The 137,358-nt window shown below is 42.8% G+C and overlaps 1 protein-coding gene and 1 long non-coding RNA gene across 3 annotated transcripts; both read right to left on the bottom strand.

The window, feature by feature from the left end:
• Nucleotides 1-20,387: 20,387 nt before the first annotated feature.
• Nucleotides 20,388-22,116, bottom strand: LOC124000092. Its single transcript, XR_006832542.1, has 2 exons — nt 21,532-22,116; nt 20,388-21,032 (listed from the first exon to the last, which is right to left on the bottom strand). It is a non-coding gene; the product is annotated as an uncharacterized LOC124000092 (long non-coding RNA).
• A 24,565-nt stretch (nt 22,117-46,681) lies between these two features.
• On the bottom strand, nt 46,682-126,762 carry LOC123998742 (protein shisa-6-like). 2 transcript variants are annotated; one of them, XM_046303860.1, is made up of 9 exons: nt 126,657-126,762; nt 125,122-126,106; nt 119,042-119,190; nt 108,396-108,488; nt 107,345-107,416; nt 55,631-55,696; nt 54,707-54,727; nt 53,553-53,720; nt 46,682-48,962 (listed from the first exon to the last, which is right to left on the bottom strand). In XM_046303860.1, the coding sequence occupies exons 2-9, from the start codon at nt 125,664-125,666 to the stop codon at nt 48,334-48,336; spliced, it is 1,743 nt and encodes a 580-aa protein (XP_046159816.1). In that variant the 5' UTR covers nt 125,667-126,106; nt 126,657-126,762; the 3' UTR covers nt 46,682-48,333. The 2 variants fall into 2 exon arrangements, with proteins under 2 accessions (XP_046159816.1, XP_046159818.1); XM_046303862.1 differs by having other exon boundaries at nt 53,580-53,720.
• Nucleotides 126,763-137,358: the final 10,596 nt, after the last annotated feature.

Raw genomic sequence — 137,358 nt, 5'->3', positions numbered from 1 at the left:
CACATATTTTTGTTGTGTAATGTTTATGTCCAATGGCCGATGAGCACCACTACATTTTATATATACTTTCTCTTCATATAACAAGAATTGAAAAGGATTTGCCGGTAGATTGTCAACGTGATTCATGATGATGACTGCTTGTATAGCTTGCTAGCTAAGATTTTGAAAGTATGATGTTGACATGATATCAGGAATCATGGTAAGACCCAAGTGCAGACCGTGTGAAGTAACAATGTTTATTGTAATACCAGGGGCAGGCAATGACAGGTCAAGGCAGGCCGACTCAGGGTCAGACAGAGTTTAGTAATCCAGAGGTGGAGAAAAGGTACCGGACGGCAGGCAGAGGTCAATAATCCAGAGGTGGGACAAAGGTATAGGACGGCAGGCAGGCTCAGGGACAGGCAGAGTGGTCAGGCTGGCGAGTACAAGGTCAGGACAAGTACAGGTAAAAAACCAGGAGGCCAAGAGGCAGTGAAAAAGACAGGAGCTGACAGGACAAACGCTGGTAAGCTTGACAAACTGGCAACAGACAGACAGAAAACACAGGTATAAATACACAGGGGATAATGGAGAAGACGGGTGACACCTGGAGGGGGTTGGAGACAATCACAAGGACAGGTGAAACCGTTACTATAAATGAGTGATGAGGTGTGGAATCAGGCGCAGAGAGCAAAAGATGTGGGAGAAAACACGCTTTAATGTCCCGGAAACATAACATGAACAAAAGTAGAAAAACAAATGAACAGAAATATAAACGGACAGCGTGAAACCCAAATGCAAACAAAAATACACTCAAACAACAAAACAGACGAACAAGCCCGCATGAAACAGAAGCGGGCTGAACAGACTATATATAACCCTACCCTAAAAACCAAACAAGAAACAGGTGCTACCAATTAGACAGAACTAAAGGAACACAGAACAACGGATCGGCGATAGCTAGTAGACCGGCGACGACGACCGCCGAGCGCCACCCGAACAAGAAGGGGAATCACCTTCGGTAATATTCGTGACAGTACCCCCCCCCCCCCTGACACGCAGCTCCCGCAGCGCGCCGACGCTGGCCTCGGGGACGACCCGGGGGCCGAGGCGCTGGGCGATCCGGACGCAGGCGATGGAACTCACTCAACATAGATGGATCTAGAATATCCCTCACCGGAACCCAGCACCTCTCCCCCGGACCGTACCCCTCCCAGTCAACGAGGTACTGCAAGCCCCTCACCCGGCGTCTCGAGTCCAGAATAGCATAGCTCGTATCTTGTACGCCGGGGACCCCTCGATGTCCAGAGGAACCTCATCTTCCTGCATGGGACCAGCTACCACCGGCCTGAGAAGAGACACATGAAACGAGGGGTTAATACGATAATACGAAGGAAGTAATAATCGATAACAAACCTCGTTTATTCTCCTCAGGACTTTAAATGGCCCTATACACTGCGGACCCAGCTTCCGGCAGGGCAAGCGGAGAGGCAGGTTTCGGGTCGACAGCCAGACCCTGTCCCCAGGTGCAAACACGGGGGCCTCACTGCGGTAATGGTCAGCGCTCTTCTTCTGCCTTATACTCGCTTGGCGTAATGACTCTTGGACAGCCCTCCAGGTCTCCTTAGAGCACTGTACCCACTCCTCCACTGCAGGAGCCTCAGTCTGGCTCTGATGCCACGGTGCCAGGACTGGCAGGTACCCCAACACGCACTCAAATGGTGACATGTTGGTAGAGGAGTGGCTTAGTGAGTTCTGGGCTATTTCTGCCCAGGGAATATATCTCGCCCACTCCCCTGGCCGGTCCTGGCAATGCAACCGCAGAAACCTACCCACCTCCTGGTTAACTCTCTCCACCTGCCCATTACTCTCCGGGTGATACCCTGAGGTCAAGCTAAATGCCCTCCAAACACGGGAGATAAATTGGGGGCCCCGATCAGAAACTATATCCTCGTGCACCCCGTAGTGCCGGAAGACATGGGTGAAAAGAGCTTCCACAGTCTGTAGGGCCGTAGGGAGACCGGGCAATGGGATAAGACGGCAGGACTTAGAGAATCGATCCACAACGACCAGGATCGTTGTGTTACCCTGAGAGGGGGGAAGGTCAGTAAGAAAATCCACTGATAGATGGGTCCACGGCCGTTGTGGAACGGGAAGAGGTTGTAATTTACCTCTTGGCAGGTGTCTAGGAACCTTACTCTGGGCGCACACCGAACAGGAGGAAACATAGAATCGCACATCCCTCCTCAAAGTGGGCCACCAGTACTTCCTCTCAAGACCTCTCACTGTCCTAAAAATACCTGGGTGACCCGACGAGGGTAGACAATGAGCCCATCGAATCAATTGATCACGAACAGCCAGCGGCACGTAACTACGACCCTCCCACTGTGGAGGCGCAGGTTCCTCCCTTAGCACCCGCTCGATGTCCGCGTCCACATCCCATACTACTGGTGCCACCAGCTTAGCTGCCGGAATGATGGGAGAATGAACGATGGACCTGTCCTCAGTGTCATAGAGTCTTGACAGCGCGTCGGCCTTAGTGTTGAGGGAACCTGGTCTATACGAGATAGTGAAACGAAATCTAGTGAAAAACATGGCCCACCTTGCCTGACGAGGATTCAGTCTCCAAGCTGATCGGATATACTCCAGGTTACGGTGGTCAGTCCAGATAAGGAAAGGGTGCTTAGCCCCCGCAAGCCAGTGTCTCCACACCTTCAGGGCCTTAACCATAGCCAACAACTCCCTATCCCCCATATCATAATTCCGCTCCGCTGGCCCGAGTTTCTTCGAAAAAAAAGGCACAGGAGCGGAGCTTCGGTGGCGCACCCGAACGCTGTGAGAGCACCGCTCCAACCCCAGCCTCGGATGCGTCCACCTCTACTATAAACGCCAAAGAAGGGCCCGGATGCGCTAACACCGGCGCCTCAGTAAACATCGCCTTCAACTTATGAAAAGCTCCGTTCGCCTCTGCTGACCACTGCAAATGCACCGGCCCCCCCTTCAGCAGTGAGGTAATAGGGGTAGCTACCTGACCAAAACCCCGGATAAACCTCCGGTAGTAATTGGCAAACCCCAAGTACCGCTGCACCTCCTTTACCGTGGTCGGAGTTGGCCAATTACGCACAGCCTTTACGCGGTCACCCTCCATTACCAACCCAGAGCTGGAAATGCGATAACCCAGGAAGGAAACTGATTGTTTGGAAAACTCACATTTCTCGGCCTTCACATACAGGTCATGCTCCAGCAGTTGTCTAAGAACCTTGCGCACAAGAGCTACATGCGCAGTGCGTGTAGCGGAGTAGATCAAAATATTGTCAATATACACCACTACACCCTGTCCGTGCAGGTCTCTGAGAATCTCATCCACGAAGGATTGAAATATAGCTGGAGCATTCTTTAAACCGTATGGCCTGACAAGGTACTCATAATGGCCAGAAGTAGTGCTAAATGCAGTTTTCCACTCATCTCCCTCCCGAATACGCACCAGATTATAAGCACTCCTGAGATCCAGTTTAGTGAAGAACTGCGCTCTGTGAAATGATTCCACTGCCGTAGCAATGAGAGGTAGTGGGTAACTAAAACCCACTGTGATGGAATTTAGACCTCTATAATCAATACACGGACGTAAACCACCATCTTTTTTCTTCACTTAAAAGAAACTCGAAGAGACAGGTGACATGGAGGGCCGAATGTACCCCTGTCCCAGAGCCTCGGTGATATAAGTTTCCATAGCCACCTTCTCCTCCTGGGACAAAGGATACACATGACTCCTGGGGAGTGCAGCGTTACCCTGGAGGTTTATCACGCAATCCCCCTGCCTATGGGGTGGTAATTGGGTCGCCTTCTTTTTACTGAAAACGATAGCCAAATCGTCATACTCAGCTGGAATGCGCACGGTGGAAACCTGGTCTGGACTCTCCACTGTTGTCGCACCGATGGAAACCCCTACACACTTGCCTGAACACTCATCAGACCACCCCTGTAGAGTTCCCTGTTTCCACGAAATCGTAGGATTATGAATAGCTAGCCAGGGACTCCCAAGTACAACTGGAAACGCAGGTGAATCGATAAGGAACAAACTAATTTGCTCCTTGTGATTCCCCTGCGTAATCATCTCCAACGAAATTGTGGCTTTCTTCACCAGCCCTGACCCTAATGGTCGACTATCTAAAGAGTGCACGGTAAAAGGGGGGTCTACTTTTAATAACGGAATCCTCAACCTCTGAGCGAGTCCGCAATCTATAAAGTTTCCAGCTGCACCTGAATCTACCAGTGCCTTATGTTGGAGAGAAGGAGAATAATTAAGGAAACAAATTAATAGGAACATGTGACCAACAGGAAACTCTGGGAGAGTATGGTGCTAACTCACCTGGGGTGACCGATGAGTGTTCTGCCTGCCTTCTCCATTCCCAGATTAATTCCTCCAGCACCGACCAGACGTGTGCCGTCTCCGGCCACAACTGGTACAGGAGGAGCTTCCTCCTCCGATCTCCCTTGACGCGGTCCCTCTTAGCTCCATCGGGATAGGAGCAGGAGGGTCAGGAGGTAGAACTGACAGGACCCTTTCAGAACGTCCACGAGCAGCTAGCAGATGGTCCAACCGGATCGACAGGTCTATCAGTCCATCCAGGCTAAGTGTAGTATCCCGACAGGCCAGCTCCCTACGGAGGTCCTCTCTCAGGCTACACCTGTAATGGTCTATCAGGGCCCTGTCGTTCCACCCTGCTCCAGCAGCCAAGGTCCGGAACTCCAGCACAAAGTCCTGCGCGCTCCTCGTCCCCTGTCTAAGATGGAAAAATCTCTCACCCGCCGCTCGACCTTCTGGAGGGTGATCGAACACGGCCCTGAAACGGCGGGTGAACTCCGGGTAGTTGTCCCTCGCTGAGTCGGGCCCGTTCCAGACCGCATTAGCCCACTCCAGGGCTCTACCGGTAAGGCATGTGATGAGGACCCACACTCTCTCCTCCTCCGAGGAAGCCGGCCGAACGGTGGCCAGGTAGAGGTCTAATTGAAGCAGGAATCCCTGGCACCCCGTCGCTGCTCCATCGTACTTCCTCGGAGGCGTAATGAGCAGAGCGCTGGAACCGGATCCAGATGGGGGAGATGGTAGAGTTGCTGGTGGGAGGGTCGGTGGGGTAGTAGGGAGACCATTCCTCTCCCAACGATCCATCCTCTCCATCATCTGATCCATCGCTGATCCTAGGCGATGGAGGATGGACGTGAGATGATGGACTCTCTCCTCCATAGTGGGGAGAGGAGTGGTCGCTGCTCCTGCTGACTCCATATCGAGGTGCGGGCTTCTGTTACGATAAATGAGTGATGAGGTGTGGAGTCAGGCGCAGAGAGCAAAAAATGTGGGAAAAAACACGCTTTAATGTCCCGGAAACATAACATGAACAAAAGTAGAAAAACAAATTAACAGAAATATAAACGGACAGCGTGAAACCCAAATGCAAACAAAAATACACTCAAACAACAAAACAGACGAACATGCCCGCATGAAACAGAAGCGGGCTGAACAGACTATATATAACCCTACCCTAACAACCAAACAAGAAACAGGTGCTACCAATTAGACAGAACTAAAGGAACACAGAACAACGGATCGGCGATAGCTAGTAGACCGGCGACGACGACCGCCGAGCGCCATCCGAACAAGAAGGGGAGTCACCTTCGGTAATATTCGTGACAGAAACAGATCAGGGCGTGACAAATGATCAAGTCCAATCAAAGCTACGGTACATATAACGTGATTTGACGTAATTTTATCTGTGGCCAATGACCTTGAGCCTACTTGGATGAGCACTTATTATGTAACTCTATGGCAGCACACAATGGGCTTGAATTTTCAAGCTCTCCCCGTAGATTTTGTGGTTACGTAGTGTCTCCATAAGTGACAGAAGACTAAGCCAATCACGGCGCAACTAGAGAACATTACCAACCCCTGCGCCATGTATTTTCCGCTGACTGTCAAAAGCACTGAGTTAGGCTGAAACACCTGCATTTTGGAGCTGCCTTACTCAAGAAATCAAAAAAGAGATAGTGTTTGAATGCGGCATTATTAACTAAATTTTTTAATGTTTTAAATATATATTTTCAGCTAAACAGGTGCGGCTCAAAACAGGTGACCTGCCCTGAGTGACGGGTCATCACTTGTTCAGAATATAGGATAAGTGGAAGCAATATGGCAGAGACCCACCCAGGGGATTTGCTTTCCCCTGTGGTTCTTCAAGGTCAATGCTCTAAAGGCAAATATAATTTGCCTCTTCCTCTCTGCTAAAGGTGTGGAATAAGGCTTAGGTCTGGTCCAAAAACAACCCCTAGCCCCATACCTTAGGCACATAATTTGTTCTTAACTGACTTGCCTGGTTAAATAAAGGTTAAATAAAATAAAAAAGTCAATTACTTATTTCCATTGAGGTCCCTAAAGTGCATGGTGCAAAAACATTACATACAATAGATACAGACATAGAAACATTCTTACATACAATAGATACAGACATAGAAACATTCGTACATACAATAGATACAGACATAGAAACATTCGTACATACAATAGATACAGACATAGAAACATTCTTACATACAATAGATACAGACATAGAAACATTCTTACATACAATAGATACAGACATAGAAACATTCTTACATACAATAGATACAGACATAGAAACATTCTTACATACAATAGATACAGACATAGAAACATTCTTACATACAATAGATACAGACATAGAAACATTCTTACATACAATAGGTACAGACATAAATACATTATTACATACAATAGATACAGACATAGAAACATTCTTACATACAATAGATACAGACATAGAAACATTCTTACATACAATAGATACAGACATAGAAACATTCTTACATACAATAGGTACAGACATAAATACATTATTACATACAATAGATACAGACATAGAAACATTCTTACATACAATAGATACAGACATAGAAACATTCTTACATACAATAGGTACAGACATAAATACATTATTACATACAATAGATACAGACATAGAAACATTCTTACATACAATAGATGTAATGTCGTTCGTCTGTTGTTTGAAGAGAGTCAGACCGAAATGCAGCGTGTAGGTTACTCATGACATTTAATGAAGAAAATGCTGTACATGAAATAACTGAGAATACAAAACAACAAACGAGTGAAACTAATTACAGCCTATCTGGTGACTAACACAAAGACAGGTACAATCACCCACGAAATACAACATATAAACCCATGTCACACCCTGGCCTACCCAAACATATAACAAAAACACAAGATACAATGACCAAGGCGTGACAGAACCCCCCCCTAAGGTGCGGACTCCGGGACGCACCTCAAGAGCATAGGGAGGGTCCGGGTGGGCGTCTGTCCATGGTGGCGGTTCTGGCTCGGGACGTGGACCCCACTCCATAAATGTCCTAGTACCTCCCCTTCGCGTCCTAGGATAATCCACCTTCTCCGCCGACCATGGCCTAATAGTCCTCACCCTGATCCCCACATAACTGAGGGGCAGCTTGGGACAGAGGGGCAGCTCGGGACAGAGGGGCAACTCAGGATAGAGGGGCAACTCAGGATAGAGGGGCAACTCAGGATAGAGGGGCAACTCAGGATAGAGGGGCAACTCAGGATAGAGGGGCAACTCCGGATAGAGGGGCAACTCAGGATAGAGGGGCAACTCGGGACAGCGGGGCAGCCCGGGACAGAGGGGCAGCTCGGGACAGAGGGGCAGCCCAGGACCGAAGCAGCCCGGTACTGAGGGGAAGCCCGGTACTGAGGGGAAGCCCGGTACTGAGGGGAAGCCCGGTACTGAGAGGAAGCTCGGTACTGAGAGGAAGCTCGGTACTGAGAGGAAGCTCGGTACTGAAAGGGAGCCCAGTACAGAGAGGGAGCCTAGTACTGAGAGGAAGCTCAGTACTGAGAGGAAGCTCAGGCAGGTAGTAGGCTCCGGTAAATCCTGGCTGGCTGGTGGACCTGGATGATTAAGGTTGTCTGGCCGATCTAGAAGATCTTGGTAGACTGGCACCTCTGGCGGATCCCGGCAGACTGGCACTTCTGGCGGATCCTGGCAGACTGATGACGCTGGGCCGACTGGCGGCGCTGGGCAGACAGGAGACTCCGGCAGCGCAGGAGAGGAGAAAGGCTCTGGCTGCGCTGAACAGGCGAGGCGCACTGGACGCGCTGGGCCGACTGGGAGCACTGGTGGCGCTGGACAGACAGGAGACTCCGGCAGCGCAGGAGAAGAGAACAGCTCTGGTTGCGCTAAACAAGCGGGAGACTCCGGCAGCGCAGGAGGGGAGAAAAGCACTGGCTGCGCTGAACAGGCGAGGCGCACTGGAGGCCTGGTGCGTGGTGCTGGAACTGGTGGTACTGGCGCGAGGACACGCACAGGAAGCCTGGTGCGGGGAGCTGCTACCGGAGGACTGGTGTGTATAGGTGGCTCTGGATAGACCGGACCGTGCAGGCGCACTGGAGCTCTTGAGCACCGAGCCTGCCCGCACCCGCACTGGAAACACCGTGCGCTCCATAGCATAACAAGGTGCCTGCCCGGTCTCTCTAGCCCAACGGTGAGCACAGGGAGTATGCACAGGTTTCCTACCTGGCATAACTATTCTCCCTTTTAGCCCCCCCCAATAAATTTTTTGGGGTGACTTTCCGGTTTCCAACCGCGTCGCAGTGCTGCCTCCTCATACTCACGCCTCTCCGCTTTAGCTACTTCTATTTCCTCCTTGGGATGGCGATATTCTCCCGGCTGCGCCCAGGGTCCTTTTCCGTCTAATATCATCTCCCAAGACCAGAAGTCCTCATATTGCTGCTCCTCACAATTAACAGGGAGAGTAGGCTCAGGTCTGACTCCTGACTCTGCCACTCTCTCTCTGCGCTTTCTCCGTTACCTACGGTTTTCGCTCTGTATAGCCGTGCTCTCCTTTTCGATTCCATCCATGTATAGCCCTCTTCGCATTGCTGTAGGGAATCCCAAGCGGGCTCCTGCACTCGCACTGGGTCGGCTGCCCACCTGTCGATTTCTTCCCAGTAGTATAATCCATATCTTCCTCCTTCAGATCCTGCCAGTTCACACGCTGCTCGGTCTGTGAATCGTGGTGGGTGATTCTGTAATGTTGTTCGTCTGTTGTTTGAAGAGAGTCAGACCGAAATGCAGCGTGTAGGTTACTCATGACATTTAATGAAGAAAATGCTGTACATGAAATAACTGAGAATACAAAACAACAAACGAGTGAAGCTAATTACAGCCTATCTGGTGACTAACACAAAGACAGGTACAATCACCCACGAAATACAACATATAAACCCATGTCACACCCTGGCCTACCCAAACATATAACAAAAACACAAGATACAATGACCAAGGCGTGACAATAGATACAGACATAAATACATTATTACATACAATAGATACAGACATAAATACAATATTACATACAATAGATAACGACATAAATACATTATTACATACAATAGATACAGACATAAATACATTATTACATACAATAGGTACAGACATAGAAACAATCTTACATACAATAGATACAGACATAGAAACATTCTTACATACAATAGATATAGACATAGAAACATTCTTACATACAATAGGTACAGACATAAATACATTCTTATATACAATAGATACAGACATAGAAACATTCTTACATACAATAGATACAGACATAAATACATTATTACATACAATAGATACAGACATAGAAACATTCTTACATACAATAGATATAGACATAAATACATTATTACATACAATAGATACAGACATAAATACATTATTACATACAATAGGTACAGACATAAATACATTATTACATACAATAGGTACCGACATAAATACATTATTACATACAATAGGTACAGACATAAATACATTATTACATACAATAGGTACAGACATAAATACATTATTACATACAATAGGTATAGACATAAATACATTATTACATACAATAGATACAGACATAAATACATTATTAGATACAATAGATATAGACATAAATACATTATTACATACAATAGGTACAGACATAAATACATTATTACATACAACAGGTACAGACATATATACATTATTACATACAATAGGTACAGACATAAATACATTATTACATACAACAGGTACAGACATATATACATTATTACATAGGTACAGACATTAAGATAGTACTATTGTTCAATCATCAGCTAGCTTTGAGATTCTTTTTAAATGAAGTTACGGTCGGTATGGCTTTAAGTTGTTGTGGTAGTTTGTTCCGCTCCACAGCTCCATATATAGAAAGGTATTCTTACGTATAGACACTTACGTTTTAAACAATCAATATCAGAGGCTCTGGGTTAAGAACAATTCTTACATGCTTGTTTTGGCTGGTTTGTAGCTTATTCTTTAGATGTTTCTGGATGCTGGTGAACCATTATGTGCATGCATAATTAAGGTGACACTGTACATGCCAGAGTCACTATAAAGTCCTTTTTAGGTCTGAGCTAGGAATGAACTTTTTTGGTTTATCTTTGTTAATGTCACGCCTTGGTCATTGTATCTTGTGTTTTTGTTATATGTTTGGGTAGGCCAGGGTGTGACATGGGTTTATATGTTGTATTTCGTATTGGGGTTTGTATTAATTGGGAGTGTGTATTAGTAGGGGTGTGTCTAGTTAGGCTTGGCTGCCTGAGGCGATTCCTAATTGGAGTCAGCTGATTCTAGTTGTCTCGGATTGGGAACCGTATTTAGGTAGCTTGAGTGCGCGTTGTATTTCGTGGGTGATTGTACCTGTCTTAGTGTTAGTCACCAGATAGGCTGTATTAGTTTCACTCGTTTGTTCTTTTTGTATTTTCAGTTATTTCATGTACCGCATTATTCTTCATTAAAAGTCATGAGTAACCTACACGCTGCATTTCGGTCTGACTCTCTACAAACAGCAGAAGAACAACATTACAGAATCACCCACCATTCACAGACCGAGCAGCGTGTGAACTGGCAGGATCTAAAGGAGGACGTTATGGACGGCAGAAGCAAGGAGTATACTACGTGGGAAGAAATCGACAGGTGGGCGGCCGACCCAGAGCGAGTGCAGGAGCCCGCCTGGGATTCCCTACAGCAATGCGAGGAGGGCTACAGGCGAATCGAATCAACGAAAAAGACACGCCGGAAAAAAACGGAGAGGCGCTGGTTTAAACAGGCAGCGACAGCTGGAGCAGCAAAGGGAGGATGAATTATTTGGAGAATGGACATGGGAAGACGTGTTGGATGGTAAAGGTTGTTACACTTGGGAGGAGATATTGGCCGGAAGAGATCGCCTCCCATGGGAACAGGTGGAGGCACTAAGGAGAGCAGAGGCAGCGGGAGATAGGAGCCGACGATACGAGGGAACACGGTTGGCAAGGAAACCGGAAAAACAGCCCAAAAAAATTATTGGGGGGGAGCTAGAAGGGAGAATAGTTATGCCAGGTAGGAGACCTGCGCATACTCCCTGTGCTCACCGTTGGGCTAGAGAGACCGGGCAGGCACCGTGTTATGCTATGGAGCGCACAGTGTTTTCAGTGCGGGAGCATAGCCCGGTGAGGCACATACCAGCTCTTCCTATTGGCCGGGCTAGAGTGGGCATCGAGCCAGGTAAGCTTGGGCAGGCTCGGTGCTCAAGAGCTCCAGTGCGCCTGCACGGTCCGGTCTATCCAGAGCCACCTCTACACACCAGTCCTCCGGTAGCAGCTCCCCGCACCAGGCTTCCTGTGCGTGTCCTCGCGCCAGTACCACCAGTTCCAGCACCACGCACCAGGCCTCCAGTGCGCCTCGCCTGTTCAGCGCAACCAGTGCTTTTCTCCCCTCCTGCGCTATCGGAGTCTTCCGCCTGTTTAGCGCAGCCAGAGCCTTTCTCCTCTCCTGCGCTGCCGGAGTCTCCTGTCTGTCCAGCGCCACCAGTGCTACCAGTCGGCCCAGCGCGTCCAGTGCGCCTCGCCTGTTCAGCGCAGCCAGAGCTTTTCTCCTCTCCTGCACTGTTGGAGTCTCCCGCCTGTTCAGCTCAGCCAGAGCCTTTCTCCTCTCCTGCGCTGCCGGAGTCTCCTGTCTGCCCAGCGCCGCCAGTCGGCCCAGCGTCACCAGTCTGCCAGGATCCGCCAGAAGTGCCAGTCTGCCAGGATCCGCCAGAAGTGCCAGTCTGCCAAGATCTTCTAGATCGGCCAGACAACCTGAATCATCCAGGTCCACCAGCCAGCCAGGATTTACCGGAGCCTACTACCTGCCTGAGCTTCCTTTCAGTACTGAGCTTCCTTTCAGTACTAGGCTTCCTCTCTGTACTGGGCTCCCTCTCAGTACCGGGCTTCCCCTCAGTACTGGGCTGCTTCGGTCCCGGGCTGCCCCTCTGTCCCGGGCTGCCCCTCTATCCTGAGCTGCCCCTCTATCCTGAGCTGCCCCTCTGTCCCGAGCTGCCCCTCTGTCCCGAGCTGCCCCTCTGTCCCGAGCTGCCCCTCTGTCCCGAGCTGCCCCTCAGTTATGTGGGGATCAGGGTGAGGACTATTAGGCCATGGTCGGCGGAGAAGGTGGATTATCCTAGGACGCGAAGGGGAGGAACTAGGACATTTATGGAGTAGGGTCCACGTCCCGAGCCAGAACCGCCACCATGGACAGACGCCCACCCGGACCCTCCCTATGCTCTTGAGGTGCGTCCCGGAGTCCGCACCTTAGGGGGGGGTTCTGTCACGCCTTGGTCATTGTATCTTGTGTTTTTGTTATATGTTTGGGTAGGCCAGGGTGTGACATGGGTTTATATGTTGTATTTCGTATTGGGGTTTGTATTAATTGGGAGTGTGTATTAGTAGGGGTGTGTCTAGTTAGGCTTGGCTGCCTGAGGCGATTCCTAATTGGAGTCAGCTGATTCTAGTTATCTCGGATTGGGAACCGTATTTAGGTAGCTTGAGTGCGTGTTGTATTTCGTGGGTGATTGTACCTGTCTTAGTGTTAGTCACCAGATAGGCTGTATTAGTTTCACTCGTTTGTTGTTTTTGTATTTTCAGTTATTTCATGTACCGCATTATTCTTCATTAAAAGTCATGAGTAACCTACACGCTGCATTTCGGTCTGACTCTCTACAAACAGCAGAAGAACAACATTACAGTTAAAGCTTTCAGTGCCATAGTATCACCAGTCAGGTACCTCTCCAATTCACACCCATGGTAGCAGCCCCCTTTGACACTTAAACCAGGGAACCTTGAAATCTTTACTCCGATGGATTCTGTTTTTCCAAGATGCAGAGAAAGTCTGTTATTTCACAAATGCCTAAATTCTTTAAGAGCTACACAAGTGCCTAGGGGTAGGGGTGAGTGGTTGTTTCTGGACAGACCACCACAGAAACTATTCTTTCGAGATGCATGCACCAATAAACTATATGAATATCCAGCTACCACTGGAGGGAGGCATGCACCTTCCTTAACAATATTCACAAGATGGGAGAACCGCAGCAGAATGCTGGTAAACTGTACCAGAGGTTTGCAGGAATAATGCATATCCTGGCATAATAACTGATTTGATAAATCATGTTCAGTCATTTCATAACATTATTTATGAACATGAAATGCTTTGAAGACTTAAGTTACTGTTTTTGTAACATGAAAAACACGACAGTATTGCATCAGCTAGTGTTTCGCTAAAACCAGTTTGTTTTAGCAGGCCATAGAATGTGACGTGCACTCTCCATTTTAACTGTTTGTGTTTGAGTCAGAAGCCATATGAACCATACAGTATGAACAATGTTGATCATTACAACACGTTTATTTTTCCCATATGGATCTCTTACATGCTGGCAACATACAGTAAGCAGTGACCCTTTCAATAGATTTAGCAATCATACCATCGAAATGATTTGATATTTCATGGTACAAGAGCGAATATTTGTAAAAGGATTATTCTGTTTTGTTATGGTTCGTATGTAACAGCTTGTACTTATTTGTATACAAACTGCTTGTATACCAAAGAGTGATATGCAGGTGTATTAAAAGACTGCCTCACCTGTGTGAGAATATGCTACAGTATATATTTGTGGTAGGTTGATGTACAAGCCCATAATTGTAAACAATGTGTAAAACAGGCAACATAACTCTTGCCTCACCTCTCCAACATGTCATGGCCTTATAATATTCTGCCACTGGAGTGTGAAGTGATAATGTGCTACTGATGTTTATGACTCACGCCACCATGACAACCTGAAACCGAGCATTAGCAGGAAATCCAGGGTCCCGTGAGGCTCTGAGCAGCGTGGTTTCCATACCACTGCTCCTGGGGAGAAGCTGCTCTAATGCCTCTCCTCCATTTCCTCTGGCCAGGGCCACAGCCAAATGGACTCATTAATAACACTCTCCATGAGGGCGTCAGAGGGAGATAATGCTGCCCAGAGTGCTGATTAGGGCAAGGGGAATCCCAGGGGTCGAGAAGCAGAGGATAGGCATAATGAAAACTTCCTTGTCACGCCTTGGTCTTAGTATTTTGTGTTTTCTTTAATTATTTGTTCAGGCCAGGGTGTGACATGGGGTTATTGTATTGTCTTATTGGGGTTTTTGTAGGCATTGGGATTGTGGTTGATTAGGGGTATGTCTAGTATAGGCTTGGCTGCCTGAGGCGGTTCTCAATCAGAGTCAGGTGATTCTTGGGAACCGTATTTAGGTAGCCTGGGTTTCACTGTATATTTCGTGGGTGATTGTTCCTGTCTCTGTGTAGTTTCACCAGATAGGCTGTAATTAGATTTCACGTTCCGTTTGTTGTTTTTGTATTTGTATAGTTATTTCATGTGTCACTTTTTTCATTAAAGTCATGAGTAACCACCACGCTGCATTTCGGTCCGACTCTCTTTCTACAAACGAAGAACGCCGTTACATTCCTCTCCTTAGTCAAACTTCAACTCAGAGTGAATAAAGGGAACACACATTGTATACACACATACAGCAACTAACACAAACACACATTTAATTGTTACTTGTTTGAGTTTGACTGAATCAATATTCTGAATGTTTGTATACCGTCTGTTGCGCAATATTCTGTACTTACAATAGATGCTACTATACTGAACAAAAATATAAACGCAACGTGTACCTTCCATGTTTCATGAGCTGAAATAAAAGATCCCAGAAATGTTCCATGCGCACAAAAAGCTTATTTCGCTCAAAGTTTGTGCACACATTTGTTTATATCCCTATTAGTGAACATTCCTCCTTTGCCAAGATAATCCATCCTCCTGACAGGTGTGAAGCTGATTAAACAGCATGATCAGTAGGCCAAAGATGTATCAAGTTTTGAGGGAGCGTGCAATTGGCATGCTGACTGCAAGAATGTCCACCAGAGCTATTCCCAGATAATTTAATGTTCAATTCTCTACCATAAGCCGCCTACAAAGTAGTTTTTGAGAATTTAGCAGAACGTCCAACCGGCCTCACAACCACATGTAACCACTCCAGCCCAAGACCTTCATTCCAGCTTCTCCACCTGTGGGATTGTCTGAGACCAGCCACCCAGACAGTTGATGAAACTGAGGAGTATTTCTGTATGTAATAAAACTCTTTCTGATTGGCTTGGCTTGGCTCCCCAGTGAGTGGGCCTATGCCCTCCCAGGCCCACCCATGACTGCACCCCTGCCCAGTCATAAGAAATTCATAGATTAGGGCCTAATGAAATTATTTCAATTGACTGATTTCCTTATATGAACTGTGACTCAGTAAAACTGTTGAAATGTTCCATGTTGTGTTTATATTTTTGTTCAGTATAATTTTGAGGTAATAAGTTTGACTATAACACTATTTTGTGTTCTCTGTCATGTCACATAAATATAATTTTATGTCACTAAAAACAGTGCACACTAGGGTTGATATGTCAGTCAAACGATTCTGTAGTCTCCCTGTTTTATTCAGCTAGACTTGTCTCTGTCGCCGTCCTTTTAGAAATCCTTAGTCATTGCTGGAGAATGATGTTTACTCTTTTTGTTTGTCTCTTGGTTGGGTGCGTCTACTGTCACATCCTAAAGCAGATCCTACATTGCAAGTTAGACTAGTTTCAGGCAGCCTCACTACTAATACACTCCCGTATGTATTTATTTAGACAGTGAAGCTAAAACTATTCATTTGATTCTATACTCCAACATTTTGGATTAGAGATCAAATATTTTATATGAGGCGACAGAAAATGTCACCTTTTGTCTTAGTGTATCTTCATACATATCTGTTTTACCGATTAGAAATGAAAACACTTTGTGTCTAGTCCCCCCCATTAGGAGTTGTCATTAGTACTTGGACAAATTAATGTATAGCAACAGGCGGCCCATGTGCCAAAACCGGCCCACAAGTGATTTATTTTGCCCCCCAAAGTTTTTTGTAAAAAAAAAAACGTGTTTAAAGTAGGAAATCTGTTTCCAATTATTCCCTCAAATAAAAAGAGACATATGTGATCGTGTCTCAATATAACCAAGGTATGAAATGACTGTATTTGAAAATACAATCTCTTTTTGGTCTTCCTTGTTATCAATTTGAATTTGACAAATTATTATATTTATGTTCCCCCCCCCCCCCACCCCCCCCCACCCCCACGGCTGAATCTAGTTGTCTACCCTTGACTTATAGTGTTTTACATTTCATCAAAACTTTTGTATTTGGTCCCATATTCCCAGCACACAATGACCACATTAAGCTTGTGACTCTGCCAACTTGTTGGATGCAAATGCAGGTTGTTTTGGATGTGTTTCAGATAATGTTGTGCCCAATAGAAATTAATGGGAAGTAATGTATTGTATTGTGTCATTTTGGAGTCACTTTTATTGTAAATAAGAATATAATATGTTTTTTAAACACTTTTACATTCATGTGGATTTGTCCAAATAATATGAAACCTTCAAATGGGTTAACTAGATACATAACGTGCTTTCATTTACTAAATGGTCAAACAGATATGCATGAAAATATCCTCAAAGAAAATATGACATTCTATACTGTCTCCTCATATAAAACATTTGATCCAAAAAGCTGTAGTATAAAGCCAAACTAAAAGTATTAACTTCAATGAATAAATATGTAGGAGGGTGCACATTTAGCACTCATTTTCTTCAAATAAATCAAATAAAAATAAAATCAAATGTTATTAGTCACATACACATGGTTAGCAGATGTTAATGTGAGTGGAGCGAAATGCTTGTGCTTCTAGTTCTGACAGTGCAGTAATATCTAACAAGTAATCTAACAATTCCCCAACAACTACCTAATACACACAAATCTAAAGGGGTGAAGAGAATATGTACATGTAAGTATATGGATGAGCGATGGCCGAGCGGCATAGGCAAGTAGCAGTAGATGGAATAAAATACAGTATATACATGTGATATGAGTAATGTAAGATATGTAAACATTATCAAAGTTGCATTATTTAGAGTGTATTGTATAAAGTGACTAGTGATCCATTTATTAAAGTGGCCAGTGATTGAGTCTCAATGTAGGCAGCAGCCTCTCTGAGTTAATGATTGCTGTTTAGCAGTCTGACTGCCTTGAGATAGAAGCTGTTTTTCAGTCTCTCGGTCCCAGCTTTGATGCCCTTGTATTGACCTCGCCTTCTGGATGGTAGTGGTGTGAACAGGCAGTGGCTCGGGTGGTGGATGTCCTTGATGATCTTTTTGGCTTTCCTGTGACATTGGGTGCTGTAGGTGTCATGGCAGGCAGGTAATTTACCCCCAGTGATGCATTGTGCAGACCACACCACCCTCTGGAGAGCCTTGCGGTTGATGGCAGTGCAGTTGCCATACCAGGCTGTGATACAGCCCGACAAGATGCTCTCGATTGTTTATCTGTAAAGGTTTGTCAGGTTTTTGGTGACAAGCCAAATATCTTCAGCCTCCTGAGGTTGAAGAAGCACTGTTGCGCCTTCTTCACCACACTGTCTGTGAGTGGACCATTTCAGTTTGTCTGTGATGTGTATGCTGAGGAACTTAAAACTTTCCACCTTCTCCGCTGCTGTCCCTTCGATGTGGCTAGGGGGGTGCACCCTCTGCTGTTTCCTGAAGTCCACGATCATCTCCTTTGTTTTGTTTTGTTGACGTTGAGTGTGAGGTTGTTTTCCTGACACCACACTCAGAGTGCCCTCACCTACTCCCTGTAGGCTGTCTCGTCATTGTTGGTAATCAAGCCCACTACTGTTGTGTCGTCTGCAAACTTGATGATTGAGTTGGAGGCGTGCATGGCCACGCAGTCGTGGGTGAACAGGAAGTACAGGAGGGGTCTGAGCACGCACCCTTGTGGGGCCCCAGTGTTGAGGGTGGAAATGTTGTTTCCTACCTTCACCACCTGGGGGCGGCCGTCAGAAAGTCCAGGACCCAATTGCACAGGGCTGGGTTGAGACCCAGGGCCTCCAGCTTGATGATGAGCTTGGAGGGTACTATGGTGTTGAATGCTAAGCTGTAGTTGAACAGCATGCTTACATAGGTATTCCTTTTGTCCAGATGGGATAGGGCAGTGTGCAGTGTGATGACGACTGCGTTGTCTGTGGACATGTTGGGGCGGTATGCAAACTGAAGTGGGTCTAGGGTGGCCGGTAAGGTGGAGGTGATATGATCCTTGACTACTCTCTCGAAGCACTTCATGAGTCAATGAGTCATTCAAAATGTTGAGTCGATCAGATTTTGAAGCCTCTCTTTATGATAATATGTTTAAGGATAAAACATAAAAAATAAACATTTATTTTAACAAATTTACACATACTATAAAAGGAGTTAAATATATGTGCTGATGCAGTCTTTAAGGATGGACCCAAGTGCTTTAGAGTTCATGTCCCACTTCAACCCAGCACAGATGAAATTCTGGTTGTCTGTACATGACATCTTGTCATTCTACATCATAGGGGTAGAATAAGGTACATATGCCATTCTTCACTTCCAACTGGAGTTGTTCCAGGGTCCTGGATAGAGGATATATAAGTATATATATTTTTTGAAACAACAGCCATGTCTTCATCATCATCAGAAACAGACACACAACGCTTGAACTAAAACTCAAACCGTCTTTAAAGAAAACAAGGTCCTCCGGTTCACAGTCCAATGAGAAACATGGTCAAACACCCAGAATCCAGAATTCTGTCAACTCCTTAAAGTTGTGAGGGTCAAGCTGTCAGTCCAGGGGGACCAGCCATTGGTCAGGTGGGTCACCTTTGACCATGTTTGGGTGTCACTTTGGCAAGATGAGCTCTTCGTAAGGCACGGTGAGACTCCCCAGGTACCAGAATATCCAGAAGACCAGGCTGAGGAAGATGAGCAGGGGCCCCGACAGCACAAAGAAGTCCCAGAAACTCAGAGGAGCAAAGATCCCCAGGAAAAATAGGATCAGACCGACAACGTCAAAGACCAAAGCCAGGATGAGAAAGAAAACACAGCGACCCATAGAAGAGGTATCCATAGCAGGGACATGGACGCAGTCTGGGTTCCTGCCGGCTGAGGACTTTACAAGAATGAGGAGAGGCCTTTACAGCCACAACCTTTTTAAAACGCAAGTCGCATTCTTCTGATTTTCAACACGCCTTAAAATTCTTCCATTGTAGGAAACAGCAGCAAAACTGGTATCCAACCACATCAACAGGTTGTACTACTCTGAATGATCCATTAAAACTTAAAGGCCAAATGGTCCAACCTCATTCCTTAGCAACCCCTGACTTGCAGCAATGTAATTACAGTGTTTGAAATGGATGATCTCATTAGATAACTATTTTTATTTTGGATGCTTATCAAGATCATTGGATGTATATTTAAAATAAATCAAATCTAATGCACCATACCTCTGTGTATAAAATAATAATGCATTTGATATGAAAAATATGGCATCAGCAAATATGTTTAACATCTAACATTATGAACAGTGTTGGGAAAGATACTGTATGTTGGGAAGATATATTTCAGTGATTCTATCAGCAGTTTATATTTAGCCTTCAGTAGGCTTACTGGATGCATTTCACAATTGTTTACTATTTCATGCTTCCTACATCATGACAGAAAGGGGAACTGCAGTGAAAAACCTCACCCTTTAAGTACCTTGTTCGACCAGTCAGACAGTCGTGGGAGTTTGGTTTACCTCTGTGCAATACCTATTCAACCAAGGGCCGCAAAGCAGAGTCAACAGGCCAGGATTAGGTAATAATTAGCATACAGACAGGCAACGCCCTGAGTACAATGACTTGATATGCACACGCTCATTATCAGTCATGTTAGACAAAAAAAACGATATGTTGGTAAGGCAACTGAAATCTAAAGAATATTAAGAAATAAAATATCAAATAAATCACAACATTTTTAAAAATGCAGTCTGGTGGAATATACATTTTAGAAGTTTGCGCACGTGAATAAAAACAAAATCAGCCTACTCAGTGAACAGTTAAAAGAGTATAGCCCAAATGCCCATTTAATGCCAACATGCAGGTGAAACCAAGCTCAGTGCCCCAAGCCACACAACGTTTTGTTTACGGCCTGCTTTGACAATGCAATTGTTGTGGCACAGGCAAACCTGCCTGACTACTGTTTTTATGTAGTGTCAACAATTGTAAATGCAGGTGATTGCATTTCTGGGTCTGGCTTGAAGAGAGTCTGTGTTCAAATACCTGCCGTTCAGACAGGGGCCTCTAGGATTTCCGTCTAAGACTAGAGACGGAAACTATTCTAGAAAATGGCTATGATGGAGCTTAACATGTCGATATGTTTATATGACAAAATATAGCCTTTCCACATAATATTGATCCTTGAACATAAAAAGTTCACATATCACATGGCGATTATATTAATAATTGATATATAAATAAAAAAAAAAACAATATAATATGCATTCAGAGCAATATCTACAGTAGGTCTATTTCCCTAGGACTATAGGTCATTTCACCCCATAAGGATCAAATGGTCTTTGTTGTCAAGAACTGATGTCTAGACCAGTGCTGATTAATGTCCTGAATTGTCTGTAGTCCCATTCCGTGAAGCGTACAGTGTTGAAGGTAGTCTTGGGATCAGAAAGTGTTACGGAGAACCTTGAAATTCAAATGAGAAAATACCAAATCAATAGACTGAAAACGTTTCTTCCTGAATACAGATTTATACATTTTCCAGATTATCATTTTACTTTACATTTTACAATTATGCAATTACAGTCCCCTAATTCAGGGTTTCCCAAACCCCCCCGGGTACACATTTTGGTTTTGGCCCTAGCACTATGCAGCTGATTCAAATAATCAAAGCTTGAGGAATAGTTGGTTATTTGAATCAGCTCTGTAGTGCTAGGGCAAAAACCAAAACATGCCCCCGGACCAAGTTTGGGAACCCTTGCCCTAATATGAGTTACCTGTGGTGAAGCTAATATTGGTTACCTAGGCCTACTGGTTTTATAATGTTCTTAGAGCAAAATAACTGAATGAGGTTAGTGTGTTTATCAGAGAGGACTTCTTTTTCATTAGTGAAAATTAAATATATATTTTTTCCCTGAAATTATGCACAATTTATTAGAAGCCTACATCTTACCCCAAAACGTACAATCAGAACAGCCTTTCAACATTACCCCTAGCGTGGGTCTGCACATCCAAGTTCTGTATATCTGGTGTCTGTTTTTCCTTCTCCATCGAAAAGGAGTCCAAGCTGGAGTCATAGCCGCCATTCTGATAACCGAAAGATTTCCCCCAGGTTATTCGAGAGGCGACGTGAACAGGTGAAGGCGTCACAGCTTTAACCTTGTTTTCCTCGGCATACTTTGTGGCTACATGTTCAGGTTTGCATTTTTTGGAAAGCCTCTCTGACAACTTTCTGGCCAACTGTACAAAACTCAGTTTCCTTTTCATTAAGCTTGTTCCAAAGCTGTCTTCTGAGACCTGTATATTTCCCACGTACCACATAATCCACCAAGCCAAACTTATGAAAATTATAATTGAACCACTGTAAATCAAGAAATCGCCATAAAACCTGCCATCGATACGCAAATTGGCAAAAATTCCAATGAACAGGATAATGAAACCAATAACATCAAAACCAATAGCCAGAAGAAATAACGGCACACACCCGCCTATGCATCTAAGGTCCATCATTGTGTCGATACAACCCTGAAAATAACGGAAGGCGCGTCTATTCTGTTCCTTCTATTCTTTTCGCACCCAGAGAGCACACCTGCTGTGAGTGCCGCCCCAACGTGACGTGTGCAGAGCGAAAGGTAGACAGTACACCAATTATTTTCTTCTTCTTTAAAAAAAGTAATTTGTCACGACAACAGACTATAATTTAATTGATCAGAAAACACATAAAATAGACAAACAAAAATATATATACTTTCTTATGGCGCACGTATTTTACAGTAGCCTATTCACCAGAAGTGGTTGTCTTGCATATGGTGTTGTTGCTTGATGCAAATGATGCAGCTTGTGTGCAGGCCAACACAGTTCTTTCGACGTAATGTAATTTGCCAGTCAAATGAGTATTCACCTACAAGTGAAAATACATAAGGGAATGTCGTGGAAATAATAGACTGCCTACCCTATACATCAACAAAATCGACCACGTCGATATAATTTGCCACATTTAGACAAACCTAGTCAGTCACATACGGCATTCTAAACAGAAACATAATTATTCTAAGAGTATTTTATAGTCACTCTAAAATTGAGGTTGTGTGAAATCAAAGTTTCAGTCCAGTCACGAGAAGGACATTCAAATGCTATGAAAAGTGTGATGTATCTTCACTTCCCCTTGGCACTAAAAACTTTCCATTTGTTGGGCCAGTCAAGTGTCACACTGCCATCACAGAGATGACATATAACACACACACACATCACTGGAAGTCTGTCATGGCTGTGGATGTGATGAGTATAGCCTGCAGCTGAAAAGAAAATGCATCCATCACCAAATGTTATTTATTTTACCTTTATTTAACTAGGCAAGTCATTTAAGAACAAATTCTTATATTCAAAGATGGCCTACCACAAAGGCATGCTGTCAATACTCAAACCTGCTCTCATCAATGTACATGCATACATCTTTCTTCTCAATATGGGTTAACTGCCTTGTTCAGGGGCAGAACAACAGACCTTGTCAGCTCAGGGATTTGATCTAGCAACCTTTCAGTTAGTAGTCCAACACTCTAACCACTAGACCACCACAAATAAGCACTTATGTTATTTAGTGAATTATTCATGAATCAGTAGCCTACCACAAAGGCATTCTGTCAATACTCAATCCCGCTCTCATCAATGTACATGCACACAACTTTCTTCTCAATATGCTTGTCACTCATTCTAATAATTATGCATAAAAGCAGTGGACTACATTTATAATTGTGTTTTTTGGCAGCATGGTCATTTTCTAGTACTTTCAAATGCTTAAGAACAAATGCCAAATAACCACCTGTAACTTGGTTATAAAGTATACTTTGTCATGCAGATATTAAAATACTGTATACATACGTAGTGGTGGAAGAAAATATAACGGTTCATGTCCCCCTACAAATGAATTGTCTTTAGAGCATAATTCATCATGTGAACGTGTAGCCATGCTCAGCAGGGAAGTATTGAATCCTCCATTGTGCTTTTGGGAAACTAAATGGTCTGATAACCTGAGCCTGAGGACTCTCCAGGATCACAGCATACAAGACAGGGATACCCCGCCCGGCCCACCTCATAATTTAAAGACTGGTTGCCTGTAGTAACTGAAGGGCTTCTTCATGGTGGGCTGCTTCCTGTTCTCCTTGGTGATGGGGATCAGCACCACGCCCACCACCAGCACCATCAGGCCAATGGATACCAGGGCCGGGCCCAGGATGTTGGTGGCCTTCCTGCAGTAGCCAGCAAAATACAGGCCACTCAGGATGAAGCCGCAGGCAAAGATGCTGCCCCCAGTGGACATGAGGTGGAATGGGAACCAGTAGATCTCACATGTGCTGCGGGCCGACTCGTTGGTCCAGAGGGACTCGCTGCGGGACAGGCTGAACACGGTGCTTTCTGTCTGGGGAGTGAGCTGCTCCTGGGAGTGTAGGGTGCACTCCCCAAGGGGGATGTTCTCTGGTAGTCCAGGCATAGCCTTTAGCCTTACCCCTCCTCACCTGGGAGTCAGTGGAAGAAGGTGAAGGTTCAACAATGACCCATACATCCCTATCTCGTTCTGTCTATTTTCACCTGAAGCTGGAATTTATAGTGACATTAATTATTACCTAAAAGGATAAGGGATCCAGGTTGGAATAGCGGGGGACCTCTTCTACTCTAAACAATAAAATGTATACTGGTGTCATATTTTCGAAGTCTGCATTTCAGGTTAAATTCCTTGTTGTTTCAAATAAAAGGAATGTAAAAAATAAAAAAATAAAAAAAATGTGAACGGCACCAGTGCGTTAGAATACATCCATTAAGAGGAAATGTGAACGGCACCAGTGCGTTAGAATACATCCATTAAGAGGAAATGTGAACGGCACCAGTGCGTTAGAATACATCCATTAAGAGGAAATGTGAACGGCACCAGTGCGTTAGAATACATCCATTAAGAGGAAATGGCCTCTTGTGCTTCATGGACGCACCCTATTTTATCCTGGATCTCTCCTCTGTGAGTTCAACATGAAGCCGATATCGTATCACCTCAGTGATACACATCAGTGTATCATATCATATCACTTTCACTTAATACTTCAATGTCATGATAAAGGGGCGATATAATACGATACAGATTGCAAATTCAAGTTTGCGTCTTACTTTCCAAGCTATAAATCGAGCACAGAGCATATTACCAACTTTTAGAATGTATTTGCTCTTGGCAAGTCTTGAGAAAATACAACTCAAGGCCAAATCTAAAGGTATCAGATAAAGACCTACCTTTGAGATGCTGAGGAACTTGCTGCTTTGATGTTATCCCTGCGGTGGTAACAGTATCTCAGTGATCTTAGAGACCATTCCAAAAGAGAGAAAAAAAATGAATAAAAAGCTTTGGGTGTGGATGTTTGTGGACCGCAAGCCCAGTGTGGCCAGCTGAATGCACTGCAGATAACCTCCAGAAAACAACCCCCCCCCCCTTATGGTTTCTCCACCTCCTCAACAGACCCTTCTGACTCCTATTCATGCTAGCCCTCACAGAATCTGCCATGGCTGGTATTAAATTAATACTGATGATGCTTCCTGCCTGGGCTAGGGGCTTGCCTTGCTGTCCCTAGAGAGATTTCCTCCAGTCTCCCAAGTATTGAGTTGAGCCTTCAGAATTCATGTGAAGATGCATGTCGTGGTTAGAGAAACCTCTTCCCCAGATCCACAGGGTAGTGTTTGTTGATCTGAATGTCTGAAAGCCTTTATAACTGACCAGAAGAGAGAGAGAGAGAGAGAGAGAAGAAATCAATGTACAGGAAGACTATAAGAGATGAGAGGGGAAAGCAGGGCAGGGTACTGGAAATGGCTGACATCACCCACCACTGTGACTTCTCAATGCTTCTGTATGGAAATCAGCTAGTAGTTCTTATTTAATTCCATTTAACCAGGAAAATACCCTTGAGGTTAGAAACCTCTTTGGCAGCGGGGACCTGGCAAGAGGTCACTAGGAAGTAGTCAGCGTGTACACTCAACACAAGAGCATAATGCCAGCGGTAAACTGTGGCTATTGGGCCTTCAGTGGGGGAAAAAAAACTTCCAAAACATTTCACCAAACAAAAAAATAAAGAAAACAACTACCACACTGCTTACACAACTACCACACTGCTTACACAACCTATGGTAGCCTAACGCCATCACTATGACACTATCACCGAAAACCACCACAGTGACACATAAAGGATACGAGTTTGACAGGCTTGTGATGCTGAAAGGACAGCGACTGTGATACCGGCACACTCCATGTAGAAGAGCTCACTTTTTGTAAAACACATAGGCCAATAGAAAGACAGCAGTCACACACAGCATTATGTTAAAGAATATGCCAGTAAGTCCCAATCATAAGAATACAAAAACACAAACATTAGGCTAAGCAATTCCAAATCTAAGTGTACAACCATTACTTCCCATTGCAAACATCATTATCATGTTCAGCACACAAAGTTACCAGTGATCTAAAGTTTAAATGCAACAATGTTTCTTTAACAGACTTTGAAACTCAGCAAGAAATATCCTCTCCCCTAATTGTATGGTATTTTGCAGCTTGTTCCAAGGCCAGGGAGCATTGTAGGAAAATTAACATTTTCTGCTTTCAGTCCTGGCCTTAGATACTGTGAAAGATAGTATCAGCTGAGAACAGGTTGGAGACTATAAATGAGTTAGGAGCACAGATACTGTAAGTAGGCAATAGTCCAAGCACTGATTTTTACACAAAGATGCACCAGTGCTTCAGACTTTTCATAGGAAGGGAGGGCCACTTCACCATGTCGTATAGATCACAGTGATGGGTGAGTGGTCATGCATCTGTTATAAATCTAAGCGCCCCATGATACACAGTGTCCAGTATCTTAAGGGTGCTGGATGAGGCTTACATGTAAACAATATCCATATATTGGAGGATGTAAATACTGTTCAGGGAAAAAAGGATCAATAATATATATTATCAGACTGGAGAAAGTGCTCTAAGACTCAGCAGATGCATCAAAAGGTGCGAAAATATCTGTTAACTGTACTAATTTCTGTGTTGTTTTAATTAAAGGTACACTGTAAAGTGGTTTCCATGAATTTGACAGAAACTTACAGGAAGTTCGTGGCAAGTAAAATTCTGTATTTCATATTACCTGCTGTAATATAAATACGGTATCGAAGCAAGTACTGTGTAATGACACTGTACAATACTGTAAAGTGACTGTATTATAATGTAAACACATCAATGCTGGCATAATCAGAATGAATGGATAACTGGAATTCCTTGAGGGGAAGGGTTTGTATTTCAGAGTATTTTGGTTAGCTGCTAGGTGAAGTGTTTACACATTACAGCATATCGATTAATATTAGGTGTTTTATATAACATGCACTTCTAGAGGCCTTAAGAAAGGCTTCCAAACTGGTTACGACTACAGTGCCTAACAGACCAAAATGATATGGCATTTAAGGTTTAAGACTCCAATCTGTCCCCTAAACATTTTAAGTTCATAGGGCATTATAACCACATACGAGTTATATTGGTTCAACATTCTCAGTCGTGGGTGCAACAAATATTGCCTCTTACAAGACCCGCCTCATAATATGTTAATGAGCCAGAAACAACAATACAGTGCACCCACTAGTGGTCAGAAGTTTTTTTTGCCTCTCTTAATTACTGTATATTCTGTTGGGTTGAATTACAGTACCTTTCGAAATACAGCAACATTCCCACAATGCACCATAATTTACAGTATGATGCAGTAAAATGTTTCAGTTTTTTTTACTGTCGATAATAACAAAAACTACAGTTTTCTGTTACAGTGTAGGTAATGTTATTTTCAATGCTTGATCATTGTCTAAACTCCAACTCTTTGTAATGCACCCATATATAGCTAATAATTGACTTTAGTCAGGTTGTTGAGTCAATATACATTCTTTCCTTATTGGTGTTCCAAGTGTCTGTTACAATCTCATGACTTACAGTTTAGCTTGACACATTGTATGTTGACTTGAGAAAAAACTTGGTGACAGTTGGTGACGATTGATCTTTGCAACATAGTCCCTTTGTTTAATTCAATCAGGATTCAAGGAGAGCTCCTTGGCAGGGAAAATGGCTCATTTGAATTGGCTAGAATTTTCTATAGAAAAGCTAAATTTGCACAAGTGCTCTCTATTGAATTATTCTCATGTTTCTCTGTCATGAGTCGTGACTGCACCATGTGAATGATTCGTGCTCCCTGACTGGGTGTGTTCCTACAATGTTAAGCAAAAATTCCATATTGTGTCGTCAGAAATGTATTTGTGGTGCAGTAGCCAATATTACCCACTAGAGGGCAATGCTGGTCTTTACTAGGTTTTGCTATATAGGCTCTGCATTAGAGATTATGCACCAAGATTCATACTTGCGTCCTCTACCTACCAGAATTACTACTCAGAATGTAACAGTTTTGTGCACCACTATATGTGAGACATGTATTAGCGGTTGTCTCTAATGTGCCAGCTTCTGCTTATGATGTGTTAAATCTCTTAAATGGTCCATTTACTTTGGTTGTAGACACTTCGAGTAGTCACACACGGACATTCATGTATTATTGCCTCATTCTCTCAATAAACTTAGTTAAAAGAATGAAGAGAAAAAAGACATGACTGTTGACTGGTCAATTGTAGTGTGTATACTATTTGCAGACATGCGCATCAAAGATACATGGTAAGACATGTTTTTTGCAGAGGGAGGATGAAAGAGAAAAATACCGTTGGACGAATAAAGTCACACTGACTCTTGATCCTAAACAGCTCATCATTAAATATCGATGAACCCTCCAGAGTCAGCTACATCTACTCAGCCATAAATAGCATTCAGAAGAATCCAATGATCTGTCTCACTATCACTGCAGACACAGGTGACCTTGAGACTAATTATTCTCTATGGCAAGTTTGCATCATTTGCAAGAAAGGCCCACAGGAGGAGCCATGCACCCTGGTTGATGGCAAACAATACACATTTTTAATTCAACTTGTCCTCTCGACTGCTGAGAGAGGCTGCATGGGATGAGACCCTTCAGGTTTTGAAGATTCATTTGGCTCTTATTCACCTATACTTGTTTGATCCAAACTTGGCGTTTCCCCTCTGTCTCACCTTCTCCTCAAAGGAAATAGATCATATTACATTTATTTGGTAGGCTGGATTTACTTATACTCTATTGCTCTCCCATATCCTTTGACAAGGCCTCCGTATGTATTTATCGCTACTGAAGAGAAACACGTAGCACACCTGTTACGAATCCCTTCTGGCCCGACAGTCTAGGGGGGGATGGTAATGAGACCCGTAACATAACTCATGCAAATTATTATTGTGACAAAGTAAAAGTGTGAACGAAATAACCACGACAACAGAAATCTACCGTCAAACTCCAGGTTTATTTATAAACACACGGTAATGGGAGGAGCAGGAAAAGGGGCTGAGCTGGACCCAAGGAAAGAAACAATAAGTATTCAAAAACACCCCTAAGCTAGACTAGCCTACTTTAACAACAGCTAACTAACTAACCAAAATTACAGTGGGTGGTCCTCCCAGTTCTAACTAGTTTATTTAACAAAGTTCACCTACGGGTAGTGTATGCCCATGGGCGATTTGTCTTGGTTTCCCCCTTTTCCCACCAGCAACAAACAAACACCATAACCAAAAACAATACTCACAGGTGATGACAAAGTGCTATGAGGTGCTTAAACAAAAGAGAGGTTAAGACACAAAGCGAGCGTGAGACACAGAGACCTACAGACATGGCATTTACAGAGAAATTGAGCTCTAGAACAAACAAATTATGGGGTTTTTAAACCATGGGGAAGGAACTGTGATAGGTTAGGAAATAGGAGGAGGTGTGTCTTCTGATTGATGATTGATTGTTGACTGATTGGGAAGTGATAATTTTAACCTGTGAGGGGAGAAGGAGAGAAAAGAAACACACACACGGGATACACACACACACACAGGATAACTGTATCCGTAACAACACCACTCAACAGTCTCGTTTTATTGTGTATGTAAATGCGGGACACTCCATTTAGGATGATAAGTTACGTTTGGTATGGCTACACAAGACAGATGGTTACTTAAGGCAAAAACTTAAGGTGGGTGGTTTGTCGGGGTGGATGGGTAAGTGTATAACACAAACATCTAGCAACCCAAAGGTTGCATGTTGAAATCTCATCATAGACAACTTTAGCATTTGAGGTAATTAGCAACTTTTCAACTACTTACTAATTTTTTGCTACTTTGCAACTACTTAGCATGTTAGTTAACCCTTCCCCTAACCTTAACCCTTTTAGCTGACCCTTCCCCTAACCCTAACCCTTCAACCTAACTTCTAAACCTAACCCTAACCTTAGCCCCAACCCCTAACCCTAGCTAAAGTTATCGACCTAGCTAGAATTCATCCTAAATTTAGCAAATTCGTAACATATTGTACGTTTAGCAAATTCGTAACATATAATAGAAATGGTAATTTCTAACATATCATTCGAAATGAGTGATAGACATCCACAAATTAATAGATACCATACGAAATGTAACATATCATACTAAATGGATTATCACGGGTTTACTTAAGGAATAATGCTAAATGCTCTGAGACCAGGTTGCACTCAAAGGAGAGGCATATGTTGTCTCCTGATGCTTATTGTTCCTGGCTCCCATGCTATTGTGAAGTCAATGTCTTGCACTGTGCCACCCCAGCTAAGGTGTGTCAGTGAGATAGATAGACAAAGAGCGAGAACGAAAGAGAGACAGAGGGAGTAACAGAGAGAGAAACAGAGAGGGAGAGAGAGCACTAATGCATGCAGTTGGGAAGGTGTGAATTGTATAAACAGATCAATAGCTCAGGCAGGTCTTATTTCTGACAGATTTGTTTTCCCAGTCTGGTAATTGGCAGGGATGGAGCCCGCCACACTCCCTGGTTGATCTCAAGGTGCTCTGTTTGCCTTCTTCGTTGATGTCTGCCTTGGATTGTTCATTGAAGGTTGTTGATGGCTTCCGATTGAACTGAGACTGGCCACATGGTTTGGCTCTATATTAAAGTATGGGGGCTCACTGAGGATTAAATTTAAGAAAGCTGTCTTTCATTATATCCTCTTTGAATCTTTAAATCTCTTACGAGCCTGGCCTTATCTATTAGTAATGGTGAAGGATCAGACCCATCTCTACATCTTTGTCAGTGCATTTTTCTCTCTCTCTCTAGCTGAGTGGTTACTATCATGGGAATCATTATGCAAACAGAGTTATGAAAAAGGTTTGATTCCAGGTCATAGTCAGTTTTGAGTTCCAGGGATTCTAAATAGCCTTTTTGAAAGTGAGTTTCTTAGGTAACTTTTTGGGACGTGCCCTGTAGGTGTCATCTCAGTTTAAACTCCGTCACTGCTGTTCTGCATGAGTGCAGTTCTTTCAATGAGAAATACAACCATTCAGGCAGAACAGAATACTTTCTTTATGGCAGAGTCCTAGATGAACTCACTCCGGAAGATTCTAAAGTTGGAAGATTCCAAATATTTTCATTTAATTAGTCGGTGGTGACTCGACATCTTCCATAGTGGTTGAGATGGGCCATGGATATACTCCTACTGTCAGTTGGAACACTTGGCCCCAGTGTTGGTGGATATGTGGAGCAAGAGACTGAGAAGCTCTAGTCATCCCAACCTACACCACTGTCAGCATCCCCTAGATGTCATTTGAGATCAAGACCCTTTCAAGAGTGCCGATGCCGATGTTCTCTGCAGCCTTACACTTGAAAATGAAAATGAATTTAGCAAAGACAATACGATCTTAGAGGACTGCCGTACATCCAACTCCCGTTCACACAGACCTCAGTCCACTCTGAGTCCCAAACAAAAACAATGATTGGTCTTTGGCGGTTAACAAACTTTTATTGTCTGCCATCCTTTCTGCTCCATGTAATCCCCTTAAAAGCAATAAAACCGGTATGGTGTCAGCACCAAAGTGGGGTTGAGAGAGTTTCATTCAGAGGTTGCAAGCTGTCCACGTCGGGTAAAGCAATATACTGCAAGTTATGATTGTGCTTCATGAGAATCTGACCTCTAATTCCAGGTATTAAGAGAAAGGCTAATGGTATCAAAGGGTCAGACCCTCCTGAGCCATGGGAAATAAGAGCAATCGATAAGGGGTCAAAGAGATAAACAAGGTGCAGGCAACCCAGAAGTACGTATCTCTGCCTGTAAATATCTCTGTTCTTTGACCAACAACACTTTATCATGCCAGTGCTGTAGATTTATATATACTCTTGAAGGATGCCCATGAAGTGAGGAAAGGTCTGCCCGTGATACTAAAGGTCAAAGGGTATAGTATATTACCAACCGTGTGGGGAGGAGGGTTTGTTTGTCTCGTCACTGCCATAGTTTGGCAGTGTCGAGACAAACAAACCCTCCTCCCCCTACCATCCCTCCTCATTCTTACAGACCTCGATGACTTGTTTTTACCAAAAGGGGCACGGAGTGCTCAGAGTTTAGTCAGGGCTAACCTTCAGTGACAGCTTGGTGGCTAAGGCAGTGCAGATGTTGAAGCCTAATAAAGACAAAGGAGGCCTATTTTGCCTCATGCTTAAAATCCAATATGGCAGCTAGACTGTTACCTGTTAGTATTCTCTGTGGGATATGTAGCCTTGTAGACGTTAAATTAACAGGGAACTGTTAGAAGAATACCTATGTTAGTATGTAGAAAGTAAGTATAAAGTTTTCACTCTGCTTTTAAAGGGAATTTGCAACATTTTGGTATATATTAAACACTTGGCCTCTGTCACAATGGCTTCTCTAAATAGATTTGTGAGTGCATGTATTGTGTGTGAAGTGTAGTGTGAAGATGAGAAGGAGAGTGTGAAGATGAGAAGGAGAGTGTGAAGATGAGAGGGAGAGTGTGAAGATGAGAAGGAGAGTGTGAAGATGAGAAGGAGAGTGTGAAGGTGAGAGGGAGAGTGTGAAGATGAGAAGGAGAGTGTGAAGATGAGAAGGAGAGTGTGAAGGTGAGAGGGAGAGTGTGAAGGTGAGAGGGAGAGTGTGAAGATGAGAGGGAGAGTGTGAAGATGAGAGGGAGAGTGTGAAGATGAGAGGGAGAGTGTGAAGATGAGAAGGAGGACCGAAGGTAAGCATGCTACAGCTATAATTAATTTAAATAAAAACAATATGTTTCTTTGCCCACAATGAAGCTATTTATCAGAGTTATTGACCTCACAATAAGCCATATTCTAGTATTTTACATAACTTACATTACTATGAAGCGGCAGTCGCTGAGATGACAGCACATGGGTGCTGAAAGTAGGCTAATTCGAGGAGGACTAATTCATTTAAACAGTCTTATTTTAATTTGACTTTAGGCTACCAACAACATGGGGGCTTTGTGATGGAGCATATTCCTTCCTATTCAAGAAAATATTTCACAGACAAAGTTATAGTCTATTATCCATAGATTTTGTCAGCCAACTCCTTCAGTCACCATTAGGGTTTAATATTTTCCTGGTATTTTACAAATGTTCCATCCTGAAAATAAATCACTTTTCTCCCGGTATTTCCCGACAAAACCATATTTGGATTTGATTAGAGTTCGAATTGGCATGAAAATTCCAGCCTGATGCTACCTGAGTCTGATGAAGGGAACGCTGTTGTGCTTGAAAGTGAGATTCCTGTACAAGAAGGGCTAGCTTTGCACTGGTAGCTAAACGAAAAAAAGGGAGAGCAGCCATCTTTCCTTTGTTTACACTGAAATCCCTCACTGTGTGGAAATCCCTTTGATTTCAGCTTTCAGCAGCTGACCACTGGAGGTGAAGGTTCACCAGTCATTTTTGAAAGAAAACATTTCATGTGAGGGCACACGCCTTCTCACCTCTGTTACAACGGGTTACACTGTATGATATCCAACCAATCTCAACTGACTGGATATGTTGTCTCATTCAATTTAACCAGGAAGTTAAATTGCCAAACTAACCTTCTTTCAGGTTGATCATTTGGATAAGGACCAAATGAGTTTGTTCCAACCAATGAGACCATTTAAACGTTCCCACATTAACCTAGATACAGCGACGCTTTCAGGTTAATTCAAGTTGAATTCCCAAATGGCCTATAAAGGTATGATTAATCAATAACATTGATTAATCAATTAAAATTGCTTTTGCAAGTTCATTAATAACCCAACTGCCACATTACTGATCCAGCATTGATGATTCATTGACGTCTATAAACTGATAAAAATGGTTTGTGCTGCTTCCAACAACCCAAACTTTACATACATTTAAATAGCTAATACTCATAATAATGAGCAAGCTGTCAGATGTGGTGCCACCCATTCCCTCACTAATAAGTGAACCCTCACCCACTGAAAGATTGATCGCTGACCTCAGCAGCGATGCAAATCCTAATTATGCCCAAAGGCTGAGAATGTTAGATCAATCAATCAATCAAATGTATTTATAAAGCTCTTCTTACATCAGCTGATGTCACAAAGTTATGTCCAGAAATCCAGCCCAAAACCCCAAACAGCAAGCAACGTATTTGTAGAAGCACAGAGACTTGTAAAAACTCCCTAGAAAGGCCCGGAACCTTGGAAGAAACATAGAGGGGAACCAGGCTGTGAGGGGTGGCCAGTCCTCTTCTGGCTGTGCCGGGTGGAGATTATAACAGAACATGGCCAAGATGTTCAAATGTTCATAGATGACCAAGAGGGTCAGAACACTTGAAACTGGAGCAGCAGCACGGCCAGGTGGACTGGGGACAGCAAGGAGTCATCAGACCAGGTAGTCCTGAGGCATGGTCCTAGGGCTCAGGTCCTCCGAGAGAAAGAGAGAGGGAGACGTTTGAAGCTTAATATGCATAACCTATCATTTATTAGCTAAGTATAATGATAATACTGCATTGAATGTATTACCTGAAATAGGTCATCTAGGACATCTCTCTCTATATATATATATATATATATATAAAGATGGAAGTGGATTATCTATTTTGGATGAAATTTGAATGGAACTGATGGAGAGAGAAAGACTAAAATCAAATAAAATGTTATTGGTCACATACACATATGTAGTGGATGTTATTATGGGTGTATCTAAATGCTTATGTTCCTAGCTCCAACAATGCAGTAGTATCTAACAGTTCACAACAACACACACTAATCTAAAAGTAAAAGAATGGAATTAAGAAATATATAAATATTAGATCGATCAATGTTGGAGTGGATTTGACTAAAATACAGTAGAATAGAATACAGTATATACATGTGAGATGAGTAAAACAGTATGTCACCATTATTTAAACATTATTAAAGTGACTAGTGTTCAATTATTAAAGTGGCCAGTGATTCCATGTCTATGTATATAGCGCAGTAGCCTCTAAGGTGCAGGGTTACGTAACCGGGTGGAAGCCGGCATGTGATGTGGCTGTTTTAAAACTCTGCAGCTGCAATCAAAAAATGTATGCTTACAATAACAAAATAAGGTGACCCTCGAAAGTCAGATGGAGATGTGTAAATTAGACGCACACTCAGTCCTTATATTACTGTAGCATAGGCTATGCTGCAGCAAATGCAGGCCTACCAGTCACAAGAAAAAAAGTTACCATGATGAGATGATAGGTCGAAATCATTGTGAACTGCGTTCCAGACTGAGATGCGCTTTCTGTCCCCACCCTGGGCGTTGATGACTGATCATGCAGATAGCAGAGAGAAGGCCACAGAGAAGCCAGATTTAGACATTGCATATGATTTAACAGTTCCATTTTACATCATGCTGTTCATATAAATGATGTAATATAATTTACCAGTTTCTCAGTTATTTATTCCTGGAAAAGTGGGGTGGGTTTGGGTGGTAAATCTCAGTAACCCAGTTCCTGCTATTCAACCCTAGTCTCCATGCATTCCTTTAATATCCCAGTGTCAGTGAAGAGCTTGGTGTGTTGAGTTAAAACCAGGGCTGAATTGAGGGGGTATGTGAGGAAATGGCTGATTATATAACGCGATCTGGAACAACACTTTAGTCCGCAATGTTATAAGTAAGAAACAAGCTGTACAATGCGGCGAAAGACGTGACAGATGCATATAAGATATCTAGGATTTGTCTCTATGATATTCAGAGGCTGCGGGGGGCACCTTTGATAGGAGATAAAAAATGTACTTTTCTTGGGAAGTGAAGTGTGACTCTGTCACTATCAATTGATGTTTGACATTTCAACAGGCTATATAACAACATACGGACTCTAAATCAGTCAGGAGCAAGCCAGGTAGCCTAAGAAGGAACGGAAATAACTTATTATGTTTCTAATATTATTATTTCAAGGCTATAGCCTGCCATTTAAGCACTTCAACAACAGCACTTCAACAACACATCAACAACAGCACTTCAACAACAGCACTTCAACAACACATCAACAACAGCACTTCAACAACACATCAACAACATGCCTATAAATAATTACTCAGAGTTAAGTAATAATGAAACGAGAAATGCCTTACTAGGCTATACCCTCAAATGAAAGCTGACAGTCTGCACTTTAATCATATAATCACCTCATAGTGATTATATAATTTCAAATCCGATGTGCTGGAGTACAGAGACAAAACAACAAAAAATGTGTCACCTGCCCAATACTTTTGGAGCTCACTTTATAGTTTACAAAATGTGTTTTATGTATTTACCTGCTTGGGATTACATAAGAAACTGTAAAAAAATACCCACCAAGGAATGACACCTATCAGTTTGTTGTTAACAAAATAGTATGCTAGTGGTTGAACACATTCCTGGTGATGTTCCTGCATCATAAGGTGAGTGGGGCCTTCTCGTTGAATGATTTTTGCTGGCATTTGATCAAATGGAAATATCTGCCAATCACACACCAATGACTTGAGGGATTGCCTCATCTCCAGTCTGAGGTGCATTGATCCGTTTCTTGACCCTGGCCATGTGAAGTCTGGATGGGAGGTGAAGCTCCTGACTTGAAGTTTAGCACAGAAATTCAAAGTGAATTTGCTGTGGTAAAAAAAAAAGATGAAAGGAAAGAAGTGAGAAGAGAGAAAAATAGAGAGAGCGAGAGAGAGAGGGAGAGGAGGAGGACCAGAAGGAGAGTGAATTGTGGACTGTGTATGTATGTGTAGTGATTAATGGAAGCGGTTGTCAATAAGACAAAGCAGACAGCGTATTCATTAAGGTGGCAGAAACCACTGACAATAATTGAAAACACTTCCTGAGTAGTTTGGTTGTCGAGAGTGGAGAAATGTAAGCAGTTGCGAGACTTTTGACTTCAGCAGTACATGCATAATTAATCCTTATGACTGCAGTTGTTTTGACAGGTCACAACATTACAGAATTACAGAATACAACATTACAGAATTCATGACAGACTTTGTTAAACATGAGTTAACCCTTAAGGGGGGGAATTCCGACCTGAGTTAAGTGCATGTAAATGGTGGTAAATCTTGGTGGGGCAAACCATTTTTGTGTGTGTGGGGGGGGGCATGCATGTTGTGTTGTGTAGTAGCTTTGCATGCCAGCAAAGCTACTACACAACACAACACTAAACCATACATTCATTGTACTATAACGGTGACAAACTGTGCCCACAAACGGTTAGGGCTTACATAAAACTGTCCCAACAGCAGTCCCAAAACCTTACCACTGTTATACCTGGCTATCAGCTGAGCCTTGTCTGGCAGCGAAACAGTTCATTCAGCCTCATTTACTGCCTTTAAAAAACATTGCTGATATGGCTGACTTGTTTAAACAAATGTGGTTTCTACTGGCAATTGAGATATACAAACTATGGCATAAGGGGACAACAAACAGATAAGAGGCCGTCTGTAATTTCGATTAAGACATTAAATGAGTGAGCTAGGACAGACATAGTCAATATAACTATTTGTTTAGCACTTTTGAAATGTACAGCAACAGAATTCAGAACATGGGCCATTCTTACAGAGTTCTCCCTGTACACCAAGTCAGAACCGTAGGATAAATAAAGGGGACAATGAATGCTCTTACAATATTCAATGATTATTTTAAAATCTAAAACAGGTTATAGGCTACCTGTGCACTAACAAGTCAGAACAGCAGGTGTAATTAAGAGGGGAAAAATACCAAATGATTAGGGTGAGGCATATTAGCTACTAACAGGTTACTACACAACATACACTTAGTATTACTTTCTTAGCTACAGTATACATATCTCCCTGGCATATTACATCATTTATGCAGCAGCATACAAGACATTTATTCGACTTGCTGTGCTCACTTGAACAGGAAGGTGGTGCGACGGTCCTTTGTGGGTAAATTTGCCATCAAAGTCTGCCATTCTCTGGATTTATGGGGCTTTCAAAACTACTGGGAATTTAGAAAAAAAACAAGGTAGAATCATGATGACGCCAGTGATCTTCAGGTCATAGCTCTAGAAAGAGGCCCAAGTTCCCGACGTACAATTCCTCCAAGTTGGATGACTGTTCAAAACGTGTTGTCCCAGTCAGAGCTCCCAGAGTGCCCAGTTGTCTTGAACTCACTGAAGTCAGATTTCCCAGTTCTGAGTTAACAGTTGTTTTGAGCGCGGCTGGTCATGCTGGATTGAAAGCATGGTCAATGTTGGATGTTTATCAATTTGGAAAAGAGACCCCTAAACCCAGACTTAGGACCACACACCACTCCACTGAATAGCAGGTTAGTGATTTTTGTGCAATGCTTGCAGTTAGCCACTGATCCCCTCCAAACCACTCATTGTTGAATTTGTGACTTCAAACTTGTTTTGTAATGTTTATGTACAATGGCCAATGACCACCGATACGTTTTATCTATAATTTCTCTTCATTATTTCTCTTCTTATGACAATAATTAAAAATGATTTGCCAGCAGATTGTCGACTTGATTCATGATGATGACTGCTTGCTAAGATTTTGAAAGTATGTTGTTGACATGATCAGTCCAATAAAAGCTACTGTTGATATAACATGATTTGACATATCTTTTTTTCTGTGGCCAATGACCTTTAGCCTTCTTGGATGGGCACTTCTAATGTAACTGTATGGCAGCACCCAAAGGGCTTTGATTTTTGAGCCTTACTCTTTTGGCGGTGATGTAGTGTCCCCATGAGTGACACTGAACACTGAGCCAATCATGACGCAACTAGAGAACATTACCAACCCCTATGCTCCATATTTTCCGCTGGCTGGCTGGCGCACCACCACATAGTGGGCTAGGCTGAGCTAGGCTGAAACACCTGCATTTTGGAGCTGCCTTACTAAAGAAATCATAAAATAGACCATCTTTGTATACGGTCTTATTAACTCAATGATTTTTTAAATATATATATTTTTTACATTGTTTGCAAACTGATATGTGACAAAACAGGTAAACCAAAAATGTGGTGCTCAAAACATGTGGGGCTCTGCCCCACCTGCCCCGGATGACGGCTCTGCCCCACCTGCCCCGGATGACGGCTCTGCCCCACCTGCCCAGAATGACGGCTCTGCCCCACCTGCCCCGAATGACGGCTCTGCCCCACGTGCCCCGAATGACGGCTCTGCCCCACGTGCCCCGAATGACGGCTATGCCCCACCTGCCCCGAATGACGGCTCTGCCCCACCTGCCCTGAATAACGGCTCTGCCCCACCTGCCCCGAATGACTGCTCTGCCCCACCTGCCCCGAATGACGGCTCTGCCCCACCTGCCCCGAATGACGGCTCTGCCCCACCTGCCCAGAATGACGGCTCTGCCCCACCTGCCCCAAATGACGGCTCTGCCCCACCTGCCCCGAATGACGGCTCTGCCTGCCCCACCTGCCCCGAATGACGGCTCTGCCCCACCTGCCCCGAATGACGGCTCTGCCCCACCTGCCCCGAATGACGGCTCTGCCCCACCTCCCCCGAATGACGGCTCTGCCCCACCTCCCCCGAATGACGGGTCACCACTGCACTTTTCTCTCTATGCCTATTCTGACATTGAATTGAAGCATAAGAATAGCATGCTATTCACACACTATTCGGTCGGGGTGGAGATCTAAGAAATGAAGGTGTTGTGGAGGTGTGTCTACAGATACGTCGTATTCTGACCTTGACTTAATTCCCTCATAATTCCACCAACTTTGTGCAAAAAGCAGTGGAAAAAGCATCTACTTTATTTTTTCTGATAGAAATAAAGGACTGTAATTTATAAAATGAAAAGAGCTGTTGATAAGAGCTAGTTAAATAAGTAATCTGTTTGGAGAAGGGGATTGTAAATACACATAGCAATTGTTTAGATGATGTTTCCCTATGATCCCTGGAGACGAATGTGAAACCAGTCACATGGAAGCTAACTGAAAATCATATTAACATGACATGTGTGGCGGCCCCATTTCCAAAGTGAAGTAGGCTATAAATAGCTGTGCCATTATTCAGAACTTGTATTGTATGCCCTCATAATTTGCGTGGATGAAATTTGTAGACCCAAGCTATAGGGCTGAACCTGCCGAGTTGATGAATGCACTTTAGAATGTTTAAATTATATGCCCAGACTTTAATTCATTTTGCAATTTATATCATATTAAATATTAGCCACTATCAGGAGCCACCGTCAGTAATACCCACAGACATTTATAACTGTGACTTTAGTGTTAGTTCTCTTCAATTTGTAGCTTACATTTTGCATCATTCCATTCCATTTACCTTTCTTTCCTCTGTCAACCTGTGTAAATTGTTCCTGAGGATTGCTAGCAATACTGGATCATAATAGGCTAACGTTGTGCAATAATTGGGAACACATTGCTGATTTGAATCATTATGGAACTCAGAACACATGTAGCAATTTAAACCTGGAGCCTGGTGCACAGTTCACAACTACTGGACCGTTGACGTCACAATTCCATGATTAGTGTGGATTACAAAACTATTGTTCAATTCTTATTTATTTCAAAACATACAATCTACATGCAGTGAAGCCACTCAACATTTACATTACATTCAATCATCTAGCAGACACTCTAGCAGCAACCAGGGTCAAGCGCCCCACCCAAGGACACATTGACAAAAACCTCCCCCTCCACTATATTTGATATAGTCATTGTGTCAGAAAGGTGTCAGAAAGGTGCTAATATAATGTAACACCATATGATGTAATATGAGAATATTTAAAAAGGTAAAGCAGACATCCACCTCAAACCGGGCGTGAGTGTTCTGACCTAAATGCACGAGGTCCATAGGCTTACTTGCGAACATAAGCAAACATTTACAGTACATTTAAACAGGTTCTCCTGCACAAAATGCACAGCAGACTTGATTTACTTGCATGTGACAGAACGCTAAATTGTAGCTGGTCCCATCAGATAACATGACATATGTTAACCCTATACAAATTCTTCATCAACCTATCAAAGATCTGATTTTTTATATTGACCAACCAATGGAATTTCTTAAAATAGGCCAACCCTGGCCACTAGAGGAACATTTTAAATCTACAAATTCAAGGTTTACTTTTGTACAATTTGTCTGTAACAAAATGTTGTGGGCCAACATTGCAATGATGCATCTTTGACTAGGCTACTTGCTACTAATAGGAAGTGTTTTCCTACATTAAGACTGTCGATTCAGGTCCTATGGATTTGCAATAAACTTCTTTAAAATAACTGCAATAATGCCATCTGTAGGACGATAACTAGAGTGCAAACTACCATCCTACTTTTCGTACACTTTGTAATACTCATCCTCCTCGAGCCAAATAAAGCATATGTGACAAAGCAGATGATTCTAAAAATGCAGACAAAACGTTGTAGGCCTACATTTAGGTGTACACGTCTATGTAATATAGCCTATTTAATATGATAACTAGGCAATAGCAGTCTGTTATTACAGTAATCATCATCATCATTTGCTGGGCAGATGCCCTTTCCCCCTTAGTCCTCTCTCACAGTAGACTCTTAACCTCACACTGTGGCTGAAAGCAGCCAAGGTGATGAGGTCCCAGATCAACGATATGAGAGAACATGGTTGGCCGCCCGTGGTCTGGTGGCGCTTCGTCAAGCCTCATTATGAAATGACCCTAATAGTATATCCATTATGTATCATTACCTGCATACAGCCACTTCTCATGATCGTCCATTAATTTACCACTCGATGAGGGGAAGTTCTGGCTGGCTAAGCAGCTGAGTGGCCGATGGCTTGAGTTGACTGAAGGTTCGTTATTGGTTTAACTGAAAGTCGAACATCATCATAGACGCCTACAGGCTTTTACAACACCAGACCTCACCAACTGTAGTTACACTCGTTCTACCCTCTCCTTCCTCCACCCAACCACACCATTCCCAAGAGAGAATACCTTGGCCGCCTACGCGCCTGCACGGTATCCAATTGACTGCTCTCATTTAAGTGGTGGCGAGGCAGTGTTGGGGGATCAATACTTTCAGCCTGTGTGGGGCTGTGTGGAGCTGTTTGGGGCTGTGTGTGAGCTTTGGGGATTTAGTGCTGGGAGCAGTGCCGGGCCCCGTTAGGTGCATTCATCATCTGACACACATGGTCGGCTGGTCAGCGTTGAATGTCATGCTGTTAACACTCCTCACACACAGGCCTCCCTTAGCACCGACACTTACTCTCTGCATTTACATGTTGCCCACATTCATAGCCTATTTTGCACCCATGAGACATGGAGCTGCAGTGGTGACCCATACATTACACACATCCAATCAATGTTGTCCAATCTTTGCTATGTTTCTGAATAGGTTATTAAAGTGTAATTGCTGTGGAGGAAATGGATACTATAACACCTGTCATTTGAGTTTTTACTGTAAGTGACAGGGCAGTGTGGTACCCTGTCTCCATTCCTCATAGTATTCCTTCCCTGTACTGTGCTATCAATCCTAGACAGCCTATTCTCCATGGTGTTGTGGATTCTGATCTGATCAGGTACGTAGGTGCTGAGACAGAAGGTCAACCCCAGTTCTCTGAATTCCTTCACCTCACAAGTCAGCTTAACCAACAGGTCCAACTGTAATACAGAGGAATGAAATACAGCGAGAAGTCTGTCATACTCTTAAGTTGTCATGTTGCTCAAATTCTTCCCAGAAGGATAGAAAGGTCACTCCATAAAAAACCTGGCCTCAAAGCAGTAGTCTGGCAAAATGTGCAGTGAATGACAAGTGCCATGGCAGAAACACCATGGCCGTTTTCCTGTTGGCAGTGGCATTTCCTTTGAATTGTTTACCCTGAGGTAAAGCCACAACTTCTCTGATATCAGAGAACTCCCTTGAGTTGTATGGCTTAGAATATATAAATGTTTGACCTATATTGTCAGAGCAAAATAATCTTGCAGCAACAGGAGTTGAACGTTTATTCTATAATGTTGTTTGATTGGTGGTTAGGCTATTAGCTGGCCAAAGGTAGACTACATGAAAATGCAATACGGTTAGTGTGGGTTTTCAGTGAATATATGTCAATCATAAAGCGGCGCAGGAAAATTCTCAGCCACAAAAGATTGATCAAATTGATCCTACATCTATCCGTAAGTTCGTTTTTGTCAGGACTATTCTTTTCATTTTAAAAACTATTAGTGGAAAAACAAGTTCAGTTGGTTAATGTACTCTGCCATGGACCAATTTGCGCAGATTCATTTTCCTTTCTGTCTGTTAATGTGTTTGACCACTGCTATTTCCTTCTTACCTCACAGGTTCCAATAGCCATGACCTTTTCCCATCTAAATGCAAATGGGAGGGTCCGACACAAAGTGAAAACCATAGCTGTTTCCCATTTATCTGTACACAATTGTAACCACAAGGCTTTTGTTTTCATGTTGCGAGGAAATGTTTTCTTCTGACTCTATGAATTTAAAGAGGCTTTGAAATTGTACTGGCTGTTCTGGAAACAGTGGGTATTAATATGTGTGTCATCAGAGTAATGGCAGTCATAATGTATTCTGTTGTTACTGTGAGTGCCATTAGGTCAGTAGATACAGTAGATTCAAACTCTCAGGGGATGAGGAGTGGAAAAAAGAGTTGATAATGCTCCCTTATTGATTTGAATCATTAATGTGTAGTTAACTTTACCTACCAATAGAATTCGTAGGTAAAGTGCAGCAGTGGAAGTGCAGCAGTGGAACAAACTGCAGCAGTGGAACAAACTGCAGCAGTGGAAGAGCACTGGAAGCTTTATTAAAGGACAAAGGGATATACTACATAGCATGTCTTGTCATCAGTCCCCTTAGTGGATGAAGATGTTTCTTTATCATGTGTATTCCAAATGTGTGGTGTGTAAGACCTTACAATTTGGGCAACTTCTTGCAAAAATCGTAGAGTAGCATTTAGTCTAGTTAATATAGGTGACAGGATAACAACGATTTGTAACTTAACCTGGGGGTCCATAGTATTATATCTATGGGGTATATGCTAATTTGATGTTGAAATGTTTAGGTTTATACATTTATTAGACTGTCAAACAAGTTGTATAATTCCATATATACAGTAGATGCGGGTTATAGTTCTCTGTCATTCTTTACAAACAGTTAATATATGTTTATACCTCAGCCATGAAAAAACATAATACCAATATTACCAATTCACTCTCTAATTCGTGAATATTGTTTAAATGAACATGTGAAAAAATTCCCCCAGACTCCATATTTACTAAACGGATTATTGTTTTGTACAATACACATGGGATGTGCTTTAATAATTCATTTGTAAACAAAAACATTTGCACAGGAACAGTCATATACTGCTTGCTTTGAAGCTTTTTAAACTTGTCCTCCATTGTTTGTGCAACAAAGACACAAAGGAATTTTCATTCATACCACAATGACACATAAAAATACAAGCTTAATAAATGGCAAGGAATATTTGCAACAAAAGTAAACTGAGCTTTTACAGCAGATAGATTATGGGACAGAACAACTTAGCAGCACCTTAGTCTCAGAACCTACGGTAAAAACTGAGCTCTAGCCTCATGTGTGTGGGAAAAGCTTCTTGTGGACAATATCATTGACAGACTGGAAAGTAAATCCGGAGCTCTGCGATGGGGTGGATGTATTTGAGCCAGATAGATGGTTGCTTAGAGACATGTCTGTAAGATTCCGGTGGTGCAACGTCAGTACAACACAGTGTTGCACCTCCACAATGTCAGAGTCAGGGCCATCAAATGTCATTTTTTCGTTGCTCAATTTTTTTTGTTGCTCTGACATAGCTACAACAATAAAACATGGCTATAAAACTATCATTGGAGCTTGACAAGGACTATGAAACTCCATATTGAACTATCATGTTTTTCTTTTGGTACTCTGGCCTTAACTTGAACCTGTAAATAAATTACATTTTAGTTGCCATCCTCTCAATATCTTAGCTGATACAAGGGCTTGAAACAAGTGTAATAATTGCTCTTAATATTTCAAGTGCATCAATTTCTACTGTGTCTACATTGCATGTGAACATACAGTATAGTATAGCAAGTCATATAATGATATAAGCATATCAATTACCAAGAAAAATGTTAGCCTCTGTTAGCCTCTGTTGCAATGTTAGCCTCTGTTGTAATGTTAGCCTCTGTTGCAATGTTAGCCTCTGTTGTAATGACAAATGGCAAAATTAAGTCTTAAATAGGGACACACTGCACAAGTTGTAACAATATTATGCAAGCTCCTAACATTTAAGGTAGTACACCAGTGAGAATGTTTGAAATGGTCAATGACCAGCAAATGTATATAACAACATCTCTACTGTAAATGTCTATATACCCATTTCCATGACCCAGGATTTTACGATAATATTTGGACTTTCTTGTTAACTGAAGAGATAGTTGAAAAGTAAAAACAACGACAAATCATGTACTTGATGTGTCTGTTACTCTATAAGTATAAGAGGACACAGTGGGAGTCCACAAGGAAGTCTGGATGAATTTGAAAATGTGGAAGACATTTTTCTTTCTCATGTGAAGTATTTTTTCAATTCTAGTTTCTTGTGTTTTTTTGCTTAAAATAATCACTTACTTTGCTTCTTTTCAAAGAACATTTTGTTAATTTAAGAATTTCATCCTTGTAAAATTTGTGTCCTTGTAACGGTGTTCGTCTGTAGAAAGAGAGTCGGACCAAAATGCAGCGTGGTGGTTACTCATGTTCTTTAATGAAAATAGAATGATACATGAAATAACTAAATATGCAAAACAACAAACGAAATACGAAAACCTATACAGCCTATCTTGTGACAACAAACACAGAGACAGGAACAATCACCCACAAAACACACAGTGAAACCCAGGCTACCTAAATATGGTTCCCAATCAGAGCCAACCTGAGAATCACTCTGATTGCCTCTGTGGAGCAGCCAGATCTTTCAGTCTGCCAGGATCCGCCAGTCAGCCAGACTCTTCCAGATCGCCAGTCAGCCAGACTCATCCAGATCCGCCAGTCAACCAGACTCTTCCAGATCTGCCAGTCAACCAGACTCTTCCAGATCTGCCAGTCAACCAGACTCTTCCAGATCTGCCAGTCGGCCAGGATCTGCCAGTCGGCCAGGATCCGCCAGTCAGCCAGGATCCGCCAGATGCGCCAGTCAGCCAGGATCTGCCAGTCAGCCAGGATCTGCTGAGACCACCAGCCAGCCAGGATCTGGTAGATCTATCTACCTGCCTGAGCTTCCTCTCACTCCTGAGCTTCCTCTCACTCCTGAGCTTCCTCTCACTCCTGAGCTTTCTCTCACTCCCGAGCTTTCTCTTTCAGTCCCGATCTGCTCCTCAGTCCAGTGGGGTTCTGGGTGAGGACTACTAGGCCATGGTCGGCGGAGAGTGTGGACTATCCAGGGACGCGAGGAGAGGGGACTAAGACATTGACTGAGTGGGGTCCACGTCCCGCGCCGGAGCCGCCACCATGGACAGACGCCCACCCGGACCCTCCCTATTATTTTGAGGTGCGTTCAGGAGTCCGCACCTTAGGGGGGAAGGTTCTGTCACGCCCTGGTCGAAGTATTTTGTGTTTATCTTCATGTATTGGGTCAGGCCAGGGTGTGGCATGGGGTTTTTGTATTGTGGTGTGTTTTGTCTTGGGGTTTTGGTGTTGGTATTGGGGATTGTAGCTTAGTGGGGTATCTAGCAAAGTCTATGGCTGTCTGGAGTGGTTCTCAATCAGAGGCAGGTGTTTATCGTTGTCTCTGATTGGGAACCATATTTAGGCAGCCATATTCTTTGAGTTTGTCGTGGGTGATTGTCCTTAGTGTCTTTGTTCCTGTCGCTGTGTTAGTTGACACAAGTATAGGCTGTTTCAGTTTTCGTTTCGTTATTTACTTTCTTTGTTTTGTAGTGTTTGTGTTAATTCGTGTTTACGTTGTTCATTAAATATGGATCGCAATCTACACGCTGCATTTTGGTCCGACTCTCCTTCACACCTAGAAAACCGTTACAGTCCTATAGATTCTGAGGTATAACACATAAACGGATTGTGTCCTTCTATAGTGCTGGTAAATCATCAATGATTTAAAAAATGACGTACAAAGTTGGTTACGCATCCACATGTTAGACACAAGACATAAAAACACAAGCGTGATTGTACAATTAAGAACATGAGTATGGGGCTTCCACACAATAAGGCATTGCTTTAATGAAAACATCTGGACATAAAAATCACAGTTTTAATCCTTGCTTAGCTAGTGATTATATTGATGTCCTCTTTGTCGATTGTGTCAGGTACGTCAACACACCTGCAACAATGTAACAATTGTAAACACATAACAACAACTATTATTCTTCAACTCTGATGAATGGAGTCAAATATACAACAATACTGTATATCAGAATGAAAGCAGCTTTTCCGAACTGAAAACAAAATGGATGTCATCCACTTGGATTATATAGCGAGGGAATGAGTGCAGAAAATGAAGCAATTTGAAAGAAGCATTAGTTTACATGGTCACCTGTGGAGTAGTGTGCCTACAGTCTAAAGCTGCCAATTAACAGTGGCATGAGGTTGATTCAACCCTAGCCATACACAATCATCCTACAAGCCCAGTTACAAAAATATACACACATACGCACACACATTATTGTACATGTTTGTTAGTATCATGTATTTGTTGAGGGTTTGGACTAATCTGAAATTGTGATCTTTAATTGTGAAAAGACTGTAGACTCTTGGGTAGAAACTCAACAATTCCACTTGTCCAGCTCTTCTCATTTAGTGTATAATTCTGCTAATATAGCCTATTTACAATCATTTATGCAACGGAAATTGCCACTATATCCACTAATAAGCTGATATGTGCTGGCCGTTACCAAAAAACAAGAATAAACCAACAGAGAAAAAAAACCCATTAATTGTGCTTTTTAACCCACAAATCCACTTCATCGTTGAAATGGGAACAATTTCGAGAGGCACCTCTTGAAGTTCTAACACCAGTTAAGTTCAATAAGAATCTCTAAAGCTATAACAAGGACCGAAAATACAAATAGTAAATATATGTATATATTTATAAAGTTGATCCAGTTCCTTTCCAATTCCCCTTTTTAAAAAATATTGTCTTCTTACGGATAACCTCACATAAAGCATTCCTTATGTGTCAACGTGCAAAGCCCTTATGTTGCCTTATAGATAAAGTACTGATGTCTTTGTGGTTGATTCTAGTTGTGATGATCCAAATCTGAATGAAACTGAGAGCTTGAGCTGAAAGCAAGAAGGGTTATTTGTTGGCTACTTTGAAAAGAAGACCTAAGGTGAGGTTGCACACCTCTGGAAGTATCTGCTGCTTTCATCTGTTGACAGTCTGTTGACACAGGAATCCTTGGCCAGCCACCCTCTCGTTAAACAGTTACCTCGTTCTTACTGGCCGTGCGGTACTGGTTGTTGTGCTGGTGGCCTGGGATGTACTGTAGATGGTCCACCGTGTGTGTCCGTCGCGAGGCAAACTGCTGCCTCTTGTTGGTGGTCGGGTGGTTGACGGTGAGCGTGTTGTATGAGTCGTTGATGGTAGTGGGATGGGAGTGCATCTTTTGCATCTTAGCGTAGCGCTCACTGCGGTCTATGACAGGTGTGGTGGGCACAAAGTTGATGTCTACATGGGACATGGCCCGCGACATGGCCTTCTCCCGGAAGTTGGAGCGCCGCAGCGACAGCATCTTGTCCGGCGAGAGCAGGGGGTCCTGGGACTGGAGGCGGTCTGCGGAGAGCAGCTGCTCCTCTGAAAGAATGCGGCTGCCGTAGGAAGAGACACCCATGTTGTAGGCTGAGAGGCCGTAGCCATGGCGTGGGGTCCTCTCTGGGGACAGCACATGGTCCTGGGACATGGCCCTCTGGACACGGTGAGGCCGCTGACGGTGCTGCTGGTGGGGCTCTGTGTTCAGCTTCACCATGTGGGGCGGCTGCAGAATCTGCCGACCTGCCATGTCTTGGTGTCGCTTCCGCATGTAGTACTCATCTATGTCCTTATCACCTGAGTGGGAAAGGAGGGAGGGGGAGGAAAGAGGGAGAAGGACAGGAGAAACATTACACTCTATATAAAGAATGATTCTATACCTCCTCCTGGGTGGATCAGCTCAGCAGTTCTACTGTGACAACTCCTACCATTCCCCTTTGATTATGATTGCATTTTCTGTCCTTCTGCTTTCATGGGAGAAGTCAGGGGCTCTCTCGCATCACAATAATTCCACTCCTGTTCTGGCGTGGAAAGGACGACAAGCCTGCCGCGAGGCAAAACAATCAAAGTGTCAGTGATGCGAGTGTTGCACTGCAGGGTAGCCAGTGGTTTGACTCTGCCAAAAGCAGAGGGGTCTACAGCGAGTGCCAACACTCTCCTGATGTTAAAGTCATTACATCTGCATGAGGAAAGCGGCGGGCTCCTCTCAAATGACTTTTAAACAGGCTTTTAGACCGGCTGGGCCTGGAAACATCAGATTGATGGCACCCTGAAACTACTGTGACTAACTGTCATCTCTGGGGGTTAGATACCTCAGCGGAAGCTAATTTCCTAAGGCCTCAGGAACACACAGAGGTGGTCTAAAAATGTCTGGACAAGACTGTGCTTGACTAAGATTTGAATGATAAGGATTTTGTTTTGGTATGGATATTTAAACCCTCCTCCTTAGATAGATGCCACGCCTGGATAGAGAAGATAACCTTTTTTTCTCTACATAAGGGATTTATTTTCCCCAGCCGTGCATCACTAATGAAGAAGACCTGGGTTAGGCTTCTGGCAATTGCGTTTTGTCTTTTTCTCCAAGGGTCCTTTTAGGTGTGACATTATGGTAAGAAATGTTCTTCAACACTGACCCAGAGGCTATAGCTTGCCCACAATAGACAGGACATGTCCGTTAAGTTCCTCTTCGTTCGAGTTATAAGGATTAGGGTTCAGTTTATCCTAAGCCTATAGATCACAGATTTAGAATTTACATCATTGCATTAAAAATACTATGCCATGTTGAAATAGGGGTTGTTTTCATGTTGTACTCAGAGACATTTCCACCAACTCTCCTCGGATGCTTTAGTTTTGACATTTCAAGTTGGGAATCAATTTAAATTTGACATTTTAACTGTTGTTAAAAAATGTTAGACCTTTCCTAAATAATTCACATAGGGCATTAGGCCACATTATTAGTATGAAAGATGCAACTTTGCAACCTCGTGTGTTTTGTGTCCATGCTCATGATGTTACAAAGAACAAATGTATGTCCTTCCTTTTTACTTTTATGTTCAAGAGATTCTGGATTCATTTCCATGCTGCTTTGAATAAGACGTTGCACTTTCACATGCATTCGATTTTGAGAGGGCACGGGGTCTCGAAGGTGAGGTGAAACCACAATCCTGCTAGCTGTGGCTAACTGACTAGGTATCCCCTTTCCCTTTCCTTACCCTTAATTCAACTGAAGTCTCCAGTCACCCAGATGTAATTCAATGTGGTGAGTATATTCATCTGTGGTAGCTATTGATCCCAATACGCCATCATCCGGCCCAGACGGAGCAGTAATCACATAATGCACATAGACTTGTAGAAAAACTTGTGAAACATCAATTATAAAGGGATCTTTAGAGGGGATTAAGATAAGACGTGGTAAGAGAAAGGGGCCCACAATAATATCATTTAGCTTTTTGCTTGGCATGGGGATTAAAGGGGCTCTGTTGTTCTGACGAGTGTTCTAATGCCTTTTAAGTTGATTACAGAAAGAAGGAGAAGAACGAGCCAAATAAGATTGCTGCTGCCTCCTCCCTTCCGCTCCACCCACTAGATCCTTGGAGGGTCTGAGCAGGTTATTTTAGAGTAGTGTCCTCCATCTCCATCCCCGGCTCCCTCCAGTCCTGTCTGACGGACAGGGGAGAACGAAGGAGGAGGAGGAGGAGGAGGAAGCGGAGGAATCACACACAGACTACAGCATAGAATCACAAATGAACCATATTAATTAGATTTTCAGCATCATCTCTAGAAATGGTTTCATTAAAAAAGCATTATATATGTTTTTGGCATTTTTCCAAAGCCTCTCTCCTTGCACAAAGCCACAGCATCTATCAGAGGTATGAGGGACCTCTCCTCTCAGAAGAGCTGTCACTGTACTGTAGGTAGGTAGAGAACTGAAATATTCACTTCTCTGACAAATACTTTAGGGTTTATGGGTCCCAGCTCAAACTGTTTTTCATTTAATTGGATTCCTCTCTGTGATTTCAGTGTGTTTACAACGCCCCATGACATTAAGAGAAGACCCCTTGGTTTGATAAGGGAAAATTTTAATTGGTGCATAACATTGTCATGACTGTCCTGACCAGGTCAGGTTACAGGAGACCACAACCCTACAGATTATCTCTCAACCCCAACAGAGGAGGAGAGATCTAGGGGTCTGAAGATGTGGGGGGTTTTATGACCCCTCACGCCCCTGGTAAATCTCAGGCCACAGACAAATTCCTTTGTCCTGTTACTATGGAGAACCAGCCTCAGAACATTAAACATGAAATAAAGGGACTTTGGAACAATGGTTTCCGTCAACCACAATGGTGGTCATGACGATAGATGGAATATGAAAATGTATGTCATTTTTGTTTTGTTATTAAAGGTTAATAGATTACGTTATTATGAAAACATTGTAATGTGAATAGCTTCCCTAGTATATGTTTGATGTTTATACATTTTACGTTGTATGGAAAATATCCAAACCAAAGTGAATGTTTTGGGGAAGATGAAATGTTAAGTTAGTTGTCTAAAATTGGATTTGAATAAAATCTAGACCTTGCCTCATTAACTTGGTATGCCCAGAGAATTGCCCTAAACGTGGTTACGCCCACTTCTGACTAAAGGGTATAAAACCTGTGAGTATAGAATTTACAGGAAGACTACGTGACCCAAGCTGCAGCCAAGGTCTAAAAAGTCAACGAACCCAGAACGCAATGCAAGTTTGAAGACAAAGAAATCCTTTTCTACCCAAGCTACGGATGAGTAGCTGTGTCTAAGCAGGTGAATTCAAGTCGAACCACCTAGCCTCCATCTCCCATCGAATTGTGGTTTTTAAAAGGTTTCATTCCTATGCTGTGAACTCTGAGCTACAGAGCTGTCTGTCCTCAGAAGAGCCCTTCCAGAGCAAAGGGTGAGGGAACAGACTCCTAAGCCAAAAGGACACTGGCATCGGGAGGACGATCAGGGAGGTGCGCCGGAGTAGTGCGTCATCGAACATGTGTTTTGTCTATGTGTATCTTTTTTCATAATTTTAGCTTTTTAGTAAGTAAATATTCAACTAAGATTGGTGTGGTACGAACTAATTGGTGAGATCCGAGTCCGTGCAGATTCACAGGCTAATCGACATTCAGAACGAGATTGGTAGAGGCAACTGGTTAATTAGCGGCTGTTGTAAAATCGATATTCTGATATTCTTTATAATTTGGGAAATAGAAACTCAATAAAACTAGTTTTCCCATGGTGCCCCAGGTTAATGAGTTAATAATTGCTTGATTCAGTTAATCACACAATTAGAAACTTTAATCATTCGATGAACAACAGCAACTAATGAACTAATACAACATGTATGAAATTTTTCATTTTTTCGTCAAGGTTATGAAATCCTTGGATTATTTTATGGTCTTATATCTATCCACTGGGCACAGACATCAATTCAATGTCTATTCCACGTTGGTTCAACGTAATTACATTGAATTGAGGAGGAATCAATGTTGATTCAGCCAGTGTGTGCCCAGTGGGTAATGTTTCTATTGAGCAGTACTAGATGAAGAAGCATCTACTCTACTCAGCATCGCTGAGTATAGACAATTCAGATGTTATCAATGTTGTCCACATCAAAGGTTTCGTCACATTGATTCTCTGTGTCCACACTGAGCATAACATACAAGCCTGCACTAGAATACCACACCCTACTTATTTTAATACAGCACTATTGAACATTCGAGCAGGAAGGAACTAATGCTTTTGCATGACACCTGACACATGCAACGCAACCAACCACAGGATACTAGAGGAGGAGCATACTGTAGAGCATGCAGCTGTCATAGGGGATATGGAGAATGGTGAAAGTCAAGCCATCATGCAGAGGAACTATAATGATAATAATCGGGCTGACCCAGATCTCATCTCAGAGACATTAGTCCCATCTTGTTGGCGTCTATACTCGTGTGGGTATGGAGAAATGGCTGTTAATATGTCATTACCAGACATTAGCTACATGACACAGGCCACAGATGGAGCCAAATTACATGACAATTAATGTCAGTCAATGGGTCGGTAGATGGGGACACTGGGGCTGAATCCAGTGACTTTAACATGTGCTTGTGCATTTCAAGAAACCCATCTCACACACAGAGATGTCTTCCTCTGGATTCAGCTCATAACCCCAATGACTTTGTGCTCATGACTTATGTTTGCATCCCTGTAATAGGCATCCATACAGGGTTACTATTGCATCACAGTAATTGAATGCAATGTGGTCTTCAACACAATGTGTTAAGATCAACCTTTTCTCCCCCCTGTGGACTGGCGGGGTCCAGGCAGGAGATCAAACAAACATGATGGTGTATGTAATGAAAGACCACCTACTTAATTTGTGGAGAGAGGAGTATTTACTTAAGTCAGCTTTGCTCATTGCCGCCAGTTCGTAGTTGGGAGGCAGGTGGGTGAGGTTCTGGAAGGAGCGTGAGAAGGACATGTCCAGGTCGTATGGCTCTGTCTGCGAGGTTAGGATGTTGTTCATGCGCTGGGGCTTCTCTGCAGGGGAGACAGGAGAGATTGACGCAGTGCAATCAGGCTACAATCAAACAGCCGACAGTCTGGAGGATGCCACAGAGAGGGGCGCGTACACAGGGGGTCTTCACTGGAGGAGACAGGGGGATACAGAGTGTGGGTGTGAGGAGGGTGTGTGGGTGCAGTGGGGGTATGTGGGTGAGGATAGCTGAAGTGGGGACTGTTATGTTCGACTCTTCTAACCGGGATTTAACATGATTTGTTGTGGTTTTTTTTAAATGTTATTTAAGAGTGCAATTCTGGTGTGCTAGGATTAGTTGCGACTGCAAGTGCACTCGCCACACTAGCTGTCACTAGTATGCGTGGCACCATTTCGGGTGGCTATGCTGCCTGCCTGCCTGCTGTGGCAATGGTTATGTGGGACAAGTGGTCGTGGCGCAGGCAGCTGGAGCGTTAGCAGCGTTAGGGTGGGGTAGAGCGTTACCAGTCCTCTGAGGTGCTGGTCAGCGGTGGCAGGTTTAAAAATAGGGCTGGGTGACTACTGTGATAGAGAGGACAGGGACACACAACACCAAGGACCATGTGGAACAGAAGTGAGGCATTCCGTGAGAGACAGAGACAGAGTGAAAGAGAGTGTGAGTGTGAGCAAGACAAGATGGAAGGGAGTAGAATGTGTATTTTGTGTAACAAAGGTCCGGTTCTGAAGCGTTACCACAGATCTTAATGAGACTCTACCATTTCGAACACTATGTGGCAGCTAACCCAACAAAGAGAGATACTGGAGAGAGAGAGAGAAAGAGAGCAGAGCAGAGTGAGAAGGTAAGTGAGAGTTTGGTGTCAACTCTGGTTCATTCAGTCTGAACAAAAAGGAAGAGTGAACCCCCGCCTTGACCCCAGCGATATACAAGACATAACAGTCACCAACTGTCACAACAAGAGGTCGACTTATACAGTACGTAAAAGAGAAAGGGAATACACATGTACAGCAGGTGTATATGCGTATTACTTACCATGTCTCATTTGTCTGTGTGCTACATAACAAATCCAAGTAAGAGAAAATGGATCAGTACAATAACAAACATTATTCATAGTATGTATTAATAACCAAACCAATGTGTCTGACATTTTCTGTTTCAAATTACTTTCAAAAGTACCTTTGCCTTTGAAAATGTTGGCCTCAAAACATACAATTGGAAAACTATCCTGCCATGAGGTTGGAGTCCACAGCTCCACTGATGTTGAAACAGACAGTGTAGCATGGTATAGCGTTTCAGTGCATTGTGCAACAATGCACAAATAGCTTTTCTTTCTGAACTCATGGTGTTTCTCTGCAGTGTTAGAGCTGTGACCACTCAATAATTTCATGCTAAAAAGCATCTCTCTTTTCATAGAAAATCTCATTTAGGAAAATAGATAAGGCACAATATAAGTAATTGAAGTTTTTCAATAACTTGAGTAAGCCGTACAGATGCCATTATAATTCATTTTCCACAAGACCCCGTTTCATTTGCTATACAAGCTATTCATTTCCAGTCAAGATAAATGGTTTTGTCCTCGCTTGAATTCTAAAAAAGCATATTTTGACTTATTTCGAATTTAGTCAAAGTTCATGTGTCGTACTGGAGCTGATAAAACCATGCATTCAGGAAATCAATATGACTTAATCCTCCCTCAACTTTATTGGGGTAAATGAAGACATCTTTGTAGCATAACCAAGAGCCACTGTGTGTTGTGTGGCAGTATAATCTCACACTTAAAAGGGCATGGCTAGTATCCATAATGTACTTTCCATCTACCATATATGTCGACAGACGGTTAGTTACTATCTAAACATTTTTTATTACTCATTGGAAAGAGTGAAATATTACCAACCAACCACAGTCATGTTATATATACTGTACTTATGTGAACATGCAAACCTTAAATATCCTTACCAATTTTAGGTGTGTGGGCCTGGGTAAGATCCAGGTGACTATGTTGATAATCATGTTGGTGGCTGCCTATTGGGAAAACAATGAAAAGGTTAGGTTTGGAAATCAAATGAAACATTACCATAGATTCACATTATGTGCATTTCATGTCAAATAAATGGCTGTTAATACATGACAATATGATAAACTTTTCCCTCATTTTTGTGATCATTGACTCTTGTAATGCAGGCTGACTGGACACCACTGTGAATGACCACATAAACCTATGTCCCATTGACAGACATTTTAGTAAATTGTCTTTGCGTTACTAAATTCAAAGTAGGAGATCTGTCCAGAGATAGCAGTGGTGTGCTTTGATATCTGACTGATGATTTATGGGATTTTGTGCATCTTTACTCTACTAACCAGTCACATTTTAAGGCAGGCATTTTGTGCATCTTTAGTCTACTACACAGTCACATTTTAAGGCAGGCATTTTGTGCTATTCCCTTTTGAGCAACGAAGAATGAGGGAAGACAGATTTAATCCGAATCGTCAACCTCCTGACATCTGTGGGACTAAATGTCATGTGACAGAGTGAATATGTTCCCTTTATTCAATGATGTCTATTTGGTCAATGTAGAGCACAGTTTCTCCTCTACTACAGCAGCAGATGCAGGACACTGTACCTTATTTGCATTTCAACAAATTCATTGATCATCCCATTACAAAAGAAACTCAAATAAAATGTAAACTCTTTAGAATGTTTAACGTGAAGTGACAGGAGAGCATCTCCGTGGCGTTAGAAAAACAGTTGCTTTCTTTCCATTACTGTGACTTGCTAATGGAGAGTTGTGACAGTTACAAAAAGATGTGTGGCAACACAAGCCTTCATTTCATCTTTTGGTTTCGGATAAGTAGCTGGAACTGCGCATAACATACATTTTGCAGGGAAAATTGCTTCCTGTTGGAGAGATTTATGTCAAAGCAATCAGCACAGTAGGGTAAAGTACCTTGTTAAACTGGATTTTACCACAGTTCTAAAGGAATAGCTTTTTAGAAACAATACAACGGAGTAGAACAACAACCAATGGACAACATCATCCAATTAAATGGCAATGTACCGGTATTCCAAATCCCAATATCCTTTACGAACATAAAACAAGATTTGTGCCCAATCTCCCTTCACACTATAGCTGTATTGCCCTGTTCAATCACCCTGTTTGATCAAGGGACCAATTACACGATCTTCAGATGGCTGAGCTAAACTAAACTGCTTTGAGCTTGCCAGGGAAAACGTTTTACACTGAAAAGAAGAGATTCCCTGCTATCTACAAACTGTCTAACAATCAGGCCGTCCCAAAAAAAACGTGTTGGAATACTTCAGGTTTCTAAAGGTTGTTCAAAAACTGATTGGAGTGACTGCTCCTATATCTGCCTTCCTGTTGTATTGGCTTTCTTTTGGCTTTTCATAAACGTTGGTAACATTCCGTTTTTCTTATACAGTATGTGCATCCAGTTTGTATTGCATTACCATTGATTATCTTCTCAGAGTGGACCTCCTACAGTTGCACGCCTTAAAAAGTTAAGCAAATGTGAACAACCGCAGATGATGGTGTTTGCTGAAGAACACCCACATCCTGTCTGTTGTGTGTAAGGAGGTGGGAAGATGTCATGCCCCAGGACTCCCATATCCACCCACCACTATGTAAATGCATCAACTCATGAATCAGATGTACAGTAGAAAAGTCACACGACCATACGTAGAATGTATGCACACATGACTGTAAGTCGCTTTGGATAAAAGCGTCTGCTAAATGGCATATATATATATATATATATAAATTCAGAGGTGTCCAGTCATTTCATTCCAGTCTGTAACGTGTCCAGAAACAGGTACAGGAATGTTTGGATGAACAGCTGTACTGCCCGCAGGGCTCTGGATCATAAAAATAACAATGAATAGAACAGGCTTGGAACCTCTAAATCTGGTATTTTTCCTGGTAAACTCCTGGGTACACTCGCAAAGACCTCCATGCCCAACCCATATTGCCGTCGTTGGCTTGAATGGGAAACCCATTCTATGCATTCATATTTCTATGCTCTGGAGCCTGTCAGTGGAGGGGCTTTGTGAGAATTTGAAATAATGAATGCCATATAACAGTATTGTTGGAGTTATACACATCTGCACTTCAGGTGTAGTTTATCTACTGTAATAGAGCTCATTTGGAATGCTTTTGGTGTGTGAAAATCTTCATTCAGACGTGACAGATCAATGCTTTACTTGATACCAACAATTATTCGCATTTTACCCATTATGAGTCCACATTGTACTTTGTCAATACCCTCAAACCGATATCTATGGTTATTATAATGAGTACACTTTGTTATTACATAGGAACTACATACATACTACATATCTAATGGTTTAACATCACCTCAACATGTCAAACATGCTTGGTTGAACATAATGCAGGCATTTTGGGCACCACTGAGTGAAACCCTTCCAGGTTCCAGTGGCTGGACAAGACAGAGGGGATCCCACTGTTACTCAGATCCATTTTGAAAGCCTCACTCTGCCTCTGTCAGTGAAACCTGATGGACTGCCTGTAACGATGAGAGCCCACGCTGTGTCATTACCCTGGCTGTGTGTAAAGTGCCATGTGGGCCCTGCAGGGTGGCTGGCTGGGGCTGAGCCTCACCTCAACTCATCTCTCCTCCTTACACCCTGTGGTGGTAGAGGGAGGGACAGGAACCTGCTGGGGCAGATGCACTGCAAGAACCTACCATCAACGCAGACAGGTCCTGCATGAATATGGGCTTTGTATCGATATGCGTTGAGACCAGAGGTTCTATTGTGCACAATGCAGGGTGTTTTTGGGGTGTGATTATGGTTTGCAGGTGCTGCTTTGTTTCAGTGTACAGCAGCGTAGTTGTTGCTAAAGTTCATAATAAGTGAATATCCCAGCTCTTCACACATTCAGAAGAAATCCGGGACTTCTAATTGTTAAGTTCAAGATGACTAACTGAATCCCTGTGCTTCAAAGAAAGAATATTAGTCACTCTACAGACAAAACAACAATACAGATTGGAAGAGAAGACAAAACAATACTGTGAGAGTAAACCTCACGTCACGAGGCACAATGAAAGATGACACTTTGAACCAGTTGCAAGGCATGCCTGGATACATCACTGTTGCTTTAAGAAACACTGAGCCACATGAGCTTGAACTAATGCTGGTCTATAACTGTATCTGCCCTACATTGACAAATCTTTAGGGGGTCGGGACATCTGCCAATGCCATCACGACGTCTGTTAGTTTTCTGCGTCACATACTGCAAAGAGATTTACATTTACATTTAAGTCATTTAGCAGACGCTCTTATCCAGAGCGACTTACAAATTGGATCCCAGTGATACAACAATTGCATAGTATAAAAAAGTAACAACCATATTGCGAGAGACATAAAAACCAACAGTTGCATGACATAAACCAAAAACATGTTGCAACTTTACCAAACCTCCTCCGGTGGCCTGAAGTTTGTTGATCTCGTGACTCGCTAACAAGGATAAGCACAGATTTATCTGATGTCTCCTTCAATTGGAAAGAAGTAACATCATTCAAAGCTGCCTTTATCCCTGCCTTAGCATCTTATCATCTTCTTGAAGGATCCAAGTTGAATGGAACAGCAACACCTGGAATCACGTAGGAGTCATGGGAGAGTAGCATACAGTATCCACTTGCAAAAACAGCTCTCTATAGATTGGATATGTAACTAAAAAAATAATTTTAAAAAACATTTAAAAACTACAATTATAATGGCTATACAGAGTCATATGATATGAATCGATGGGATTGGATCAGTTCTAATGGAAAGGTTCTTTTCAAACTCTGAAAATAAATGCATGAAGCTCAAAGACAGAATTTGCCATTGAGCTCTACGTATTAAGTGGTAATCCAGAACCAACCAAATGTTTTGCATACAGGAACATTTCTCCCATAACCTTCCCCAGATAAGATTTGAGGATCAAACTAATATCAGCCTTTTGCACACTCTCTCTATGGCTGTTTCTATTACTAACAGATGTCTATACTAAAGAGCTGTAAGGGGTGCGAACTGGCGGCAGAGAAGTCCGACGCAGGAGAGAAATAACTGTGTTTCCAACGGTGCAGTTTATTAACAAAACCCACCGGAAAACAGAATAATAAAATAAATGGGTACATAACCCAATGCACACCAGGACAGACGTGCACAATAAACAATCACCGACAAGGACATGAGGGGGAACAGAGGTGTTACGCTCGTCGTTTGAATGAGGAGACCAAGGTGCAGCGTGGTAGGCGAACATCTTACTTTTATTAAAATGAACACCGAAAAAACAACAAAATACAAAACATATGTAAAGTGCTGCAGGCTACACAGCAACAATACAAAATCAAGATCCCACAAACTAAGGTGGGAAAAGGCTGCCTAAGTATGATCCCCAATCAGAGACAACGATAGACAGCTGCCTCTGATTGGGAACCATACCAGGCCAAACAAAGGAATAGGAAAACTAGATTGCCCACCCTAGTCACACCCTGACCTAACCAAAACAGAGATCTCTAAGGTCAGGGCGTGACAAGAGGGTGAAATACACAACATGTAATTGATGGGATTGGAACCAGGTGTGATGGAAGACAGGACAAAACCACAGGAAAATGAAAAGAGAATCAGCGATGGCTAGAAGGTCGGTGACTTCGAACGCCGAGCACCGCCCGAACAAGGAGAGGGACCAACTTCGGTGGAAGTCGTGACAAGAGCTTTCATATTCATTGAATAAGCCATATTCAAGAATGCTCAACAACCGAATTCATTTAATTTTCAGTGAAAAATAAAAGGAGTCAGTTTTTCATGGAAGAGATGCAAAAAATCCTACCGAATGCAAATGATCAATTCATTTCCATTTTAATTTCCCTTTCTTTATTTTTTTGTTTGAATAATTACTTTCTATGTTTTCCCGCAATTATATTTTTATTTTCAGCATAAGGCAATTGTTAATGGGGGAGGTGATGAAACATTTTAATGAAGGAGAAATGCCAGGGTTTGTGAAGACACAACAAGCTGGAAAAATAACAACTGAAATGACTTTGCAATTATGAGCTTGGGTTGACCGCACACTGGCATTTAATCACAAAGGTATGGAATGCAAAGTGTAAATGTGTCACGTTCTGACCTTTTATTTCCTTTGTTTTGTATTCATTATTTAGTATGGTCAGGGCGTGAGTTGGGGTGGGCAGTCTATGTTTAATTTTCTATGATTTGGGGATTTCTATGTTTCGGCCTAGTATGGTTCTCAATCAGAGGCAGGTGTCATTAGTTGTCTCTGATTGAGAATCATACTTAGGTAGCCTGGGTTGCACTGTTTGTTTGTGGGTGATTGTCTATGCAAGTGGCTTGTGTCAGCACAGGTCTCATTTGTAGCTTCAAGGTTGTTATTGGTTTATTGTTTTTGTATGCAGTGTTCAGTACTTTCTTTATTTAAATATTCACTATGAACACATACCACGCCGCATTTTGGTCCTCTGATCCTTCTCGCCTCTCCTCTTCAGATGAAGAGGAGGAAGACCGTGACAAAATGTTTACATTTCAATTACATTTGCTTTCATTTAGCTTGGCTAATTTGTTTTCACCCACATTTTGAAGAGACAAAGTCAATTGTGTAGCTAAAGTAGACCGGTCAACAAACTTGAGCGTGAGTATTGAGATCTCTGAGCACCTCTATGGCAGCTTTGTGCTGTGAGGTCCATCTATTACAATGACAGATCAGTGTGTGGCTCTGAAGCTCTCTGTCAATCCTCCCTTCCCTCAGAGAGGCCAATGACAGCGGGTTGAGAGTGCTGGTCTAGCATTCCACATGACGTCATCCCATTATGGGCCCCCGGGAATGAGGCTCTTTGATCCATTTCCATCGATTCTGTATCGCCTTCCCTATCACCTCCTGACTGTCTTAGGCTGAGGTGAATCATGCTCTGGTAGCATACTGCTTCCAGTCAACTGGAGGCTAAAGTCTTCCTCTCCCCTTCAGCATGACCTTGTGATTCATGTACAGGAAATCCCATCTAACACTGAGGCCTAGACTGGAGGGAATCACATCTAACACCGAGCCCTGGACTGGAGTGAACACATCTGACACTCAGCTTGGACTGGAGGGAATCACATCTAACACCGAATCCTGGACTGGAGTGAACACATCTGACACTCAGCTTGGACTGGAGGGAATCACATCTAACACCGAATCCTGGACTGGAGTGAACACATCTGACACTCAGCTTGGACTGGAGGGAATCACATCTAACACCGAACCCTGGACTGGAGAGTATCACATCTAACACCGAGCCCTGGACTGGAGGGAATCACATCTAACACCGAATCCTGGACTGGAGTGAACACATCTGACACTCAGCTTGGACTGGAGGGAATCACATCTAACACCGAACCCTGGACTGGAGGGTATCACATCTAACACCGAGCCCTGGACTGGAGGGAATCACATCTAACACCGAACCCTGGACTGGAGGGAATCACATCTAACACCGAGCCCTGGACTGGATGGAATCACATCTAACACCGAGCCCTGGACTGGAGGGAATCACATCTAACACCGAACCCTGGACTGGAGGGAATCACATCTAACACCGAGCCCTGGACTGGAGGGAATCACATCTGACACTCAGCCCTGGACTGGAGGGAATCACATCTGACACTCAGCCCTGGACTGGAGGGAATCACATCTGACACTCAGCCCTGGACTGGAGGGAATCACATCTAACACTGAGCCCTGGACAGGATAGCTTTTAAACTGCACTTTAAGAGCAATGTGGAGGTTTTAGCCCCCTTAGTAAAAATAGTCTTCACTCACCTTGACACTCCACGATAAAGGATGGTGATATGCCATCAATGCCCAACCGTTTGACAATTCCTTATAGAAACTCTTAGCAGGAAGCTTTGTGTTATTTTACTACTTTTTCAGGCAGTGAAAGATGACTTTGCTCAGTATCCCTTTGTTTATCAGTCGCTTCATCTCACTTTTTTTTTTATCCCAGCCTTCTTTTCCTACCCAACCCAATTTCTTACCCAGCCCTCCTGCAAGTAACCAATCCTGCAACAATCAATCCACAAGATGAGTACACGAGGTGATTGTATCTATTTACATAATGACTGTGATAGATACTAGTCCTACAGAGTTCAGCTTGTTTATCGTGGCCAAGTATCTGCATGAATTATTTGCTGTTCATCTTGTTATCCCATCTTCAAAATATTTACCTCGTATCTCCCATCTAAAGTTCGCTAATGAAATGATCGCTCACAGCCCGCAAACATTTGGGGACGCTGATGACGCTAATTAATAGTCGTTGGACACAGTGAGGTGTGACGTGTTGCACTGGATGACATTCGTCTCCTAGCATTTATTAAGACACTTGTGATTAATGGTGTGCTGTCCTCTGATAGGGTGAGAGCCAGAGCTGCAGCCCCAGACTTCGAGTGATGGAGAGAAGGCCACACTTGAGCGCCGCTCGAGAATATATGGACCACATTGATTAGTCGCCTTTCCACGTGCCTTCGCCCATAATGATGAGCGCACTTCTACGTATCTCAGAATAACAGTGTCTGCAATCTGCACTCCAGCGCAGTTCTGCCAATATTAATTACAGATCCTGCACACTGGCAGGATTGGAGAGGCTTCTTTGGGAAGTGTTGGGTCTCCCATTAATTAGCATACTAGGGAAATAATTGACGCCATATGCCTGTCCCCCATGCTTCTGTAGCGGGTGGTGGCACAATGCGCCGCAGCTCGTCTGGCATTTCACATCCCATGGTGAGGGTTGTGTCACCCTTCTATTCCCATGCTTTCTAAATGTACAACCACAGAAATTTGGCATCAATAGGCACTTGCATACATCAAGGTGATAACTATCGGCTACTGTCGGCTCGTAGAGGCAGCTCATTAATTGACTTGTTTGGTGGGGGAGTGTTTGTTTGGGTGTTCAGTGTTCTACCCAGTAACCCCTTCTCTGATGCTGTGTTGAGGAGTGACAACTAATGAAATAACAGCGGAGTAGCTCTGAGAAACACAGGCCTGGTACCTGTTCAAATATCTAACCACTCCTCTCCTCATAACAGTTCTTATAATCACATGATCTACTTACCACTGGGGAGGCAGAGAGACAGAAAAGGAGAATATGTTTCTCAAAATATGGTATTGATGAGATGGAGATGGAAGTGATTGAACCAGTGGCTGATTATATTCGATGGAGAAATATTGATAGATGGCACTGGGAGATATTGATAGAACATAGATAAATGCAGTGATGTTTTTCGGGGCTTTCACACCAGACTGGTAGGATACGGGCTGATTCCATCCACATAGTTCCTTATCATGGAACATTGTCCTTTTTGTTTTCATAGTAGGACTGCATTAGTATAAAATCTAACTAGCATAACATCAGAGAAGATGGTACGTCAAGAAGCAAGTGAAGTATTAGAAGACATTGAACATGTGATGGAGGTCAGGGAAGAGAGGTGAGGTGCTTAGGTTGAGGCTTATCTAAATGTATGCATGTTGAAGCCGAGATGTTGATGGACAGACAATATTTCCAAGGGAAACAAGAAAAGACAGGTCCAGCCAGATTGAGGGTGAGTCGAGGGAGGGGGAGGTAAAAAATATTAGCTTTCATGATATGGGAGAGCATACCATGAGAACACTTTTATTCTGAAATGTAAAAGGTTCAATCAGAGAAGCTGAGATGAGAAAAGGGACAAGAGGAAATGAGGGAGATGAGGGATAGGAGAGAGAGAGAGAGGCTAGAGAAATGATGAGAAGGAGGGTGGAGTGCATGAAAGAGACTGATGTGGGTGGACGGCTGTCTATTGCATCAGAGGAGAGTTTGACAGGGTCAGAGAGGAGAGAGGTTTATTTTTTAATTTTAATTTTTTTATTTCACCTTTATTTAACCAGGTAGGCTAGTTGAGAACAAGTTCTCATTTGCAACTGCGACCTGGCCAAGATAAAGCATATCAGTGTGAACAGACAACAACACAGAGTTACACATGGAGTAAACAATAAACAATAAACAATTCAATAACATAGTAGAAAAAAATCTATATACATTGTGTGCAAAAGGCATGAGGAGGTAGGCAATAAATAGGCCATAGGAGTGAATAATTACAATTTAGCAGATTAACACTGGAGTGATAAATGATCAGATGAACATGTGCAGGTAGAGATACTGGTGTGCAAAAGAGCAGAAAAGTAAATCAAATAAAAGCAGTATGGGGATGAGGTAGGTAAATTGGGTGGGCTGTATACCAATGGACTATGTACAGTTGCAGCGATCAGTTAGCTGCTCAGATAGCAGATGTTTAAAGTTGGTGAGGGAGATAAAAGTCTCCAACTTCAGAGTTTTTTGCAATTCGTTCCAGTTTCAGGCAGCAGAGAACTGGAAGGAAAGGCGGGCCAAATGAGGTTTTGGCTTTAGGGATGATCAGTGAGATACACCTGCTGGAGCGCGTGCTACGGGTGGGTGTTGCCATCGTGACCAGTGAACTGAGATAAGGCGGAGCTTTACCTTGCATAGACTTGTAGATGACCTGGAGCCAGTGGGTCTGGCGACGAACATGTAGCGAGGGCCAGCCGACTAGAGCATACAGGTCGCAGTGGTGGGTGGTATAAGGTGCTTTAGTAACAAAACGGATGGCACTGTGAGAAACTGCATCCAGTTTGCTGAGTAGAGTATTGGAAGCTATTTTGTAGATGACATCGCCGAAGTCGAAGATCGGTAGGATAGTCAGTTTTACTAGGGTAGGTTTTGCGGCGTGAGTGAAGGAGGCTTTGTTGCGAAATAGAAAGCCGTCTCTAGATTTGATTTTGGATTGGAGATGTTTGATATGAGTCTGGAAGGAGAGTTTGCAGTCTAGCCAGACACCTAGGTACTTATAGATGTCCACATATTCTAGGTCGGAACCATCCAGGGTGGTGGTGCTAGTCGGGCGTGCGGGTGCAGGCAGCGAACGGTTGAAAAGCATGCATTTGGTTTTACTAGCGTTTTTAGAGCAGTTGGAGGCCACGGAAGGAGTGTTGTATGGCATTGAAGCTCGTTTGGAGGTTAGATAGCACAGTGTCCAAGGAAGGGCCAGAAGTATACAGAAAGGTGTTGTCTGCGTAGAGGTGGATCAGGGATTCGCCCACAGCAAGAGCAACATCATTGATATATACAGAGAAAAGAGTCGGCCCGAGAATTGAACCCTGTGGTACCCCCATAGAGACTGCCAGAGGACCGGACAACAATGCCCTCCGATTTGACCCACTGAACTCTGTCTGCAAAGTCGTTGGTGAACCAGGCAAGGCAGTCATTAGAAAAACCAAGGCTACTGAGCCTGCCGATAAGAATATGGTGATTGACAGATTCGAAAGCCTTGACCAGGTCGATGAAGACGGCTGCACAGTACTGTCTTTTATCGATGGTGGTTATGATATCGTTTAGTACCTTGAGCGTGGCTGAGGTGCACCCGTGACCGGCTTGGAAACCGGATTGCACAGCGGAGAAGGTATGGTGGGATTCGAGATGGTCAGTGATCTGTTTGTTGACTTGGCTTTCGAAGACCTTAGATAGGCAGGGCAGGATAGATATAGGTCTGTAACAGTTTGGGTCCAGGGTGTCTCCCTCTTTGAAGAGGGGGATGACCGCGGCAGCTTTCCAATCCTTGGGGATCTCAGATGATACGAAGGAGAGGTTGAACAGGCTGGTAATAGGGGTTGCGACAATGGCGGTGGACAGTTTGAGAAATAGAGGGTCCAGATTGTCAAGCCCAGCTGATTTGTATGGGTCCAGGTTTTCTAGCTCTTTCAGAACATCTGCTACCTGGATTTGGGTAAAGGAGAAGCTGGGGAGGCGTGGGCGGGTAGCTGCGGGGGGGGGGGGGGAGCTGTTGGCCGAGGTTGGAGTATCCAGGAGGAAGGCATGGCCAGCCTTTGAGAAATGCTTGTTGAAGTTTTCGATTATCACAGATTTATCGGTGGTGACCGTGTTACCTAGCCTCAGTGCAGTGGGCAGCTGGGAGGAGGTGCTCTTGCTCTCCATGGACTTTACAGTGTTCCAAAACATTTTGGAGTTAGAGCTACAGGATGTAAATTTCTGCTTGAAAAAGCTGGCCTTTGCTTTCCTGACTGACTGCGTGTATTGGTTCCTGACTTCCCTGAACAGTTGCATATCGCGGGGGACTATTCGATGCTATTGCAGTCTGCCACAGGATGTTTTTGTGCTGGTCGAGGGCAGTCAGGTCTGGAGTGAACCAAGGGCTAAATCTGTTCTTAGTTCTGCATTTTTTGAACGGAGCATGCTTGTATAAGATGGTGAGGAAGTTACTTTTAAAGAATGTCCAGATATCCTCAACTGACGGGATGAGGTCAATATCCTTCCAGGATACCCGGGCCAGGTTGATTAGAAAGGCCTGCTCGCAGAAGTGTTTTAGGGAGCGTTTGACAGTGATGAGGGGTGGTCGTTTGACCGCGGACCCGTAGCGGATACAGACAATAATATAAATAATAATATAATAATATATGCCATTTAGCAGACGCTTTTATCCAAAGCAACTTACAGTCATGTGTGCATACATTCTACGTATGAGTGGTCCCGGGGATTGAACCCACTACCCTGGCATTACAAGCGCCATGCTCTACCAACTGAGCTACAGAAGGACCTATGGACAATGAGGCAGTGATCGCTGAGATCCTGATTGAAGACAGCAGAGGTGTATTTGGACGGCAAGTTGGTCAGGATAATGTCAATTAGGGTGCCCATGTTTACGGATTTAGGGTTGTACCTGGTGGGTTCCTTGGTGATTTTTGTGAGATTGAGGGCATCTAGCTTAGATTGTAGCATTCCAGATCCGAAGTAAATATAGATACTTTAGAAGAAAAAAAAGCAAAATAGCAAAATATTTTAAAAGATATGCGAAGAAAAATATGTAAAAAAACTTTATATACAAGGAACACGACAGGACAAAGACGTCTGACTGCTACGCCATCTTGTATTCGGTGAAGGGGATGAGGGCAGTCAGAAGGGTGAAATTTACCAAAGACATATGGTGTAGGGAGCAGGAAATGACTAAACAAAGAGAATCAGAAATATTTGTGGGCAGAAAATGGCAGCCAAGTCAATCAGCAGTATAAGGGGACATTCATAGAGAAGCTAAAGACAATTTAGGTTGATGGTGAGATGCCAGAAGGGGAATACATTGAGCATATGCTTGCTGTCTGCTATGAGGGATGAAGAGAGAAGAGGATGAAATGTGATCTGATTGTGAAGGAAGCAGAAATACTCATGTCTACATGTCTCTGAATGGAGTAATCACACAAAAAAAATATGTGAAACCTTGTAATTTACTGATAAGACCACAACCCTCTAGCCATAGTCATGATCTATATTATGCGTATGTCAGTCACAAACAGAAGTTCATGTGATTGACATCAATGACTAGCAGTCAGTCTCCATTATTGCTTAGCTCTGATCTTGATCATATTACTTAAACATTGTCTGAAAAGGATCAATATTTCTAACAAGAAAACCCCAGAGAAGCCACATCTCTTTGTGAGTATCGGTGAATCGAGCATTCTCTGTTATGTTCTCCTCTAGTAATGGCATTTCTCTGATCACCATTTGCCCCCTGCAACCTTTTCTTCTTCAGGAGAGCCTGAGTCAGATACCTGATGTGGCGACTCAATGGGAAAATCAAAGAGCAAAGTGGCCCTAAAAGCATTTCTGAGAGGCTTTTTTCACCTCCAGATTGAGCCAGACATCCATCACCCAAAAAATCTGTGTGATGTTCTGTGTGATTGCAGCTATTTAAATAATTTACCTCTACGATGAGCATAAGTTTAGGCGTTAAATTAAATGTATAAATGTGGCGGTACACCATTTCCAGCAATGCCTGTGAGCTACGACAAACCATGCTTACTCATCCCACATAATTATCTGCATCCCAGTCTATACCTGAAAGGTACACGTTGCATACACTGGGAGACCCCAAAGTGCTCAGTAGCCCTTTCCACTCACAGCCCTTGTCATCCTTTATACGGGTTGAAAATGGCAGATTTTGTCATTAATAGGCGCTTTAATTGGAACCCAGTGGCTGTACAGTAAAATTATATACATGACATCAGAGCTAAGGTTCTCTGCTCATCTGATTTTGACTGACAGCCATTAGGGAAAGGGAAGAGGGATACCTAGTCAGCATCATAAAGTTGCAGGTGGCTGCCTGGGATCAGCTGTAGTGGGGGTTAACTTGGTCAAGGGCAGAACGGCAGATTTTGCATATTGTCGGCTCAGGGATTTGAACAAGCAACCGGTTACTGTCCCGCCACTCTAATCGCTAGGTTTCTTGCCGTCCCAAGTTATAAACTTGAGCACTGCGCATGACAAGATGAAGCCCCCATCCCTCCCGCCATTGTCGATTTTAGAGTGTAAATCTTGGTGGGGCAAACCCCCCAAACATTATTCTTTTGCATGCCAGCAAAGCCACTACACATCACAACACAACACTGATCAATACAGTTTTGTCCATTGCTGTTCTGGTTAGTGTTTTTTGGCTTATTTCACTGTAGAGCCTCTAGTCCTGCTCACTATACATTATCCAATTTATTAGTTCCACCACCCACACATGACATCTCCTGGTTTCAATGATGTTTCTAGAGACAATATCTCTCTCTTCATCACTCAATACCTATGTTTACCTCCACTGTATTCACATCCTACCATACCTCTGTCTGTACATTATACCTTGATGCTATTTTATCGCCCCCAGAAACCTCCTTTTACTCTCTGTTCCAGACGTTATAGACGACCAATTCTTATTGCTTTTAGCCGTACCCTTATTCTTCTCCTCCTATGTTCCTCTGGCGATGTAGAGGTGAATCCAGGCCCTGCAATGCCTAGCTCCACTCCTATTCCCCAGGCGCTCTCTTTTGATGACTTCTGTAACCGTAATAGCGTTGGTTTCATGCATGTTAACATTAGAAGCCTCCTCCCTAAGTTTGTTCTATTCACTGCTTTAGCACACTCTGCCAACCCGGATGTTCTAGCTGTGTCTGAATCCTGGCTTAGGAAGACCACCAAAAATTCTGAAATTTTAATTCCAAATTACAACATTTTCAGACAAGAGAGAACTGCCAAAGGGGGCGGTGTTACAATCTACTGCAAAGATAGCCTGTAGAGTTCTGTCCTACTATCCAGGTCTGTACCCAAACAATTTGAACTTCTACTTCTAAAAATCCACCTCTCTAAAAACAAGTCTCTCACCGTTGCCGCCTGCTATAGACCACCCTCTGCCCCCAGCTGTGCTCTGGACACCATATGTGAACTGATTGCCCCCCATCTATCTTCAGAGCTCGTGCTGCTAGGCGACCTAAACTGGAACATGCTTAACACCCCAGCCATCCTACAATCTAAACTTGATGCCCTCAATCTCACTGAAATTATCAATGAACCTACCAGGTACCCCCCCCAAAGCATTAAACACGGGCACCCTCATAGATATCATCCTAACCAACTTCCTCTCTAAATACACCTCTGCTGTCTTCAACCAAGATCTCAGCGATCACTGCCTCATTGCCTGCACCCGTAATGGGTCAGCGGTCAAACGACCTCCACTCATCACTGTAAAACGCTCCCTGAAACACTTCAGCGAGCAGGCCTTTCTAATCGACCTGGCCGGGGTATCCTGGAAGGATATTGATCTCATCCCGTCAGTAGAGGATGCCTGGATATTTTTTTTAAATGCCTTCCTAACCATCTTAAATAAACATGCCCCATTCAAGAAATTTAGAACCAGGAACAGATATAGCCCTTGGTTCTCCCCAGACCTGACTGCCCTTAACCAACACAAAAACATCCTATGGCGTTCTGCATTAGCATCGAACAGCCCCCGTGATATGCAGCTATTCAGGGAAGCAAGAAACCGTTATACACAGGCAGTTAGAAAAGCCAAGGCTAGCTTTTTCAAGCAGAAATTTGCTTCCTGCAACACTAACTCAAAAAAGTTCTGGGACACTGTAAAGTCCATGGAGAATAAGAACACCTCCCCCCCGCTGCCCACTGCACTGAAGATAGGAAACACTGTCACCACTGATAAATCCACCATAATTGAGAATTTCAATAAGCATTTTTCTACGGCTGGCCATTCTTTCCACCTGGCTACTCCTACCCCGGTCAACAGCACTGCACCCCCAACAGCAACTCGCCCAAGCCTTCCCCATTTCTCCTTCTCCCAAATCCATTCAGCTGATGTTCTGAAAGAGCTGAAAAATCTGGACCCCTACAAATCAGCCGGGCTAGACAATCTGGACCCTTTCTTTCTAAAATTATCTGCCGAAATTGTTGCCACCCCTATTACTAGCCTGTTCAACCTCTCTTTCGTGTCATCTGAGATTCCCAAAGATTGGAAAGCAGCTGCGGTCATCCCCCTCTTCAAAGGGGGGGGACACTCTTGACCCAAACTGCTACAGACCTATATCTATCCTACCATGCCTTTCTAAGGTCTTCGAAAGCCAAGTCAACAAACAGATTACCGACCATTTCGAATCTCACCATACCTTCTCTGCTATGCAATCTGGTTTCAGAGCTGGTCATGGCTGCACCTCAGCCACGCTCAAGGTCCTAAACGATATCTTAACCGCCATCGATAAGAAACATTACTGTGCAGCCGTATTCATTGATCTGGCCAAGGCTTTCGATTCTGTCAACCACCACATCCTCATCGGCAGACTCGACAGCCTTGGTTTCTCAAATGATTGCCTCCCTCACCTGGTTCACCAACTACTTCTCTGATAGAGTTCAGTGTGTCAAATCGGAGGGTCTGCTGTCCGGACCTCTGGCAGTCTCTATAGGGGTGCCACAGGGTTCAATTCTTGGACCGACTCTCTTCTCTGTATACATCAATGAGGTCGCTCTTGCTGCTGGTGAGTCCCTGATCCACCTCTACGCAGACGACACCATTCTGTATACTTCCGGCCCTTCTTTGGACACTGTGTTAACAACCCTCCAGGCAAGCTTCAATGCCATACAACTCTCCTTCCGTGGCCTCCAATTGCTCTTAAATACAAGTAAAACTAAATGCATGCTCTTCAACCGATCGCTACCTGCACCTACCCGCCTGTCCAACATCACTACTCTGGACGGCTCTGACTTAGAATATGTGGACAACTACAAATACTTAGGTGTCTGGTTAGACTGTAAACTCTCCTTCCAGACCCATATCAAACATCTCCAATCCAAAGTTAAATCTAGAATTGGCTTCCTATTTCGCAACAAAGCATCCTTCACTCATGCTGCCAAACATACCCTTGTAAAACTGACCATCCTACCAATCCTCGACTTCGGCGATGTCATTTACAAAATAGCCTCCAATACCCTACTCAACAAATTGGATGCAGTCTATCACAGTGCAATCCGTTTTGTCACCAAAGCCCCATATACTACCCACCATTGCGACCTGTACACTCTCGTTGGCTGGCCCTCGCTTCATACTCGTCGCCAAACCCACTGGCTCCATGTCATCTACAAGACCCTGCTAGGTAAAGTCCCCCCTTATCTCAGCTCGCTGGTCACCATAGCATCTCCCACCTGTAGCACACGCTCCAGCAGGTATATCTCTCTAGTCACCCCCAAAACCAATTCTTTCTTTGGCCGCCTCTCCTTCCAGTTCTCTGCTGCCAATGACTGGAACGAACTACAAAAATCTCTGAAACTGGAAACACTTATCTCCCTCACTAGCTTTAAGCACCAACTGTCAGAGCATCTTACAGATTACTGCACCTGTACATAGCCCACCTATAATTTAGCCCAAACAACTACCTCTTTCCCAACTGTATTTAATTTATTTATTCATTTTGCTCCTTTGCACCCCATTATTTTTATTTCTACTTTGCACATTCTTCCATTGCAAAACTACCATTCCAGTGTTTTACTTGCCATATTGTATTTACTTTGCCACCATGGCCTTTTTTGCCTTTACCTCCCTTCTCACCTGATTTGCTCACATTGTATATAGACTTGTTTATACTGTATTATTGACTGTATGTTTGTTTTACTCCATGTGTAACTCTGTGTCGTTGTATCTGTCGAACTGCTTTGCTTTATCTTGGCCAGGTCGCAATTGTAAATGAGAACTTGTTCTCAACTTGCCTACCTGGTTAAATAAAGGTGAAATAAAAAACATTAATTGCACTATAATGGTGACAAACGGTGTCTACAAACTGTTAGGGCCTACATAATGCTGTTCCAACAGCAGAGTCCCAACAGCAGTCCCAACACCGTACCATTGCTACACCTGCCTATCAGCAGAGCCTTGTCTGGCAGCGAAACAGATCATTCCGCCTCATTTATTCTTTAAAAAAACATAGCTGATATGCTGACTTGCTTCAACAAATGTGGTTTCTACTGACAATTGAGATGTACAAACTATGGCATGAAGGAAGGGATGGCGAGCAGATAAGAGGCAATCTGTAATTTCGATTAAGACATTAATGAGCAAGCTAGGACGGACGTAGTCAAATAACTATTTGTTCAGCCATTTTGAAATGTACAGCAACAGAATTCAGAACATGGGCCGTTCTTACAGTATTCTCCCTGTACATCAAGTCAGATCTGTAGGATAAACAAAGGGGGCATATAAGTAGACAATGAAAGCTCTTACAATATTCAATGATTACGTTTCTCTAAAACAGGTTATAGGCTACATGTGTACCACCAAGTCAGAACAATAGGCACCATTATTAGGGAGAGGCACATGAACTACTAACAGCTTACTACACAACATACACTTATTATTACTTTGTTACAGTATACATATCTCCAGGGCATATTACATCATTTATGCAGCAGCATACAATACATTTTTGGACTCACCTTGTTGTGCTGTGCTCACTTGAACAGGAAGGTGGAGCGGTGGTCCTTCGTGGTCAAATTTTGTAATCAAAATTTGTCATCAAAGTTTGTCATTCTCTGGATTTATGGTGCTTACAAGACAACTAGGAAGTCAGAAAAAAACAAGCTTGCATCATGATTATGCCAGTGATCTTCCGGTCGTAGCTCTAGAAAGAGGCCTGAGTTCCCGACTTACAATTCCGAGTTGGATGCCGTTCAAAGCGTATTTTCTCTGCCGGAGCTCGTTTTTTTCCTTCAGATTTCCCAGTTGTCTTAACCTCACTGATGTCAGATTTCCCAGTTGTCTTAACCTCACTGATGTCAGATTTCCCAGTTGTCTTAACCTCACTGATGTCAGATTTCCCAGTTGTCTTAACCTCACTGATGTCAGATTTCCCAGTTGTCTTAACCTCACTGATGTCAGATTTCCCAGTTGTCTTAACCTCACTGATGTCAGATTTCCCAGTTGTCTTAACCTCACTGATGTCAGATTTCCCAGTTCCTAGTTTCCAGTTGTTTTGAAGATTTCCCTCTAGTGGTGTGGGGGCTGTGCTTTGGCAAAGTGGGTGGGGTTATATCCTTCCTGTTTGGCCCTGTCCGGGGGTGTCCTCGGATGGGGCCACAGTGTCTCCTGACCCCTCCTGTCTCAGCCTCCAGTATTTATGCTGCAGTAGTTTATGTGTCGGGGGGCTAGGGTCAGTTTGTTTATCTGGAGTACTTCTCCTGTCCTATTCAGGTGTCCTGTGTGAATCTAAGTGTGCGTTCTCTAATTCTCTCCTTCTCTCTTTCTTTCTCTCTCTCGGAGGACCTGAGCCCTAGGACCATGCCCCAGGACTACCTGACATGATGACTCCTTGCTGTCGCCAGTCCACCTGGCCATGCTGCTGCTCCAGTTTCAACTGGCCTGGGCCCTAGGACCATGTCCCAGGACTACCTGACATGAGGACTCCTTGCTGTCCCCAGTCCACCTGGCCATGCTCCTGCTCCAGTTTCAACTGTTCTGCCTTACTATTATTCAACCATGCTGGACCTGAGCCCTAGGACCGTGCCCCAGGACTACCTGACATGATGGCTCCTTGCTGTCCCCAGTCCACCTGACTGTGCTGCTGCTCCAGTTTCAACTGTTCTGCCTTATTATTATTTGACCATGCTGGTCACCATGCTGAACATCTTGGTCATGTTCTGTTATAATCTCTACCCGGCACAGCCAGAAGAGGACTGGCCACCCCACATAGCCCGGTTCCTCTCTAGGTTTCTTCCTAGGTTTTGGCCTTTCTAGGGAGTTTTTCCTAGCCACCGTGCTTTTACACCTGCATTGTTTGCTGTTTGGGGTTTTAGGCTGGGTTTCTGTACAGCACTTTGAGATATCAGCTGATGTACGAAGGGCTATATAAATAAATTTGATTGGATTTGATTTGATTTTGAGCACGTCAGAAGTCATGCTGGATTGACAGCATGACCAATGTTGAATGTTTATCATTTTAAGCTTGGAAAACCCTTAAAACCAGACACAAACACTCCACTAAATAGCAGGCTAGTGATTGTTTTGCAATTCTTGCAGTTAGCCACTGATTCCTTCCAAACCACTCATCGTTGAATTTGCGATTTCAAACTTGTTGTGTAATGTTTATGTTCAATGGCCGATGAGCACCGATACGTTTTGTCTATAATTTCTCTCCATTATTTATCTTCATATGACAAGGATTTAAAAAGGATTTGCCAGTAGATTATCAACTTGATTCATGATGATGACTGCTTTTTAATTGAAATGACGATGAAACAAAGTTGATTCAACCAGTGTGTGTGGGCAGTTACATGGATGCTTGCTTCAGTTCCTCAATGGGAAAGCTTGGAGAGCACAGAAATGCACCTTACAGTTTAAGGCTCTTTCCTTGTTTTAAAAGTGAGTTAGAATTACTCAGGAAATGTACAGTTTGGAGAGGTGTGTGGGCACTTGGACCACCAGTTAGACCTCTCCCTCAAACATTTGTAATAGTTTTATTCTGATCGTGCACCTAGTCTAAAATGTCAATAAATATTCTTATTATGTTACTGAATGTATCCAGAGAATTTTCAGATTTCGTTATTGACAAATGCTGTGATAAGTATAGTAAATGTAAAATGCACAAAAAAATCAACAGTGTATCGTTTGGATTCAGTCTTGTGTCAGGTGAACTGTTGTGTCCTAACCTTTGGTCTGATCATTTCCCCATCATCTCCAAAGTGTTCTCTTTCAATTGCTACCATGGTCGTTTATATGCTTTGTGTAGTTTTTCTGTTAGAAATGTTTTAATTAGTCCCTGTCCACATGGGCCAATTTCCACAAGTGTAAAGGTTTGAGCACACATATAGAAGAAATCGAACAACAATTTGAGGGAACGATTTGTTTTGAGCTGTGACTTATTTAGGAAGGCATCAAACTGCAGGGTAATTGAAGTACTTGCTATCTCTACACTGCTCTTGTTGTCTTCCGTCTGAAGACTTCTGCTGTCAATATGCCTGCACAGGTCAAATGTTGCTCTTCTCTTTTATGTCTCTCTTTCTTTCCCTCTCTCTTTCCCTCTCTCTCTTCCTCCAGCCAGACACCTCTGCTCTTTAATTAGACAACAGGAAGAGATCATTTCACTGTGCCTTTTCAAGGCTGCCTGTTTCAAGATGTCCCTGAAAAACCCATTTCCACCGAAAAGAGACCATGCTCAGCAAGGTTACAGAAAGTATATGTCTGTAGCTAATATGTTTTGATCAGAGAGAGATAGAGGGTGCTTAAAATCTGTGTTAATAGAAAATGGCACCTCATCGAGCTGTGAGATGACTTAGAACACAGATTGTATGGGCTAAAATGGCTTGAGGGCATGGGGTTTTGGAGGCGAAAATACCCCTATGACTATGAGTGGGATGATTTTACAGGTATTCCTCAAAGTCTCATATTTCCACCACACTCCTTTTTGCATATTTTGCGGTATAAGGCACATCTATTTTTTGTGAGTTTTGACTTCTCGGAGATGAATAGTCAACAGGCATAAAAGGACTGTGATCTATCTGGTCATTCAATGCCATAGCTGTGCTGTCTGCTCCTGCCTTAAAACTCAGAACACAACGTACTAAGGGGAACTTGGGGGAAAACAAAAGAACTTCCTGTTGAGTCAGTCTTACACACAGCATGTCTCATAGGGTACAGAATACACCACTCCAAACACCAGTGTTGGAAATGACATAGCTGACACTCCACACCTGTCAGGACTTCCAAATAGTCAAAGAAGGCGATGTGAATCCAATTACAAAAGGTCTTCAGAAACGTTCTGGAAACGCTGATCATAAGTGTGTTAGAGATAATGGGTCTTTAAGAACTGAACTGGCTGACACCGCCCTCTCTGCTGACGCCATTAAACATCTATTATCAGTCTGTCAGATTAAACAATCAACGGTGGATATGGAAATTCATCATTCACATCCCCGTTTGGGACATTGAATGAAAAAATGGAGGAAAGAAAACGGGGAGCGGCTCATCATTCACAGAGGCAGTCAGAGGAGAGAGCGTTGAGCATGGAAACACAAATAACAGGGCACAATGGGAGAGACCATTTCAAACAATGCCCTGCTAATCTAATCAAATCAAATCAAATGTATTTGTCACATACACATGGTTAGCAGATGTTAATGCGAGTGTAGCGAAATGCTTGTGCTTCTAGTTCCGACCAACCAACGAGTAATCGAACCTAACAATTCCAAAACTACTACCTTATACACACAAGTGTAAAGGGATAAAGAATATGTACATAAAGATATGAATGAGTGATGGTACAGAACGGCATAGGCAATATGTTCAATATGTTCTCATATGTAAGTCTGGTAAAGGCTTTTCAAAATGACAGCAATATGGACGGCGTTTTGTGGCGTTTTGGAACCAGTGCCCCCGCACATTGACTCTGTACTGGTACCCCCTGTATATAGTCTCGCTATTGTTATTTTACTGCTGCTCTATAATGACTTGTTCCTTTTATTTCTTATTCTTATTCATATTTTTTTTAACTGAATTGTTGGTTAGGGGCTTGTAAGTAGGCATTTCACTGTAAGATCTACTATACCTGTTGTATTCGGCACATGTGACTAATACAATTAGATTTGATTTGATTTTGAAATCACATTTGTCTGAAACTCATCAGAAGACAAAATGGTGCTATGTGAAATACTTGAACTGATCATGACGATCATCAATTGACTTTTTCATCAGGATAGTTAATGCAAGGGCTTTCACCCAGATGACTCAGTATTCAACAACAAATGTGCACGTTTATCTACTTATTATAGAAACTACCCTCTTAAAAGGGTTTCACAGCATCGAACATGTTTCTTCTGATTCGGATTCAGTTATTGATGTATCATGCAGTTTTTGCAAGTCATTCAATTACTTTTCATACCATTAATCATACAAGCACTTCAACATTGCAAGACAATGCCGCCTTCCCAATCTCATTCTTGTAATACGCACGTTATTTGAATTCTTTGTTTAGCAGACAGCAATATTATTGAGTAGAACAGATAATCACTGACAGTGACAGCTTATTGGGCACAGACAGTGTCTAGTCATGTTGGTTCAACGTAATTTCATTCAAATTATGTCGAAACAACGTTGATTCAACCAGTGTGTGCCCAGTGGGAGACCTTCTGTTTTGGTAGCAGTATTTGTAGCGTACAATTCACTGAGAGAAGACAGGTACATGGTGCCACAATATGTACAACGAGGCTGACTTTCTTACGCTGATTCCTTCAATCTGTAGGAGATGGATGATTCAGATGGAAGAAGAGGCTGAACTTAAGAAAGAGACAGACCGCCGTTAGAGGGCAAATAAACCCGTCTGGGAAGTCTTAAAATACCCCTTTAACTAGGGCAGCCTGTGCAGCGCGAGGAGGCTTGGGGTCGATTTGCACTACCACTACCTGCATCGACCCGCAGTGCCAACAACCTGTCCACAGACCCAGCAACTTGATCTCACAAGCTCATTTCGAGATTTGTCTGGACCCAGGACAGCACTTACATAACACACAACACGTCTCAGGACCTTGTGGTCCATAGAAATGTGCAAGGGGAGGGGTGAGTGCCACGAGTCACTCACAGATGTCATGACTTTGGAACCCAAATACAAGTGAGCTGCCCCCAAAGCGACCAGGCAGAGCCAAAGATAAAGTCTGGAACTTCCATTTTAAAGTTTAGGTTGCCAACTAAGCAAGTTCTGTAATCAGGCCTCTAAACCCAGCTGATATAGTAGGGTGTTTAAAGATGCATGGGCTCCGCATTCACAGCCATCCATTTCATTGATGAGGTCTAGCAAGGGATTATGGATGCCCTGCATATTGTTAAAGTAAATTGGTACCTTTCAATTCGCCAGGCCTGTCCGCCTGTCCACAGTGCATAATGAATTCTAGTAATGAACGGGCGCTGTACAGGAGAATACAGTATAAATTGTAAAGTGTTGTTCTGTGCAGGATGCATTTGTCACAATTAGCCAATATTTTGTGACTGCCACAAGACAAATGTGTTCCTTTGGGAACAATGAAAGAGGACTGTTCTAATCTAATGTGAGTCATGCTCTCCCCTGCTCCAGGTAATGGCCTGGCATTACACTCCACAAAACTCTGTTGACTTGTCTTCCACACAGTGCCAGCCATGGGCTGGTCCTGGCCTCTGCTACATTACCTAAGATTCACAAAAACACCCACCCAATTCTTACCAGTCCTTTTCAAAGATCAACTGATGAAAGATCAAAGAAATGATTCAGCTGGTAGGAGCATGGTGCTGGTAACACTAAGAATAAAAAGTTGTATATAAATAATAATTTAACGCGTTTACTTGTAATAATAAGTTTGTAAATATATACTAAAAACAATTTTGTACGTCAGATCGAATTTACAGAGGGACTTATTTTAGGATAATTATTTGACCACATAATAATAAGAACCTTCAAATTGAGAAAATCCAGAGATCTCTCATATTCAACGTTATTGAAACCAACAAGATGGTTGGCTGAATTATCTCTTGTGGCAAGCTATAAAAAGAACTGTTCTAAACCAATTTAAGAGATTAATGGATTTGTGGTCCCCCAGTAACCAAACCTTGCCATAAATGTACCTCTGTTCAGCCGATGCAACACAGCCAACGTGAATGTCAATTATCATCAGATCACTCTATCTTCCATTAAGCCCTGGTAATAAGAATATGTTTCATGCAATAACCACTCCAGACAACGTAGTGTGCATTGAAATGTGTTCTGCATTCCCGACATGAAAAGCTAAACCTCTGCCTACTGAGCATCTGTCTTCCCTGGCAGCATGGTGGGAAAACTCGATAATTTCTCCACCTCATTAAGCCTGTGGATCCCTTGGTTTCATTAGAATCCAGCCATTCCACACAGTATGTCAACAGGCTGGCTGCAGCTGTGGAGCCTCTCGGCACACAAGCCAGGCAGGACCAGAGGGATATTACCATGCATATTGAGTGTAAACTTCAGGTCCACACCCAACCCCAAGTACGGTATATCAAACATCAATCTATTGCAAAACAGTATGAAAACACAATTTCCTGGGCCGTGTTTCTATGGTAACCTCATATATGGTGACAGCCTCTGATAGAGGTGTTGAAATAAGAACGGCAGCTGCTGTGATAGTCTGCACCCTGAAAAACACACACCCACAGAAATAAATCAAAACATGTCATAAATTGTATGATCTCTATGCACACACGTAAATAAACAACGTTACGTCATTGTTGGTAATTGTTAGGTTTAAAACGTTCCTCAAAAACACATCAGAAAACACATCAGACAGTTCTGTAGTTCTACTACATATTGGTAGATTCGAGTGGTAAAACAGACCAAGTTTGAACAGTCTAAAACAATCAAACCGGAGGTCATTTCAAATAAAAATCTCCAATGAGGTGTCCAATCACAACTTCATTCGTTTCAGTGTTGAAACTAGGCCATGAGCAGCAACAAAGATCGTATCATTTTCTCAAACGAACGCAGTCAGTGCAAAGGGCAATAAAGCCGAGACACACCTCTCCGCTCACTCTGAATAATGGGGTCAAGTGCCAGCACTCACTGTAGATTTCATTTCCTCTCCCTGATCTCGTTATCTGGCTTGGGCTTCATTGCGTCTTATTGTCAGTCTGCGTTTTTAAGCCTTTTCTTTGGCTAGGACATTTTAATTGTCTGTCTAGTCACTTCCACTGAGTACTGGCATTGCCAAGGCAAAATGTCAGACACCTATGCATCCCGATTAAGTCTTTTAAATCGTAATGTGTGTAATCGTATTCTAAATGGCTTTAATTTGCTAAAGACCAACATCGCATTGATGTAACATGCAGTAATCAGTACGTCTATACAATTTGAGGGAGATTTCTTTCTTGTTGTTGGTCTACTACTCATTTCATATAGAAAATGTTATGCATTTAAAATGCTAGGCAATATTCAAATGTTTTTGTCTGTGAAAAAACATTTACAATTTGGAATTTGTTTCTGCTTTCTTACATCCCAACATGGATGTGTAGAGCTGAACTGCATTATCTTGGTTATCATAAATAACGTTGACAAACCCCTGTGGGCAGATTTATCAAACCAGGGTGTGTACACATTTAATTAACTGTGCATGCAATGCCGGGCTCAGAGAAGAGATGCCCACATGGCTATACGACTACAGCACAGTGCCTTGATGCATACAACGTCAGAAGACTTGAACAGACAGCAGCTAATGAAATTCTGTTCGCTCTGCCTGACTTTTTGGGCTAACAGCAAACTTTGGCCACAGTCTGAGGCCTTTTAATGTTATGATATCAAGTCCAATAGAGAATGGTGATGTCTTCAAAGAGAAGAAAATCATGTTAAAACCAGCAGAGCATAAATGGTTTCGTCAGATGGGGTTGAATGTGATGTGTTATGATACACTATGATACACTATAGTAGGCCAGCCGGAGGTCTTTCTGTAATAAACTACACTCTCTCATGAGCAACCAAAAATGTATGGGGGGGGGCTCAGAGGGAGAGTGGCAAAGTCAGGAGTCAGACCTGAGCCAACTCCCCCTGTTAATCGTGAGGAGCAGCGATCAAAGGACTTCTGGACTTGGGAGGAGATATTAGACAGAAAAGGACCCTGGGCTCAGCCTGGAGAATATCGCCGTCCCAAGGAAGAACTGGAGGCGGAAACGCGGAGAGGCACTGGTATGAGGAGGCAGCACGGCGACGCGGATGGAAGCCTGAGAGTCAGCCCAAAACATTTATTGGGGGGTGGCTTACAGGGAGTATGGCTATGCCAGGTAGGAGAACTGCACAAACTCCCTGTGCTTACCGGGGGGCTAGAGAGACTGGGCAGGCACCGTGTTATGCTATGGAGCGCATGGTGTTTCCAGTGCGGGTGGATAGCCCGGTGTGGTTCATACCAGCCCTTCGTATTGGCCGGGCTAGAGTGGGCATCAAGCCAGGTAAGGTTGGGCAGGCTCGGTGCTCAAGAGCTCCAGTGCGCCTGCACGGTCCGGTCTATCCAGAGCCACCTCCACACACCAGTCCTCCGGTAGCAGCTCCCCGCACCAGGCTTCCTGTGCGTGTCCTCGGCCCAGTACCACCAGTGCCAGCACCACGCATCAGGCCTACAGTGCATCTCGCCTCTCCTGTGCTGCCGGAGCCTCCCGCCTGTTCAGCGCTATCAGAGCCTTCCTCCTCTACAGCGCTGCTGGAGTCTCCTGTCTGTTCAGCGCTATCAGAGCCTTCCTCCTCTACAGCGCTGCTGGAGTCTCTTGTCTGTTCAGCGCTATCAGAGCCTTTCTCCTCTCGGTGGTTCTCAATCAGAGTCAGGTGATTTTTGTTGTCTCTGATAGGGAACCGTATTTAGGTAGCCTGGGTTTCACTGTGTATTTCGTGGGTGATTGTTCCTGTCTCTGTGTAGTGTTCACCAGATAGGCTGTAATTAGTTTTTACGTTCCGTTTGTTGTTTTTGTATTTGTATAAGTTATTTCATGTATCGCGATTATTTCATTAAAGAACATGAGTAACAACCACGCTGCATTTCGGTCCGACTCTCTCTCGACAAACGAAGAATGCCGTTACACTTGTGTCTATAAGGTAGTAGTTTTGGAATTGTTAGCTAGATTACTTGTTAGTTATTACTGCATTGTCGGAACTAGAAGCACAAGCATTTCGCTACACTCGCATTAACATCTGCTAACCATGTGTATGTGACAAATACAATTTGATTTGATTTGATTTGAAGAAATATACTCTTATTCACTTCCCTCCACCACAATGAATAGCCCTTCCCATCATCTGGTCATTCTCTGGTGCAAAATAGGGCTTATGATGATCACTTTTCATCTGGCAATTATCAATCTCCTATCAATCTCCTGCTGTGTATGAAAGACTTTAAAGTGGTCATTGAGCACCATACGCTACGCACCACAAGTAACATGATTTTGAAATGGAACAAGTGGACCATACCTGGTATTCTGTGGAACACTGGGTGAAATAATGTTATGGAGATAGATGTGGTGAATGTGGTGAACAGATGATTGGAGTCAGAGGGCATTGGAGAAGAGGAGAGAGAATTTGTTAGTTTGGCTCATGGAGATCCTTCAGCCTCGAAGTAAAGCAGAAACTTTGATATCTTTTTTTATATATTACATTAACACACTGCACATATGATGAACACACAGACTAGTAAGTGGAAATTGGGCATCATGCACTGTAAGACCAGAGAGCTGTTGAGAGGATTATCTCCTCCTGAATATAACACAGCATTACGCTGTATGCAATTTATTTGAAATATTATCTCAGATGATGGAGTGGAGTAATCTAAGTGTTAATGGGAAAACCTCCCACTGAGGGTGACACATGATGGGGAATACATGAGAACTAAGTCTCCTTTACAGTACTCTTCTATTTATCAATGTTGAAATGTCACCTGGCTGATCTCAGGTCAGAGAGCATATCTATCCACACGTTATAGTTACTGTGGTACATTGATATTTGTCGTTGTTAGGCCTTCCGAGTGGTGCAACGGTCTAAGGCACTGCATAGCAGGGCTTGAGGCATCACTACAAACCCAGGTTTGATCCCAGGCTGTGTTGCAGCTGGCTGCGACCAGCAGACCCATGAGGCGGCGCCCAATTGGCCTAGCGTCGTCCGGGTTAGGGAATGGTTTAGCCGGCCGGGATGTCCTTGACCCATCATGCTCTAGTGACTCCTTGTGACTTCGGTTGTACGGTGTTTCCTCTGACACATTGGTGAGGCTGGCTTCCAGGTTAACCGAGCAGTGTGTCAAGAAGCAGTGCAGTTGGCAGGGTCACATTTCAGAGGACGCATGGCTCTCAACCTTTGTATCTCCCGAGTCTGTACAGGAGTTGCAGCGATGGGACAAGACTGTAACTACCATTTGGATATCACAAAAATAGGTCAAATAATATTTGTTGTTGTTTGAGTAATACAAGTGTGATGTCAAATCAAATATGCACATGTCAATGAATGGTTTAAATGTTTAAGACCAAAACCCAGCTGCAAAACATTTAAAGTTAGAGAAATTAAAGAACTGTGAGAAGTCTAGGGTGAAAGGGGAAATATCTAAGATATTCTCAGTGAACACCACTATTTTCTTCTGATCTATTTTCCTAGCTGCTTTTTCGAAATTGCTAACAGTTGATACATTTTATTTGTAGATGTTGGAGCCCATGTCCTTGACAAAGTGTCTTTTCATGAACCTGGCATTAGACCGCATCACAAATACCGTAGATGGCTGGAACTGCATTCGTGCCCAGAATGGATAAGTCTGGTTTCAATTTTGAACTGAATGGCTGGTTTCTCAAAGAAAGGCATGACGCTATCTTGTTCCCCTACAATCTGCCTTCCTCCATTTTCTTCTTCATTTTCTTCGGGGTCCTCTGAAGGATAGATTACAAATGATAAAAGTGGGTTTTGCATCCAATCTCCCCAACACAATGCCCAAGCACTCTGCCGTGCCTTCTGTAATGAGGTCATTATTATGCATATGTCAGATATTTGGAGGAATGCGGCTTAAAAGCTTAGAAGTTTTAATTGATTAAGTAAAGCAGCCTCCATTTGCAACACAGATGGTTGTGTTCATGAAGGTCATAATATTTGAACGCCATATTCAAAGCATTCTAATTAAATATCGCTATATTCTGAATGCTATACAGCGCATTCGGAAAGTATCCAGACCAATCCATTTTAGAATAAGGCTGTAATGTAACAAAATGTGGAAAAAGTGAAGGGGTCTGAATACTTTCCGAATGCACTGTATATAAGTGAATGTCATGCTGCCTTTCCTTAGTCCGGGAAATCAACACCAAGATGATATTCCACCAGCATCGCCATGAACATCATATGCCTAGTAAAGCAACTCATGCACTACCTTCCTGAACATTTTCCATAACAATGTATTCTGGAGAGGTATTAATATTTGATGTATGCACAAGCCATTTTTGGAGGTAAAAATCTCTCCTTGACAAATGTTCTGTGGTCAGTTTTGAACTGAAATACTGTTCAGATCAGGGAGAAGCACTAAGGTTGTTAATCATGACTTGTAGGCTAGCCTGGAGTACAGACTCTCGCAGTAGAGGGGTATTTTACCACTCATTCTCCAGTCTAATGTCACAGCTGTCACAAATATTACCGACGGTGGCTCCCCTTCTGGTTCAGGTGGCGCTCGGCGGTCGTCGTCGCCGGTCTACTAGCTCCCACTGATAATTTGTTCTGTGTTCGTTTGGTTTTGTCTAATTGGTTTCACCTGTTCCTTTTTTGGTTGTTAGGGTGGGGTTATTTAAGTTTGTTTAGCCCGCTTCTGTTTGTGCGGGCTTGTTCATTCTGTATGTGTTAGAGTGGTTAGTGTTTTCATCGGGTTTCTCGCTGTCCTTATATTTCACGTTAGGGCACATTTTTGTTTTGTAGTTATACCGGGTTTGGGTATACCATTTTGTTCCTGTGATTATTTTGGACATTAAAGCGTGTTTTTCCCGCATCATTTGCTCTCTGCGCCTGACTCCACCACCTATTCACTCATTGAGCGTTACAACAGCTTTTTTTATCACTCTTGTTAGTTTGTCTTAATTACAGTATGTTGCAATTCCACTGTACTTAGAGTTGTTAAAGGCTTGTCTCATTATCTTTGCATTATCCTTTTTATCAGGATGTTCTTACTTGCAAGGTTTGACTGTTTTCACAAAATGTTACCCTTCATTATGCACTCTTTTAAAAAAAAGGGTTTCCAAAGAGTTATTCTCTCCCATAAGATAACCATTTTTGGTTCCAGGTGGAACACTTTTGGGAAAGGCTTTTGTCATTTCTAAACGCGAGGATCACAATGGGTCAGATCAGCTGACTGACAATCACCAGACTCTCTTCCATCCGCAAAGGGGGGAGTAGGGAACGGTGGGGGGTTTGACACCTTCACACCCGGGCGTAAATTTAAGCAGGAGAGGACTCTCTTTCTGTCTCTCTAGTACTGGGATTGAAACGTCCTTCGTCTCCAGAAGACTTTTACCCGCCAAAACCTTTGACGTCCAAAAAGTGGATAATGGAACAATAATTCTATCATAAAGAATGTGGGAAATGGTCAGTCGGGAGATGTAGAAAACTAATGTGATATTGCTTTTCATTTTGTGATGTTATTAAAAATTGTATGGACCAAATACTGTAACTTTGAATGGATACCCCCTTTATATGTCAAGTTTCCATCCAATACGTTGTGCATAGGATATAACAAATGATAGTTGTGTTAAGATAGGAATGGGATTTTAGGAGTCATAAGGGATAACCTCTAAGCATATCCTTTGCAGAGTAACTATCCACACCCCGAGTGAGGTCAGAAAAGCGTGTCAGTGTGATGGAACTGCCCTTTTCGACCAGAGTGCTTAAAAGGACTGGCCAGGAATTATCACATCAGACCAGAAATATGTGAGACCGTGGTCCACACGTTTTAAATGGTTAGAATTTAACCTCAACACGAGGTGAAGAAGAAACTCACTAGACTAGACCAGGACACCGCCAGTCTGCAGCTGCGCATGTAAAGTGGTTTGGAACCTTGACTATCTACTCGAGTAAGAGGAGAAGAAAACTCTCCTCTCAGACAATCCCTGGTACGGCTAAGTAGCTGTTCTTAGGAAACAGCTCATTGGAGACCAGACAACTAAGAAGAAAGACATTTTGACTTCTGGTGGACAATCAGAGCATGCACAAGTGGTCCACAGGAAAGGCTCACCAAACCAACATTTTTCTGAAGGAGGGCTTGTTTTGACAGAGAAACTGCGAACGGTATTCAACACGTAAATACATTCATTACTTCTTATTCCAAATGGCTGGTGGTTCGTGTGCAAGATGTATGATTAATGTGTGGACAGTCCTAGAATGTATCCACGATAAATGTCCCTTTTTCTCACTCTTTTACCCACCCCCTCTCCATATATGTAACAAGCCATCATATCTTGTAAATACACTAGGGACCTTTGTCTCATGGAAGTGTCTATGTGTATTCTGTGTTATTATTTAGTTAGCTATTAAATAAATATTGAAACTAATTTGTGTTGTACTCAAGGCTGGGGTTTTTGCGTATCCAAGAAGGTTGCGACCATTCAGAATTATGAGACTGATATGAGGTAATGATTAATAAATGACTGTTATCCATATATAACTTATATATCTTCTGGAGTTTAATTCGGGAGATGGTAACTCGTTTAAAAATGTATTCCATGGTGCCCCAAATCCTACTGAGTTAATTGTTACATGACTCATTTAATTGTGCAACAATTAAACATATTTTGTGGATTAAATGAATAACATTCATCAGATTAATGAAGGTAAAGTCACGACAGGTTCTACATGGAACCCAATAGGTTTTTAGCTGGGACCAAAAGGGTTTTACCTGGAACCAAAACGGGTTCTTCAAAGGGTTCTCCTATGGGAAGAACCCTTCCAGGTTCTAGATAGCTATTATATTATTGCTCCTCTCACCATGTATCCTTGCATTAAAGTCCTTTACACTGAGCTGAATCAGTGGATGTAAATATATACTTAGTGAAATCATGCTCTATTGGTTGCAAGTTTAGACACTTTTTTGCCCGATAGAGCCTTTTGTCACTTCTAAACTCTAAACCACAACCATCCACCTTAAGGCAGAGTCTTTCAGTGCTGCTGCTATGTGACTGCTGCAATTTGACCTCAATGTAGGTTTCAGGGTAGTTATCTAATGTGGGGCAGCAGAGATTGCATTGTATCCATGGGGTCTGCCAGAGACTGCATTTCTGGGAACCTTTGGAGGCACACAAACTTCTTAAAGCAATGCACTTGTGATGGCCTACTCGCCACACTGCATGCATCAGCAGTCTGTTTCAAGCCTCCATCCATCCCCTCTGTGTCGGGTGGGCAGACAATGAAAATATATTTTCCACTAAAATGTAACAGCCCACTACAAATATTTATCAGTGTGCCCAGAAGAAGGCTGTACTGTAATTGAATTCTTGAGTCCACTGGTAAAATTCTATTATATCCCCAAAATGGTGAGTGTGTGTTCAGCCGGTGTTCTTAACCTTCTGGTCCCCTGTGTAATCATTGATTTACTGGTTGAAAGTCTATTCCTAGAACAATAATGTGGCTCTTTGAAAAATTATCATTGAAAGAATATTAATGATTGAAAAATATCTGACATGTTTAACACAAATTTTTACATTTACTTTTTCCCCAAAAATGTTATCCCACGCAAGAGCCAAGTGAAAAAGCTGCAATGTCACCCAAGTCAACTGGAGCAGTAATCCAGCGATGTCCGTAGACATCTTGGTGTGGAAAGAAACTGACCTGGGATGCATTGCCTCTGGGCTCTGTTGTTCCTTTGTCATGGGCTAATGTTTGCGTGGACACACACATGCCTCCTCAGGGTGAAAACCCGTCTCTACCCGTCGGATCACAAGTTCAATTCATTTCACAGTTGGCGGCACCCACAGTCCTTTTGCTCAGCCTGTTGTCTGGGGCTGGAGAGAGATGGAAGAATATGATGTGCCTCGAGCTGTAGTCTCTCTCTCCATGAAGACTCAACTTGCCCAGGGACAGATCTGGTCTGATAGAACCGCTGTGCTGCATGCCTGCTTCACTGCCTGCCTGCCTGCCTGGCTGACTGTCTGTCTGCACTCGCCTGCCTGCATGCCTGCCTGGCTGCCTGCCTGGCGGCCTGCCTGCCTGCTTGGCTACCTGCGCTCGCCTGCCTGCCTGCGCTCGCCTGCATGCCTGCTTTCCTGTCTGCCACAGATTACAATTGTCCAGACACCGACAATAAAAATGTCCAGACACCTGAAATGATAAGGATACAAGAGGAGATGAGTGTCCAGAAACAGGGGGAAAAAATGTTCAGACACCTGAAATGATAAGGATACAAGAGGAGATGAGAGTGTCCAGACACCTGAAATGATAAGGATACCAGAGGAGATGAGAGTGTCCAGACACCTGAAATGATAAGGATACAAGAGGAGATGAGAGTGTCCAGACACCTGAAATGATAAGGATACCAGAGGAGCTGAGAGTGTCCAGACACCTGAAATGATAAGGATACAAGAGGAGATGAGAGTGTCCAGACACCTGGAATGATAAGGATACAAGAGGAGATGAGTGTGTCCAGACACCTGAAACGATAAGGATACAAGAGGAGATGAGTGTCCAGACACCTGGAATGATGAGGAGATGAGAGTGTCCAGACACCTGAAACGATAAGGATACAAGAGGAGATGAGTGTCCAGACACCTGAAACGATAAGGATACAAGAGGAGATGAGTGTCCAGACACCTGAAATGATAAGGATACAAGAGGAGATGAGAGTGTCCAGACACCTGAAATGATAAGGATACAAGAGGAGATGAGTGTCCAGACAACTGAAATGATAAGGATACCAGAGGAGATGAGCGTGTCCAGACACCTGAAATGATAAGGATACAGGAGGAAATGAGAGTGTCCAGACACCTGAAATGATAAGGATAAAAGAGGAGATGAGTGTCCAGACACCTGAAATGATAAGGATACAAGAGGAGATGAGAGTGTCCAGACACCTGAAATGATAAGGATACCAGAGGAGATGAGAGTGTCCAGACACCTGAAATGATAAGGATACCAGAGGAGATGAGAGTGTCCAGACACCTGAAATGATAAGGATACCAGAGGAGATGAGAGTGTCCAGACACCTGAAATGATAAGGATACCAGAGGAGATGAGAGTGTCCAGACACCTGAAATGATAAGGATACCAGAGGAGATGAGAGTGTCCAGACACCTGAAATGATAAGGATACCAGAGGAGATGAGAGTGTCCAGACATCTGAAATGATAAGGATACAAGAGGAGATGAGAGTGTCCAGACACCTGAAATGATAAGGATACAAGAGGAGATGAGTGTCCAGACAACTGAAATGATAAGGATACCAGAGGAGATGACAGTGTCCAGACACCTGAAATGATAAGGATACAAGAGGAGATGAGAGTGTCCAGACACCTGAAATGATAATGATACAAGAGGAGATGAGTGTCCAGACAACTGAAATGATAAGGATACCAGAGGAGATGAGAGTGTCCAGTCACCTGAAATGATAAGGATTACAAGAGGAGATGAGAGTGTCCAGACACCTGAAATGATAAGGATACCAGAGGAGATGAGAGTGTCCAGACACCTGAAATGATAAAGATACAAGAGGAGATGAGAGTGTCCAGACACCTGAAATGATAAGGATACCAGAGGAGATGAGTGTCCAGACACCTGAAATGATAAGGATACCAGAGGAGATGAGAGTGTCCAGTCACCTGAAATGATAAGGATACAAGAGGAGATGAGAGTGTCCAGACACCTGAAATGATAAGGATACAAGAGGAGATGAGTGTCCAGACAACTGAAATGATAAGGATACCAGAGGAGATGAGAGTGCCCAGACACCTGATTTGATAAGGATACAAGAGGAGACGAGAGTGTCCAGACACCTGAAATGATAAGGATACAAGAGGAGATGAGTGTCCAGACACCTGAAATGATAAGGATACAAGAGGAGATGAGAGTGTCCATACACCTGAAATGATAAGGATACCAGAGGAGATGAGAGTGTCCAGACACCTGAAATGATAAGGATACAAGAGGAGATGAGTGTCCAGACACCTGAAATGATAAGGATTACAAGAGGAGATGAGTGTCCAGACACCTGAAATGATAAGGATACAAGAGGAGATGAGTGTCCAGACACCTGAAATGATAAGGATACCAGAGGAGATGAGAGTGTCCAGACACCTGAAATGATAAGGATACCAGAGGAGATGAGAGTGTCCAGACACCTGAAATGATAAGGATACCAGACGAGATGAGAGTGTCCAGGCACCTGAAATGATAAGGATACAAGAGGAGATGAGAGTGTCCAGACACCTGAAATGATAAGGATACCAGAGGAGATGAGAGTGTCCAGACACCTGAAATGATAAGGATACCAGAGGAGATGAGAGTGTCCAGACACCTGAAATGATAAGGATACCAGAGGAGATGAGTGTCCAGACACCTGAAATGATAAGGATACCAGAGGAGATGAGAGTGTCCAGTCACCTGAAATGATAAGGATACAAGAGGAGATGAGAGTGTCCAGACACCTGAAATGATAAGGATACAAGCGGAGATGAGTGTCCAGACAACTGAAATGATAAGGATACCAGAGGAGATGAGAGTGTCCAGACACCTGAAATGATAAGGATACAAGAGGAGACGAGAGTGTCCAGACACCTGAAATGATAAGGATACAAGAGGAGATGAGTGTCCAGACACCTGAAATGATAAGGATACAAGAGGAGATGAGAGTGTCCATACACCTGAAATGATAAGGATACCAGAGGAGATGAGAGTGTCCAGACACCTGAAATGATAAGGATACAAGAGGAGATGAGTGTCCAGACACCTGAAATGATAAGGATTACAAGAGGAGATGAGTGTCCAGACACCTGAAATGATAAGGATACAAGAGGAGATGAGTGTCCAGACACCTGAAATGATAAGGATACCAGAGGAGATGAGAGTGTCCAGACACCTGAAATGATAAGGATACCAGAGGAGATGAGAGTGTCCAGAGGAGACGAGATGAGAGTGTCCAGACACCTGAAATGATAAGGATACAAGAGGAGATGAGAGTGTCCAGACACCTGAAATGATAAGGATACCAGAGGAGATGAGAGTGTCCAGACACCTGAAATGATAAGGATACCAGAGGAGATGAGAGTGTCCAGACACCTGAAATGATAAGGATACCAGAGGAGATGAGAGTGTCCAGACACCTGAAATGATAAGGATACCAGAGGAGATGAGAGTGTCCAGACACCTGAAATGATAAGGATACCAGAGGAGATGAGAGTGTCCAGACACCTGAAATGATAAGGATACCAGAGGAGATGAGAGTGTCCAGACACCTGAAATGATAAGGATACCAGAGGAGATGAGAGTGTCCAGACACCTGAAATGATAAGGATACCAGAGGAGATGAGAGTGTCCAGACACCTGAAATGATAAGGATACCAGAGGAGATGAGAGTGTCCAGACACCTGAAATGATAAGGATACAAGAGGAGATGAGAGTGTCCAGACACCTGAAATGATAAGGATACCAGAGGAGATGTGAGTGTCCAGACACCTGAAATAATAAGGATACCAGAGGAGATGAGAGTGTCCAGACACCTGAAATGATAAGGATACCAGAGGAGATGAGAGTGTCCAGACACGTGAAATGATAAGGATACCAGAGGAGATGAGAGTGTCCAGACACCTGAAATGATAAGGATACCAGAGGAGATGAGAGTGCTAAATGCATCATTACTGCTCCATAAAGGCAAATTATTTATTTTCCTTTCCTATAAAAACATCTTAGATATTATTTAGTAATGTTTCTGTATTTTACTCTATATTATTGAACCATATCACACCAAAAATATTCTGATATGTGGTCATCTAAACCCAAACCGATGCTTAAAACTGTAATTTGACTTATAATTATAGTTGAAAGGTAACTTTTTTGCCAGTAAATCATAGTTTGCCATTGTCAACAACTTGGCAATAATTTTTTTCAATGTTGTAACCAACGTGGCTATATAAAAAAGAAAGATTCTTAAGATTTTGGTGTTAGAAAATGCCATTACTGATGGGCGGTGTCGACAGTTCATGAGAATGTGCACCACAATGATTTGTTTGAAGACAAATAGCTGCTATTATAAGATATGGCCTTCAAAGCCAATGTTTTCCATGGCCAGATTAATGGGACCAGCCTCTTGCCGATATCACACTGCAACATGATGAACGGGAAATTAGCATAAAAGACTCCTTGCATTCTCTTAATGAGCTTTAATAAAAAGTGGCCACACGGCACGAGGAAATGGTCCTGATTGATGTCTCACATTATTGGGGATTGCACCCCTCAGAAATCCAAAACCATTGTCTTCTGTCTGGTTCTCCTGCCCTCTCTCCCAATCTCTATCCCTCTCCTTCTCTCTCCATCTCTCTCTACTTCTCTCTCATTCTCTCTGTCAGTTCTGCCTGCTGCTGAAGCCTGGTTTCTGCTTTTCCAGGACAACACCCAAGGGACGATCTACTGATAACAGGCGTGTCATACTGGCCCACTCTCGGCTCTCACACCTCTATTTTATTCAATAGCACAGTTCTGAAGTAAACCCACGTTTTCCTTCATGCCACAAATATGAGATTTTTCATTTCCCTAAGCAACAACTCCCTTCATCAGGGTGTCTTCAATGTGAACAACACAGAGCTGTGTTTCTGAATGGGTTATGGATTTGTTTAGGATGTCAATACTATGTTCGTGTTACAGGTCTGGGAGAGAGTAAACACGCTGTGCTTCCCTGAATGAGTGAACACTACAGGATACAGAGGATATACACTGAGTGAACAAAACATCAGGAACTCCTGCTCTTTCCATGACATAGACTGACCAGATGAATCCAGGTGAAAGATATGATCCCTTATTGATGTCACTTTTTAAATCTCGTTCAATCATTGTCGATGAATGGGAGGAGACAGGTTTTTAAGCCTCAAGACAATTGAGACATGGATTGTGTGTGTGCCATTCAGAGGGTGAATGGGCAAGACAACATATTTAAGTGCCTTTGAATGGGGTATGGTATTTGGTGCCAGGCGCACAGGTTTGCGTGTGCCACGAACTGCAACGCTGCTGTGTTTTTCACGCTCCAGTTTCTCATGTGTATCAGGAATGGTCCACCACCCAAAGGACACCCAGCCAACTTGACACAACTGTATGAAGTATTAGTCAACATGGGCCTGCATCCCTGTGGAATGCTTTCGACACATTCTATGCCCGACGGATTGAGGCTGTTCTGAGAGTAAAAGGGGCTGCAAATCAAGGTGTTCCTAATGTTTTGTACACTCAGTGTATATACATATATAAATATACAGGATATATGTGAGGGAAAATGTACTGCTCTAATGTATGGACCTGTCCTTCTTCTTCTCGTCACACTAAATCTACTCTGAGGTGTTACCTAATGAAGCAGCCAGCGGAGAGTGTGTGATGACTATGCATCAGCCGCAATTGTGATTTTGGGACGCCATTCCCACCAAGCTGCAATTACCAGCCATTTGTGGCTGGAATGAGATGCTGGAATGAGATGTTCCACCACCACCATTATGCCGAAAAGCTAGAGGATTCGATGTGCATAACAAAGCACACATTTCATTGCTTGTTCTCCACCCTACTGGGCACTGATTTACACTCACTGCAGTTTCCTCTCTCTCTCTGATGAGCTGATTGTGGATATTCCTGTGTGTGTGTGTGTGTTTGCGTGCACCTGTGTCTCTATGTATTTATGAGTAAATACATTCTGAAAAATGTAGACACTCCATTGGCTTTCCACATTAGCTAAGACATTGTACACATCACAGCCAACAAACCCCCAAATACACAGCCTGTCCTGGGCTTGTTGAAGCATTTTGGCATTTGGGTGTCAGATGGTTTGTATCTCTCAGCCATTTGCTCCATTTGTGTCAGCTTTGGTCCAGCTTTGAATGAGCTATCCCTTCAACGTAATGGCAGAACCTCCCTTTACAGAACAACAGCCTTTCTTCAAAAGCAGCACTGAGTGTCTGGGCCACATACAGCACAGTACTGTAGCTGTCCTGCTATGCATGCTAGATCTGCTCTCCCTGGTATTAGTATTCAGACAGGTGTGGTATGGTCACTGCTGCTCTTCTGGTGTTGGCTAGCTCGTTGGCGTCATGCTGACAGAAGCAATTCCATGTCCACCACTGCCCTGTGCTGCTCTCTCCTCATAATAGATATTGACAGGTGGAGTGCAGATAACACTAATCTCCATCCTAACATGATTGGATATGTTATAGAGGGCTTTTTCATCATTATAGCATTCAATTCACAACTTTGTCGGCCCGCTAATAGCATTTCATGCTAGCATACGCCGTGCCCTGTAGCTGAATGGCTGTGTAATTGTCACCCTTCCTCTCTTCTCTGGTTCCTCGTGCTCCAGCCCGGCAGGTAATAAGCCCTGCCAGTGGTCTTATACTTCATCTTTACTTCAACCCCCAAGCTGAAGGCTGCATGGTCCCCTCATCTCTTGCTAGTGTCCGACTGTTTCCCTGTTTACATTTAAAAAATGCTGTTTTATACCTTGCCATCAAAATGCACAGTTGATGAATAATGCATGTCTCTTATTAATGAGCTTATGGAGCATGCAGCCCTAATGCAGATAGAGACAGCAATATATCCCTGCCCTAATAAAAGGCTGTGTATCTATATACAATATATAGATGTAAATGAATCCTTCAAATAACCCGCCTGACATTGTCTTTAATATGGTGTGATGTTTCCAACTGTATGAGCAAACTAATAAAATAAAACGCTATGCTGGGAAGACAGGAGGAATGTTTTACATTTGAGCAGATGCTCTTATCCAGAGTGACTTACAGGAGCAATTAGGGTTAAGTGCCTTGCTCAAGGGCACATCGGCAGATTTTTCACCTACTCGGCTCAGAGATTTGACCCAGCGACCTTTCAGTTACTGGCCCAACGCACAGTGTCTCCCGACCCCTCCTGTCTCAGCCTCCAGTATTTATGCTGCAGTAGTTTATGTGTCAGGGGGCTAGGGTCAGTCTGTTAAGTCTGGAGTATTTCTCCTGTCTTAACTGGTGACCTGTGTGAATTTAAGTATGCTCTCTCTGATTCTCTCTCTTTTTCTTTCTTTCTTTCTTTCTTTCTTTCTTTCTTTCTTTCTTTCTTTCTTTCTTTCTTTCTTTCTTTCGGAGGACCTGAGTCCTAGGACCATGCCTCAGAACTACCTGGCCTGATGACTCCTTGCTGTCCCCAGTCCACCTGGCCGTGCTGCTGCTCCAGTTTCAACTGTTCTGCCTGCGGCTATGGAACCCTCACTTCTTCACGGGACGTGCTACCTGTCCCAGACCTGCTGTTTTCAACTCTCTAGAGACTGCAGGAGCATTCGAGATTCTCTGAATGATCGGCTATGAAAAGCCAACTGACATGTTACACCCTCGACAACACTGTGATTATTATTATTTGACCCTACTGGTCATCTATGAACATTTGTACATCTTGGCCATGTTCTGTTATAACCTCCACCCGGCATAGCCAGAAGAGAACTGGCCACCCCTCATAGCCTGGTTCCTCTCTAGGTTTCTTCCTAGGTTCTGGCCTTTTTAGGGAGTTTTTCCTAGCCACCGTGCTTCTACACCTGCATTGTTTGCTATTTGAGGTTTTAGGTTGGGTTTCTGTACAGCACATTGTGACATCAGCTGATGTAAGATGGGCTTTATAAATACATTTGATTTGATTTTGATTTGATTTGACTTAACCACTAGGCTACCCTCCGCACCTTCAGGACCTCATAACATTAAGTCACACAGAGACAATCACAACGTTATAGCGTACAGTGTCCTTGCTTTTCAATATACTAAGAGATACAGACAGTTATGAATGGAATGCTATGTAAAGGATAGAATGAATAGGAGTCTCTTAAACCTGAGGAGGAAAATAATAAGGCATACTAGCCTCCCAAGGACTTTTACCTGCATCACACTTAACATGTGCTTTAATGTGTGAGATCACAAATACAAATTCCCTACAAAAGGCTGTACAGTTATGTTTGTATTGCTGTGCAAGTTGGTGTATCATTTTCACAAAGCACATTCACACAACATGATACAAATGTGAAAATAATTTAACTGAATAGTAAACACTGTCGTACCCACTGAATCCTAACTCAAGCTCAACAGGCACATTGGAATTCAAGGAGGCTCTGCGATTCTGAAGTGGTACGTTCTCAAGAATAAATGCACCAACTCCTGATATGGAGATGGGAGAAAAATAATTATATTTCCAATTTGACATAAAGACACTTTGGAATAAGTAAGCAATGAATTAATGCATATATATCGGTTTCCATGCCAATTCATAATGCAGAGTACCATCACAACTCAGATGGCATCTCTTGCACGCGCACACACACACACACACACACACACACACACACACACACACACACACACACACACACACACACACACACACACACACACACACACACACACACACACACACACACACACACACACACACACACACACACACACACACACACACACACACACACACACACACACACACACACACACACACACACACACACACACACACCGTACATGCTGATCCATCTCCGGCCCTTCAAATGTGATTTCACTGGACAAACACACACAACAGCAGTGCATAATGCATGAAATGACAATGGATCACTAGAGGTGATGTGAGGGTATCAGTGTGTTTATCAGTAAGATAAAGAAATAAGAATTTGTCCTTAATTGACTTGCCTAATTAAATAAACGTAAAATAAAACTACTAAAATAAATAATACAAATCAGAAGGCTAGCGGATAGAGAGCTGAGCCCCAGCCCACAGCCACCCAGCCCACAGCCACCCAGCCCACAGCCACCCAGCCCACAGCCACCCAGCCCACAGCCACCCAGCCCACAGCCACCCAGCCCACAGCCACCCAGCCCACAGCCACCCAGCCCACAGCCACCCAGCCCACAGCCACCCAGCCCACAGCCACCCAGCCCACAGCCACCCAGCCCACAGCCACCCAGCCCACAGCCACCCAGCCCACAGCCACCCAGCCCACTGTTAAAGGCATGTGGGACTAAGGGAGCATGAGACTCATGAAGCCAACCTAATCACTTCCTTTAGCCTGCTTCTTTAATAGACAGGATATAAGGATTATAATCAATTCATATTGTGCATTTGGCTGTCCCAGATTCCTACAGCACAGAGCAGACTGCTCAGAGACATGCTCATCAGGAGAGAGAAGGAAAACACAGCTTCTATCAATGTGGCTCTTGCTGAGAACAGAAGGAACAAGGTCAGTGAGAGCAGTGTCGCTCGATAGCCTTTATGGGTTTGTGAACTATTCACAAGTATCTTTTATACATCTGAATGAATCCATGATTTACCTTCACCATGCTGCATTGATTGAAATAATGTCAAGATTATCTAAACTACCAGTTGCAAACAATTGTTCACATTTCCATATCTAACGCAGCATTTGGCATGCTATGACACAAACTGTTATGTCACAACAGACATGACCTTAACAAGAAGCACTTTAGATGTCTTGCAAGAGCCCCAAATCTGAATAGTGCCCTGGTTCTTAAAATAAAAATGGAATGCGCCTCTTTCCAAAGACAAGGCAACAAAGAGAATATTCTCCCATCAACTACGGTATATCACCATGAATAAATCCTTTAGAATTTATTCCTGTATTTTTTTAGACAGAAAACTCACAATAGTGGGGAGAGAGTCGTATGTGTGTGAAGGTAGAGAGTTCTGTGCCTCCGTCACAATGGCCCACTATTATTGAATTTACAGTCCGTCTTGGTGCTCAGGCCTGTCCATTAGGATCTAGCTGGCAGGGCCATGCATGGCATGCCTCTCCTCCTCCCCTGGCTATCACACAGCCGAAGGGCACAGTGAAGTGGTCAGAGTAGACTGGTCAGGAGGAGTGATGGACGGCTGGACAGCTCACGCTACTGGGAGGTCCCTCAGGGGTCAAGCTTTTAACACCCTCCCAGTCTGGCGTGAAGTGTAGAGGTCACAGCTAAGACACTCTGCCCAGCCATGTCCTTTTCCACTTGTCTTGGAACCGCAACATTTCACTACAGGGCGTGGTACCCCTTTACTCCTCTGCACTGGGTCTTTGACTGTCCCTCGTAGTGATGTAGTGGGGCGGCAGGTAGCCTAGTAGTTAGAGAGTTGGGCCAGTAACAGAAAGGTTGCTAGATTGAATCCCTGAGCTGCCAAGGTAAAAATCTGTCGTTCTGCCCCACTGTTCCTAGGCCGTCATTGTAAATAAGAATTGGTTCTTAACTCACTTGCCTAGTTAAATAGAAATATACTGTTTACAGTGTCCTCTTCAGTACCTACCTCCTCTTACACCCCTCCTTTCTGGGATATCACTCAGCTGAAATGTCTGCCTTTAGACCTGAGACTTGGAGCGATCTACATAATGGAGGTTGTCATGCAGGTGACACCTGCTTGGTGTACTTGACCTCCCCATACCAATGTGGAGCCTCAGGGATTAGAGAAAAAGGGAGGGATGTGGGAGGGCTGCAGCACTGTGCACTGTCCCTATGAGACAAGGTCACAATAAATGGATTGGGATGAGAAGAAACCAATTCCCCCTGGGACAAAATCAGGGAGCAACGTGTGAAAAAATAATTAAGCAGGATGCACATCAGTGGATGTCACAGCCAGAGGGGTGAGGGTGAAGGGGGGGACACACAAAATCCTTAAGACAAGGGTAATGTTTTTTCACTTGATATCTGAAAGCGTCACAATGGACAAAGGATAATTTTTTCGACCTCAAAAACAGTTAGGTTTTGTGAAAGGAGGTACTTTTGAAGGAAAAAGGCCTGGGGTTCAGAATGACGAAATTACATTTGTAACAATATTATGAAGTAGTCGACCCACATTAGTCTACGCCCACTGGCAATTACCTCACATTATTGTCTTTAATCAGTTAGGACAAACAGATTAGCATTTATTACATTCGTGACATAACTTAGCTTTGGTAAGATTTTTATTTTCACAACCAATTACTCATTTGCAAGGTTAATGTCTCATTTGAGGACAAATCATTTCTAATTGATTCTAATTTATGCCTGTTCCACTCCAACATACCTCTAATCTGTCAAACATCTTGGATAGTTTTATTGTAACAATAAGATTCTCTCTCTCAAATTCTTCAACAAGCACGCAATGACCACCAAACAATGCAGGAAGAACCCCACCCCTCTTCAGAAACTTGCCCAAAGTATTCGCCCCCCTTGAACTTTGCGACCTTTTGCCACATTTCAGGCTTCAAACATAAAGATATAAAACTGTATTTTTTTGTGAAGAATCAACAACAAGTGGGACACAATCATGAAGTGGAACGACATTTATTGGACATTTCAAACTTTTTTAACAAATCAAAAACTGAAAAACCATTTTGAACCATTCCATTGTAGATTTTGCTTTATGTTTTGGATCATTGTCTTGTTGGAAGACAAATCTCCGTCCCAGTCTCAGGTCTTTTGCAGACACCATCAGGTTTTCTTCCAGAATGGTCCTGTATTTGGCTCCATCCATCTTCCCATCAATTTTAACCATCTTCCCTGTCCTTGCTGAAGAAAAGCAGGCCCAAACCATGATGCTGCCACCACCGTGTTTGACAGTGGGGATGGTGTGTTCAGGGTGATGGGCTGTGTTGCTTTTACGCCAAACATAACGTTTTGCATTGTTGCCAAAAAGTTCAATTTTGGTTTCATCTGACCAGAGCACCGTCTTCCACATGTTTGGTGTGTCTCCCAGGTGGCGTGTGGCAAACTTTAAACGACACTTTTTATGGATATCTTTAAGAAATGGCTTTCTTCTTGCCACTCTTCCATAAAGGCCAGATTTGTGCAATATACGACTGATTGTTGTCCTATGGACAGAGTCTCCCACCTCAGCTGTAGATCTCTGCAGTTCATCCAGAGTGATCATGGGCCTCTTGGTTGCATCTCTGATCAGTCTTCTCCTTGTATGAGCTGAAAGTTTAGAGGGACGGCCAGGTCTTGGTAGATTTGCAGTGGTCTGATACTCCTTCCATTTCAATATTATCACTTGCACAGTGCTCCTTGGTATGTTTAAAGCTTGGGAAATATTTTTGTATCCAAATCCGGCTGTTAACTTCTTCACAACAGTATCTCGGACCTGCCTGGTGTGTTCCTTGTTCTTCATGATGCTCTCTGCGCTTTTAACGGACCTCTGAGACTATCACAGTGCAGGTGCATTTATACGGAGACTTGATTACACACAGGTGAATTGTATTTATCATCATTAGTAATTTAGGTCAACATTGGATCATTCAGAGATCCTCACTGAACTTCTGGAGAGAGTTTGCTGCACTGAAAGTAAAGGGGCTGAATAATTTTGCACGCCCAATTTTTCAGTTTTTGATTTGTTAAAAAAGTTTGAAATATCCAATAAATGTCGTTCCACTTCATGATTGTGTCCCACTTGTTGTTGATTCTTCACAAAACAAAAGATTTATATCTTTATGTTTGAAGACTGAAATGTGGCAAAAGGTCGCAAAGTTCAAGGGGGCCGAATACTTTCGCAAGGCACTGTATATCAGCTGGCAGAGATATCTTCACCAGCTTCAAAAACATCTTATATCAATTCAATGGTTGTCATTTTAGATGAATGAAGTGGAATCTCCTGAATCATTTCCTGTGTGGCAGCGGCTTGGCCTTTAACTGTGTCTAATAAATCTGTTGTGGTCCACAGTGGCTTAAGGGACACGTCTGCCTGGCCAACCCATCATGGAAGAGTGGAGATGGATAGACATTGCCAATTCAAACCACTCACTGATATCGTTTATAAATCACACTCACTGCACAAGCCTTCCAACAGACACTTCGCCAGCCAACCACATAAACGATCTACCGTGAGCTATATGAGCTTGCTACTGTGCGTTAGCCTGCAGCCCTATAGTGTCTGTATGAGTAGAGTGTACGCCCCCACTGAGAACTAAAGGATTTTGCTCAATACAATTTGAGGTCATTGCTATTGCGCTAAGCAGTTTTTTAACTTGTAACTATCTTGATTGTAGATTCCGTTATATCTCCCTATTAGCATATGGATATTAATACATATTTACAGTTCCACGTGAATGCATGGGGAAAAGATCCAGAATGTCATAATACACACTTGACAGGAATTTAGGGACTGAAGAGAGATGCTAGAGATACAGTTTGGTGTATTGTCGCAGGGTTACAGTATGATGTATTGTAGCAGGGTTACAGTATGATGTATTGTAGCAGGGTTACAGTATGATGTATTGTAGCAGGGTTACAGCATGATGTATTGTAGCAGGGTTACAGTATGATGTATTGTAGCAGGGTTACAGTATGATGTATTGTAGCAGGGTTAAAGTATGATGTATTGTAGCAGGGTTACAGTATGATGTATTGTAGCAGGGTTACAGTATGGTGTATTGTAGCAGGGTTACAGTATGGTGTATTGTAGCAGGGTTACAGTATGGGGTATTGTAACAGGGTTACAGTATGATGTATTGTAGCAGGGTTACAGTATGATGTATTGTAGCAGGGTTACAGTATGATGCATTATAACAGGGTTACAGTATGATGTATTGTAACAGGGTTACAGTATGATGTATTGTAGCAGGGTTACAGTATGATGTTTTGTAACAGGGTTACAGTATGGTGTATTGTAGCAGGGTTACAGTATGATGTATTGTAGCAGGGTTACAGTATGATGTATTGTAACAGGGTTACAGTATGATGTATTGTAGCAGGGTTACAGTACGATGTATTGTAACAGGGTTACAGTATGATGTATTCTAGCAGTTTTACAGTATGGTGTATTGTAACAGGGTTATAGTGTGATGTATTGTAGCAGGGTTACAGTATGGTGTATTGTAGCAGTTTTACAGGATGGTGTATTGTAGCAGGGTTACAGTATGATGTATTGTAGCAGGGTTACAGTATGATGTATTGTAGCAGGGTTACAGTATGGTGTATTGTAGCAGGGTTACAGTATGATGTATTGTAGCAGGGTTACAGTATGATATATTCCAGCAGTTTTACAGTATGGTGTATTGTAACAGGGTTATAGTGTGATGTATTGTAGCAGGGTTACAGTATGGTGTATTGTAGCAGGGATACAGTATGGTGTATTGTAGCAGGGTTACAGTATGATGTATTGTAGCAGGTTTACAGTATGATGTCTTGTAGCAGGGTTACAGTATGATGTATTTTAACAGGGTTACAGTATGATGTATTGTAACAGGGTTACAGTATGATGCATTGTAACAGGGTTACAGTATGATGTATTGTAACAGGGTTACAGTATGATGTATTGTAGCAGGGTTACAGTATGATGTATTATAACAGGGTTACAGTATGATGTATTGTAGCAGGGTTACAGAATGATGTATTATAACAGGGTTACAGTATGATGTATTGTAGCAGTTTTACAGTATGGTGTATTGTAACAGGGTTATAGTGTGATGTATTGTAGCAGGGTTACAGTATGGTGTATTGTAGCAGGGTTACAGTATGATGTATTGTAGCAGTTTTACAGTATGGTGTATTGTAGCAGGGTTACAGTATGATGTATTGTAGCAGGGTTACAGTATGATGATATTTTAGCAGGGTTACAGTATGATGTATTGTAACAGGGTTACAGTATGATGTATTGTAACAGGGTTACAGTATGATGTATTGTAACAGGGTTACAGTATGATGTATTGTAGCAGGGTTACAGTATGATGTATTATAACAGGGTTACAGTATGATGTATTGTAACAGGGTTACAGTATGATGTATTGTAGCAGTTTTACAGTATGGTGTATTGTAGCAGGGTTACAGTATGGTGTATTGTAACAGGTTTTATAGTGTGATGTATTGTAGCAGGGTTACAGTATGGTGTATTGTAGCAGGGTTACAGTATGGTGTATTGTAGCAGGGTTACAGTATGGTGTATTGTAGCAGGGTTACAGTATGGTGTATTGTAACAGGGTTATAGTGTGATGTATTGTAGCAGGGTTACAGTATGGTGTATTGTAGCAGGGTTACAGTATGGTGTATTGTAGCAGGGTTACAGTATGATGTATTTTAACAGGGTTACAGTATGATGTATTCTAGCAGTTTTACAGTATGGTGTATTGTAACAGGGTTATAGTGTGATGTATTGTAGCAGGGTTACAGTATGGTGTATTGTAGCAGGGTTACAGTATGATGTATTGTAGCAGGGTTACAGTATGATGTATTGTAGCAGGGTTACAGTATGATGTATTGTAACAGGGTTACAGTATGATGCATTGTAACAGGGTTACAGAATGATGTATTGTAGCAGGGTTACAGTATGGTGTATTGTAGCAGGGTTACAGTGCGGTGTATTGTAGCAGGGTTACAGTATGGTGTATTGTAGCAGGGTTACAGTATGGTGTATTGTAACAGGGTTATAGTGTGATGTATTGTAGCAGGGTTATAATGATGTGGTGGGGACACGTAACATGTCTGTCAAGTTTAAATGTAAGCTTTATTGTCAAATGTACAAGTGCAGTGAAATGCTTTTAAATGTAAATTTTATTTTAAAAACAAATATATACAGTGACCACCCCCTTCATCTTTTTCCTATTTTGTTGCCTTACAACCTGGAATTAAAGTTTATTTTTTGGGAGAGGGGGGGTTGTATCAATTACACAACATGCCTACCACTTTGAAGATGCAAAATATGTTTTATTGTAAAACAAACAAGAAATAAGACAAAAACAACAGAAAACTTGAGCATGTATAACTATTTACCCAAAGTCAATACTTTGTAGAGCCAACTTCTGCAGTAATTACAACTGCAAGTCTCTTGAGGTATGTCTCTATCAGCTTGGCACATCTAGCCACTTGGATTTTTGTCCATTCTTCAAGGCAAAACTGCTCCAGCTCCTTGGATGGGTTCCGCTTGTATACAGCAATCTTTAAGTCATACCACAGATTCTCAATTGGACTGAGATCTGGGTTTTGACTAGGCTTCTCCAAAACTTTTAATGTTTTCCCTTAAACCACTCAAGTGTTGCTTTAGGGTCATTGTCCTGCTGGAAGGTGAACCTGTGTCCCAGTCTCAAATCCCTGGAAGACTGAAACAGGTTTCCCTCAATGATTTCCCTGTATTTAGCGCCATCCATCGTTCCTTCAATTCTGACCAGTTTCCCAGTCCCTGCCAATGAAAAACATCCCCACCGTATGATGCTGCCACCACCATGCTTCACTGTGGGGATGGTGCTCTCGGGGTGATGAGAGGTGTTTGCACCAGACATAGCGTTTTTCTTGATGGCCAAAAAGCTCAATTTTAGTCTCATCTGACCAGAGTACCTTCATCCATCTGTTTGGGGAGTCTCCCAGTCTCCCATGCCTTCTGGCAAACATCAAATGTTCTTTCTTATTTTTTTCTTCAAGCAATGCCTTTTTTCTGGCCACTCTTCCGTAAATCCCAGCTCTGTGCAGTGTACAGCTTAAAGTGGTCCTATGGACAAATACTCCAATCTCCACTGTGGAGCTTTGCAGCTCCTTCAGGGTTATCTTTGGTCTCTTTGATGCCTCTCTGATTAATGCCCTCCTTGCCTGTTCCGTGAGTTTTGTTGGGCGGCCCTCTCTTGGCAGGTTTGTTGTGGCGCCATGTTCTTTCATTTTTTAAATAATGGTGCTCCGTGGGATGTTCAAAGTTCAAGATATTTTTTTATAACCCAACCCTGATCTGTACTTCTCTACAACTTTGTCCCTGACCTGTTTGGAGAGCTCCTTGGTCTTCATGGTACCTCTTGCTTGGTAGTGCCAATTGCTTAGTGGTGTTGCAGACTCAGTGGCCTTTCAGAATGATTTGACACTTAGATTGCACACAGCTGGACATTATTTAACTAATTATGTGACTTCTGAAGATAATTGGTTGCACCAGATCTTATTTAGGGGCTTCAAAGCAAAGGGGGTGAATACATATGCTCACACCACTTTTACGTTCTTTATTTAAATTTTTTTTAAACAAGTAATTTCTTTACATTTCACTTCACCAATTTGGACTATTTTGTTTATGTCCATTAAATGAAATCCAAATATAAATCTATTTAAATTACAGGTTGTAATGCAACAAAATAGGAAAAAAGCCAAGGGGGATGAATACTTTTGCAAGGCACTGTATATATTGTAATGACCTGGCTAGATCATAAATTAACCATTGTTCAGACAGAGAATTGAGTTTACAAATTCTCAATTAATTAAACAAACTCAACACAGGCTACTGTTTGGCCATTGCCCACGCCAAATAAGGATACCCATATAAATCAACCGTGACCGTCACTTGTTAAGACCAGACGTAAGAAAGAGAACAATGGCTAAGCATGGTTTTAAACTGGTGATGCTCCACCCCCCAGCCAACCCCCCCCACACACACACACACACACACACACACCCCACCCGCCGCTCCACCATCCATCAGGAATGCCGGGCACCAAAACATTCCAGGCAATCCCGTGGTTGGCAGATAGCAGTTTGACTGGCATGTCGGATCCCTTGAACACTGGGTACTGGTAAGTACAGCACAACCAACGAACAGCATAACACATAACACACAGCTGTCTGTGCAGGTCACTACAATATATATAAATATAATAAAGAAAACAGGAGAAATAAGAATAAAGAGTAAGCTATATACTGGGTCAGTGCCAATACTGGATGTCAAACTGGTGATAGTAACAGGAGGTACAGGGAGCAGACAGAGAGCCTGTTGACAGTTACTGTAACACCAGGAAGCAGTGATGTGGCCTAAAAGGAAGGCAGAGGATTGCTGTTCAAACCCCAGTTAGGCTACCTCATTTTCACATACATTCTTTGTATAAACAACTATATAGATATGCAAGGAAATATTTGAATTTGAATTAGAAGCCAATGTAAAACAGTACTTGTTTTTGTCACTTGGTAAAATACCACTTACCTTGCAGACACCTAAAATTTACAAGAAGTGGTTATAAAATTGCAGACACATTAACAACATCAGAATGTGCCTCGTCTCACACACACACACACACACACACACACACACACACACACACACACACACACACACACACACACACACACACACACACACACACACACACACACACACACACACACACACACACACACACACACACACACACACACACACACACACACACACACACACACACACACACACACACACACTGTTAATCATGACATCGCAACCATTTTAATGCTTGTCACCCTCCTTGTCTATCCTAATCATCTACAGAACCCATGACTGCTTCATACTTTGGAGAACAGACCAGCACAGACATTCAAGCCTGTTTTCCACTCCTCTTTATGGAGTTGTTTCTCTATGTTCAGCATTAGGGACACCAGACAGCCATGCTTTCTGAAAGCTGTACTGGGCTGGTTAATGATAGTGGCAGGGCGTCTGTTCTGATGCCCTGCGTTATGAGGAGCGCAGGGCATCAGCCGCCAAACCCACTCTATGGGCCCAGGGTCTAGGTGTGTGAAGTGTGTGAGAGTGGTCTTATCTGGCGGGAGCAGAAAGCAGGTGTGTGGCTGTTCTCCAGCAGGAAGCAGGGGTCTCCATAGTGAGAATATGTTACATACTGTAGGAGATATTAGGAACGTCCAGATCTCCCTGCCAGGACAGTTGCCCTAAATCGTCTACAGAGTGCTGCGCTGCAAAGACAGAGAACAGCCACTTGTTTACTACTTAGCTTTATGCACCAACTCTAGCTATTATCATCCTATACTTTCAGATTAAGAACATTTAGTTTTCTATGTTGCAATTCAGTCTATTTCTATTTTGACTGATAAATTCAATAGGTGTATAGACAACTGGTAAAGGAACAGGGACACAGGGAAAGGAAAGTCTCACATTAACAATTTATGCTGTATGATGTACACTCAGGAGTCACACTCCTCAAGCTGCTAGTGATGTCATGCAGGTGAAGGAGGACCCAAACGCGACTTAACAGAAACAGAGTTTATTAATGCTCATAATGTAGTTTTCTTGGCATTTGACAAGAAGTCACTTATGTACAACTATCATCAATGATTTTAAGCCTCCTTAGTGGGCGGAGACAAGACTCTGTCAGCTCAACTGACTGCATTGTTCTCGTACAGTAGACAGTTCTGTACACAGTAATCTGGCACGAAGAAGATTTGGAGGATGTGACAAGTACAGCATGCAGTGTTGGTAATGCTGAGTGTTATTTCATCCACACATGGCCATTGTGTAAATGCCTTTATGTGTCAGTCAAGGGGAAAAACATAACAAAAAGGAGAGAGTACTTTTCACATCTGAACAAAGCAGGAACTCGTTGAGGCTTTTCTCTTTTCAATTAGCTTTGAGAAATGCAGTTATTGTTCTGCCAAAAGCTTCAGTCCCATTTCCCAAGGTGACTGCCAGCTGAGAAGTGAGCAAGTAAAATAATTGGATGGGCTATTGCACTGTTTCCCCCTGATCTACTGAAACAGTGGATCGAAAAATGAAAGAAGACTTTTTGGACAAAGAGTGGAGGAAGTGTGTGGAGGTGAGAGGCAAGGTGAAAATGAGGGTGAGATTTGTGTTAGAAGTTTGTACCACAACGCTGTCATTACTCTTGAAGACATAGTAATTGTCATCAGACCAACAGACAATGGAGATGGACAATACCTTTTAGGTGCGGTCGTCCCAGTGTCACGAATCCAGAGGAGATGAAGTTATGATCAAGTTGGCCTTGGCGGAAGTTCTCTTTCCCGTAGTGCCCTGTGAGAGAAATGCGGAGTTAAGATAGCATGAGATGACCAATACCATTTATCTGACTGAGACAATGCACTAAGCATATTCGTTGCTGATTTTCGTTCCAACCCTCACATACGAAATCCCGAACAACTGTGTACACATATCAGAGTCTGGGACACTCTTAATCAGAGGTGTAGACTCGAGTCACATGACTTGGACTCGCGTCAGACTACATTAAATGGTATCACATTTGGTGAAGTGTACATTATTGTTTAGGACTCGAAACTCAAAGTTTAGGACTTGAGACTTGACTCGGACTTGCCTGCCTTGACTTGGGACTTGACTTGGGTCTTGAGTGCTAAGACTTGAGACTTACTTGTGACTTGTAAAACAATGACTTGGTCCCACCTCTGCTCTTAATAGATCCAACCACCCTAGTTAATGAACATATGATATGATGCATTAGCCTCATTCTTTAGTTAGCCGAATAGCTGTGTTCAAGGGAGTTTGTTTTTTATGGTGTCTTCTTTCAGTTCAGCCAGTACTCTGACAGATAGTGAGGAGGCCTCTGTATTTCACTCCCTCTTTGGCTCAGACAACTGGTAAAGGAACAGGGACACAGAGGGAAAGGAAAGTCTCACATTAACAATTTATGCTGTATGATGTACACTCAGGATCATCACCACCGCAAAAGGTCACACTCCTCAAAGCTGGGGGAGCTAGTGAAGACCTTCCCTTCTCATATCGTTGTTCACAAATTAAACAAAGATGCCCATTCAGGGTCAAAAGCCCTGCCCTTTTGCCAAAGCAGGTAAAACATTCCAACTTTAATTGGATGGAAAAATGTCTTTCATGCTTGGGAACTTGACCCTGAAGATCAGTGATGAGATTCTAAAGAACCCTTCTAACCGAGACACTCTCCTGTGTTTTAAAACGGATTCATTCCATCCTCAACTTATACAGTACAACACTTTTACCCCACATAGACCTACACTATGGAGGGACCTAATATAATTGATTCATAAACTGTGTAATTGGATCTATCTTCACAATCATGACAGCTTTATTGTAGTACTGTATCTATGAAATGTCAGTATACAAAATGTGCCTTGCAACAAAACATTTCATCCTGAATTTCCATGGTCGTAAAGATCACTATGTAACATAATTTGTTCCAAGATGATATAGTGTGTCTGGCTGGAACAAGTCCTGTAATTGAGAGTGCAGAGGTCCACAATGGACCGTCAAAGTGCCGGCCAGCAGTCTGACAACCTCCATTTGTCCTGCCAATCCAACACCAAAATATTGTGCACAAAAAAGATGCAGGTAGGCTGAGAAAGTGAGTGTGTATCAGGCAGTGAAAGCTTAAGCTGAAAGTAGAGGAGAAACAACATGACGGTCTGTCTTACAAAGGCCTATTGAGTTCCCCTCCCCTAGCTCTCTTCCTTCCTGTTAGTGCCAGTCTGTATTAGCTGGCAAATAGTTCAACAGCCTCATCTCAATGGAACAACTTCAAAGTCAATAGTGTCACTCAGACCTTTGGGCCATAGAGGCAGAGATCGAACCACATTTCAAATGATCATAATGAGAAGGAACACCTAGGACCATTAGCCCTGGTCCTCATTACACTGACGTTTGACACAGGCCTGAGCTCTCTAAAGCCTGTTTGGTTCTGTTTTCAAGCCCAATGGATACTGTAAACTGATTGCTGAAACATTTTATCCATCACTGTTACTTTGGGATTTTCATACTAAGAAACAAGTAAATACTTAATGACTCTCAGGATTTAAGAAGTTGACTGAGTCCAATTTATGCTGAATAAAAAGAGGCGTTTATGTGCAAGTTTTTAAAAAATCTGTTCAAAGTATGCCTTCATGAAGTGTTCTTGGCTTAGAATAATACCAAAGGGAAAACAACTACAACACTTACAGTGCATTCAGAAGGTATTCAGACCTCTTCCCTTTTCCACATTACAGCCTTATTCTAAAATGGATTAAATAATGTACACAGTCTACACATAAAAAAAAACAGAAATAGCTTATAATACCTTATAAGTATTCAGACCCTTTGCTATTAGACTTCGAAATTGAGCTCAGGTGCATCCTGTTTCCCATCCTTGAGATGTTTCTACAACTTGATTGGAGTCCAAATGTGGAAAATTCAATTGATTGGACATGATTTGGAAAGGCGTGTCACACCTGTCTATTTAAGGTCCCACAGTTGACAGTGCATGTCAGAGAAAAAACCAAGCCATGAGGTCGAAGGAATTGTTCGTAGAGCTGCAAGACAGAATTGTGTCGAGGTATAGATCTGGGGAAGGGTACCAAAACATTTCTGCATCATCGAAGGTCATCAAAAACACAGTGGCCTCCATTATTCTTAAATGGAAGTTTAAGTTTGTAATCACCAAGTCACCAATCACCAAATCACCAATCACCAAGTTTGGAATCACCAAGGCTCTTCCTAAATCTGTCCGCTCGGCAAAACTAAGCAATCGGGGGAGAAGGGCCTTGGTCAGGGAGGTGACCAAGAACCTGATGGTCACTCTGAAAGAGCTCCAGAGTTCCTCTGTGGAGATGGGACAAGCTTCCAGATGGACAACTATCTCTGAAACCCTCCACCAATCAGGCTTTTATGGTAGAGTGGCCAGACGGAAGCCACTCCTCAGTAAAAGGCACATGACAGCCCGTTTAGAGTTTGCCAAAAGGCACCTAAAGGACTCTCAGACCATGAGAAGAAATGTGGAACTCTTTGGCCTGAATGCCAAGTGTCACGTCTGGAGGAAACCTAGCACCATCCCTATGGTGAAGCAGGGACTGGGAGACTAGTCAGGATCGAGGGAGAGATGAACAGAGCAAAAAAAATCCTTGATGAAAACTTGCTCCACAGTACTCAGGACCTGGTGCAAAGGAATGGTGCAAAGGTTCACCTTCCAACAGGACAATGATCCTAAACACACAGCCAAGACAGTGCAGCAGTGGCTACAGAACAAGTCTCTGAATACCCTTTAGTGGCCCAGCCAGAGGCGGACTAATCAATTTTAGAATAAGGCTGTAATGTAACACAATGTGGAAAATGTGAAGGGGTCTGAATACTTTCCGAATGCACTGTATCTCCGCCAGTGTTTGACAAGCTGTGATGGGGATAATCAGCTTTCTAACCTTGGTCTACTCTAAGGACAGCGCCTAAGGGCTGTATTCAGGTTCTACTGTAGGAGACGTTGACTATGATACATTGTGTTCTTATGCTGAAATACACTGATACATTATCTCGAAGGGGTCATTTAACTGATTTTCCATTAGCAGACGACTTTAGGGTCCAAGCAGAGACCAACCAACATCAATGAGAAAATTATGTTAGAACGTAATACACTGCTCAAAAAAAATAAAGGGAACACTTAAACAACACAATGTAACTCCAAGTCAATCATACTTCTGTAAAATCAAACTGTCCACTTAGGAAGCAACACTGATTGACAATAAATTTCACATGCTGTTGTGCAAATGGAATAGACAACAGGTGAAAATTATAAGCAATTAGCAAGACACCCCCAATAAAGGAGTGGTTCTGCAGGTGGTGACTACAGACCACTTCTCAGTTCCTATGCTTCCTGGCTGATGTTTTGGTCACTTTTGAATGCTGGCGGTGCTTTCACTCTAGTGGTATCATGAGACGGAGTCTACAACCCACACAAGTGGCTCAGGTAGTGCAGCTCATCCAGGATGGAAAAATCAATGCGAGCTGTGGCAAGAAGGTTTGCTGTGTCTGTCAACGTAGTGTCCAGAGCATGGAGGCACTACCAGGAGACAGGCCAGTACATCAGGAGACGTGGAGGAGGCCGTAGGAGGGCAACAACCCAGCAGCAAGACCGCTACCTCCACCTTTGTGCAAGGGGGAGCAGGAGGAGCACTGCCAGAGCCCTGCAAAATGACCTCCAGCAGGCCACAAATGTGCATGTGTCTGCTCAAACGGTCAGAAACAGACTCCATGAGGGTGGTATGAGGGCCCGACGTCCACGGGTGGGGGTTGTCATTACAGCCCAACACCGTGCAGGACGTTTGGCATTTGCTAGAGAACATCAAGATTGGCAAATTCGCCACTGGTGCCCTGTGCTCTTCACAGATGAAAGCAGGTTCACACTGAGCACATGTGACAGACGTGACAGAGTCTGGAGACGCCGTGGAGAACGTTCTGCTGCCTGCAACATCCTCCAGCATGACCGGTTTGGTGGTGGGTCAGTCATGGTGTGGGGTGGCATTTCTTTGGGGGGCCGCACTGCCCTCCAAGTACTCGCCAGAGGTAGCCTGACTGCCATTAGGTACCGATATGAGATCCTCAGACCCCTTGTGAGACCATATGCTGGTGCGGTTGGCCCTGGGTTCCTCCTAATAAAAGACAATGCTAGACCTCATGTGGCTGGAGTCTGTCAGCAGTTCCTGCAAGAGGACTGGCCCGCCCATTCCCCAGACCTGAATCCAATTGAGCACATCTGGGCTATCATGTCTCGTTCCATCCACCAACGCCATGTTGCACCACAGACTGTCCAGGAGTTGGCGGATGCTTTCGTCCAGGGCTGGGAGGAGATCCCTCAGGAGACCATCCGCCACCTCATCAGGAGCATGCCCAGGCGGTGGAGGGAGGTCATACAGGCACGTGGAGGCCACACACACTACTGAGCCTCATTTTGACTTGTTTTAAGGACATTACATCAAAGTTGGATCAGCCTGTAGTGTGGTTTTCCACTTTAATTTTGAGTGTGACTCCAAATCCAGACCTCCATGGGTTGATAAATTTGATTTCCATTGATAATTTTTGTGTGATTTTGTTGTCAGCACATTCAACATTGCAAAGAAAAAAGTATATAATAAGAAATATTTCATTCATTCAGATCTAGGATGTGTTATTTTAGTGTTCCCTTTATTTTTTTGAGCAGTGTATATTTCCAAGTGTGAAAATAAAACAACATAGAATACAATCTGAATTGTGAAAAACAGATATATTCATATGCGGATCTCATGTATTACTGCAGATTCCCAGGTATATCCACATATAATCTACATGAGCCACCAAAGACAGCAACTAGCATTGTAATACAGTATGTAATGGAATAGTGTATGTGCTGAGGCTAGTTCAGTCAAGGCCAGTTTCACCCAGTATAGTACAGTTGATGCCAGACTTGAGGGAGATGCATACAGTATTTCACAACAGAAAGATGAGTCGTGTCAGAAAGGAGGCCACAAGGGATGAAGACCAATTACAGGACTGACATGAACCCAAACAAAATAGTCAGCTCTAGGGAGGTATCCAGCGTATTCCACAATCTCTTAATGTAAAAAACTGGGGAAGTATCCAGCACAGTCCATAACCCCTAATGTAAAACACTGGGGAAGTATCCAGCATAGTCCACAATCTCTTAATGTAAAAAACTGGGGAAGTATCCAGCATAGTCCACAATCTCTAAATGTAAAACACTGGGGAAGTATCCAGCATAGTCCACAATCTCTTAATGTAAAACACTGGGGAAGTATCCAGCATAGTCCACAATCTCTAAATGTAAAACACTGGGGAAGTGTCCAGCACAGTCCACAATCTCTAAATGTAAAACACTGGGGAAGTGTCCAGCACAGTCCACAATCTCTAAAGTAAAACATAGTCCACAATCTCTAAATGTCCAGCACAGTCCACAATCTCTAAATGTAAAACACTGGGGAAGGGAAGTGTCCAGCACAGTCCACAATCTCTAAATGTAAAACACTGGGGAAGTGTCCAGCACAGTCCACAATCTCTAAATGTAAAACACTGGGGAAGTGGGTCCACAATCTCTAAAAGTGTCCAGCACAGTCCACAATCTCTAAATGTAAAACACTGGGGAAGTGTCCAGCACAGTCCACAATCTCTAAATGTAAAACACTGGGGAAGTGTCCAGTAAAACACTGGGGAAGTATCCAGCACAGTCCACAATCTCTAAATGTCCACATAGTCCACAATCTCTAAATGTAAAACACTGGGGAAGTGTCCAGCACAGTCCACAATCTCTAAATGTAAAACACTGGGGAAGTATCCAGCCAGTCCACAATCTCTAAAGTCCAGCATAGTCCACAATCTCTAAATGTAAAACACTGGGGAAGTATCCAGCACAGTCCACAATCTCTTAATGTAAAACACTGGGGAAGTGTCCAGCATAGTCCACAATCTCTAAATGTAAAACACTGGGGAAGTGTCCAGCATAGTCCACAATCTCTAAATGTAAAACACTGGGGAAGTGTCCAGCACAGTCCACAATCTCTAAATGTAAAACACTGGGGAAGTGTCCAGCATAGTCCACAATCTCTAAATGTAAAACACTGGGGAAATGTCCACAATCTCTTAAATCCAGCACAGTCCACAATCTCTAAAAAACACTGGGGAAGTGTCCAGCACAGTCCACAATCTCTAAATGTAAAACACTGGGGAAGTGTCCAGCACAGTCCACAATCTCTAAATGTAAAACACTGGGGAAGTGTCCAGCACAGTCCACAATCTCTAAATGTAAAACACTGGGGAAGTGTCCAGCACAGTCCACAATCTCTAAAGTCCACAATCTCTAAATGTAAAACACTGGGGAAGTATCCAGCACAGTCCACAATCTCTAAATGTAAAACACTGGGGAAGTGTCCAGCATAGTCCACAATCTCTAAATGTAAAACACTGGGGAAGTATCCAGCACAGTCCACAATCTCTAAATGTAAAACCAGCACAGTCCACAATCTCTAAATGTAAAACACTGGGGAAGTGTCCAGCACAGTCACAAGTCCACAATCTCTAAATGTAAAACACTGGGGAAGTCCACAATCTCTAAATGTAAAACACAGTCCAGCACAGTCCACAATCTCTAAATGTAAAACACTGAAGGGAAGTCCACAATCTCTAAATGTAAAACACTGGGGAAGTATCCAGCACAGTCCACAATCTCTAAATGTAAAACACTGGGGAAGTATCCAGCACAGTCCACAATCTCTAAATGTAAAACACTGGGGAAGTATCCAGCACAGTCCACAATCTCTAAATGTAAAACACTGGGGAAGTATCCAGCACAGTCCACAATCTCTCTAAATCCAGCACAGTCCACAATCTCTAAATGTAAAACACTGGGGAAGTGTCCAGCACAGTCCACAATCTCTAAATGTAAAACACTGGGGAAGTATCCAGCACAGTCCACAATCTCTAAATGTAAAACACTGGGGAAGTGTCCAGCACAGTCCACAATCTCTAAATGTAAAACACTGGGGAAGTATCCAGCACAGTCCACAATCTCTAAATGTAAAACACTGGGGAAGTATCCAGCACAGTCCACAATCTCTAAATGTAAAACACTGGGGAAGTATCCAGCACAGTCCACAATCTCTAAATGTAAAACACTGGGGAAGTATGCAGCACAGTCCACAATCTCTAAATGTAAAACACTGGGGAAGTATCCACATCCTAAATGTAAAACACAGCACAGTCCACAATCTCTAAATGTAAAACACTGGGGAAGTATGTAAAACACTGGGAAGTATCCAGCACAGCACAGTCCACAATCTCTAAATGTAAAACACTGGGGAAGTATCCAGCACAGTCCACAATCTCTAAATGTAAAACACTGGGGAAGTGTCCAGCACAGTCCACAATCTCTAAATGTAAAACACTGGGGAAGTATTGTCAGGTTCTATTTTTCAGAGTAAATGACTCACGGACACTAGAGAAGCTTTCACCAAGTTGAATTATTCCCAAAGGTTCTGTACAGCTGTAATCAGACAGCAAAACATTTCAGACATCACAATTATATACATCCTATTTAAGACACTCCCTCTCTCCATCCTTAGTTTCTGCCCAAGATAAAGTAGGTAACCAGATACTAACCCTGATTAATCCCTGAAGGGAAATTGATCTCACCCCTCAACTCCTGACCTCAACCCCTCCTTCACCTAATCCACAGATATCCATCTTTCTTCCCTAAATCAACACATCGCTCTCCTTTCCTCCATCAAACATGTTGCAAAGATTTCTGGGTTGCTACAGAGTCTTTCTATTCAAGGCTTCGTCTCTATCATTTATTTAATATCTCAATGTTCAAAGTTGAGCCGATTCCAACAGTATGCAGCACAGTCCATAATCTCTTAATGTAAAACACTGGGGAAGTATGCAACACAGTCCATAATCTCTTAATGTAAAACACTGGGGAAGTATGCAGCACAGTCCATAATCTCTTAATGTAAAAGTGTTTCATTAATCCATAATGCTAACCCTGATGTTAACCCTGAAGTGACCTCCAGACTACCATGACACCCCAGTGTTTTACATTAAGAGATTATGGACTGTGCTGCATACTTCCCCAGTGTTTTACATTAAGAGATTATGGACTGTGCTGCATACTTCCCCAGTGTTTTACATTAAGAGATTATGGACTGTGCTGCATACTTCCCCAGTGTTTTACATTAAGAGATTATGGACTGTGCTGCATACTTCCCCAGTGTTTTACATTAAGAGATTATGGACTGTGCTGCATACTTCCCCAGTGTTTTACATTAAGAGATTATGGACTGTGCTGCATACTTCCCCAGTGTTTTACATTAAGAGATTATGGACTGTGCTGCATACTTCCCCAGTGTTTTACATTAAGAGATTATGGACTGTGTTGCATACTTCCCCAGTGTATGCAGCACAGTCCATAATCTCTTAATGTAAAACACTGAGGTGTCATGGTAGTCTTGAGGTCACTTCAGGGTTAACATTATGGATTAATGAAACACAGTGAGAGCTGTTAGAGGGGATGAAAGCCGATAAGGGGTTAGACAATCCTAGTTTTGGGCAACTGTAAAATGGCAGTCAAAGTGGTTATTGATTCCAATGAGAATTATTGAAGTGTCAAGTGTTGGAATTCAGGCAAACATAACTGTAACCACCTCTGTTGGCTAGCCCTTACAGTAGTTTCATTTAATAATAAACTGCACATAGCAGCTGTGGCTTTTGTGGCTTGAGTCAAGTCTGAGAAAAGCGGCTCACATCCCATGGTGTAGCACGTAACAGTTCTCCTCTGACACAATCCCTGGATGAGGAGGAGTGTCTACTTTGACACGAGAGTGAAACATAACACTGAATCTGGGACACCATACTAGGGCACTTAGCAAGCGATCCCCGGAGCAGGGATCTGGAGACCGGATAAAAGAAGGAGGAACAATGATGCAAGACCGAATTATCTCAGGACAAAAGCCATGTGTCTCCCGAAGAACATATTAATTTGCATCTCCATTTTGAGCCAATGCTGAGTAGGCTTATGGAACCCCAGCATGAAAATAGACTCAGCAGAGGCCCTTTGTCTACACTGCTATATCGTTTTCAGTCTTAAAAAATATACTTAAGTAGCAGGGCCCCATCATCAGTTTGGGGGAGTAGTGAACTACATGTGGTTTAACTTGCAATTTAAATACATTTTTGCAGTAGCTTTGTGGTAGTTGACCTAAATTCAAATCTTGGTAGTGTTTTCAGTAGTTCATTAGTTTGTTGCCATGTATTGGTGTAGCTTACTACTGGAACTACACACTACTTTTTTTGTTGCAAAAATAAAATATTGGTGAAGTAGGCAAGAATTGCCTTAATGTTTTCAGCATCAAACCTGCCTAATTCTCACTTGAAACACTTTTTGTGTGTTGAATTCCACATGTTTGAGTTTAATAGGGCAGAATACACATTCTGTTAACATCTGACTCCAGAGTGATATGTTCTTGCAATTTGTAGTCTGTGACATTTCAGATTCAGGTATGATAATTTTTCGCTACGTAGTTTGGATGTAGTGAACTTCTTTTTAAAAGTAACATTAAGGTTAGCTTTAGTGTAGTTTAACTTACAATAGTGTGAAGTAACTGGTAGCTCATTAATTATATTTTCAGAGTAGCTTCCCCAACACTGCCCATCATCTATTTCAGTGTGTGTGTCAAATACCATTTTGACCAATAATGAAAGCAATAAGGTCCCACTTTACTATGCAAAGGTTGCATACCATAGAAATAACATTGTTGTACAAATGTCAGCCAAGTATAATGACAGTAGTTATATATACTGTTACATAGAAGTGTGTACAATGGAGATTACTGTGTAGTCATAAAAAGCTATTGAAAGTCCATAATAGAATGTCTCCTTATTCAGTCATCCCTGCTTGTCTCGTTTCTATGGGATTTCTATAATCTACCTCCACAATACCTACCAATCACTACTGTCTATATGAAATTCAGACTGGATCTCCACCACTCAGAGAACGTAACTGAGGGCAAAGAATATGGCTTTAATAACACCTTCTCTATTATGTTCTCATGACATTTACATTGAACCTCATTTCATTTGATTTAACTACTTAACATAACTTCTGTTTCCATATTAACTCTGTCATCTTGGGTATCGATTTTATACAGAGAAAGGACTTTGATTCAACTCATAGTGCACCATTGTAGCGTACTAGAGGGAAAGACCATTTCAGAACCTATGCTTAGGACAAGTACAGTTTGAATCATTTTTGCAAGATATTCTTGGATATGTGAAGTAAAAACAGTGCAGGTACCCACCGTGGTTTGCTAGCATGGTGTGAACTGGGGTGTAATGGTTCTTGGACGTTCGGAGAGGTGTGTCCATGTCTTTGGGTGAACCCTCCAATGCTGCAATATTTTCATTCTCCTTATTTAGTCCTTGTTGCCTCAAAATGTCTGCAAGGGCTCTGCAAAAGAAATGTAAAAACACAGATGTAATTTAATAGTTTTCAGACTATACAAACAGAACCAGAAATAATTTCCTGTTTTCAATCACCGACAACCATTATTCTCAACATCCCCAGAAGGTCTACTTAATTTATTTAGTTACATACAGCTCCAATTGTGTTGGCGGAGCTCCAGAACCAGGTACAGTGTGAAGTGTAATTACACCCAAGGTGGCCGATAGGCCAGGTTTCAATACTGAGCCACACTGAGTACAGATGTGCCTTTCCCTTCAGGCCAAGGGAAGACAGCTAAAGCCATTCATCAATGTTCCTTGAAGAACGTTCTGCTAGAGCTATACGCCCCCACTACTAAGGTTCAAATGGGAATCTAACTCCTACCAAGTTACCAATTTTTCACACAAAGCATCTTGCTATCACCATTTTCAACATTGGTCCCCATTGAGGTATAGTGGTGAGGATGGTGGACATATTGGTTTCTTCAAAGAGCTGAAAGGGTAATGTAACTGTGTCAAAGTCGACCTGAGTCAACTTCTTTCCATAACTCTCTGTGACTTTGGGAGCTATGTATTAATAGCCTTTCCCTTCTAGGATGGGCACACTTTAACCATATCCTTTCTACAGACTGAGGCGACCTGGTTTTCATCGCCCCAGTTGACTACTTTGTGTCTTGTATAGCAGGAACACGTTCAACCAGTCCCACACAGTGGAGGAATAGAGGTGCTTTTTCAAAATATTGTGTTTGAAAGCCCCAAAGTCTAGACCTGTCACAGTTTCCTCCCCTACAAAATATCTTCGGTAAATCATGTTTCAATAGCACCAGTACATTCCTATGTATGGGAAGGGAAAAACATCTACAAGAAATGGGAACGTATAAAATCATCTTCAAACGATACACCCATCATCCATCGAGGGAGTGAAGTAAATACTGTAAAGAAGAGAAGTGAAAATAAATTGTAATTCCCTTTACACTGCACTTGCAGCACATGACAGACATAATTCAGTCTTGTTGGTTTTCAGAGGGACTTGCCTCCGCAGTGAAATGGGATTTTTTTCTATTTTTTTCTATTTTAACACATTTCTACATTGTCAAAAGAGATAAGGAAGCCTAGAATGTGTGTACAGATATGGCGACATGTTTGCAATTATTTCAGACTGAGACAGAGATTGAATTATTATGAGCATGTGGTGTAGATGTTCAACAAGTCTATCATCTGCATTCTAAACGGATTAGTTTAGTTTATTAGGATCCCATTAGCTACTGCACATGCAGCAGCTACTCTTCCTGGGGTACACATACAATGTACAAATACACGACAAAGTACAGAACAGTTATAGACAAGAAAAACATAAGATATTACATTCAATTAAAAATTAAAAATGCACATAAAATAAGAGTTATATATTTGAAAGAGACCAAGAGACAACAAAAATAGTATTTACATATTCATATTATTCATAGTATTCATATATATTCATAGTGTTCACATATACACATTCATAGTCATATATACAATACATTACATCTTTAGAAATAGGAGAGATGATGTGATACAACATTAAACAAATTATTCCGTTTTTTTAAGCTAAATTTACTTTTTTCCTAAGTAATGTCTTGTGGCAGAGCATTCCACAATGACATGGCTCTAAACATACAGTAACTGAGCGATGCATTAAATCTGTCTTTGGTTTCGGTACTGTGAAGAAACCCATAGTGGCGTATCTGGTGGAGTATGTACAGTATGTCTGTTTGAAGTGTATGCATATAGATTATACAAGTGGTTAGGCATTTTCAACACAAACACATTTCTTAAAAAGACTCGAAGAGAAGTAACCCATTTCTCCTCAACCCTCAACCATGACAAACTCATGCATGCTGTTGATGTTAGTTCTGTGTGTACAGTCAAGGGCAAGGCGTGCTGCTTTGTTTTGGGCCAACTGCAGCTTTGCTAGGTCTTTCTTTGCTGCACCGGGCCATTTACCAATTAAAATAGGTTCAAAAGCATTGGGGAGAGAAAAATGGAAATCAATGTGAATTTCTACTCCCCTTGGATCCTGAACTCCACAAAAAGTTTGTCAAGCCATGATTCATGGCTGAATGAATATGTTAGAAAAGTATTGCAGCATTGACCCTGCCTATCAGGTTGTCAGTAATCTCGGTTTAACGCAGAACTAAAATCTCTTGTAATTTGGTCAGATGCTCGAGGACCAGTACCAGTACCAATTAGGTTTATGTAGTCTGTCCATGAGAGATTAGGTTGTCAGGAACACCAAAGAATTGAATATTCCCAATGTGAGCAGAGAGAAGGATATCACTGACATGCCAACCACTAATGGAGTAAAAGCAGAGACTGGAGAAGAAATAAATCCATATAAGTGTGCTTTACATGCTTTACAGTTATACAAGAGACATTGCAAAGTCATACTATCTCACCTACCTCACCCAATCTGCTTTCTCTGCCCAATATTATGGTAAAATCACTCTAAAAAGACATATTTAATCTCACTGCATGCAGTTCAATTTATAAATCCCTTTTGAATATATTATAACTGACTCTCACTGACATAACGAAACCTAATATGTACTCAATCTGAGAGTAGATACATTTTTGCAACAGATCCATCTTAAATTGCATCCAGGTTTGCTTTCGAGAAAGTGATCAATATAGACCACTCAAATCCCTGGCTTTGGCTTTCACTCGACATTTATTGTGCCTCCGTGAAGGTCACAGAAGAAACAACAAAGGTCTGCCAAATGCCTTAGCATTCCCCTCACAATCCATCCCCAGTCACTGAGATAAAACTCTGAGTCACTTTACAGGGCTAAATACATTTAAACCATTGCCCAGTATATAGTTAATCCCATGTTCCAATACTACTTTCTAGACAGGGTTATCAGCATGGATGTCTCAAGCCACAGAAGTCGTTTTTTCTCCCCGGCAGAGATCATTGTTACCAAATGTGCCAAATGATTGTTGTAAATAAATCATTAAAAAAGCTATTGAATGTCCTCTAGGCAATGTCACCTCGTTTAGTCATCCCTACTCTGGCTGCATTTACACAGGCAGCCCAATTCTGATTTTACACTAATTGGTCTTTTGTCCAGTCACATGAGATATTTTCACACTATATATTTTTTGAGCTGATCTGATTGGTCAAAAGACCAATTAGTAAAGAAAAAATCTGAATTGGGCAGCATCTGTCTCATCTCTCTCACCACCACTCATACTGATGTGGTGGTGGCAGTAAGCATCTCCATTTGAAAGTACGCCCCATGGCTAGGATAGGAGAGCATTAAGGGGCCAGAAATACTCACAGTCTCCTCAGTTCTGAGTACTGAGATAGAGGTACTGCCACAGCCTCAGAAGTCTAATAGTCTTTAGTGGGATCAAAGTGAGTTGTTTGGTAGGTTGCATGAAATAGCTTTGGCTAGAACTGTAGGAATACACTAGAGGCAGACAGATATTGGTATCATATTTCTACTTGTACTGTCATCGTTGAAACTGTCAAGTTAATGGCTTGGCTTGAATTTAAGGATTGTATGTTTGAATGTCACTCTATGAGCAGAAAAATGTGTCTGAGAGCATTATCTCTTAAATCAAAGACCTGTACTTGACACCATCTTTGGTGTGACTATTAAATCAATAGCTATTGAGGTTGTTGACATTACCATGAATTTTATAAAGGAAAATGAATGGGGGGCACTTATCCAAGCCTTGTTCTCGTATCTATATTTTGTCAACAGAACCGTCCACCTGAAAGATTTCTCTTCAGAACCAGATGTTTAATAAACTGAGGGGAACAAAAAGGTTTCCTTTCAATGCTTTGATATGCATTGTTCAGCTAGGAGTCAATGATATTTGACAGGCTGAAGTATGGACTTCTAACAACAGTGTGAGTGTGACTCATCTAACAGCAGAAGTATTAATGCAGAAAACAGGTGCTGAGGTTAAAGGATGTTGTGGAAGAGAGACAGATCTATGGTTGTAGATGACAAGATGACAGTGTCATCCTTAGAGCTTACCCCATACTGAACATCTGGCCACCGCTACAGTTCAAGCTGCATTTAACTCCAGACAAAGGTCTTCCAGTCTGCTAGACCAGCCACTATATCCACTAGGCTTGTGGTACAAATTATCTCTAGTGGAGAAACATAAATGTTCTATCTAGGGTTGATGCCATGGGAGGGGCTTGCTTAAGAATGGATACAAATTAATGCTGCATGGAGTCTGAGAACAATCAATCTGAATTCCACTCACTGCCTTGATTTTATGGTGCCAGCAGGTAACGAGGGTACAGAAGCCAGTCCTAGCAAGGCACAATTAGCCTCACATGGGCTTTTATCAAGATATTAGCTTTGTCTGAACAGGTAGACAACCCCCTCTGCTATGGGCTAATAGACACCAGACCACCATTAGACAACCACAATGATTGGCTAACCACATGTGGTTTCTCCACCCAAACCATCTCTTTGGGTACTGTCTTGTTATAGCTTTTCTTGCAAGGCATAGGTATACTACTCACATACAACACTGTGAGTGAATGAGAAAGCTGCTGGCTTAATCTGCAAAATTCATCATGGCGGGTTGATGTCAGAGCACAAAATCCCTAACATACTCCTCCACTTCAGAAGGTTAACTGTCTTTCAATTCAGACTGCAGTACATTAGTTACTCTCCTAGCTCTAGGAAGTGCTTAACAATATAGTCAAGGCTTCTAATGTGTCACCAGCTTCAATAATTGCGGAGGCAATTTGTTATTTTCAGCACCTATCCAAATACTTGGACATTGTAGGACTGCAGAGTGCACGATTATAAGGATTGTTGTTACAGTATGCATTCATAGGGACATAATATAATGAATACATTGAGACATTGATTATACTTTCCCAACAGCAGTCCATCCATGGGTCATTATCCCGTAAGATACAAAGCCAATCAAAAGAAGGGAGAGTGACATCTGTACAGTATGTCCTCTGGGTTGTTAGCGGTGAAGCAACCCAACCTTGCTCTTAGTCTGAATGTTATACTGTGACCATGAATGTGATGCCTTTTCTTTACATAGACATTCAATTCCACACCTGCCTCATGGAGGTTTGTTTGTGCTGCTGATGAAAACGGAGCAATACTTTAGTTGACAAGAGACATTTAATGTTCCAATGTATGGTGGTGGTTGTGGTAGTGGTAGTGGTGGTGGTTGTGGTAGTAGTGAATCGGGTTGACTGTCACTTGGGGGTTGTGTATATCTGCATAAGAGAGGTACTTGAAAAGGAGTTGATCGTAATCATCAGTTGGCCTTTGCATAATGGCTTGCAGGTGATGTAACACTATTTTCCAGAGTGGAATGAAATTGATCATCATTGTAAATTATGGCTTCATCCCTATTCAAAAGTTGAGCATATAGCTGCACACCTGTGATGGTCAGATTTATTTGCATCATTGGGATGAAGTGCTCGTGATTTAGTCTATTCACAAATCTAATTTAGCTTTCTATACCCAGTGTACACATTTTTACTGTCAACAGCAGACTTTTTATGTCTGTGAAAAATGAAGCTGGTGTTTCTTAACAGTGATTGCACACACACACACACACACACACACACACACACACACACACACACACACACACACACACACACACACACACACACACACACACACACACACACACACACACACACACACACACACACACACACACACACACACACACACACACACACACACACACACACACACACACACACACACACTGTTAATCATGACATCACAACCATTTTAATGCTTGTCACCCTCCTTGTCTATCCTAATCATCTACAGAACCCATGACTTCTTCATACTTTGGAGAACAGACCAGCACACACACACACACAGAGGAAAAAAGTGGCCCCCATAATAAATGACTATTTCTTAACCTGAATGTCAGGGTGACTTACCTATGGACATTCATTTCCTGAGGGGGCTTGGTTGCTTTGTCGTAGGCAACTTTTGCAGAAACTCCGATGAGGATGATAAAAGCTATGACACCACAGGTGATGTATACCGTTGTGTTAGTCTGATCCAAGTCAGGGTCGTAAGTGTCACCTGTTGGTGCCGGTGAGGGAGGCTGCGTTTTGATCCAATCTGGGGTGTTATAATTTGTGCAAGTTTTCTGTTCTATGCGTTTCCCTTTTTCTGCACAGCAATAGCGCAGGAAACAACTTCCACAACAGTAGCGGTGCTCGGTATTGTTGCACTCGAACACTTTATCGTACGCTCCGCTCACGTCATAGTAGCCCAGGCACGTGTCATGGGTAGCGATCGAAGGTGCCTGGACCTGAGTGTTTCGCCGCGGAACCACAGTAGGCGCCTCCGTGCCGTTCACCTCCTTCATCTTCTGATTCCGCTTTGGAGCATTTTTCTTCCTGTTGGCTGTAGCCGCGCACAGTACATTCAGTGGGTCCAAGTAAATCAAAAGAAGCAGAAGATGCTGTATCCCCATGATTTGAGGTTGTATGTCTTTGCTGATGCGATCGTTTGCCCCCCACTTTTTTTAGTTGTATGCTTTCTCTCCTCACACGAAGACCTCTGGTTCTTTACCTAGCCGTGCTCCTGCCACTGACCCAGTCTTGCGGCTGTCCACAGGGGTTCATTTCCGAAACCCTTTTCCAACTGTCCACTGCCGAGAGTGTCATGCTCTGGTTGAGGGAAGGACGCTTCTTGCACCAATCAATTGCAGTCGGACGACCGTGTCACACATTGTGCAGCATCCTCCGAATATAAGTGGAGTTCTGTGGTCATCGGGGGACTTTTGGGTGGAGGAAGTGTCATTTGGATTCAGCTTGAGAAATGGGCTGAAGAATCCCTTCCGGCTGTCTCAGACAATGCCATCTACCATAAGTATGTATTTATTCGCAAAGCTCTAACTCTTGCACAGTTTTTCTGTAGAGAAAGAAGGAGAGAAAGACAGAGGATTCAGTAAATTCCAACTGCAAAAAAATACTTTGTTAAAAGAAAAAAAAGGACCAAACATTTTGCATAAGAAAAATAACATAACCATCTGCACCAAATTAAATCTAATTTTATGAATTACGTATCAATGCCAACTTAACAGACGCAAAAGAACGCGCGTAAAACAATTCTGCTCAATCAAACAAACGTTCCCTCGCAGACGCACGAACTGTTTCAGCACCATGGACAGCGCAACCCAGCGCGGACACTATGCGGATATATTTTTGAGTAGTTCTTCGTGCTATACTTTCTATTTTTGAATGTCCACTTCAAAGTTATAACGCAGACAATTAAAAAGTCTTAACTCATTTGACAGAGAAATAGCCTAACATATTCAGTGTTGGTAGTTCCCCCCCGCTTTTCTTGTTCGGGTTTACTTTCCTCCAGCTCTATTCATGGAGAGAAGAAGACGAATCTGACGAAACTTTTGTACAAACAAGACAACCAAAATCACACAGCAACGAAACAGAAAAACACTTACCCGTTGATGGTGTCCGGCAACTGAGTGTCTCGACTCTGCCACAGACTGAACCAAAGTACCTCAGCTCTGCGTGAGACCCCGTTCTGCTCCGACCCGACTCCATCCCTCACTCCCCCCTCCACATGAGCGCGTCTACGTCACCAATACAGGTACCTCAGTTAATTAGAAATCGGCCCCTGATAGCAGTGCTCTCGGTCATGCCTACAGGCTGCACTCAGTAATCTGGACTATTCTAGAACTGCATTAGAGCTTTCTCTTTCAGAGTGCGACGTTGGTGGTGTAAATCTTCCCTTTACTGCACAATGCTGCGTTCACTCATACCATGTAACAGCAGCATGTTGCAATTGTTGGTGCTTCTATATAGTTGGCTTTTATTATGCCCTATTATGCGAGAGATTGGGAATGATCTGCTTTAGGTAATACAATAACATGCCACAATATGATGCTAATACACAGTTTAACATGCCATGATAGCAGAGTTTGTCTCTAGGCTATTGGAATGTTCCATTCTGGTGTTCAGAAAAGTGGCTATATTTCCTAAGACATTGATATCTAATCTGGAATGTGGCTCGCTGGAAAGAGAGACCACATACATTACAACGGAAAGCAGTTGGTTAATATTCAGTGAAAAAGCTGCATTAAAGCTAACACACTTACTTATAGGAGGCTCCAGAAACCGCAGTAGCCTAATTTACAATGAAAGACACTGCATCATGTTCAACCTCCATGTAATTTTGGACGAGGCAGTGGAGACTGAAAAAGAACAATGGCCTACATAATTGACTTCAGCCCCTAGTTCAGTGGAGGTTCCTGGGAGACCTTGTGCAATCTAAATCTAACAATCCTTATCGTTTCAGAGAACTCTACATATTTGATGTACTTTCCCACCTCATTTTTCATTTGACAGGTTTGTGTACTTTCAGTTGTGTTTGCCCCATATTACAGTATGAGTATAACGCTATGATGAGATACTATTACTCTCCAAGCACATCAAGTTACTTTGTGGCCCATGGTAGAATGAGGTAGCCTTTTTTAACCTTGTCCACACGTTGAGTTGCATGTTGAAAACAGCGAGGCCTTTGAAATGAAATCCATAAACTCCACGCTGCCCTGACAGTGTTCAGAAGCTAATATGACAAGGAGACAAGAAAAGGGCACAGGGCTTTTGATAAATGTGTTTCTTCACTGGATGCTATGGATGGCAGCATTTGCAAATTAGCCCCCCGACTCTGTCAGTCAAAATGACACATCAGATGTCACATCGAGCACAAAGGGAAGAAGGATTGTCCATTAATGTTTAACAGCTTAGTGTGGAGAAAGCTAGCCTCAGCAAAAAGCATTGACAGGTAAAGACTGGGTCGACATTGGCTCAGGAATAATGAGACTATTCCTCAGAAGAATGAAATCATTAGGGTTCCAACCTGGGAATTCTGCTCTTTTGTTTTCTCTCAATTAAGAGGAATGAGCAACATCTTGAAACAACAACTAATTGGAAACAATACTGTCTAATGTTATATTTTCTCCAAACAGAAGACCAAGTGACAATAATGAGGTGTCATTGTTATGACATCATGAATATGCCCCACCTACTGTACAACATCTGTTTGATGTGTGTCTAAAAACCTGCTCTTTCAATCAGGGACTGTATGTGGATCTTGTTTGGGATTCAGCTCAGAGCATAACCAAAATGTCTGCTCCAGTTCTTATGCAACACAGAGTAGTGTGTAATGTTGAAATGTTTGGGTACGTTTGAGTTCATGGAACTGTCAAAAAATGTTTAAGCAAAAAAGCAAATACTATTTCAAAAATGAATTGTTTAAGGCATTTGTATAAGATTTTATAAGATTTGAATTCCTAGAAATACCATCAGCCCACACCCATGTATTCCAAAGTCACAAAATCATTGAGTCTGGAAGTGTTAGGCTAAATCTACATGAATGTCCTCTGAGATGTAGAAGTAAACCCACTTCAAACAACCAATACACCTTTCAATTTAATGAGAACATATGTAATGGCACCCTATCTCCCTCATTTTGACAGGCCCAAGCGATCTCCTCTCAAGAGCAGATAGGCATGGGGAAATTAGCCGATGTTATCAGCACTGATATTATCAAAGTTAGTCATTTGGGGCATACTAGGCAGCTTCTGTGTGGCCTACTACTTATCTCCAATTTCAGAGTGAAGCCAGAAGGGCATAGTTGTTACTGACTTCAAACACTTTTGCCGTATTTATATGGTTGCTTTCATGCCGTTTTTCGTGAAATGCACCGACACATAGTAAAGAACCACAACATGGTCCAGTGGAATGCACCGACACATAGTAAAGAACCACAACATGGTCCAGTGGAATGCACCGACACATAGTAAAGAACCACAACATGGTCCAGTGGAATGCACCGACACATAGTAAAGAACCACAACATGGTCCAGTGGAATGCACCGACACATAGTAAAGAACCACAACATGGTCCAGTGGAATGCACCGACACATAGTAAAGAACCACAACATGGTCCAGTGGAATGCACCGACACATAGTAAAGAACCACAACATGGTCCAGTGGAATGCACCGACACATAGTAAAGAACCACAACATGGTCCAGTGGAATGCACCGACACATAGTAAAGAACCACAACATGGTCCAGTGGAATGCACCGACACATAGTAAAGAACCACAACATGGTCCAGTGGAATGCACCGACACATAGTAAAGAACCACAACATGGTCCAGTGGAATGCACCGACACATAGTAAAGAACCACAACATGGTCCAGTGGAATGCACCGACACATAGTAAAGAACCACAACATGGTCCAGTGGAATGTGTCAAAGAAAGTTAAGACCCATGTGGCATGTGGAGAGAAAGTGAGCATATAGGGATGGAGGGAGAGTGTTATGGTTAGAGAGAGGAGGAGGAGGAGGCGGTTCTGGCCTGTGTCTGTTCCACCACACCATGCTATCAGAGAGAGACAGAGTAAAGAGGAACAGCAGCCAGTCTGGGGGAAATTAGAGCAAAGCTGTAGCAGCAGTGCCTCTCTCTCTCTCTTTCGCTTTATCAGCCCCAGCAAAGCTGCACAGCCAGCACTGACTGAGGCAACTGCTGCTGCTGCTGGCATGCTCAGACCATGAAAGGAGTGGCTGTCTGTGTGGTGTGCTGTTAGTGGTTAACGCCAGCAAAACCTTATCTCCCTCCAACACGTCAGTGCTCTGTGATTCAGAGGAAGGGCATTGTAGAAGGGTCGGTTAAACTTCCATGTGGACCGCTTTGTTACTTACTTGACGTGACACTGTGTGATGTAGTTCACTATTTGGGTATTGAACATCATGATAAGTCCAGGACACAGTTAATGGAGACATAACAACATCATTGCACAATCGAGGTGGACATATTGAACGTGGACATGTCGACCTTTGAGGTAAACAATAATCATCTGTAATGGTAAAACACATTATAAGAGTTTATCTGCACACATGGTGGAACCTCAGTGCAGCAAAACACACTGAAAGGAAACAAAATATGTGAGTGTAAAAAGCACTAGTAAAACAGAAACAACCCCCCAGACAGTAATAGGGGAGGGTGGGGGGACAGAGGACAGGCAGCATGGTGTGTCATAGTTGCTTTTGGATGAACAAACATGCATTTCTGGGAAGGCATCATGGCAGCTGAGATTGGTTGTTGTATGGAGGAAACCACCATTTTAATAACTCAACCACTGCAGGGAAAGACAATTGTACACTAACCTGGTCCTTCACTAACTGAGACTGGCAGTCCATTACCTCCAGCACAAGTAGGCTACAGACACACGAACACAGTGAAAATGTCTACAGGACCATTATGAGTGTTCTCTTTTTATCACTCTGAACAACATTAAGAGAACAGATATACAATTTTCTTCTTCCGTGATAGCATTATGTTTCCTTAATTGTCGCATAATGTGGTTCATGATAAATGAGTAGCTATAAGCACATTGGTATACACAGCTGTTATAGAGAAGTGTAATGAGGACAATAGCACAAAATGACCACTGCTGATGATCGCCAAGGGTCATGTTTAATGCCCGTCATTACTGCATTCGTCTTTACGATGTCAGCTTCATAAATGAACATGGTCAATACTGTTGAGAAGTAATTGTGAGGGACTCTTTTAGCATTTATTTGGAATCCTGGGTGGTTTGTACTGAGATTGATGCCAGACTTTCCTTGGGAAAAGCTTGACAGCGTCTGTGGAAGTTGGGGGATTACTATTGCTTGTCTGTCCCTGTTGTGGCGGCTTGGCTTTGCAGTGGTGGAGTCTATGCCGCACCAGTAAACACAGCACAGAGCTTGCATAGCATGTACTAGGTTCCTTTTTCCTTCAGGCCCCAATCAATAGTAGCCTCACTACCAGGGTTGTCTCACTACCAGGGTTGTGCTGGGCCTGGATGTTTGTAGAGTAAGGAAAGCTGCTGAGCAGAACGTGGAGAACAAGAAATCTGTTCCAATCTCCTCTTACACAGTTGCCCGGGCTTGGCTGCCCTCTCTGTGGTGTGGAACGTGGGCAGTCTCAAATTGGCATTCAGTAAACATCCAGTACAACTCATTTCCTGTTTCTCCTTCCCACAGCTTGACACCCCCTGAGATGGGTTGTTAAATTGTAGCTGCATACCAACAGCTTCCTCTGAATCAATTACCATTTGGACGTAAATGTCACAGCTTTGGAATTACATCACAAACTGTCTCTGGACCAGGATTGAGAGGAAACCAATGCCTGGTGGAAAGAGAATCTCTGGGGGAATTTGCACACAGTTTAACATGCATGAAACTGTATACATCTCAAATTACCTTAGCACTTGGAGCGACGGTAACCGTGACTAGCCCTGGCAGTTCCTTAGATTTGATGTACGTATCAAAACCTTACAAAAGACCTTACAAAAGACACTGATAAGTGACGAGTGAGGCTATAGGCAACCAAGAAGGTAAAGCTTTTTTTCTCCAAATGAATGTTTTTATAAAAAATAGGGCCAAAGGGAATTTCATAAGACACGCGATTGCCAGTGAATTGAAGAAAAGGAAGTTAACTGATTGAAATGCCAATGGTTATTGTAAGGAGGTGTTGAAGTAGGATAGTTTGGAGGGTTGTACAGCTTTAACCAAGCAGCTCCAGTAGTATGACTAGGAATAGGCCTGTTTCCATCGTGGCCATACCCTCTCACATCTTCTCAATAAATTGTTCTTGGGCTCTGGATTTTTAACTGACAGGTTTTTTTCAATGTCTGCGGCAGTAGCAAAACAGATCTTTGTAACTTCAATGATTCACGTAATGGGCGTCTTGTCATGACGTGGTTCATATGAAAGAGTAGTTATCTGTTAATCCTGAACTACCAGCTATTCTTATACCCCAGTCTCTCTCTATCTCTTCCTCTAACTCTTTCTCTCCCTCTCCCTCAGATCACAAAGCATTATTAAGTAGCTTTTGCAAAATGCATCTGGCAGAGTTTTCAAAGTTCTACTTAAGACAGACAGTGGATGAGATGAATAGTAGGGAAGGAGAGAGAGAGCGCAAATCCTCTCTGGTCTAATGTGGCTTTCACACATACCATTTGCTGAGTTTGATTTGATTTGAATTGAAGTCCTGATCAGATCAGAGGTCATTCGCAAGTTATTTTTACCCAACTTGCCTGCATCAGTTCCACACTACAAAATGTGTAAAAACTAGCAGGCACATTTTTCAGGGTAAATATGATCTGAAATGACCAATTCAACCAGGTGTGAGAGATACCTTAGACCCACAGCCTCAATGTGACTGTCTCCACACATGTCAAGTCTTCATCACACCCCAACCTGTCACTGCCAAGTTTCCAACTACCCAATTTCTTTCAAAGACTGCTGTTCCTAAATTATACTGAGAGGCTCAGTTTCATCCCTTCAAGAGAAACCTGCCCCTTGTGTTTAGTGTGTGTGTCTGTGTTTGCCCTGCTGTGTGTTGGCAACGTAGAATGTCCTATCAAGATGGCCAGAAGATCATGCAGGCTCTGGCCTACAGGGACCAGGCGGACCCAGCAGGGGTGCAGGGGCACACTGACAAAGTCAGAGTACACAGCACACATACACATACAGTAAGTCATTGGAATAGAGCCAAGTAACAAACTGTTTTTGTGGCATCAAAATGTAATTATGGCACATGCCCTCAGGATCTCATAGAAGCCTCTCCTCTCCTTTTCATGTTATTATTTTTAATTTGAATCATACTTTTGTTTCAATATCTTTCAAAGAAAATGGTATGCTATCTGCCAATTACAAGTGCTGTATTGTGCCGTGAAAAACGTTGGTTTAAAGAAGATTACTCTCAAATCATAAGACTTGAGAAAAATTCGGCGAATAGTGAAGAGTTGACCAAAACAAGATGTACTAGAGAGCTGTTAGATTATGCATATTATATGAATGATACCTTCTAGCATCAGATCAGGAATTAAATGTGGTTTGTCAGTTCCTAGAAGCTCCTGGAGAAACAGATACAGCAGGCTACATACTGTACTGTAGACACAACTTTATATTTGGAGATGTGACTTTATATTTGTAGATGTGACTTTATATCTGCAGATGTGACTTTATATTTGGAGATGTAGATACTGTAGATGTGACTTTATATTTGGAGATGTGACTTTATATATTTATATATAAATATTTGGAGATGTAGATACTGTAGATGTGACTTTATATTTGCAGATGTAGATACTGTAGATGTGACTTTATATTTGGAGATGTGACTTTATATTTGGAGATGTGACATTATATTTGGAGATGTAGATACTGTAGATGTGACTTTATATTTGCAGATGTAGATACTGTAGATGTGACTTTATATTTGTAGATGAAGATACTGTAGATGTGACTTTATATTTGCAGATGTAGATACTGTAGATGTGACTTTATATTTGTAGACGTAGATACTGTAGATGTGACTTTATATTTGTATATTGTCACGTCCTGACCATAGAAAGCCTTTATTGTCTATGGTGGAGTAGGTCAGGGTGTGACTGGGGGGTGTTCTAGTTTATTATTTCTGTGTAGTCTAGTTTTTGTATTTCTATGTTGGCCTGGTATGGTTCCTAATCAGAGGCAACTGTCTATCGTTGTCTCTGATTGGGGATCATATTTAGGTAGCCTTTCCCACCTGTTGTTTGTGGGATCTTGTTTTTGTATTGTTGCTTTTGAGCCCTACAAGGCTGTTCGTTTGTTTGTTTCTTTTTATTGTTTTGATGCTGGTTTACATTTCAATAAATTGTGATGAACCCAAATCACACTGCACCTTGGTCTACCCATTTGACGAGCATTACATATATGTAGATACTGTAGATGTAACTTTATATTTGTAGCTGTAGATACTGTAGATGTGACTTTATATTTGAAGATGTAGATGTGACTCTAAATTTGTAGATGTGACATTATATTTGGAGATGTAGATACTGTAGATGTGATTTATATTTGGAGATGTAGATACTGTTGATGTGACTTTATATTTGGAGATGTAGATATGTTATATTTGATGTAAATACTGACTTTATATTTGTAGATGTAGATGTGACTTTCTATTTGTAGATGTAGATGTGACTTTCGATTTGTAGATGTGACTTTCTATTTGTAGATGTAGATACTGTAGATGTGACTTTATATTTGGAGATGTAGATACTGTAGAAGTATCTATATGTGGAGATGAAGATACTGTAGATGTAACTTTACATTTGTAGGTGTAGATGTGACTTCATATGTTTAGATGTATATACTGTAAATGTAACTGTACATTTGATGGCTACATGTCACGGCAGATTTCCTCCTCTTCCTCTGAAGGATCGGACCAATACGCAGCTTGGTAGGTGTCCATGTTTTAATAGGGAAAACTGAACATGAACACAAATACAAAATAACAAAGTGAACAAAACAGTCCCATGTGGCACAAACACAGACACAGGAAACAATCACCCACAAAATACCCAAAGAACATGGCTGCCTAAATTTGGTTCCCAATCAGAGACAACGATAAACACCTGCCTCAAATTGAGAACCAATCTAGGCAACCATAGACTTACATAAACACCTAGACTAGTAAACACCCCATAAACATACAAACCCCTAGACCAGACAAAACACATAAATCCCCCATGTCACACCCTGACCTAACCAAAATAATAAAGAAAACAAAGATAACTAAGGCCAGGGCGTGACACTACAGCCCATAATGATTTCATAACGATTGATGTGTTCATTTATTTTTCTCCCTGTGATGTGGTGATGGAGGAAAATGTGAACTCCCCTTCATTCTGCCCATCTAATAGGCCTGGCCCACCTGACAGGCAGGCTTTATCACCCCCATCACTCCACTTAATCAAAAGTGCCGGCTTAGGAGTTCCTTTAATCAGCCCAATTAGGCACTAAGACCATGCCATTCTATGGGGAAGGTTTCTCAGCCCGCGAAACTTTCAAGCTTTCTCTTGAAGTATGTGGTTCATTGACAGGCTCACTGAAGCCCAGCGGTCTTGGCTTGTCCACTTCACTCTTTTCTTTGCTCCCATGTCACTGTTTCTACATTTATCTGCACTAGTAACTGAAGCTCTGACAGACTTCAATCACACAGCCTGTTTGAAACCTGTGAGACCTTTCGAGAGCTAGATATTTTCTGATTGCAAAACTTGAACTGCTTGACAAACTGTGTTTTCACATGACAGTAATTTTCATGTAGTTGCAATGTGTTTTTCAAATGATATGTTGTTGGATAGGTTTTGCTGTCTATGCTATATGGAAGTTGTTGGAAGGCTGTCAACTGCAGGCAAGACAAAATAGAAGAAAATGGTGTCTGGGTAAAGAGGAAATATCCTGAGAGTAAACCTCACATTCTTCAAATGTTTACTTTCAAATAAATTAATGCTCAAGGAACCATAGCAACAGGTCTTTCTTTCACTTCTTTTACTTTTTAATCGTTTTTGACTTTTGAAACATCTGAAACATGTTCAATCTCAATATAATTATCATAAATACAGGAGCATTATCCATCATTGTCAGTTGTAATAACCTCCTTATAAATCAATGTCATATGAAAAAGATCATCAAGGGGGAGTCCTGTGTTGTATGGAATGGAGAAATGACATCAAAACACAAAGGTCCATCAGCCAGATGCAGTGATTGTACATGAGTCTTAATAAGGGCAGGTATCTCCACTCAGACAGCTCCAGGCACAGGACACAGAACTGACAGGTGCATCAACAACTCTGTCCCCATGGATGACTGAGCTCTACACACAAGCTGTTCCTATATCCAATGCACTGTTGAATCTGTTGAATGGTGTGGTCATAGTTCATACCCCTACAAATCAGCCGGGCTAGACAATCTGGACCCTTTCTTTCTAAAATTATCTGCCGAAATTGTTGCCACCCCTATTACTAGCCTGTTCAACCTCTCTTTCGTGTCGTCTGAGATTCCCAAAGATTGGAAAGCAGCTGCGGTCATCCCCCTCTTCAAAGGGGGGGACACTCTTGACCCAAACTGCTACAGACCTATATCTATCCTACCATGCCTTTCTAAGGTCTTCGAAAGCCAAGTCAACAAACAGATTACCGACCATTTCGAATCTCACCATACCTTCGCTGCTATGCAATCTGGTTTCAGAGCTGGTCATGGGTGCACCTCAGCCACGCTCAAGGTCCTAAACGATATCTTAACCGCCATCGATAAGAAACATTACTGTGCAGCCGTATTCATTGATCTGGCCAAGGCTTTCGATTCTGTCAACCACCACATCCTCATCGGCAGATTCGACAGCCTTGGTTTCTCAAATGATTGCCTCACCTGGTTCACGAACTACTTCTCTGATAGAGTTCAGTGTGTCAAATCGGAGGGTCTGCTGTCCGGACCTCTGGCAGTCTCTATGGGGCTTCAGGGTTCATTTCTTGGACTGAATCTCTTCTCTGTATACATCAATGAGGTCGCTCTTGCTGCTGGTGAGTCCCTGATCCACCTCTACGCAGACGACACCATTCTGTATACTTCCGGCCCTTCTTTGGACACTGTGTTAACAACCCTCCAGGCAAGCTTCAATGCCATACAACTCTCCTTCCGTGGCCGCTACCTGCACCTACCCGCCTGTCCAACATCACTACTCTGGACGGCTCTGACTTACAATATGTGGACAACTACAAATAATTAGGTGTCTGGTTAGACTGTAAACTCTCCTTCCAGACCCATATCAAACATCTCCAATCCAAAGTTAAATCTAGAATTGGCTTCCTATTTCGCAACAAAGCATCCTTCACTCATGCTGCCAAACATACCCTTGTAAAACTGACCATCCTACCAATCCTCGACTTTGGCGATGTCATTTACAAAATAGCCTCCAATACCCTACTCAACAAATTGGATGCAGTCTATCACAGTGCAATCCGTTTTGTCACCAAAGCCCCATATACTACCCACCATTGCGACCTGTACGCTCTCGTTGGCTGGCCCTCGCTTCATACTCGTCGCCAAACCCACTGGCTCCATGTCATCTACAAGACCCTGCTAGGTAAAGTCCCCCCTTATCTCAGCTCGCTGGTCACCATAGCATCTCCCACCTGTAGCACACGCTCCAGCAGGTATATCTCTCTAGTCACCCCCAAAACCAATTCTTCCTTTGGCCGCCTCTCCTTCCAGTTCTCTGCTGCCAATGACTGGAACGAACTACAAAAATCTC

The sequence above is a fragment of the Oncorhynchus gorbuscha genome, linkage group LG16, assembly GCF_021184085.1.
Source record: "Oncorhynchus gorbuscha isolate QuinsamMale2020 ecotype Even-year linkage group LG16, OgorEven_v1.0, whole genome shotgun sequence".
Lineage (NCBI taxonomy): Eukaryota > Metazoa > Chordata > Actinopteri > Salmoniformes > Salmonidae > Oncorhynchus > Oncorhynchus gorbuscha.
This window is presented reverse-complemented; position numbering and strand designations above follow the sequence as displayed.

What these genes read in the sequence shown, in the direction of transcription:
- LOC123998742 (XM_046303860.1), bottom strand. Translation starts at nt 125,666, where the DNA reads ATGGGGATACAGCATCTTCTGCTTCTTTTGATTTACTTGGACCCACTG. An exon ending in CAGGAAATGAATGTCCATAG is followed by an intron (nt 119,191 to 125,121) that starts GTAAGTCACCCT and finishes TTTCTTTTGCAG; the next exon opens with AGCCCTTGCAGACATTTTGA. An exon ending in CGTTCCTAATATCTCCTACA is followed by an intron (nt 55,697 to 107,344) that starts GTATGTAACATA and finishes TTTTCCCAATAG; the next exon opens with GCAGCCACCAACATGATTAT.